This window comes from Pteronotus mesoamericanus, unplaced genomic scaffold, assembly GCF_021234165.1.
Source record: "Pteronotus mesoamericanus isolate MK-2021 breed Mesoamerican mustached bat unplaced genomic scaffold, CSHL_Meso_final scaffold_99, whole genome shotgun sequence".
NCBI lineage: Eukaryota > Metazoa > Chordata > Mammalia > Chiroptera > Mormoopidae > Pteronotus > Pteronotus mesoamericanus.
Window position 1 is genome coordinate 14970708 of NW_026555330.1, and position 138344 is coordinate 15109051.

Sequence of the window (138344 nt, forward strand, 5' to 3'; positions counted from 1 at the left end):
GACGACTCGAAGGAGAGTTTGAGAACTGAGACGCCCCTTCTTGCCCGTTTGGAGCGTCCTTGGGGCGGGGATACGGCACCTTCCACTCCCTCCGCCCTTCCGCCCGGAAGTCCAGATCCCGGAGTTGGCCCCTCCCACCCCCCTTTCGTAATAAAGCTACGCCCCATGCCCTGCCCCGCAAAGTACCCGGATGGAACAGCTCTTCCGGGGTCTCTCGCGCCCGCGCGTCGCCTGCGGAGGGCGGGGCGGGACTGAGCTCGCGGACGGGGAGGGGGCGGGACGTAGGGGAGCTCGGGGCGGGGTGAAGGAGGAGAGAGAAGGCTGTCGCGAGGTTCGGGACAGTTTCTCCTTTCGTTACGGTGTCGTCCCTAACCCACTGGTGGGTAGTCTTGGGCCGGGGTAGGGCGTTGTGCCTCGCGGGGTCCTGCAGCGACCAGAGGGGAATTCGTTGCCACTTTTGGGATTCAGGCAGCGGGAAGTGGCTCCCGCGGATCCCACGTGGCTCTGTCCCTGCCTGGCCGCGAGCGCCGGCAGGCTGGGCGGGCCTCAGGCTGTGCACAAGGTCAAAGATGCCCGGGAGGGCTGCTACGGAGACTCGGGAGAAAAACACCCCACGCTGCCGCGTGGATACTTCTCCCTCCCTTCGGAACATGATTTCTGTTGGGATCCCCCAGGACCCCAGGCCTAGGTCCTCGAAATGTGAAGAGTCCTTGGCAGCAGAGAGGCTTCCGTCCCATTTTTCAGAGCTTTAATGTACCGATGAAAACGAAGTTGTGTTATTAGGTGAACAGCAAGTCAAAGCTGGACAAAAGCAAAGCCTGTGTACTCCTTATGGGCTACTCTTCGTGATAAAATGTTAGAGGTCCTCCGGTTCCCCGAGTTGTTGCTCTGCACTTGGTAAAATCAACATGGAGTGCCCATAGCAACATTTTTTCACCCTTGAGCCAAAAGAATAATTGGGACCCACCCTTCAATGTAAATTGTTGTCCAGAACTAAAGGATGGAATTCCTAGGATTTCCAAATTATTGCTAACCTTGAAAGATAAAGCTACCATTTTGTTGGTGCTTCCTTGATTGATTTTCATAATTGCATAATGATAATAGTGTGGAAAACTCACAACGGTAAAATGGAAGATTTCAAGTACTTTATGACGGTTTAAAAATGTAAATATGAAATTAGCCTTGGGTCATTTCTGCTTAATCTGGCCAAGTTTCCTCTATTACTACTGCCAAGAAGAATTGTTTGTCTTTGTGGACAAAAAAGGAGTTCCATGAAAAGTAGAATGGGGTGATCGGGCCATCAACCCCTAAGTGGGCAGGCAGGTCCTGGTGAGGAGTCACACCCCAGGTGTATAATTCTTTAGTGAAAGGCTTATCCTTGCCTTAAGCAAGCCCTGCTCATTGTGTTCTGTGATGGAGGTGTAGGAGTTCTTTATTCTAGCTACAAGCCTGTTCTTAGATTTGCAAATATGTTCGCCCATTCTGGGAGTTATCCTTTCTTTTCACTTTCTTGGTGGTGGTCTTTGCAGCACAGGTTTTTAATTTTGTTGAAGCCCAACTGATCTGTTTTCTCTTTTCTTGCATTTTCTTTTGATGTGTCCTCTAAGAAACCATTGAAAAAATTTACACTACACTACTATAATAATCATGAAAAAAACAGGTTGGAGCAGATGTTGAGGTAAAACATGAGGTTTTCTGTCTCAGCTGCTCTGAAACGGAACTGGAGGTGATGTGGCCACAAGCCGAGCAGGTCCCCTGACGCTGTGCTCTGGGTCTGTGTCAGGTCTTCGTGAGAGGAGGCAAGAAATAGCAGCAGTGCGCTCTGGAGGAAGGAAACACTTCTAGCTCCTTTTCCCCTTGGAAGGGGAATGTGACTTGGGAGGGCTGTAAAACGGGAACAATGATCAAGGGCACTAAATTTTTATAAACCCACAACCGTTCCGTGATGGAATTCGGACGAAAGTGAGATAGCACACCCTTAACATTTGGCTTTGTTAACCATGGGTAGAGTCCACTTCATTATTTTAGAAGTGGCTTCTTTGGAGTTAGACAACTTCAAAAATAGTGGGTTGTGTGGAGTCTTGACCAAGAACACCTGCTTAATTTCCCCGCACCATTAGAAACACTAAGACATTTTCTTGGTTGAAATGCAGATACCACGGGAGAAGCGTACGTTTTTCATAAAGTAACGCCTTATAAAGGGTCTCTGCCACACACCCCCCCCCCCGCGCCCCGCGCCGCCACCCGGCCGAAGGAAGTATCCAGTGGGCTCCGCTGCTAACCTTCCAACCCTTCCAACCCGTAGGCAACACAGCTCCTCTGCCTTCCTGCCAAGTTAAGAAATGATTCCCCAAGCCATACTTGCATAGCCTTAATATACTTGTATGCCAAAAAGCAAGCCAGCAAAGTACTTAAAACAATCGTTCTTCTAAAAAGAACAAGCTGCCTTTAGAATAGACCGGTACATTCACTGCGCACACATTCTCTTCTCCCACAAAAATCTGGTTTTCTCAACATTCCCCTCTCATATTTATGGCCAGCAAGCATGCTAGATTTTCAGGAATTCTCAGATATTTGCCCCTTCATTCATGCTATTAAGTTTATGAGACACAGTCTTGATTTTTGCTCATGTTTATGATTTACAGTTTCACAAGCACCTACCCAGAACAAGGGCACGCTCTGCTCTCTAGGCCTGGAAGCTAGTTCTCATGCTGCGCCGTTCAGTGCCCCACGCGGCAGCCCCCGGCGCCCGCTCTCCAGATTTCAACCTCAGGTTTACCTCTCAGGTGACTGTCAACACGGGCTAATTTTAAAAATGCCACAGGCCACCGCCCGGCGGGGGTCACTCACGGAACGTGCTGTCGCATGAGGTTCTGAAACAAAAATGATATAAAAGCTAGAGACATGCTCTGTTTTGAGGCCTTGGCTTACCCTTCGAGGGCGGGGGGCGAACACGCTTGTTCATTTCTCCTCTGGTCTCACCCTAACGTCCCGCAGGCTGAACCTGTGGGGTCAGCACTTACTTGTCCCTGAACGCAGGACACGGAACCAGAGGAAGGTCCAGGCCTGGCCACGCCACGGCTTTCTCTTTCCTTGGGGACTCTCCTCCCCTGCGGCCTGCCTTTCTCTCTCTGAACCCCCTTTCTTTGCCGCTTCTCATGCTTTGTGCCCACCGGTATCGTCCCACAACCTGCCTTAGCCCCTCCAGTCTGTTCTTCGGGGTAGAGATGTGCAGGCTGCTGTTCAAACAGACCTGTCCCACAATTCGGGAAGGAATTTTTACCCATTTTCTTTGCCCGATTGTCTCAATCTGTAAAAGACAAAGCAAATGCCATCAGGAATATCGAAATATTTGGGGATTTTTTTTCTCCCTCTCTATCAAAAGGGAATGGGGAAGATATATGCGTGTATAATACATACAAGAGGTGTTGTGGACAGAGAAAAGGCCACGTGAGGACACGACAAGAAGGTGGCCGTCTGCCGGCCGAGGAGAGAGACCGCAGGAGACAGCACCCCGGCCAACACCTTCATCTCGGCTCTCCCAGCCTCCAGAGCTGCGAGAAAACAAATTTCCGTCGTCCCTGAGGCATGTGGCTTCGGCAGCCCTAGCACACTAACGCAGTGACAAATAAAAGGACCGTGTGTCATGACCGGAGGTAGTAGGATGGAGAGGGCAGCCAGTCTGAGAGGGGAGGTGCCTTTGAACTGCAAGGCCAGTGGGACACCCGGGGCGAGGGAGGGAAGCTCAAGAGAGGAAGGGGCACAGGCCTGGCAGGGGCAGCAGCCAGGGTCCGAGAGGCCCTGGGGTGAGGGGGTCGGGCACAGGCCCCAGGGCGGAGGCGGGGAGGCCTGGGAGTGGACGGCAGGAGGAAGCGGAGGCAATGAAAAGAGAAGACGCTGCAGGTGCGTGGGATGGAAGCCGAGGAAGACAGTCCTGGAGGGAGGCGAGACCATGTTTTAAAAATGCAGCTGAGAGGCCAAGAGAACGAGGAACCAGCAAAGAGCAATGGGCGGAGCTGCGGAGGCCACGGCTGACCTTGGAGGGAGCAGCTGCGCTGTTGCTGGGGTGCAGGAAGCCAGGCCGGCAAGTGGGCGGCGGAGGACAGGCTGGTTGGGCGGGGAAGGCGTCTTGCTCCAGAGCTCAGGCAGCCCTGGCCAGGTCGCCGGGTGGTCAGAGCGTCGTCCTGATGCGCCAGGGTTACGGGTTTGATCCCCAGCCAGGCACATACAAGAATCAACCCGCTAATGCATCAAGTGGAACAACAAATCCATGTTCCACTCTTCTCTATTCTCCCCCCTTCCTCTCTTTCTCTCTAGAATCAATAAATAAATTTGAACAAAAATAACAAACTTTGTGTTTTGGGATAATTTTATTCTAAATAACAGAAAAGTTGCCAAGATAATAGGAGTTCCTTACAGGCCTCACCGAGCTCCCCAGCGTTGGCATTCCCAGCGCAGCGGTCCAGCTGCTCAGGTGAGGCCCCAGTGCTGGCACGTGACTAGTGACTCCACGCGAGCCCCCTCCAGGCGCCGCCTGTGCCTGCCTGGCGGTACCAGAATCAGAGTGGGCCGTTACAGCCGGGCTACCACTGACCACACAGGCATAAAAGGTAAGCAGTCAATTTAGTTTCTAGTTAGATTAAAAGTAGGTTACGATCACAGGATATATCTTTTTAACCATTCTTCCTCTTTCCTTAATGATTTTAGTGAATTCAAAAGGAGGAAGCCCCGTCAGGGTTATTGGACTGGGGCGACAGCCTGCCGGGGCCCCTTTGGCCGGCTCTGTGAGAGTGCTCAGTCGGCAGCGTGGGCTGGAGGGGAAAGAGGGCAGCTGTTTTATCTTTAAAAACCAACAGAGACCAAAACCAATGCATCTGTGACTTCCGAATAACACCAGTTGTTTTACTTCTGTTAAATCTGTAGCTGTTACAGTTTTACCATATTTGGGGAGAAAAGGGAACTATAGTGCTTTAAGCTAATTGCTTTTTTTAACCTCTCTTTTCCCATAATAAACATACTGTTATTTGTGCTCACCTTACACACTAACTTATTTTCTACTCCTTGTCGATTCAAATATCTGATTTCCTTACTTCATTTAAAAACAACTCAGCCCGCCCCCTCCCCACGCCCTGACGTGCAGATCAGCGCTGCACTTCGGGTCTTTTTCTCTCCAGCCTTGGGGCGCACTCACCGGGGTCCAGGCCGAATGCTCAGCGGCCTGTCCGAATGGGAACACCCCCCTGGCATCCAGCTAATACGGGGGGGCCACCACCGAGGTTTTCCCCTTCGATGCTTAAAGGGTCAGATGCAGTCCTTTCAAGCAACACAGATGGACTGGCCCTGTGAAGCACTAAGACAGAAACCAACGTGTCCTGGATGCATCCGACCTGCCAACGGGGCGTGTACCCGTCAGCTTTAAATCGCGCGCAGGGGTGAGGGAGACATGCATGAAGGGCACCCCACAGCTTTCTAATGGAGGAAGTGGTGCTGGCGATCCGGGTACACCAAAGAGGCCAGACAGCGCTTCCTTTAAGTGAAAGGTGTGTCCCTATGGATGTACAGGGGAAAGGTACCTCTCAGCACGCTATCAGAGGTTTCCGGCATCCCGGGGTGGGGAGGGGTTACAGCGCGCCCCCGCCCCCCCCCGCCCCGCAGGTAGGTGGGGACCATTGTACTTGCTATAGACTGCGTCCCCTCCGAGAAGCCACACACTAACAAGGGACTGCCGATGTGATGGGCACCTGAGGCGGGGCCTTTGGAAGGCGACTAGGTCCTGAGGGTGGAGCCTTCGGAGTGGGAACAGCACCCTTCAAGAAGGGACCCCCGAGCCTCCTCCCGCCTGCCGCCACCTGAGGGCACGCGGAGGCAGGCAGTGGGCCCTCAGACGCCACAGCTGCTGCCACCCGGACCCGGGGCTTCCTGGCCTCCAGAACTGGGAGAAACAAACCTCTGTGTATAAGCCACCGGGCCTGCGGTGTCTTCTTAGAGCAGCCTGGAGGGATGAAGTCAAAGCTTGTGCAAAGGCCCCTAGGAAAGTGAAGTCCAACAGGGACCCCTCTCTCTGTGATAAAAAAATAACAGCACTGGTGCCTGGAAAACGTAACGAATTAAAGGATGATTTTTGGGGAGAATCTCAAAACCATGTGATGAGACAGCATTGCCCAAAGCTTGGGAAAGCCGCTCTCGCAGAGCTCATCAGTGGGCGGGCTCTCTGGTCCGGGCACCAACCAGACGGCGCGGGGAACGGGCAAGCAGGAAGCTGACCTAGAGCGTTATTTAGAGAGGTGTGCTCAGGGCTGTGCCCAAGGACAGGACGGGCCGCAGGCGAGGGAGGGAGCTGTGGGCGAAGCCTGGGGGAGGAGCGGCCCACAGCGTCTTTGGGGGGAACGCACCCCCTGCCCAGCGGAGGCCTGCGGCCCCTTCCTCGCCCCGCGCCCCCTTCCTCGCCCCGCGCCCTTCCAGCCGAAGCCTGCTCCTCCCAGGGACCTGAGTGGAAACCGGGGACAAAAACGGGTCAGGTCCTAGGGGTCAGCCTCCTGGGGCACAGAGAGAGCAGAGGGGCAAACGGATGATCCACCTCAGAGACCAGTTGACGGCAGCAGTTTTCAATGAACGCCCCTGGATCCAGCAGTCCCGCTGCTAGGAGTTCACCCTGCAGAGAAATTCAAATGCAAGTAAAGTTGGAAAATGCAAAACAGGAGTATTTTGTAGGTGTTGGGAGCTTGCTACGTATGAGGCAGCAAGCGAGGCACTTGATACGGATCCTCACGAGGACCCTGTGAGTTTGTCACTACTGCTATTGCCATCTGACACTTAGGAAAGTTGGTCGAGCAAAGACAAGGTCACAGAGTTAATAAAAGAGACAGCAGCACTGGAATTTCAACCTGGCCAATCTGACTGCTGGCTCGAGGACTGCCTAGTAGCATTGTTTGTAAAAACAAAAACTTGAACACAAACTCAAAAGACCTTGATGTGCGGACAGGTAGATGAATATGGTAAGTGTTCTGCTAGGGAAGGGAAGGGAAGGTCGCTGGGACACGCCCCCCTGGGGGAGGGGCCCAGAGCTCGCGGCGCCGAGCACCGCCCTGCCCTGCGCACGGAAGGACGGGGACCCAAGAAACCCCTCGTGCTCCTCTCCGCTCGGGAGGGCTGGGCACCCAGGCAGGGGTCTACCTTTGTAATCGTGTTTTAGTACTTTCATGTGCACGTTATTTTTCAGTAAATACATGCAGTTAAGTAAAAAGCCACACACATATACATGCAAACATATTAAAAGTGCCACCCTCATTTTTTAAAGGGAGGAATGAGGTCAACGAGAGAAATGTCCAAGCCTTTAAGAATTTTTATGAATTTATCTGAGCCAAATGGACGGCAATTGCTGGGAAGCAAAATCTCAACAGATTGAGAAAATGATCCGAAGAACGCCGATTTTGCACCTTATTTTATGCATTAGCCTCAAAGGAGGATGCATGAGGGGATGACATGAAGCGCATTGGTCATAACTTAGGGAGGGCGGGGGAAAGCACAGCAGGGGACACCTCTGCGGGTTGGATAAAGGGTCCAATGGGGAGACGCATGCGGCCCGGGAGGGTTCGCAGTTCGCAGTTTGTGGCCCCCACTCCGCTGCAGGGACTGCACCCCGAGGGGCCTGGAGAAAGGGGGCACCCCGACATTCCGCGGGTTCGCTGCTGCAGAGGCAAACAGACCAGAGGCGGGCGCGGTTGAGGGACAGGCTGACCTCTGTCAGGGACGATACCGGCCTGGGCCTGGGTTGCCCTCCACACCCCGCCGCTGGTTAGAATGCTGCCCTTCCAAGCGCCCCGTGCGGCTACGTGCGGTCTCGGAGTTGCTAAGGCCACCCCGCGGGCTGCCCTGGGCTTGTCAGGGGTAGACGTGCCCCCTCACCCACAACTGCTTTACAAAGAAGATGAAGAAAACCGCTCAGTTATTTTCCTTGCTGACCGTCACCTCTTAGCGCGGATGCTAAGTCCGAGGAAGCAGCAGAGAACACGGCTTCTTTTGCCGCTTTTTCAATTGAGACCTGCTTTTAACAGCCCTTGTCCTCGAGACAGGGCGAGGGGACTGAAGTGAGGCCTAGAGGAGGGGCCCCGAATGCAACGGGAGCCCGAGGTAGGGAAGGGGGAGCGCCCTGCAGGGCACTTTTCCCCCCTCCAGGCAGCTCAGCTGCCGCCTCTCCCTCCAATGACCTGCACACACCCTCAGGCACCAGGGCTTCCAGCTGCCGGAGCCTCCGCGTGTCCTGCAGAGAAGCGGCAGGCACAGGAGGGCGCCTCAGAATGAGGGGGTACCTGGCTCCCAGCCTGTGCGTGGCCGTGTCTCGCGTTCCAGGCTGGAGACCCCGCAGGAGCAGAGCCGGCCGGGCTGGGAGCAGGGCGGGCGGCCGCTCCCACTGCCTCCGGGGCCCCCCTCGCTAGAGCTGCTTTCTCCGCCTGTCTCAGGTCCTCAGCCCTCCTGCCCGCCTGCCCCCGCCCGCCTCCCTGAGTGACCTCACATTGAGAGCGGGGACTCCTAGCCTCTAAGAAGTGGAGCGTCTGTCCAAGGTCATGCAGTGTAGCAGCCGCGAGCGACGGCCGTTTAACCCAAGTCTGTTGTGTGCCAGGCACTGGGCAGCGGGGATGCAGCTGCGAGCAACACGCTCTCTCCCCCTGCGATCCCTGCTACCCGCCCGGGCCTAGAGCCGCTCCCCCACCGCATGGCACCCGCCTGTCTAGCCTCTGCTCGCCCTTCAGCTCTCAGTCCTTGTGCGGGGAAACAGGATCTATTTCTCTCTGCTACTAAATTCTGAAGAATGTTACTTTGGATACACATTAATGAACGTTGAGTCTGCTCAACAGGTGAGAAAATCAACTCAATATCTAGGCTGTTAAACGAACGAGTCCTCCAAATGCACGTTCTGCCTTCTGTTATGTCAGACAGCATTGCCACCTAGTGGGCAGGAACAAATTCTCCCTGGAACTATATGCCACGCATGTTGTCTGGTAAATCACTGTGAGCAGGGTTAACATTCTGGAACAGGCTATTTCAGGAAGAATTCTGTTGGTCTGCAGCTTAGGAGATCTGACTGCTCAGCCCGAAGGGACCTGAGATTTCTTTCCACATGTGACTTTAAGGCTCAGTCTGACAGTACCACGTGTGTGAGATTCTGGGGCTGGGATTTCGCATCGAGTCCTGTAAAAAGGAAACTGAAAAGTCTGCCCCCCGGGCCCGTGGAGAAGGTGCAGGGGGTCATGTATGTTTGGTGGATTAGCGCACGTGTCCCACCGAGAGAGAGTGCCAGACACAGTGTGAGCGCCTCCGTAGCTGACATTTTTCGGGGGGGGAGCATTAAAAAAAGGTAAAAAGACACAAGTGAAATCAATTGTGAGTAGATACATTAACTCAACATATGTAAAGTATCATTTCAACATGTAATCAACACCAAAAGTTATACGAATGTTTTACATTGTTCTTCTTGTGCTAAATCTTTGAGGTCCGGTCCGTATTGTACATTTCAGTGAAGACCAGCCACATTTCAAAAGCGCAATAGCCAGCCTGTGCGGCCTGCGGCCACCCCCTGGATGGCGCAGGTGTCGACCGGCCTTGTCGCGTGAGCTAGTTGATGACGCAGCGGGAGAGCAGACGGGATCGGACCTAAGCAGGAGAAAGCGCGGTCGCAGACCCCGGGGCTCCACGGTTTTCCCCTAAACTAGGCACCATCCCCTTTGGGACGCTGAAATACAGCACCGAGAGGCCTAAAGACACGCCATTCCGGACTAACCGACACTGTGAGCAGGCGCAGCTGACATTTGGCTACGCGGGCTTGCGCGCACGCGCGGAAAACCGCCAGGCCTCTCCCAGCTCTGCGGGTTTTTAGCCATAGTGACCCTGCCCTCCGCCTTGCTCGCCAGTTTCACACGGAAGGCAACGTTCCTTCCCAGCGTTTTGGTTCTGGAGAGAAATGGCGTCATGATGAACTTCGCTTTCCACTTTACCTAGAGCAGACGACCTGAATGTAACTTGCTATATACTCTTGAACGTACACTTACCATCTGGGCTCTATTCAGCGATCCTTGTCATCCCGCGCTGACGGGAAACACGGGCAGTCGGAGCCCCTAGGTGGACTGGCTGCTGTTCCAAAGTCAAGGGACACGGTGCCCGCGCTTGTCACCGTTCCCACTCCGGAAACCCGGTTTCCTGGCGTGTCCTTTATGAATTTAGATGGCATGCTTACTACGTTCCTCAAACAAAGCCAGAGCCGTCTGACTACGCTTTGTACATTTTGAGCTGTCAAAAGAGGTCCGGGGAGGGAGGTGACAGGCGGCCACCAGGGCCTCGGGCAAGGAGGGGAACGCTCGTGCTCAAAGCGGCTCGGGGAAGAGGGAGACCTTCCCTCCCTCTGGGAACAAGAGTCGGGAAATGGGAGCGCAGACTTCGGCGCCACCTGCGGCAGGTGTGACAGGCGCCGGTGGGCCCGACGCACCACGTCCACAAAGACGGCTATGGGAGGGTTTGACGGAGTAATAAGAAACGCTGGCCTCAGGACTAAGGTCGCGTCGCCCCGAGTTGCAGGGCAGAGGTGTCCGCGCGCCTCCCGACCCCTAAGAGTCAAAATGCAAGAAGCCCGAACGTCAAGGTTCTGCTCACGGCCGGGAGCCCGCGGAACAGGGCTGCACACAACACGAGGAGCCGTGCTCTGCACATGCGATACGTCGTCCCGCCGTTGTCTGCGGCTGGCGGAGGCCGCCCTGCGAGCAGTCGGAGGTCAGGACCCAGGACAACGCCCGGACGTTCTCGCGCAGAGACGCGCCAGGCCCACCACGCAGGCGCAAGCAAGCGGGGCCGAGGCGGGCGGCGATTGGTTGGACTCGGGCGGCCCCCTCCCCTGGACGGGGTCACGTGGCCGTCGGGGCGGGCGAGCGGATTAGACGAGTTTTTCCAGCTGCGCGCGGCGTCTTCTCCGGAGGTGAGGACGGCGCCGCTCGGCTGGGGGCCGTCGTGTGCGGTGCCGCGTACAGGACTGAGCGGTTCCCTTCAGCGGGTGAGGGCGGTGGCTGCCCGAAAAGCCGCTTCCTGCTCCCGCCCGCCGGACTCGGTCCTCCCGTGACTCCGCGGAGCCCCAGTAAGTGGGTTTTTAGAACGGCGGGAGCGGGCCGGGGCGGGGCGGTCGGTAAAGCGCGGGGCTACCCCATTGGTTGGGCCGATTTTGGCGCGCTCTCTGTCCGCGCTCCCTATTGGCTGGCGCGCGCAATGGGAACCCAGCGTCCCCTGCTGGTCGGGGTCGGAAGGCCTTGCGGCCGGCGGTGTTGCGGGCTCTGCCCCGCGCCGGGCTGTCCGGAGGCGGAACGGGAACGTCCACCCCTCTGGACTAGCGACTGACGGTGATCGGGGGCGGCGGTGGGGCGCACACTTGGGCTCGAGGAGAAGGTCGCCGAATCCTGGTCCCCGGTAGAAGAGCGGCACTGGTGTTGGTGACCCCGGTTCACCTGTGTGTTAACATTTCCTTTGAACTTACCCTAATCGGTGACTCTTAGCATTTGTAATGTGACTTGGGCAAAAGCTCTTTTAGGTCGCAATTTAGGACGCAGCCATCCGGCTACATAATATTCGCGAAGCAGAACCAGCTCCCCACAAGCCTGCACGCCGACGTTTTCTCGTTTTTTCAGTTTCATTATGATGAATTTTTCCAAACCGTGTTGGTGATCCAGGGAGTGGTTGGTTGTGGGGTCCCGGGCCGCGAACCCGTTTGGAAAACGTCACCCTGACTCAATCTAGTGGGTGCCGACCAGCATTCGCTTTACACAGAATAGAATAGAAAATTGGGTGCATCTCTTAAACTTCTTAGTTTGCAGTCGTGTGCCAGGTCACACAGTAAAACGCACGTGTGATGGGTCATAGTCAAAGTATCAGAGGGGCCCCCCCCCCCCGTCCCCCCCGCACTGAGTAAAGGCAGGGCCACACATCAGGGAGGTCTCGCTCCTGGGGGTCCTGGGGCGGGTTTGAGTGGGTGGGGCCCCGTGGTGTGGTTCACCTCAATACATGTCCCTTTATCTGCCGCCCTCCCTTCTCAGCTCCTGGTGGTGCTGAAACATGGCCTACAGATATAAATGCATAATAATCTCATTCAGTCGAATATTAAGCCGCTATCAGGTTTATTGCCGGCTGCCAGAGCCAAGTCGGTCATAGCTGTCTGCCGTGGGGGGGGGGGCGGGGGGGCGCGACATCGGGGTGCGGCTCCCCAGGACCGAGGAGGGCATGCCCGGTGCCTGAGCCGCTGTCCTGGGCCGCCTCCCCGATCTTTCAGAGCCCAGTGTTTCCTCCAGGACGCAAGCATGTTTTGTGCGCTTGTTCAGAATATACGTATTTTTTCAAGTCAGAATTACTGTGTGTCTGTGTATATAAAATACAGGCAGCGAGAGTCACTGACTTCTGCCCCTTCAGTCATCGCCGAGTGGAGAAGTGGTTCCACCGTGCTGGGGTGATCCTCTAGGCTCCGCCCTCGGGCCCAGACCACATCCTGCTTTCGAATGACTGCTCTTGTGTCCCCCCCAGGCGCACCATGAACCCCACCATGAAGCAGAAACCAGAAGGGACCCAAGGGCACGTGAAGGTATGTGGTGGGGCCCCGCTCCTCTCTGGGGAAAGCGTGTGCCTCAAGTGTTTTGACGCAGTGTAGCCAAATTTGACCTGGCTATAGTTTCTATCAACTTTAAATTACGAAATTTTTGGCCAGAAGAAAAGTAACAGTAAAGGACTATTAAAGAATTATGGTCGAATGTTAAAATTTCTGGTCCACAGACATGAGCTGTCTTCCCACTTATTTAAGTCTTTAGTTTCTTTCGACAGTGCATTGTAGTTTTCAGAATATTGAGCTTCACACTTCTTTTGTTAACTTTTTCCCTAAAATGTTTTGTTTTTAATGCAATTGTAGATGGAATTGTTTCCTTAAATTTTCATTGTGCTTGTTGTTCCTGTATAGGAATACAGTTGATTTTTGTATCTTGAATCCTGCAAACTTGCTGAACTTCTTTATTGGTTCTAGTGGTTTTCAGTAGATTCCTTAGGGTTTTCTATAAACAGGATTATTATTGGTTATTATTGCTTTCCTTCTCATGGAGTCCTTGCTAATTATATGCAAAATTCTGGGTGAGTGTGCTCCTGTGTGTTGTTTTCTTTTTTTTTAAAGAGGTTCACAGAATTTCAAATTGTTTTCTAAAAAGATTAAGGTCCATAATATATAAGAACCTTTTTGGTTGTAATGAATCTGTTATTCCAATGCGTAATCTGTATAAAGAGAATGATAATAGCCATATTACATTTTGGGGATAGGTGCTCTAAAGCTTTCATTACTAAAGGTAAATCTTGGAGACTGTCTTCTATTATGGAAACTCCAAAGCTGCATTTGTTTCTGTTTGTCTGGAGACTGTGGACTGATCTCAGTTACGCCTGAAGCACTGGGTGTTGCGTTTGCTCTCACAGAGGCCAGCGCTTGTTCTTCAGTTCAGGGGCGAGCGCGTCACCGGCGGGGAAACCCGACCGTGGGAAGGCGCGCCCCGGCCTGCGGGCGCAGCGTGCCGCCCGCCGCTTTCTCACGGGCTCCGGTGTCCTGTTCTGGCTGACCTTGTTGGAGGACCTGCCATTGTTTGCTGTCCCAGGGTGGCAGGATAACGGATGGGTTTTTGCAAAACTCGGAGCTTTCAGAGCAGGAAACAGACGGGAAGGTATTTACATGTTACAAGGAAGGCTCTGTTTTTCCCCAAACTGCGGCGTGGGCCCCTGCGGCAGCCAGCGTGCCGGCCCGGACAGGCGGGCCACGGGCGGGTGTCTCCCAGCGGCCGGGCTGGGAGCCAGGCTGCTCCTCGGAGCGGCTCGGTGGGAAGGGTGCTCTCACGCCGCGTCCCGTCGGTGGACACGGAGAGGTGCTGGGGACAGTGAGGACGGAAGGAGGTCTGAGGCGGGTCCCGCTGGTGAGCGGGGAAGGGCTTTGCAGTGGGAATGATTGACTTTGCCCCCAGTTTACCTCTTCTGTGGGTTTTACCATAAACGTGTCACGTTTGGGTGATGCGGTGCACTCATTCTCAGAGTTTCTTCAAACTTTATTATAATTCTATTTATTTTTTTCTTTATTGTGATTTTAGGTAAATAAGTTTGTTTAGTTGGTTAAACTGATGTCTTCTTCACACATAGCATTGTAAAATTACATAGCTGACCAAACACAGGGTGGGGCAGAAGTAGGTTTACAGTTTGTATAGAAAGTAATACAATAATTAATCAAGAATAATACAAGAATAGCCCTGGCTGGTGTGGCTCAGTGGGCTGAGCGCCAGCCTGTGAACCAAAGGGTCTCCAGTTCGATTCCCAGTCAGGGCACAGGCCTGGGCTGCGGGCCAGGTCCCCTGCAGGGGGTGTGTGAGAGGCAACCACACAGGGATGTTTCTCTCCCTCTCTTTCTCCCTCCCTTCCCTTCTCTAAAAATAAATAAAATAAGAACAAGAATAAACTGTGTTTGCCGTCCTCACCACTGTGAACCTATTTTGCCTACCCCTGGGGCAGTGTTCTTAGCATTGTCTTCTCCTGCAGTTAGTAGGACTAAGGCAGGGGCCGTCCACATGGCACTCAGTAACCGGGTGACGAATTCTCTCGACATTTAGAATAGCCCCGTCCCGAGGAGAACCCTGAAGATGATCCAGCCTTCCACGGCCGGGCCCCTCGTGGGACGGGAGAACGAGGTACGTGGAGGGCACCGCGCGAGCCCCTCGGGGATGCCCAGGCGTTCCTGCTGGGAAGTAGCTGGAGAATGGCTGTTGGTTTTCCCCACCAAAGGGGTTGCTATGTTAATTGATCACTTGAAGTTCCAATTTGATATTAATAGAACACTGGTGTGATGTTGGTAGAGCTGAGGTGACATAATACGTTATGAATTAACCTACAGGAAGAATGTTTGGATGTTTTTAGAATGAAAAAATGGTAGATTCCTTCCTTCTGTATATAAGTGGCAAAATTATGGATGAACGTGTCTGGACTTTCGCAGGTGGAAAATACTGCCTTTCCATGGTACTGAATTATTTCAGTAATAAAAATGATTTCAGTTAAGCCTTAGGTCCAAGTCTAATCCAAAGCAGTTGCTGCAAATGAAATTTCTAAAATATACCTATGCATTTTGGTAGAGTTTTAAATTGTGATTTTTTTAAAAAAAGAAATTCCAAAGATATCAGAAAGATACAGATAAATGAGCACTCCTTTTTTAGTACGTAAATGACAAAACCACTGAGCTTTCTTTTTTTATTTCTTAACGAATTTATTAAACAATGATTGTATAGTCTTTTAAAAGTTTGTGCATATTTATCCTTTGCCTCTACACTGCCTTTGATTTTTTCCTTCTGATTTTTTTAATTTCTGCTTTTAACCAATGGTTCCCCCTCCCTTTCCTCCTCTCTTTTGCCTCTTTTCTCTGGACTCAAGCGATGCATGTTGTCCTCTGGCGGTTCTTTCTTCTCTGAACGCACATTCTTCAGAAGCTGTGCTTGCTCTAGTTCCCAAGTCCACTCAGCTTTCCTGTTCATTTTAGATCAAAATAAACGAGATTGACGTCCGTGTGTCCCTTGTAGTTGGTGAAAGGCTCGCCCAAAGTGAAGCTCTGGGATGACCGGTTAGCATCGAAGAAACGCAGCCCTGGGGTTGCCGCTGTTCCAGAGCGCGGCGGCAGCGCAGATCCCGGAGGAGCCGCCCAGGAAGCATTCGACCTCATGGTTACAGGTATGACAAAAATATACGTGCAACTTTTATCTTGGAAACTTCCATTGTAGTAAAGGTCAGTTTTATTTGTTACACTGTTATAAATTCTGACCACAGCCTCTTAAGCTGGAGACACTATTATATAGTTTACTGGAATATTTTGATAATATTTCCTCTGGTTGTAAATATACAAACACTAAATTTGGACAAGTTCTACTATTTCCTAAGATCCAAATACGGATGAAATATTAAAGAAGAGGTTAGTGATTAATGTGGCATCTTGGATACCAGTCTTTCCAGGAAAATAAAAGTGTCGAGAGGCTGATTTGCAGGAGGGAACCTGAATGCCCTGGGAGAACAGGACGCGGGGAGCCCGCAGGAACGAGGTGGGGGCGAGTGGCGTGTGGCGGGATAAAGGCTGGTGTTTAACGGCGTGGCGGCCGGCCCCGGAGGGCAAGCCGGAGGGGCTCCTGAGCAGTATGGACGGTCGGCGGCACTGTTCTCCACGGAGGGCGTGGAGGCGCACAGGAGTTAGCGGCGTCCTCGAGGCTGGAGCGTCCCCGGGCTGCTCCGGGCCCGCCTGGAGGCCCCCGAGGAGGGAGGCCCGCGGGCAGTGGGGTTCACTGGGCAAAGGGCAGGAAAGGCTGGCCGCGTGGAAGTCGGGGCTCTCCAGCGATGCTGCGGACGCCAACCGCAGGGTTTGCGGCGCTCACTCAGGTCCGACGTGGTTACCGTTGCGGCACAAAACACTCAAGTTACGTGCAGAGACGAACAGTGCGACTCCATGTCATAGTGCTAATGTAGCCGCACAGACGAAAACGATGAGTCCGTGTAACTCGGACACAGAACTCAAACTATAGACCCTCAGTGGGCTGCCTGGAAATTCTTAAAATGTCAGGAAAAATAAAGTAGAAAAAAATTGACTTGGTTTTCTAACTTAACTTTTATAAAAATGGGTATTAATAAGATTGTAAACTTTGGGGGGGGGAAGATTTTATTTACTTATTTTCAGAGGGAGGGGAAGGGAGAGAGAAAAGAGAGGGAGAGAAACATTAGTGTGTGGTTGCCTCTTGTGTTCCCCCTGCTGGGGACCTGGCCCACAACCCAGGCCTGTGCCCTGCCTGGGAATCGAACTGGCGACCCTTTGGTTCGCAGTCTGGCACTCAATCCACTGAGCCACACCAGCCAGGGCTGTAAATTGTTTTTTAAATAGAAAGAAAATTCTGGGGTTTTAATAGCAGCGAGGCACTGTGGTGGTTTTCAAAGTTACATGTAAAACATTAATTTGTTTTAGAAAATCCGCCCTCTCAATATTGGAAAGAGATGGCAGAACAACGGAGAAAGGCTCTCTATGAAGCCCTGAAGGAAAACGAGAAAGTACGTACATAATAGAATTCTTGGCATTTTTATTTTTATTTTTTTAAAGATTTTATTTATTTATTTTTGAGAGGGGAAGGGAGGGAGAAAGAGAGGGAGAGAAACACCAGTGTGTGGTTGCCTCTCACACACCCCCTACTGGAGACCTGGCCTGCAACCCAGGCCTGTGCCCTGACCGGGAATCGAACTGGAGACCCTTTGGTTCGCAGGCTGGCGCTCAGCCCACTGAGCCACATCAGCCAGGGCTATTTTTATTCTTTTTATCCTCATTTGAGGACATGCTCATTGATTTTAGCGGGAGGGAGGGAAACATTGATATGAGAGAGGCTCTTCGATTGGTTGCCTCTGGTATATGCCCTGAATAGGGACCAAACCCACCACCCAGGCATATGCCCTGACCAGGGTTCAAACCTGCGACCTTTCAGTTTAGAGAATGATGTTCCAGCCAACTGAGCCACATCCGCCAGGGCGCAGTGTGTGCGTTTCAGTATTCCATGTGCTGCTTAGCCTGTTTGGATAGAGCAATATAAGCTAGCTGTAATTTGGCCTGAGAAAAGTTTCACTGTCGGACAGGTGACTGTTACTAGGATTATTACACAAAAAGAAGACGCCTGTTGTGTTGAGAGCCAAAGACGGCGCCTTCGTTAGGGACTTCGCCAAATGTGTCCGTCCGCTATATCCTGGGAGACATACCGTGTGGTCTGTTGCATGGGAATCTGGGGAACACTGAACTTTGTGTGTGTCGTGTAGCTTCATAAAGAGATTGAACAAAAGGACAGTGAGATCGCCCGCCTGAGAAAGGAGAACAAGGACTTGGCCGAAGTGGCGGAGCACGTGCAGGCCATGGCGGAGGTCCTGGAGGTGGGTGTTGCGCGCCCGGCCCCGCCTCCCCGTCCTCTCTGTGCCTGAGCGTGATGAGCCCGTGTTGGGCTCTGCATGCCCCGCCGGGCCCGTTGGGTCTGTTGGGTGAAGCGGGTGGGGTGTCCTGCTGGGGCTTCATCCCCCGTCTGTAGAAGGGCCTCCCCCGTGGGCTTGGGGTGAGAACAGGGAGCTCCAGGACGTGCACGTCGGGGGTCGTGTCCGCGCTTGGAGGGGGCCCTGGAACCGTGAGGTGCTGGTGTTTGGTATTATGGAGGAAGAGAACATCGTTGGGTTTTTTTTTTTTTTTTTTTACAAGGATATACAAAGAATTATATCTGAAAAATTATGGAAAGGTGTTGTATTTCACAGTGGTTACATCTTTAGGCAGTTTTTAATTTAACTTTAATGCCAGGGTGACATTGTTTTTACGAAGCTGTTCGTTGGTCTACTAAATAAGCTTGGTGGTCTCACCTGACTTTCTTTAAAATTTAGAAACAGCTAATTTGTAAGAATTAGTCTCATGACTGTTGCTGTACCAGTCTTTGCCTAAAAAATAAGTCTTAAACTTACTCATGTTTGCCAAAAAGAAAATCATCTTGCTGATAAAGGTTTTCAAATTAAACCTTTTTCGTACTGAATCGCTTACATTTTCGGGCCGTGACAGCCACGTGCCTTTGCTGAAATACGTTCTAACGTGGGGGGGCCTTAGACAGAAGTCCAGGTTTTCGGTGACCTTAATTGAGGGACATCCTGAAGAGAACCTCATCAGGACGCGAAGGCCGGTTGTATTCATACACTGATGAGGGATGTGGGTTTGCAAAGTCGTGGTGATAAATTTTTGGTTTATTTAACAGAGACTGAAAGGCGAACCCCTGGGTGGCTTTGAATCGCCGGATGGTCAGGACTCTGACTCGGAAGAGGACACCGGCGAGGGCTCCGGGGGGGAAGACTCAGGAGCCGAGGGCTGCACGAAAGAGGCCGCATCTTCCTCCCCGCACGCAGGGCCCTGCGCGTGAGGGCCGGGAACATTCGATATGAGACACGTGCCAGCCCGGGTCCCCTGCCTGCAGTTCTTTGTAGCAGAGCAAACAGCTGTGCACTGCAGACTTGAGATCACGCCTCCCTGATGGAATCCTGGGACCTTATTATTGTATTAAAGCACAAATACTATGTATTTTTAATCTGTGGCATTTTATGTAAATAGCATTTTCTCAGATGTCAGACACTACTTGTGTACATGATAAATAAACTTAAGTGTCCCGTTGAGCGTAGTGTGTTTCTTGGGAAAATGGAGTCTAAGGAGTAAAATTTGTCTATGCCCGTGGTTTTATATTGTTTTCTTTCTATTCCTGTTATTTTGGAGAAAATGAGGAGAGAGAGAATTTGCATCCTTCTTTAGGCAGAAATAGTCGAGGTTTCACTCCCGAATCTGGTCGTTAGCCGAAGCCCTCCGTCGGGACTGTTGGTGTCCGGACCCCGGGGCCAGCTCTTCCTCCCGAGGCGTCGGGACGGAGGTGAGCGCGGCGCTTCCGACGCGCTCACGCGCACCTGAGCCGCGAGTGAAGGCCCCTGGGAAGCTTGCAGTGATGGGAAGGGCCTGCGTGGGGGCAGGTGGAGTCCAAAGGGAAGGGCATGCGTGAGGGCTCTGGAACGTTCTGTGCACTCGTGTCTCGTGGTAGAGCACAAAGCACATGTGTATGGGAGGAATAAGTAAGAGCAGCGTAAAATGAATTGGGCGGTTCCCATAAGTCCTTCTGGAGGAAGGGAAGGACAGGGAAACCGCAAAGCGCCCAGCGTTGCGACTGCCCGTGTTCTGGGGGAGGGCACACAGGGGCCTTGGTGTGAAGTGGCCACAGGGAGTGGGGTCAAGCGTTGAAGGATTACCTGAGGCCGGCTGTTGGTCCTTCCCGATGTTAATTGCCTTATTTCTAATATTGAGATAAAGTCTGCCTCTTTACTGCAGTGCCTGAATGGAGTCGTGAAAAATGGAAGCTATCATTAATCTACAGCAAGGACATCCAATAAAAGTTCCTGAGTCGGAAGTAGCTGTGGGGTCCCGTACAATAGTGTCAGCGGCATGTGGCCGTGGAGCGTCGGACCGTGGCTGCTGTGGGGGTAGCGGCCGCTGTATCGGACGGTGCGGGTCTCGAGGTATTGCTGGTGGGGTGAGGCTGCCAGCCTGGAGATGGAATTGAAGAAGAGAGAATCCTTTTTTTTTTTGGTAACATGATAAAAATGATTTAAAGAATTTTGCCCTGGCTGGTGTGGGTCAGCAGATTGAGCACAGGCCTGCACACCAGAGGGTTCCTGGTTCAATTCCCAGTCCAGGGCACATGCCTGGGTTGGGGGCCAGGTCCCCACTAGGGGGCGTGTGAGAGGCGATGTTTCCCCTCTCTCTAAAAATAAATGAAGTCTTTAAAAAAAATGATTTAAAGAAGTCTGGGTTAAGGAGAGCAGGAAATGAGCTGAAAGGCTGTCAAAACGGGGCATAAAGGAGAGCTACGTAGAATAGGGTAACCTGGGGAATAGGAAGTATTTCTGGAAAATGCCAAAAATAGGTTGCCAGGGTTTGGTGGCCGGGAGCAAAATAAAGCTATTAATCTAGAAGAAAATATAGGGGAAAAACCCTAGTGACCTTGGATTTGGCAAACACTTCCCAAATAGGACACTCCTAGTTTCTCCCTAAGACAGCAAAGTGTACCCCCACAGGAAGACGAGTGTGCAGAGTTTCCGTTTCATCGGCAGCAGCCGGGGTGCCTGTGCACAAGTGAACGGGTAAGTGAATCGCGGTACAGCCGTGCAACGGAGCATGCTCAGCAATGGGAACACGCGAGCCAGACGTGGACGGTGCCCGCGGCGCTGAGGGAGAGAAGCCGGGCAAGAGCCCCCCGCCCCCCCTCCCCGTCCCGTGCGCTTCCACCTAAATGTGGTTGTGAGACTGCAAAGCCGCGTGACAGCAGAGGGGTAGCCTGGGGGTCGAGTGTGTGTGTGTCTCTGTGTGTGTGTGTCTGTGTGTGTGTGTTGGGGATGCATTTCAAGAGGAAACTTGGAGGGGCGTTCAGGCTGCAGCACCTGGGAACTGCGGCCCGAGTTGATCGAGGGCATTTGGACAGACTTCCTTTAGACAATGAATCTGATTTTCCGTTAGATACCAAATGTCAGAACCGCGGCTTGACGTCCGGGTCCTGGAGGCCAGGAAACAACCTCGGCCCAGGACAGGGCTGACGCGACACAGGCGGGGTGTCCGGGGGCCGTGGGTTGGGTTAGGGTTGGCATGTCTGGGTGCCCTGGCTTAGTGACATGTAATGCCCCCCACATCCTGCCAACGCCCCTCGCACCCGCCTGTGACCTCCCGTTTCGTGAACCCAGTCTCCGTGACGTTTAAAAAACATCAGTGTGTTCTCTAAGTTTGGTGCTTGAAGAAACTGGAAATTGACTTGGGAGTTTTCCGCCACGGAAAAGAAGAACACTGAAGAGGGCTCCACCGCCCCTTCTGTCGTTTATTTCTGTCCTCCAGGGTCACGCCCGGGGGTGGGCGGAGAGGAGTTAATTCTTGTGGAAACCGATCAGGAAATAGAGCACCTGCGCGAAGTTCTCCGGCCACCCAGACCAGTTCTCGTTGGCCAGCTGCTGCAGGTGGTATTTCAGGGAGCTGTGCTCCTTCAGCTCCTCCATGAAGGCGCAGTTATTGCACGTCATCACAGAGAGGACGTAGCACGTCCAAAATTTCACCAGGAGGTGGCTGTTGACTTCACTCTTGGAGGTCAACTCAAGCGGGTTGTCAAAAGTCGCGGTGAGAATCGGGATGAACTGCAGACACCGGGCTCGCCGCTGGCTGGTGGGGTCCAGGTAGCACCAGCACGCCACGCCCTGGAGCAGCAGGATTCTCGCCTTTGGTGCCATCTGGTGATTTTGCAGCAAGAGGGCTACCTCCTTCATGTACTCACTTGCGAAGATCCCTGCCGCCGGGCCTCCTGCAAGACAAGCATTTGCGTTTCCAGAAGGGACCCGGGGTCCCTGGTGGCCAGTGACAGGCAAGCTCAGGTTTTCCTATTCCAGTTGCTACCTACGGACACTTGGGGACTTGGGAGCCTGTGTGGTGACGTGAGAGGCTTTGGGAGGCCTCTGCCTGCCCAGCTCCCTTTGAGGCCCCTGAGAAGCCTGTGTTCGCCCAGTCCCTCTTCCCCCGCAGCCTCGTCCCTGATTCCCCGCCTTCAGGACGTGAGGGAACACTGGCGTTAGAGCGGCAATGGGAAGACCGGAAGGCTGAGCTGCAGAGCCGGGTCTGGCAGTCGGAGAGGCGGCTCGCGAGCTGCCGGTCGCTCTGCCCTTCTCTCCCGACCTCCTAGGCCACGTCACAGCCCAGCTCCCACAGGGCGGGACCCACGTGGCCTCGCAAGCTTTCCCGGCTTTGCTCTCTGAGCCTGGCCTGGTCGCGGACTCCACTTTTTTTGTCTGTGTACCTGACCCCCGATCTTCCTAGCTCCAACCCCAGACTCTGAGGAGGCAGAAGCCGAGAAAGCAGCGTGGAGACTCTGAGATGGTGGGAGCAGCTGGTGTCTTTGGCCAGAGCCCAGCCCTGAAGTGTCCACCCGGCCTGCGTTTCCCTTTATGTCCCAAGAACGTTCTCGTCAACATCAAAGCCTTAGCTGAAGCCAGGGCATAAGCCTGTTCCCTGGCTTCCCACTAGCACAGCTGGAGCTGAGCAACATCAAGTTACGGGGTTCTGACCCTCTTACAAGCAGCTCTTCCCCCAAAGGGGGAAACAGCCGTGGAAGGAGCTGGGCCTGCCCCGCGGCGGGAGTCTGTTTCCTGTCTTCTCTCCATCTCTGTGGTCCTTGGAGACAGTAAATGTTTTCTCTCATGGACACATTCTTTGAAAGATTTAGTGTATCAAACTACATCTGAGTAACCCATTAAAAACAATACTGACACAGCTACCAGCCAGCACTTTTCATAGGGAGACGTGTTGCTGAGGACTGTCGATCAATAACGTCTCATGGCACATCCTGAAATTTATGAGGAAAAAAAAAAAGAACGAGTTCGGACTGAATCATTAGAGCGCTGCGTGTTTAAATGGCTTGCTGCTGACTTGGCTCGCCAGGCAGACAGTAATCGCTGCTTCCCACGGGGGCGCCTGCCCGGTGTTTTAAGAGCAGCGAGTCATTTGTTTTTCTAAGCTATTTTCTGTGCCATGCATTCCTACAAGATAAAAAAAAAAAATGAAGTAGTCTGACTCCTCAGGTTGGAGTTATATCACCTCTCAGTGTAAATCCTTTGATTTTTTTAAAAAAATAATACGAACTTTGATAGTCAATTTTAGTATATATATATTTTTAACTAATAAAAGCAGGAACAATTAGTAATTCGTTTGATGGACACACTTTACAAAAACAGATCCTTGAGGAGACAATAACGAGTAGTATCGTCCGTGGCACAAAGACAAAAATACTAATAATTTAGCACAGGAAGCACTACCGGATTTCAAGACTAGAACTAGGAAGACCGCTAATCGCAGCGCGGTCGTGGGTGAGAGGGTTCTGAGACGGCGGGCTGAGCGCGCAGGCTAAGTCAGTACCTGTGAAGGCCAGCAGTCCGATTCGGTAGGCCGCCTGAGCCCTGTTTTCCATGGCCAGAGATTTGTCCTTCAGCATCTGGCCAAGCACCACCATTTTTTCCTTGTGAAAAATTCTCTCCACTGGAGGGATCTGTTCTTCCTCTTCCTGCTTCACGAAAGAGTCCTTCACGCGGGCGCTCCAGAGCCTCCGCAGGCACTGGTAGAGCCCCACAAAGGGCCGACGAACCCAGGCGAGAAACTGCAGGCGGGGAGCCTGGGCCCGGGCCATCGCGGGAGAGTGGCCGAGAACTCGGAGCACGTCGCCTAGCAACACAGGAGCGAGGACGACACAGGCCGCGGAGCAAGGGGTGCTGGGGGCGTGGGCAGGGGACACAGGTAGGTGACGACGCTTTTGTCCCTGGAGGAGTTCACGGTCTTTTCTCTCCTGTTAGTTTGACCAAATATTTGAGAAGTAAATACTATTATCCTCATTTCCGAATGCAGGAATTTCAAGTGGAGAACGAGGTGTAGTGTGTATGTACCAGCCCAAGAGGGCACGTGAAAACAGTAGAGCAGACTCTGCGAGAGGCTGGAAATTCAAAAATAACTTTTATTTTAACTTACAGGATCGAGACAGCGGTGAATACAAATGCCACAAAACTAAAGGCACCCCCTTCGCCAAAAAATAAAATGCAGAAGTGAATACAAAAGGGATGGAGTCAATTACTCATGCACTACTCAAAAAATTTAAAAAAAGAACCAACTGCAAACCAAAAACTGTAACATTTGTGATTAAACTTTCTATAGAAAGAACCATTTCAACCATTTAACATGGACTAAAGACTAAACATACTACCTACAGACTGTACAATGTACTTTAAAAGGAAGGTTATCTGCATATATATAATATTTATAAATATACAAATATATATACACAATACAACTTCACAGTCGAAAGGACTCTGCCAGGAAGCCTGGCAAACAACGTTAACTTGAAAATGAAGTAAGAGTTGCCTTGAAAGGTCTTGCTAAAATGTAAATCCTTAAAATACACCTACGTGGTCTCGTATACACACACGCCCACAGCACAGCTTCAGTCACGCGCACACATCACGTGATGTCTTGGCATATCCCACCTCACACACTCTCAAGAGGAAGAGAGGTTCCCTCGGAGGAGCTCCTGGGAGGCCTGGTACTTCACGGTGCGGGCCTGCTACCCCGATCCGAGCCGCGCGGGCGGCTGCCGTTTGGGCTCTTTGGCCACGGGGACCCCGCGGGGCCAGCGACCGCGCTGCAGCGCAGAGGCCCCCTCATCTGCGGGAGTTTTCCCGGAAGCAAGGACCCCCCTCACGCCCCTCCACGTTCTGCGTTCTTCCACCTCACAGAGCAACCCAGCTTCCTGAGCCCAGGCCTTTTGGTTTTGATTTGTCTTAGCAGCAAAGTACCTCTATGGAAAAATATCATTAAAAAAAATGGCTCTTGTGTTTGAAAAAATAAAAGCTTACACTCTTTGTTTTCAGTGCGTTGGGGTATAAGCAGAATAAGATGGTCTGCAGTCATCTACCTGTGTGTTGGTTTTTGTTTGTTTGTTTGTTTGTTTGAACCACCGTGGGAACATGCTTTCAGAATTTTCAGGATGAAGACAAGAAACAGAAGAAATAGTGGACATTTGAAAAACTGGAATTTACAAACACGTTCAACTCGTACAATGTGTCGTTCTACCAGGTTCTGCAGGCAAACTTTTATTTGAAGAAACTCTTTCTCGCGTGTTGCATTTCAGGTAAAATTAGGTGGCTGGCGCGGTGGGGGAGGGGCCCAGCCCCGCGGGCACAGCGGGGACCGCAGGCCGCGCGCGGTTCCCGAGGCGCCGCCCACAGGACGTTTCACGCTCACAGAGGAACTTCCCAAGAAGCACAAACAGGGCTGTTGTGAAATTCCACACGCATCGGGGGGCGAGGGGCCCTTTTGCTGAGTCTTGTCAGACGTGGCTGCCACTGTGAGGAACATGGTTAATCGCACATGCCCCGCGTCCTGGCCCCCGGTGGCGGGGATGCGGAGAAACCCGCCGAGGGCGGCTGGGCAGGGCCATTTCCGATGGCGCCGGCGGCCGCTGCGAGTCCGAGACCGGCCGGCCGTCACAGCGCCCGCTGGCACAAAAGGCCCTTGTTTGGACGGCTCCGTGGCCGAGCCAGCCGGTCGCTAGAAGGCCGTGGCCACTTCCATCCCGGGACGACTTCCCACGCCGACACCATCCCGAGGGAATTTGTCCAGCTGCTCGTACGCCAGCCGCCCGTCTTCCCCTGGGTGACAGTGGGAAAGGGGAACACAGCGTCAGCCTCACGTCCCCGTGCCCCCTCGGGATGAGGAATCGGGGCCGCTGTCCAGGTGTGGGCTGCTGGCTTTGCTGAGGCAGACGAGAGGCAGGGAAAGGGCATCCTCTGCGACCGTTAATTACGTTGTTTCTGGGTGATGTTTAGAAGAGCTAAGGCCAGAGGCGTGAAGGGTGTGAAGGGGTGAGCCCTGGCTGGTGTGGCTCCGTGGACTGAGCACCAGCCTGCGACCCAAAGGGTCGCCGGTTCGATTCCCAGTCAGGGTGCAGGCCAGGTCCCCAGTAGGGGGCGCGTGAGAGGCACCCATACACAGATGTTTCCCTCTCTCTTTTCTCCCTCCCTCCCCCTCTCCCTAAGAACAGATCAAAATCTTAAAAAAAAATATGAAAAGAGAAATGCGGTAGATTTACAGTCTACTGCGGTGTCTGGAAAGGGAGCCTCCCAAAACTGTGTCAGAAATAACCTCTTAGCAGCCGTTCGGGAGTTGACGCCTCACTCCCACGAGGGCAGAGCCCCCGGAAGGGGAGCCGGGCCCGGGGCCTCGGGACTGTGAGCTGCGTGCACCAGAGGGCCGGGCCCGGGCCGAGCGCCCAGCGGAGCGGGCGGGCGGTTCCTCCCACGCTGCCGCCTGCGCGGCTGGGCTGACTCGCTGGACGGCGTCGCCTGCCAAGGTCGCGCTGCAGAGACCTGAGGGGTGGCTGCACGTCATGAACACCTGGCTTCCCTCATGGTTCTTCCAGAACGTAAATGAAGCTCAAACTAAGAGTACCTTGGGCATGTTTTTAGGGAAGCAAATAATTTCTACGCCATAAGGACTAACTGTTGTCCTTTAAATGAGCATGCTGGCTACGATTTCTGTGCCCGTGGCGATACACTCAAGCCCAGTATGGAGTTTCGTTAAACGGTCACCCAGGAAAAACGCTAACGAGGTGACGTTCACAGCGATGATAGACGCCAGGGCATCTCCGTGACCTTGTTAAGCTACCGGAGTCACACCATGGTGGCTTTCTTCCAACCGGAACTAGGGGCTATGACAGCTGAGGACCTCCATGCAAACCATCCTATAAAAACAAAAACAAAACCAGACACTCACCCAGAGACAGGAGGGTTTCCGAGGCCACGTTTCTGATGTCTTCAGCGTTGGACTGGCACAGTGTCACCAGCATTTTAATGCTTTCCGTGGCCTGCAGGGAGAAGGCAGCCAGTCAACAGCGCGTCCTGACATGCTTGTTAGGGCCCCATGAGACTTAGCGTTTCAGAGCCCGTGGGGACTTCCGGCCCAGCTCGGTGTCAGGGGCCCGCGTACAGGTCCCTGGGTGCCCCTCCAAGGTGCCCTGGGATGAAGGTCCTGGGTTGGGGCCCAGGTCCGCACTTGCAGGTGCTCTGACCTGCTAAACCCCTCATTTCTCGGGGGAACCTGGGCACAGAGGAGCGGAGCGCTAGCCTGTCTTTCTGCAGTAGAATCCATGCTTTTCCCTGTATCTCTCTGTCTCCAAAGCAACTCTTTAACATTTAGCTTCTTATTTAGCCAATCTGGAGAAGAATAAAGGTCAAGGATGGGAATTGTCCCGTTTATCCCTCACTGTTGAGCTCTCTCTGCACCAGGCAGCTCACAGGCACGGGGCGGGTTGGGGGGCGGTGTGGTGGCTGGTCAGCAGCAGACACCACTCAGTCCTGGCCCTGAGGACTTTGCAGTCTTGGGGAGGGACAGGTTGTTAAACCACCACAGTAACTACCACAATGAACGACAGGCTGAGTCAGGGTGTGAGGGCCAAACACGACCAGGTGTGATCAGGGAAGACTTCCTGGAGGAAGGAGCATCTTAGAAAAATTAGCCCTGTTCCTTTGCAGCATGTGGTGGTGGTCTCTGTGTGTGTGTGTTTGGGGGTGTTGGAGAAAGAAATAAATTCTCGGCTGTGGGAACAGTGGGTGACAGACAGAGCCAGGTCAAGGGTCTCGGAGGCCACAGGAAGGGTTGGTGCTCGTACCGAGATCACGGGGAGCCACATAAGCGTTTGGAGAAGGATGTGTGTTTATTATGAGCATTCACATCCTGGTGGAGAGGAGGCACGGATGGGAGTTCGGAGTCCAGGGAGGCAGAGACTGGGAGGAAGGATGCTGGGGCCCAGGAACCGCGCAGGGGGAAAGTGGGGGCTGTTCCGGAATGCGGGTTCACAGGACGCGAGTGGGAGGAAGAGGACGAGGGGGGTCGCTGCTGGGAGGTGGCTGCGGGGTCCTGCCAGATCCAGGAGACTGGGGGTGGGGAGCGGTGGGTGGAGTCTGGGGTGCCTCCTCGTGGCAATACCGAAGAGCAGGCTGGATGACAGACCCGGCGGGGACACCAGGCGGGGACACGGCGCAGGGAAATGCTGTCACCCAGGGAGAACTTGCGGAGGGGAAGCGGCTCCCAATCGCAGGCTCTGGCTACGACTCGGAGGAGCTGACTGGGGTAACAGGCTAGCGTTTTACTCCCTGGGAGAAGCTGGGCTCGCGGCGCAGAGGTGGTGGGGCGGGGCCGGAACGTGGCGTGGCCAGGTCCCGGAGACGGGGCTCACGCCCAGGGCCCCTGCGTCTAGAGCCTCGGGCTCTCCGGCCCGTGCCCGGGGGCTGGGGTGGGGGAGGAGCCCTGCGCCCACCCTGGTTTTCTCGCCCTCTGGCGTGGGGCCCCGGGAGCTGGGGCCATGCAGGGTTTAGAGAGGGTCCTTCATTCAGCCCGGAGGATCCCCCTTCCCCCCGGCCTGGACTTGGGAGGAGCCAGAGGCTAGAACTGTAGCTTTTACCATGACCTGCGCAGCCCGGAAGCGAAAGATCACACAGAGGCCGCCGTGCCCTCGGCCACCGCCCCGACGACTGGGCGTCCAAAGGGCGAGCCGTCACCATGGGCTCTTTGGCCACGGAAAGGCCCGTGTTTGACCAAGTAACGAGGCAGCGCAACTTCCCAGAGCTGTGCTTCGTCCCCGGCCGCGAGCCTCTCCTCTGAGGCGCTTGTCCTTGTCCCCCGCCCTGGTCCCCTGCACCTGCCCCTGACGGTAGCCAGGCCGCGGTGTGGCCTTCTCATGCCTCTCTCGGGAGTGATTGGTCTAATTTCTTTGTGACTCGGGGCGGCCAAACGTGGGACCCTGACGCCCGAGAGAGGCACGCGTCCCCGTGGGGTGCTCTCCGTGGCCTCTCGTTAGCGCTTGGCACTCAGGCCTGCCCGCCTCTGACCCGGGCCGGGCGGGGCTGCTTGACAAAGGCCGCCGCGGGCCCGGCTGGGGCGCTGACGCCGGCAGGCGCACCGGATTTCAGTCCTCTGCAAAGTCCGTGAGGCCCGGCTTGCCTGTGCGCAGTGCAAACTGGTGCGTCATCCCCTCCTCTCTCTTTTGGGGTGAGACCCACCTTTCCAGTACCGACCCGGAGGCGAGCTAGAACATAATTGTTCCCAAACGACAAACAAACTCACGTTTAGTCACTGTTTAAAAGGAAACTAATGCTCAGTGCCAAGAACCCGAGCAGAGCCGCTAGGCCAGGCACACGGGCCAGGCCTAAAGCAGACCCGCGCCCGGGCCTGCCCCACCCCCGGCCCCGCCCCCCGCCCCGCCCCCGCGCCCCAGCCCGGCCAGCACCGGCCTCACCTGCAGGCTGCGCAGGGCCAGGCACGCTGCCTTCTGCAGCTGCACGTCCGGCGCGCTCAGGGCTTCGCAGTAATAGAGCACGGCCTGGGCAGGAGGGAGGACAGGGTGAGCACAGGCTTGGTGGCCGCTTTAGGCGTTTGTATCACTTTTACTGCCCAACACAGGCTACAGGTGAACCCAGACACTCTGCACGACCTTCAGAGCAAAGAAGTCCGTCACAATTCTTGTTTATTAAGAGATTTAAAAAAAAATTCAATACTCTGAGCCCTTATATTGTCCCAGGTCATGGACTCCGGGGAATATGAACCTGGAAGATGCAAAATTATGAGTCCAGCTTCTCAGAGGCCCCCAGGTCTAGTAGCGATGCCAGGGTGGCCTTATCTCAGAAGAAAGCTACACGGTGCTCGGTGGGTTCAGGGAGAGAGCCACTCGCCCTGGAGACCAAGGACCCACTGATGGTAACCAGGTAGGAGGCCGAGGGAAATGGGACATCGTTATTATTATTATAATATTCATAAGAGCGAGGAGTGGAAACAACCCAAGTGCCCATCTGCTGCTGAATAAAGACAATGTGGCCTCTCCCTACAAGGGACAAAGGGAACGGTGCGCGGACACCTGCCGCCACGTGGGTGAGCCTTGACGACATGCCGAGCTCAGGGCGGAGAGAGACAAAGGCCACGCACGGAGGGATTCCGTTCGCGTGGGACTCAGGGCAGGCCACGGGCAGAGGGCGGGGCAGCGGGCTGCTGTGGGGACCCGGCTTCTTTCTGGGGTGACAAGAATGCCCTGGAATTACAGGGTGACAGTTATGGAATGTGGTGGCACCCCTGTCTTTTCAGAGGGGCTGAGGGTAGCCGGCCCGCAGAGATGGCGTCGGAGCTAACTCCCCTGCAGGACCTGGGCTTGGCAGAAAGAACAACGTGAAGCCCACGCTTTGAAGCCTCGCCTGGCATCAGAAGGGACTACCCTGTCCTGAGTGCTCAGACGGCCCCCGCACCCCCGCCTAGCGATGCTGCAGGAAACGGAAACTCTTCTCCGAGTTCCACGTTTGACCCTTCCCAGCCCAAGAGGGGCCCGCGTTTACTTTTCCTGAGCTGGCCGGAAGGTCGACGTAACTTAAGTTTTCCGAGTGGCTGCCAAACCGTCTGGAGCCGCCCGAGGGCCGAGCCGCCGGCCTGCCCAGGAGCACGCGGGGAGCTCGGGCGCCTGCTGACCCGCCAGGGCGGCTGAGTTCACGCTGCGGGAGACATGCGTCGCCCCGTCCCCAGCAGCTGGAGTGACGGACTCTCAAGTTAAAATGCTCCCAGCCCTTTGACCCCTCAGTCTGACGACCTGGCCCCAAACCACTATTAGGACACACACGTAGGTTCACTGCGACGTTTTTCCGAGTTGGGAACTCCACAAACGCCCGTACGAATGGAAGGAGGAAATACAGTATGGGCTATCCAGGCGCTGGGAAGCCAGGAACCCGACAAAGAGAATGAAGACCAGTGTGCTCTGCACGGGATCAGCCTTGATTACGTGACATTTAAAAAGTCAGGGACACAACAGGACAGTGTGACCTCATTGAAGAGAAACAGTAATTACGTCTTAGCGTAGAAAACGGAGGAACCTGCGTTACTATGCACTAAATTATTAGCAGTTTTGTCTGGGGGCTGGATTTACAGACACTTAGCTATTATAATATGGTTTTTCATGGGGATGTCATGTACCACATAAGAAATACAGCGAATAATAACGTAAGCGCTGTGTACGGTGCCAGGTGGGCACTTACCGGGCGATGACTTCGCAAGTTATACAAATAGCTAAGCACTATGCTGTACACCTGAAACTAACATAAATACTGAATGCCAACCCTCATTGAAAAAATAAGTTTCAACGTCAAAAAACTGCCTTAGAGAGGAGATACTAGTAATAAGCAGAAGCAAATGATGTTATAGAAGAAAAATGGCAACACAGGCGTAGCGGGCGACGGGAAAGGGCGCCGCTGGGGACGCGCCGGCCGCGGCCCCGCCTACCTTCTCCCGGAAGTGCTCGTTGCGGGCGGCCTCGGCCAGGTGGAGCCGCACGGCCTGGCTCACGTCGCTGTGGCCCCCGGCGAGGAGCAGGGCCAGCGTCCTGAGCGCCTCCTGCTGGGCCGGGAGGCTGCGGGCGGCCAGGCCGCCGACCGCCTGGAGCAGCTTCTCGTCCCTCAGCGACGGCAGGCTCTGCACCAGCGAGACTGGAGGGGGGAGAACCGCAAGGCGCTCATTACCGCTGGGAGCACGAGGCCCGCAAGTCCGCAGGGACAGACCCGGGTGCCTGTGACGGCGGGCGTGCCCCCTGCCCCCGGGTGAGAACAGGACAGTCCCTCCCGTGGCCCGGTTAAGGCAAATGGCAGGTCATACGCGGAGAAGTGGACGTGGGTCTCCCACACAGGTGGCTACAGACTAGCTTACTGATGAGCTACATTGTCAAACGCAAGAGCGCACAGTGACGGAAAGCCACGCACACACTTGTTACAGTCTTCCCGAGACAGGGAGCTTCTCTTTGGTCACATCGCTCGGGCAAAACCCAGACCCCGAAGGACCCCACCTCTGCCTTCTCTCTGTGGGCGCTCAGCCAGCTGGGCGCCGGGGCGGTCCTGGTAGTAATTGGAGTAGGGAGACGTCTGACGGAAAACAGGACTTGGGTCCCATTTGGACAAACTCTGTCCCGCAGCCAGGAAGGGGGCGAGCCCCGACCTCGATCCCCAGGACGGGCTCCTGCAGGCCGCAGAGGCACAGGGGCAGGCGTGTGGGGCCCTTGCAGACGCGGCACTTAAGCTACCTCCCCGTTCCAGCGACAGAGCAGCAGCCCCGTCACAGCGGATGCGCGCGGGAGTATTTTTTTGTTTGTTTTCATCTCCTGTTTCTCCTGCTGTAGATGATCTTCTCACTTCACTGTTTTATAAGTACCTACCCTCGTAAAAACGCAGCTGAAACCTATGACCGACAGCAGACTAGAGGCCACCCCTCATCAATCCACTGTGGCGCGTCTCCCAAGAGCAGGCCCCACCTTGCTGGGCCAGCTGGTGCAGGTAGCTCTGCAGGTCGCTCACGCCGTGGCTGGTGAAGTAGCTGTGGTACTGGAACACAGTGATGACCTCTGAGGACAGGCTGGAGGGCAGCAGGGGCTCCGCCCGGTCCAGGATCTGGGACACCAGCGTCCGGAACACTGTTCAGAAGAAGCAGCGAAGTGGCTTTTAAGAAACACGACCATGTGTTTGTTCGTTCATGCGTTCTTTCATTTTCTTGCTGTGGAATAGGACAGAGGGACGTACGCACGTGGCCTAACCCTCAGGGTGCAGCCGACGACCTGTGCGTCCTTACACACCTGCGTGACGGCACTGCGCTGGGGATCCAGGTCTCAGCTGGGCCCCGCGGGTGCCCTGTGCCCCTTCCCACCCACAGGTCAGCCTGGCCTGTTCCCGGCCCCCGTTTCGATGAAATTACACAGCAAACGCTTCGGGGTCTGACTCACTCCACTCGTCAGAGTGTCTGCGAGATTCATGCAACGCGGAGCCTGCGCCAGTAACTTATTCCTCTGCAGCCGCGCCACGCGACGCCCCAGAGCGCGAATGTGCTAGTTTATCCGTTCCCTCATCGGTGGGCGCGGGAGCTGTTTCCTGTCTGGCTTGTCTACGAAGCTGCTACAGACTCTGAGGCATGTCCCTGCTTGGCGGGCCCACGCGTGCACTTCTCTCGAGTACTGAGGAGCGGGATAGCTGGATGTGGGGCGCGGGGACGGGGGGCTTTATTTAGCGATGCCCAGGGACAGTCCCGTGTTGGTGATGTGCCCACAGAGCAACACAGAACTACAGTGCTTTTCCAAGTCTCTGCTGGAGTCCGAATTGGAGCGAGTCTGGTCTTTTTCTTGGATCCCACTGAGCGGACGGTGCTTTCTGGGGCAGGGAAGCCCTGGGTCAGGGCCGGCTGCCGGGGGGAGGGACGGGGACCTGGGACCAAGCGCTGTCCTCCCTCGCGCTGGCTCACCTGGATCTGCGAGTCCGGGGTGCTCCCTGTTGACGGCCGTGGCGAAGCTGGCCTCCAGCTGCCGGACCACCCTGGCGGCCGAGCTGTGGTACGCGCCTGCCGGGCCGCAGCACTGGGTCCAGAACGAGAGCAGCGACGGCTTTTTGTGGAGCTCGGGGACGGCTGGGGAAGAGGGCGAGCCGGTGAGGCAGGTGGAGGGGCCTGTGTCGGGGCGGGGAGGCCTTGCTGCGGGCCTTTTGTTTTGTTTTGTTTTTAATTTTTAGAGAGAGGGGAAGGGAGGAAGGGAGAGGGAGGGAGACATCCCTGTGTGGCTGCCTCTCGCACGCCCCCTCCTGGGCACCTGGCCTGCAACCTAGGCCTGCGCCCCGACTGGGAATCAATCCAGCGACACTCTGGTTCGTAGGCGGGCGCTAAATCCACTGAGCCACACCAGCCGGGGCTGGGTTTCATTTTTGTATTTTTTTTAAAGACTGGTGGTCAGCAGCAGCAGGTGGCCCAAAGGACACAGAAATCGCAGGAGGAGCTCGCGCAGCTTGGGTGGCAAGCCAAGCTGTTGGCCTTCTGTGACAGAGGCCCCTCCTCTCGTGTGCTGTGACGCCACAGTGCACACACGCACGGGACAGAGCACCGACCCGCCCCTTTTCGTGACACCTGCCGACGTCCTCTTGCTCTGGCAGGTCGGATGCAGGAGACAGAGGGCACAGGGAGACCCCCAACCCACCCCGGCTCCCCCAGAGAGGACCTGCGTGGCAGGTCCCCGCTCTGCTGTTCCTGCCGCACAGCCAACGTGAGGGCCACGTGGATTCTCATTGTTACCAAAGGGCCCTGTCACCAGGCCACACAAGTTCAAAGGCATCTTCCTGGGACAGGTTTCAACCTAAAACTTGCTGACCCAGGGACCCTCACAAAGGCCACGGGACCCGTTGGGTTGGGGAGCATCTTGCATTTGACCCTCGGCCACCGTGGGAGTTGCCTTAGGCAGCTCTGTGGCGTGAGGACAGCCCCGGTCCTGTGTCCCCAAACGGAACTGCACGGGCAGACGTGACACTTCCTGGAGGTGGCTCTGGTTCTGGTTGTCCACTCATGTCTGTCCGCCGGGTGTGGGGACCCCCGGGGGACAAGGGGTGGGTGTGGTTTGACCCGAAAGCTGAAGCAGGTGCTAAGCAGGCGCTAACGCGGCCACACGGCTGTGGGGACAGGCCCTGGCGCCCCTGCTCTCCGAACGCTTCTCTGCTACTTGTCGTGACCGAGCAGTGAGCAGGCACAGTGGCGGCGGGGCTGGTGGGTCCCCGCAGACGCGGGCGGCGGTGGCCTCGCCGGGACTCACCTTCCACGACAGAATCGATGTGCCCTATGTTCTCGTCGCTGACGGCTGCAAGCTTCTCCATCACTTGGATCTGCCTAGAAAGCTTCTCTAAGAGATTTTTCGCCACAAAGGGGGTTTTGCTGGAGAAAACGATTTGCTGAGAAAACAAACGAAAGCACTATCTCCGTCACGAGGTCTGCAGCGCCCGCCCGCCCGCCCGCCCGCCCTTCTCCCTCCTGCCCCCGCTTCCCCTGCAATAATGCTCCCCGTTCCTGATGAACTCAGACAGCTTCTGCTGCTTTAAGTTTTGGGTTTTTTTTTTAATGCCTATATATAAATTCTGGAATTTTCAGCAGTGTGGCTGCCAGGCCACGGTAGACCCGCAAACCCTCTTAAACGTGGAGGGCACGTTTAGGTTGCCTATCCATGTGTAAGACAAAAAAGATTTACTTCACACATGTCGTTTTTGACAGCCTGGGCCTATTTCCTTGTTTTCAAGCCGAAAGCTAAGTGCACACTGTGTTACCAGTCAGGACCGCGATCGACCTCTCTCGCTGTAACCGCGAGAGCTCACGGACGAGGTGCCGGTCAGAGCCCTGGGCCTGTGCAAGTTCACGCGCTCCCTCCCAGCGACCCCACGACCCCATGTTACAGCTGAGAAACTGCGGCACAGCGACCAAGGCCCCCTACGCAGTAAGTGGCCCCCTCACACGCAGGTCAGGAGGGGAGGAAGGGCCCGAGGAAGGCAGCACGGGGCCCCCTCTGCGCCCCGCGCCCCTCGCGGGCAGGGCTGCCGCGCACACACCTGGGCCACTGTCCTGTCCTGCCTGAGGCGTCTGGACTCGAAAACAAACAGGACTTTGCAACCCACTGAGCCACACCGGTCAGGGCTGAACTGCTGCCCTTTATGCATAAGTGCGGGCGTTACGGTCCTTACGCGGTGCCCGTTTCCATCTCTCTGCGACTGTGCCGAGTGAACACACGACCTCCCTGATCCGGCACGGGCGTGACTTCAAGGTTAAGGCTTTAACGCTCCCTCCTCCACTCCTCTTTATAGGGTCTTTCTGTTTTTCCAGTGTGGACCTGGCCGCGGAGAGGGGAGTTGCCAGCACTGTGGCCGAATCGCGGGAGACGCACCGCCCGAGCGCTGCACGCCCAGCAGTCTGGGGGGGACCGTCACCCCGTCACAGGAGGGGGCGGCTCCGGCCCACAGAAGAGCGCCTTCCCGCAAAAGGCGAGCGGGTGGCTCCCTCAGCACAGGCTCAGGCTCAGCGGGGACAGTGACCAGGAGCTGTGAGAACCGTCTCGTCCAAAGGGCCACAAGTAAAGAGCAATCCATACCCATCTGGGCCGGAAAAAAGAACTGCGCCTTCGCCAGGCTGGTTCAGGATCGTGACTTGTGAACCCAACAGTCAACGGATGAGATCAACGGGGGGCGGGGGGGGCCACCAAGGGGCGAGAGTGTAACTGGAGACCAGCCCCCCCGCGCACGGCAGCCGTCGGGGGCCACGTCAGGGACGGGAAGTGAATTCTCCGTCCCGTCGCAAGTGCATGACGAAGCAGCAGCTCCGCTCACCGCGGGCCGCCCGGACGCCCCTCCTCACCCCACCCCTCGTCTTCCTGTCGGTCCGGGCTCCTGCTCCGCCTGCACCCTCTGGACGGGCCCGCACCCTGACACCATCATCGGTTTGCCTGCACACTCTGTTCCTTTCCCCTCGCGTCCCACGCGCTGCGGGGAGAGCAGGTGCGGATGGGGGAAGACGGAAGCCCAGCCGCCAGGCGAGGAGGAAGGATGGAGCCAGAGCCTGTGGGCGGGGGCGGGAACACTTCCTGCCACGGGAGGATTTCAAAATGTGGGCTGCACTGTTGCAAAATTGCAAGCGGTAAACAGCTTGATACGAAAGGAAAATAAGCTCCATGGTGTCCCAGACCACGGCGAACGGGGAGGCTGAGGGCCTGTACAGCGTGTGTCCCGTTGCTGATCAGCACTTATCCAAGTGGGGGGACCGCTGTTCTGTGGCTTTTAGCCCCCGGGCGGTGGGAAGCTCACGGGAGGCCTTCACGGAAGCGTGTGTGCAGCAAGGCCGGCTTCCAGACGCCATTTGTAGGGGGCAGAAAGCAAATTCCTTTCTTTGCTTAATCACACTATTCCCATCTGTTATCAGATGGTTCTGGAGTGAGCGGACCACGTTGTTCCCACTGGCGCGTGACGTCTGGGAGCTGGGTTTTAAGACGGGAAACCCAGGGTCGCAGGACGGGCACACCCGCCAGAGTTCAAAAAAAAAAGTTTTTTTAAAAAAAACCCTCCCTGAGGATATGTTTCCATTAATTTTAAAGAGAGAAAGAGAGAGAAAGAGAGAGATCAATGTGAGAGAAAAAATCTATCGGTCGCCTCCTCTATGCGCCCTGACTGGGGCTCGAACCCACAGCCCAGGTGTGTGCCCTGACCGGGAACTGAACCGCAACCTTTTGGTGCCCAGGACGACGCTCTGACCAGCGGAACCACCCGTGGTTGCTGGGCTCCCGCTTCCCTGGCAGGGCTCGAGGGAGCAGCACGCCCCGCGCCCAACGCCGCAGACGCCGGCGGCAGCCGTACCTGCACGAGCTGGGTGCAGTGCTGCAGGTGCCGCACGATGGCGATGTCCAGGCTCTCGTTGCCCGAGGTCAGCGGGAGGGGGCTGCCGGCCACGCTTGTCCCGACGCCCGTGTCCTCGGTCAGCGCCTCGCTCACGTGCACCCTGGCCTCCGGGTGCGCCGGCCTGTAACTGTGGGGCGGGAGGGGGCGACACACGGGCCCCAGTCAGCTCGCCACGGCCGCCCAAGGTCCCCGCAGCCGCCACCGGCCTTGCAGGAGCGACGTCCGCACTCAGCCCGGGCGCCGGCCTGCCCACTGTGAGAACAGGTCACACACACCAGCTGCGCCCGGAGTTCTCTGTGACCTCCAACCCGCCTCGCACGCACGGAGCGACCGTGCCCGCAGAGCCAGTTGCATAGCGTCTCCGTCACGAGGCTCTGAAACCCGCCTCATCAGCCACGCTCCCTTCTGTTCTACGGCAACGTGTGCGGGCGAGCCTGGCCTCGGCAGGCACGGATGAGCTCAGGGCCCTGCGGGAACGCCCGGCCGCAGGGACGGGCAGGGAGGGCGGGGCAGCCCCGCGCAGCTCGGGGACCACAGACCGCAGACGGAGGCCCAGCGACACCCACCTGCTTTTCTCGGTCTCTGTGTCTGAGAACACGGAGTCGGCGCCTCCTCCAGCCGGGCCCCCCTCGTCAGCATCCTCCTCGTCCTCGTCGAAGTCGGACGTGTTCAGGAAGTCGAAGCTCTCTAGCGCGCTCTCCACCGTCAGACTCAGGCTGGACGGCGAGCTGCGGCTCCCGGAGGGCTTGCACTGCGGAGGCAGGGCACCGGCGCCGTCAGCACCCCCGGGGGGACGCCGTCAGCCCCGCGCCCCCGGACGGGGGGGAAGAAACATGGCGCTCGCTCCACCCGACAGGTCTTTGTTTTAAGCTTTTGTTTTATTTTATTTCATTGGCATTAAAAAACCCATTTACAATCCTCCTATTAAAAAAAGGACAACCAGGGATCAAATGACACAATAACTGGGATTTGTTCCAAAGCAGCAGCGCCAAGGGGAGTGAGCAGGGAGAACAGACGATGATGTTGGCCACGGGTCGGGCACGGCGGCAGCCGGGGTGGGGGCGGGAGGTGGAGCAGGAGCCTGTCACATGTTCGTGTGACTTCTGTTTGAAATTTTTATAATAAAAACTTAAAAAAATAGAACATATATGACAACCAAACAGCCCTGGGAAGCGGGGCTGCCATGTCTCTCTGCCGAGAGCTCAGCCCCGCGTGAAGCACAACCAAACACACGCGGAGAAGGTGGCGGGCGCAGCGAGGGCCGCGGGCCAGTCTCTCCTTCCGCGCGGCCACGCCCGGCTCGGCAGGACCCGCACGACGGCTCCAGAGCAGAGGCAGCTGCACTCGCTCGCCCACGCTCCCCGGGGGCGCGGCCCTGCACACTCATTTACAGTCACAGCGTCTAACTGTCCTCGCGCGCGGAGAAGACATGGAAGGCCGGGCGCCAGGAGAGGCAGCCTGGCCTGTGAGGAAGCGTGTCCCGTCACCTCCGTGACCGGGCCAGGGACCACGGGGACAGGCTGGCGGCCTGGAGGCCCCTGCGGTGCTGGACAGACTCACACATCACAGACAGAATAAGGCCCGCGGCCGCGGGCACGGAGGCGGACAGACGCTCTTCCCAGTGCAGAGGGGGGTGCCGGGGCGGGGTGGAGGGGCAAGTCCTGTGAGTGGGAAGAACTAAGAGTCCTCCGTGCAGGCAGGTGGCGCTCCTTGCCGACGTCTGAGTGCCAGGCAGGCCCCGCCGGGCCCTGCGCATGACACCCCAGGGCCACAGAGCGGACCGGCTGTGCCACCAGAGCTGCTCACTGGCCCTCAGCGATCTCCGTCCGAGAGGCGGCAGCGTCTACTTGCTCATCCTCAAGGTGGTGAGCTTCCTAGGAACGTGAAGGGGAAAAGAGAAAGCTCCGTCCAGCCGCTGGTTTAACTCTGGCTGGAGACAGAGCACCTGCCTCGGGCCGCAACGCGAGGCCCGTCCCGCCTCGGGCGCGGCGGGCGGGGGGGGGGGGGCGCCGCTCCCCACTTCCGCGGTCCTCTCTCCTGCACCTGTTACCAGCAGCACCCAGCCGTGCACAATGTGAATGGGTTTAAACAGTGACCGCCACAAAGAAGGGGCCGTGAAGGGTTCCAGCAGCAGGGCGGTTTGGGAAGGACAGCAGGGTGAAACAACACTCGAGAGAGATCCGTCACCGCCGGGTGTTTCTAACACGAACAGGGGGCTCGCGCCCTGTTTGCTGGTGGCCTGGCCGCCGCCGCTCTGTGAGGCGCCGGCTTTAGGTGCGGCTGGTGCGTCCTAGCTTTCGGCATCGGGCACGGCGGCCCCCTGAGCAAAGCAGGTAGCGGCGCAGACAGGAGCAGCGGCGATGACAGAGTGCTCTCCCCGGGATTCTGAACAAGTGGCCTCCGAGCGCAAGTCCTGAGCGGCGGCGGCCTTGGCTGGGTTTCACAGAGCGCCGAGTCCGTGCGCCCTTCCCTGCCTCGCGGAGGCTGTGCCGGCAGAGGATCCGTCCGTCACGAGCACACGGAGCCCTGGGCAGGCAGGGCAGGGTTGTCGCCGGCCCCGGGCACGGCTCCCTTCCAGAGCCAGGCCCGCGGGACCAAGGAAATGCCCTCCCGGAGCATCGGGGACGCTGCATCTGAGGACCGCCACACACGGGGTACAGCGGCGCCCCGCGGCCGGCTCCCCGCAGGCCCCAGGCCCTTCACTTGGAAGCCAATCTAGCTTCCAGAAGAGGTCCTCAAACAACGGCTCTTTCAGGGAAAAGGATCCCAGGTCTCCTCTAAGGGGACATTAATCCGAGCGAACAGGAGGACACAAGAAGTGGGGTTCAGGACCGCAATTCACGCGCCCTCTTCCTGGGCGGTGTTATTTAAAACTGGGTGTGGGGAAGGGGTAGGCAGGGATGCCCGGGGCCGCCCATCAGGGCTGCCCGCTCTGACTTCAACCCGGGCGCGCGTTTCCGGCGTCACCTCTCAGCGAGGTCACCCAGGTGCCACCAGCGCACATTTGGGATGAACAACTCTGGGACTGAAGAGGTTTACACACGGAGGATGTCCAACCTTTTGGTGTCCCTGGGCCACACATTAACTACAACGCGACACGGAATCACACACACAGACACACACACACACACCCCTCATCACGCTTCACGGAAATTTACGATTTTGTGTCGGGCCGCATTCGCAGCCTTCCCAGGCCGCGTGTGGCCACGGGGGCGCAGGTCGGGCACCCCTGCTCTGGAGCACTTAATCTAACTACCAGTCACGTTCACTAAGTTCATCTGTCGTCAGGAAAATAAAAAGTGGTATTTGCTACCTGTGATGAAAATCGATGTCATTTAAATGGCGATTATATGTATAAACGCTGCGATGGGACGGGGGAAAAATAAAGATGCTGCTTTAAACAGGGGGTTGGCCTGCGAGGCCTCTCTCCCTGCCAGGCCCAGCCCGACCCCCCTGGAAAGGCACTTACTTTCAGGATGTCATCCAGGTGCATGACTTCTTGGTTCAGGTCCTGGAACTCCTTGTACCGCTCCTTGTGCGGCTCCAGGGCGAGGAAAAGCCCGTGGAACGCGTCCTCCAGGCTCCCGTCGAGGAAGGAGCGGCAGCCGTCCGACTCCCCGCTGACCGAGCCCTCGAACAGCAGCTTCTCCGCGGCCACCGCCGGCACCTCGGCCGAGGTGAGCCGCTTCACCAGCTGCTTCGTGATGTTGCCTTCGAACGTGTCCAGCTCCACGGGCTTCAGCTCCGAGGCCTCGTCCGACTCCTGCAGGAGCGCCTCGGCCACGCCCCTCTCCAGGAACAGGCGCTCGGGCACGGCGCCGGCGGGCGCGCGCACGGCCTCCGCGCTCCGCGGCCCCTCGGCGCCCTCCTCCTCCTGCTCCTGCTCCTCCTCCGGCGGGGCCCGGGGCCCTGGGCCGCTCCCCGAGGAGCCGCTGGAGGAGGCGGAGCCCGAGTCGTCGGTGCCCTCGCTCTCGGAGGCCAGGCTGCCGGGCTGCCGCTCGGCGGGGGTGATGGTGATTTCGGGGTTGGCGGAGCCCGTGCCGGCGGGGCGCGCGCAGTCCCCGTTGGGCAGGTCGCTGAAGCTGAGAGACAGGGGCGTTTTCTGCGGGGCGGCCTTTCCGTTCTCCAAGGTGTCGTCGGGCAGATTCGACTGCGGACGAAAGGCATCGCGTTATTATTTCAAACACGGGCGTGGTATTGGCCGTGGTGGGTTTCCAGGTAAAATACAGATCCAATAAAATAAAAACCCAGAACTTGCACCATAGCAGCATGTCGTTTGTTGGGTTTGTGTGTGTGCATCTGGCTGAAGAAAACAAGCCTTTGCAAGCTCTAGTGCCACGCTGAATAGGTAAAAGTTCATTGACATATTCTTAGCATTCACGTTTTTTTTTCCCAAAGAAAGCGCTGCTGCCTGGAAAGGAACTTGTTCCTACACCCAGGATCTCACACTATTTGGCAGCCACAGTTATGAGTCACACCACCAATTATCATTATTATTTTTTGGCATCTAGCTTAAAAGACTCCAACATTCATGCTATTTCACTGAAAAGACGCGATGCTTTGTTCTGCTTTGGTCTTTGTAAATTATTGTCTGAGAATCTCTACCCACAAGTCCCACACTCTTGGGATGGTGTATGAATTTGGTAACCACATCACAGATGATTCAAGGCCAGAGATACACTGGCATCGCGTCTTCGAGAGAAAGAGAGGCCGACACATCGAGCCTCTGTGTTCCAGGCCTGCGGACCCCGCGGCGCCGGCGTCTGGGCGCCCGAGGTCTCAGTCCCGCCGCCCGAGGCGGGTCGGGCGGCTGCGGCTCGGGGCAGGACTGGAAGGCAGAGGTCGGGAATATCCAGGTAGCCAAGAAGGTTCCATCGCACCGTTTCCAGGTCAGCGTCCATACCCTGCGCCTGGGCGGTGTCCAGGCGCCCAGTGTGCTCTGGGGGCCGTTCTCTGGTCTCTGAGGCCGGTCCTTGGACGTGGATGACCGCTCTCGGATTCCAGATTTGATTTTTTAGGTAAATATGTCCTCTTATTACTAATAAAGCAACGAAGAACTATCACAACAGTGCTGGGGGTGACAAAATGCTAGATCAAGGGGAACGGGGGTGTGTGTGTGTGTGTGTGACAGAGAGAGAGAGAGAGACAGACAGACAGACAGACAGACAGCCCCATTGTCCTCCTGCAGCGAGGCTGGGGCCAGCAGCCCCGGACCCCTGTGGCCAGGTCTCCGCAGCCTCTTCTGGCTGGGAGGCGACTTGAACTGGAAGATCCCGGGGGGCTCGCGCGGAGCCTCCGCAGGCAGCGAAGCTGCCGCTCACGCTGAGTTGCCGCCTCTACTGCTGATTAGTGAACGGGCTCCCCAGAGTTGGGGGTGGGCATGGCGGGGCGCGGAGGCCCGGGAGCTGCAGAGGAGGCTCCTCGCTGCACCCAGCCTGTTTCCTCCCGGCTCTGCCTGCACTGTGGGTGCAGGACAGCGCGCGCGTGTGTGTGGGGGGCTGTGTGTCAGCGCGGGTGCTCGGTGATGGGGTGCCCAGCCAGCGCGCTGCCTCCTGCACCCAGCCTGGGGGGCGCACGAGAGGTGATGGGGGGGCGCATCCCAGAAGGACCTGTGTGTGAGCGTGTGTGAGCGTGTGCGGGGGTGCGGGGGTGTGCGGGGGCGCGGGTGCCTTCTCCGGTGACACAGGGCACACCACGCAGAATGCACGTTACTGATCGCATTCCCAACTGTGAATTAAAGAGTCTCTTCTATTAAGTTGGTCTTGTACAAGCACTCCAATAAGTCTTCACAGTCTTGTGAACCTTTTTAAATAAAAATCACCCTAGTAAAATGGATTTAAATCCTCCAAGTTCCTCAGACGCTGGTTTTTCGATGAGAAAACCGTGTGTAAAGACTGGGAGTGGTGGAGGACTAGTTCGCCTTTGGGACAGAAAACTTTCTCTGGCCTCAGGCATAATGGTGTTTTTTTTGAAAACAAAAACCTTGTTACCATGGATATCTTTGCCACAGCAGAGACACATCGTAGCGCAAAAGCAGGGGCCGTGAGGAGAGAGACAAACCGCCTCTCCACCCGCGGCGCATGCGGGACCGAGGGCCCCGGCGGGGGGACGGGCCAGCGGCCACCGACACCCCTGAGCAAGACAGAAAGGAGGACAAAGCAGGAGACACACAGCCAGCCCCGAGCCACGCCACGCGGTGGTTCCCGCACTCACGTAGGACTCTAGCGCAGCCTTGGGCCTCAGTCTGAGGGAGGGCAGCTCACAGACAGAGCGGCTGCGGCGCAGCTTGGCAAAGACAGTGTCTTGCAAGGCACTCAAGACAGACAGCCGGGGCCCGCCCGGGGAAGGGCGCAGCCATCTCTTCCAGAGCCAGGGCGAGGCGGCAGGGGCGGGGAAAGCACCAGGGTACCGGGTTAGCTTTCAGCAAGCGTTTCCCGTGAGAACACCCCCTTCTTTAAAACGCTCATCTCAGAGAAGGTTCAGGGAAGGCTACATGTTGTTACCGATGCACCAGGTAGGGCGGGGGCGGGGCAGGGAAGACAGAGAGGCTCGCAGCTGTGTGCGGGCCAGAGTCATGACCCCGGGGGCTCCTGAGAAGCCCTGCCGCCCCACGCCAAGCGCGCCTCCTCTGCAGAAATGCACTTACGAAGAAGGCGTGGTCTTTGAAGGTGGGCGTTTCCGGGGTCCCCTGGCTGTAGATGGACATCCTCCTCTGCAGGGCGGCTGCTTTGCTCCCCGCGCCCGAGGACGGGGTCACGTCTTCCACGTCGAACGGACTGGAAGACAACAGGTCCCCGTGAGGGCAGGTTGTCACGTCACCGGCCCGTAGGCCAGGAAACGCCTCATTTTACTCATGTAACTTCTAACCCGTGGGAACCCGGCTGGTTTTGGCCCCGCTGGTTTGTCAGATATAAGCGAAGATGAAAGAAAGTGGAGCAGAAAATCGAGTCTCAGGTCCACCCAAAGGCCCACTTAGTATCATCGCGACTCTAAATACAGCTTCCATATGTGCCCACGGCTTAACCTGTGCACTCTTTCTCATTACTATTAAAACATAAACATATCAATACTCGCCCCAACACAAATGCTAAAACAATCAGTAACAATGCCTTGAGCTTTGTAGAGACAGATACTTGAAAAACACAGAGATTATTGACAATAGATCATTGTTCAGTTTTAGAGAAAACACTCAGAGACAGAGTGCCGTGCGTTTCACGTGATGCACGCCTCTTGCGCGACCAAGAGAATAACTGTCCACAGCAGGGCCTGTCCACATGTCACGGGTCCCCCAGCCAGGGAAGGAGCTTGCGCCTGAGACGCCCACAACGCCAAGGTAAGGGGACGGGCCGGCGACAGGTGCGGAATCAGGTGCCTCCACGCCCCGACCTCTGTGTCGTCAAGGGGACCCTGAACCTCGCACTCCGCACGTCGCCCTGACGTGGTAACACACCCGGGCGCAGTGTCACGCGAGAACGGCCTGTGTGGAATAACACATCGGGACCTTTCCCACGGGGCAACGTCAGAAAACCACTTCCCAGCTCATCGATTGGACAAAAGGTATCTCCTGTCCTCTGGAAAAATTCAGTCTCCGGAAATAGAGTCTGGAGGGATTAGGAGACTAAGCATTTCCCAGGGCAGCGAAAGGCGCAGGGGACAGAGGCAGGTAAGCGAGTGAGGCACTGCAGCAAGACTCGGGGTCTTCCCGAGGGCAAATAGGGCAGACGGGGCAGTTTTCTTCCGAGTGCGTTTGCTGGAGGGAACTATTTCCTGTGCACGTTTAAAGGAAGGACAGGAGACAGAACGGTTACAAATGGGGCGCCGGCGAGGACAGGAGCGGTGACGCAGAGGCCTCCCCGAGGGCGGGCCGGCGAGAGGCCGTCCGGGGAGGCAGGGCGGGGCCCGGGCGCCGGCTGCGGAACCGGAACCGGCTGCGCCAGGCCCGGCGCCGCCCGCGCCCGGCGCCGGGCCTGCCGCGCACGTCGCCGCGCGGGGAGCTCCAGAGCCACTTACTACCAGGAGATTTCCAGGTTCAGCTTGATGGTGCCCAGGTCGTTGATGTCAACGGCCACCGCCTGCGGTTCGGCTGCAAACAGCTCTTTGGTCTCGCAGGTCACGCTGCCCACCAGGAGGTGGGTCGCCAGCCCTTTGACCTCTGTGACCTAGAGAGAGAGCGAGGGCAAGGCTTTGGGGGACGGCGGAGGTGGCAGCGGGACACGGGTCAGAGCCGACGCGGGCGGTGGTGTCCCCAGCCCAGCCTGCACGGCTGCCGCCCCGTGCAGAGTGGCCGCCTCGCCACGGGCCGCGGGACCCACCGCGGCCACTGCCCGGTGCCGGGGACGCCGGCCGGCGGGGACACTGTACCTTGATGGAGATGAGCCCAGTGATCAGGGGCAGGAACACCATCTCCTCGCGGTCCCAGCTCTGCCTGCCGTTGACTTCGATTTTGCCTTTCAGCTTCCACCGCTGTCGGCCGTACTTCATGAAAATCTGGGGGGACACCACACGGCAGGCGCCCCGCTGCCCTCACCTGCCTTCCGGCCAAGGAACGCCGCCCGAGGGCAGGTGCGCGAGGCGGCCGCCGCCTCCGCCTTCCCCGCCGTCCACGGCTCCTGGAGCCCCGGTGAGCGGGAGGGCGCTCCGGAGCGGGGGCTCTGGCTCGGAGGCCGCGGGGGGAGCCCTTCCTCCAGTCAACCCGCCGCCGAACCCCAACCCTAACCCTCTGCGGCTCACACCGCCCCCGTTCTCTCTCTGGTCGGTCCTGCTTCAGCGGGACAGCGCGGGACAGAGGCCCCCGCCCCCGGCTCCTTTACAGAGACGAGAGGCCATCAGCTAAACTCTACTTCGCGGTCAGAGCAAGAAATAAAACGTCCGCTCTCTGGACAGGGGCTTTGAAACCTGACACCGTCCGGGGGGAGGGTCAGGCAGCTTTACTGCTTAGGGGACCCCCCTCAAGAAGTAGGGTTACAGGGGGTTTATAGGTAGAAAAAATGGTGTAAGTTCCCTTTGGAAGGGGGACAAGATAAAAAGCTTTTTTACTTTACAAGTATATCTATTTTAAATTTGTTTTTAATTACAGCGGACACAGAGTTCTATATTAGTTTCAGGTATGCGACACAGTGACTCCGCATCTATATGCCTTAATACGAAATGTATTTTTATAAAGAAAGATCTAGATGCTATTATTCTTCAATCATGACACTCAGGAGCAGTCCCGGGTTGGATTCTGGATCAGGAAAAGAAAACCACTATAAAGTACAACGGGGGGGACACTTGGGGACCTCTGAATGCAGAGCGTGTGTCCAAGGGCGTTCGCAAGGGCCCGACGCCAAGCGAGCTGGCGCTGAGAGCTGGGTGGAGCTTGTCTGGGAGGGTGTCCTCACGCTGGTCAACGAGAAAGGGGCCCAGGGTTAGCCCCACCCCGCCAGGGACACCTGTGCCCGCTGGCTCGGTGGCCAAGCGATCTGGTCAGGAATCCCGGCCTGGGCGGCTCCTGGCGGCTGCGGTCACAGTCGTGTCCCAGGCGTGGGCTTCCTCAGCAAAGGCCCGCCCTCACGTGAGGGAGCCCCCCCCCCCCATTCTTAACGTCTGGGGCAGCAGGCCTTTGAAACGCCAGGGAGTGCTTTTCTTTGCTAGAGCCTCTCAGGGCACATGCTCAGGCCCCCGGGAAGAGGGCAGAGAGCCCCTCGCTGCTACCTGGTCGCCCGGGACCGTCTCTACGGGCTGTGACCGCCCACTCTGAACTACCGCGGACCCCCCGGGGGAGAGGAGCTTCTGCTTCTCCACTTGGCTCTTTACCCGGGCCTGGGGGTTTCCCGCTTCGCCGCCTCCCGCCCCTTCATCTACCACCCCTGGGTCCCCTGCCGACTCCTTCTGTCTCCTGGATGCTACTGTGTAAAACAAGCTGCAAACACCGGCACCTTTAGCTCCTTCCCTTGAGATCTTGCCTCTGGGCAAGTCTTCAAAATTCTGGCTCAGGAAACTCCTCTAAAACTTTTCTCTGTGTTCGAACGTTCTCGCATTGACACATTCTTAGAAGAATCAAGGGAGGAAGGGTCATGGTGTGCGCACCTCGCTCGAGAATGGCTCAGCAAAACGACAACAACAGTAACAAGAATGACACAGCCCACATGGTATGGGGTTAAAACTCGGCGTGTCTCGATGCGAGTGACCTGGGGGGTCCTGCATCGCTCCCCAAACTTTCCAGTCGGCTTCACCCCCCACAAGATAACAGATGTGAAAGAGGAAGATTTAAGAAGCAGAGTGATGACCCCTGACCCCTCTCCCCCGAGCCCCGCCTCCCGACACCTGGCCCTGGCCGGGCACTTACCTCGTACTGGTCTCCGGGACAGAGGCGCGCGAAGCCGGCCAGACCTGCAGGAAGCGGGCGGGGTCTGAGCTGCGGCTTCCCTCTTTCCGCCCCCCGCCGGACGTCGAGGCCACTCAGGCCAGGCGTCCGACTTTTGTGAACTCCCGCGGCGATAGCTGGGACCATGTGTGGGAAGAGCTGTGAGGGGGTGAGGGGGGCTTTCTGGGCGGAGAAGGCTGCACAGTGGGGGCTACAGCTCCACGTCCCTTTGCACCAGCATAAGGTCCAGGCAGATTCCAGCCTCATGGAATTAGGGCCAGAAAGATACATGCACTGAACTACCCAGAATATCCTCATGTAAATACACTGCTCTCGTTGTTTCTCTTTCTGCCCTGAGATTTGCAGTTTCGGGGGAGGACCTCCCGTCTGGGCTGAGGTTCGTGGACCCCTCGCCGACCTCTCCCCAGCTCACCCCCTCCCGTGTCTTCCTTGCACCTAATAACCCCGCCCCTACGGTGTTAGGAAATCTCCAAACGCGATCCATGACCATCGACACAAAACTAGGGATGAAGAAGCCAACGCAAACTAACCAGCCACATGCCAACCACCTGTACCCCCAACAGGAAGGTGGGGCGTCTCCGCTCCCGCGCCCCCCAGCAGGTCACCTCTCACAGGACCCGCTCAGTTTTGAGGTCCGGTGTGCCAACCTGGAGCAGCAGGAGACGCAGACCTCCTCAGACGAGACGCGCGCTGCCCCGGGGGCATCTCAGGGACCCTGACCGCTCTTCCTTTTTATAGACATTATTAGTGCTCACTGCGTGTGGGGGCTGTGCTTCGGGGTAACGTTCTGGAAATTAAAGGAGACTTGGCAGATGCCCACACACGCAGCAGAAGGCGGGTCAAGTCCACAGGAAAGACACACGCAGGAGCCGCGGGCCAAACCCGAGGTCGGTTTCTGTTTCCCCTACCAGCTGGCCCACTCTGGACAATTCGCCCAACTCCACTTTCTTCACCTTCCCGTGGGGATAGCAGTGTCCACCCAACAGCCTTGTTTGCGGGACAAGGGCGCTGGGCCCCCAGCAGGTGCTCAGTGAGTGGCAGCGGCCGGCCATACACCCAGGAGCGTGGGGACGCGGCCGCGACCGTTCATCTGAGAGGTGCCATCCATACGAACAGATACAGCCGCCGGGCACACGTGAGGGGGGCAGGGAAGGGCGGACGGCAGGCGGCGGTCCTCGCTCTTTGTGTGTCTGGAGGTTTTCTGAGAACGGGTTACTCGTGTAATCACAACACAAAGAAGCTGTCCCCTGCCACGTAGGGCAGTTCCTCGGAGGGAGGCAGCACGTGGCTAATGGGCTTTCAGCTCCGCGCCGGAGGCCCCGGGCAAGAAGACACCTGCAGGCCTGGGAGCGCGCGTGTTCATCCGCCAGGGTTTCCCGAAGGCCCCCTGTGTGCGCGCCCAGGACAGACCAGCCTGAGAGGTGTGACCCCGGAGGTCTCGGTTGCTTTTATGTTAGTGTACACGTGACTTCACCCACGAGGAGTGATGAGGGCCGTGCCACAGCGTGTTTTGCACCCCACGCACGAAGAGCCCTGCTGGGCAGCGAGGCTGGACCCACGAGCATCGCGGGATTGGCTGCTGGGGGGCCCGGGGCGGGGAGGCGGCCGCGGCACCTGCGTTGCCAGGTCGGCCGCCAGGTGGCAGCAGCTCCCCAGCGTGCGGCGGGGCCCCCACCCGAGGGTCCCCTGAGAACCGTCTCACTACCAGGCCCGGCCTTTCCAAGGCCGCTGCGCCCTCCCGTGAGAGCCGCTCCCGTGCTGGGCGTCGCTCGGACTCAGCGGTCGCCCGCGGAGCCTTCCTGCGCCGGGCCCAGGGGCGGCGGGCCCAGCAGGTCCGGATCCGCCCAACACGCGGCTCGGCCGCTCGCCCGGAGGGGGCGTGGCTCTCCAGGCCGAGGGCCGCGGTCAGCCCGGTCCGCACGGTCAGCACGCGCAGCCTGGGGCTGAGGCCGGTCTTTATCTTACTCCCTCCCCGGCCCCCTCCGCGAGCAGGGTTTCTCTTGTGGGGGGAGGGGCAAAAGGGGAAGTGTGGGCAGGTGTGGCCGGGGGACGCTGGGCTGCCAGGTCCCACCGTGTTAGGAAACATCCTCCGTTTCGGCCAGCGCGTGCGCGGGGTGGTTATTTTTTACCAGAACGAATAACAGATAAGAAAGCAGCCAACGGCCCTGTGGGGAGATTTCCGGGCAGAGTGAGAGGGCTTCTCCTTATCAGGGAGGAGCGTTTCCTGCGAGGCCGCCCAGACCGCTTGTCCGCGTGAGATTAGGGAAGTGTAAGTAGGGACGTCCACGGTGAGAAAGGACGATCAGCTTCTGCCCGGGAGACGCCCGGGACACCCCCGGGAGGAACCCCGAGTCCGGAGAAGCTACGGACGCCGGCCAGGCAGGACAGGGACTCAGGCAGAAGGGCAGGGGACCGAGGTCTCAGCCCGACAGCCCGCCCACTGCAGCGGGTGCTGCTGCCGCGCCAGGCGGCCGGGCCCCCAGCGCCGGCCTCCCACTGAGCACCAGCGTAGCAGCTCCCGGCCTGGTGGGGGGGCCCCCTTGCTCATGCCCAGCTGCCTGCGTGCCAGGCGCCCCCCGAGAGCAGCAGTTTGCTGCGCCCACTTGGCCATGTCAGGGCGGCCCTGCTGTCACCGGCTGCTGAGGGATGTCCTCGGGCCCAGGGCCCTGGGGTACAGTTTCAAGTCTGACCCCAACTTACAGGCTGACGTCTGGGGCAGGTCCCTGAGCCCCCAGAGTCCCTCGATAAAAGGGGGAGCTTATCCCGCCACGCAAACGAGGCCTGTGATGGCGTGGGCGCCAGGCGAGGGGGCCCGTGGCCGGCCTGGGGCCTCGGCGAGACGCGTGGGGTCTGCGCCGCCCGTGGAGTCTGCCTGGCTGGGGCCCGGGTGTCGGGGCAGGAGGGGAAGCGGTTCCAGCTGCACACAGTTCACGGCACTTGTTTTCCAGACTCAGCTGCTGACAGAGTCATTCTGAGCGTGTGTGTACACACAGACGCATATTTCTGGCCGGGTGGCTCATTTGGTTGGAGCGTTGTCCCGCACACCAAAAGGCTGTGGGTTCGATCCCCGGTCGGGGCGCGCACGGGAGGCGATCGATCGATGTTTCTCTCTCACGTCAATGTCTCTCTCTCTCTGTCCCTTCCTCTCTGTCTAAAATCAATAAACATACTCTAGGCTCCCGCATCCCCGACTTGCTGGGATGGGGGCAGGGCACAAGTGGCTTCGGAACCACCGGCTCAGGTGGGGACCCAAATGAAGAGAATGGACATAAAATACAGATGCTGATTCCAGGAGCAAAGTAAGTGTGGCCCTGGTCGCCGTGCTTCAGGATGGGAGCTTTCTGGGGCAAACACCGAAAAGGTACAGGAAAAAGGAAGGAGATGCCCAGGCCTCTGGGGGTGTAACACAAATAAGAGAAGATAAAATTTAAAAAGTGGCAGGTGGTTTACAGGGGACACGGGGCATAAAGGACCAGTTTGAATGACCCCAGGAAGAAGCCGGTAGAGAGATGGAGAACGGGGGACATTCTGTGGGACAGTGGTTTCCACAGCAAGTCACGGGGCGGGAAGAGCAGGGAGGAGGGTCTGCTTTCGAGGACAGGAAACCTGAGAGACTCGCCCGACCACCAGCCACGATGCCCGGTCCCCGGTGGGATCCCGGTTTGAGCAAACCAGCGGTACAGAGTGTTTCGGAGAAACCGGGGGAATTTGGCGCTGGAATGGGCCCTCCCCAGCGCGCGCGTTTTATGAGACGCGAGGTGACCCGCGTTGCGGCTCCCCGAGGCGCTGTCCCTGTTGGAGAAGCGTTTTCTTCAACCAACAGACCGATTCCCTCTCATCACAGGAAAACAGATGAAGCGAGTGGGGCAACATCTCGCTACTTATTCGATCTAAGTGATGGGCGTACGGAGGCTCCTTGTAAGGGCCCCTCGGCCTTCGTGAGCGTCTGACCGGCCGTCACAGCACCCAGTCAGGTGGGGGGGCAAGTCCAGAACGAGAAGGCTCTGGAGCCTCCGCGACGCAGGGGAGCGGTGTGGGGGCTGGGAGCCTTCGCGAGGAACAGAAAGGCGGTGCAGGCTGACGGTACCTTTCATCCGGATGGAGAACTCGCCCAGCAGACCCTCCAGCTCCGCCTCGATGGTGCACATGTTCTGCGAGGGAGAGGAGACAGGTGCCTGTTAGAGCTGGGCCCCCCTGCGGCGGCTCCGGGACGCACGGACCCCTGGCGCCGAGCACTAGCCCCAGGGCGCACGGCCTGTTCCCGGCGCCTGCCCAGCACCGCCTGTGAGGCGTGCTCAACAGAGTTTAGCCCGGGTCTGGGCGAGACTTCCAGTGTCCAGGGCACTTAGAGCACAGAACGAGTTAAGTTCTGTCATCAACGACCAAGTCCAGAATATGGGATGTTCTGTAAGAACAGGCCTGAATTCTACAAAACGGCAGTCGCGTGGGGGGAAGATCTAGATACAAGAGAGGAAAGAGATAACCCGGTGAGACGTGTTAACCTGGGGTGCGTCCTGATTTCAGAGACAAATGGGAACAGTGATAAAGGCACCCCTGCGCCCAACAGGGGAAATCTGCAAATGCGAGGGAAGTCCGCAGCGTGCCTTGGCTTTCTGTGTTGCGATAACGGGGTGTCCGTGGTTGTGCGGGGGGTACGTGTGCTACGTAGGTTACACATGGTTAGGAAATCCATGCAAAACATTTATGGGGTGAATGAAGTGTCATAACATCTGCCACTGACTGTTAAATGACTCTGCAAAAATAGAAAAAAGCGAGCTTATGAGCGAGGAAGACACAGGTGGAAGAACGCTACCAAGCGTTAAATCCAGTCTCCTGTCCATTATACTAGGATTTCCGTTTTCCTTTCCTGCACTTGAAAAGTGTTATCCTGAAGGGGCCCTTAGGTAAGAAGCCACAGTCTAGGTAAATCTGGCGACGCCCGGACATGCTCGGGTGACGCACAGAGCCATCGGGCGTCTGTCACCCAAGGGGGCCCTCGGTCCTGGGGCTGAGACGGACACCCAGCTCTGGGAATTGTCGGGCGGCGCCTCCTTGGGCAGTGACTTCACCCGGGAAACCTTACCCCTGAGCTCCCCCCACCCCCCACGGCAGCAGCGAGAAGGGCCACTTCAATAATTCAGTCATTTCGCCAGAGGCGCTGGTGTCAAGTGACACCGCGGAGCAAAGACCTGCCTGTCATGTGCTCCGGCCCAGGAGACAGTCGGGAACTGGGACAGCACTTCGGCCCCGGGGTCCCTGTCTCCCCTCCCCAGGGAGAGGAGGGGGTTTCGAGCAGGAAGCGGCTCCAGACGCCGCCTCGGGGCTGGTCCTCCCCGCTGGGCCTGCTCGGCTCCCGGAAACGCAGCTGCAGGAGGCTGTGCCCTGGGGCGTCTGGGAGTGACTTAAAACCCGGGCACTGCGGCTCCCTCAGTGGGTCGGTCGGTCATTCACCGGGACTTCGACCAGTGTTGGCGGTCCACGCGCGCATGGGCCGCCCCGGCCGCGTCGCCCGGCCAGGGAGGGGCGTGAGCTGCCCCTCAGAAGGCGCGGGGGCGGTGCCTGACAGGCGACGCCCTGGGACCGCCCAAGGCCGGTCCTCGGAGGCCAGCGAACCACTCGAGTGTCATTTTAAACAATTCCACTGTCAGCCTCAAAAGAAAAAACAACAACAAAAGAAAACAAAGACAAGAAAAAGCAAGCCAGCCAGCGAGGCCGAGAGGCGGGCCTAGCTGCGCGGAGCGGGGTGAGGTTGGGGCCGGTCGCGCCCCGCTCTGGGCAGGCGTCCGCAGGCGGGCCGGGCGTCCTACCTCCGTGTACTCTTTGTAGCTCCGGTGCACCTCCGCCAGGCTCTCCCGGGCGGCCCTGCTGGCGGGCGACGCGCCGAAGGCTTGCTTCATTTTGCTGGCCCCGTCCTGGAGGCGCCTTTGGATACAGTAGGCTTCGTAGAGCTCGTCCACCTGCCGGAGGGAGCGGGAAGCACGAGGGCGGTGAGGCCGGGGCAGGCGGGCACCGAGCCACGCGGCCGGTGGGACGTGGCTCAGGCGCCGTTCTTGGCCTGGCGCGGGGGTGTCCTTTCAGACAGAGACTTCGCCCTTTTGTTTTCGCCACAAGGATCCACTTTCTACGTCAGAACCGACTGTGCCCTGAGTCGCTTTTCCAAGCACACGTGACAGAGAAGTGAACGTGGGCGGACCCCGTGAGGCAGGTGCGGTGACCTGCACGCGCACCAAACGGGGCACCGTGCAGCCTCTCGCCGGGGGCAGGGGCGTGCGGGGGAGACCTGGGAGTGTGGTGTTTGAGAGACAGCGCCCCAGGGTGATAGCCACACATCCAGATTTGGCCGATTTTGTAAAACAGAACGTGAGGCTCGCTCCTGAAAACGACCTGGGTACACTCCCGGCTCAACCACGAAGAGAGAAAATGAAGTTATTCTCGAAATGAGGGCAAAGCACGACTGAGAAAACCTACCAAACGGAACACTTAAGAACTGTGATGTTTGCTGGATGTGAATTACTGCACCGTTTAAAAAACAAATGGAAACGAGCGTTTTCCCAGCTGCACGGCCACCCCGCAGCTCCCGCACCGTCCCACGCCCCCTACAAATGACAGCCGGTCACACCCTGCACGAGCCTGGCCACCCTACGTGCCGCTTGGGTGGGGCTCTCCGTCAGCCAAGGCCGCGGTGACACCCACGGGACACTGGGCCCCACGTGGAGACATCTTTCAGGGTTGGGGCCGAGGATGCTGCTCCGTGTCCTATGACGCAGAGGACAGCCCCGCCCCCGACACGGAATCGCCCCCAGGCGCCGCCCGCGCCAGGCAGAGGCCCTGCTGGGAAGGTTTTCCTGACCACCCGTCTCACGACAGTCCCGTGCCACCTCCCGTCCCCGCACAACCGCCACCGACCACGGCGGGGGTTGCGTCCGCAGGTGAACGGCGTCGGCAGAAGCGAGGGACGCCGTGAGTCCGGGCGGGGCGGGGGGCGTCACCTACGGAGGACGGCGGGGGGTCTCATTTCAGCACAAGCTTTGCTCCCGAGGAAGGGGCTGGCGCGGGGGCGCCCAGAGCGGGCGGGGGCGGGCGGGGGGTGTGTGGGGAGGCTCGCGGACTTCGGAGGCCGAGGAGCCCTGTCCGCCCTGAAGGCACATTGGTGGCTGCTCGCGGGTGAGCGTCCCAGGCACCGCGAGCCGGTGACTCCTGGCCCCTTCCCCCTCCGCCCAGAGGGCGCACTTTGTGCTCTTTCGCTCAGTGATTCCCTCCACTTTTCTAAGAGGAACTGCCCGTCTGGGGCAAGAACGGAGCGGCCTTTCATCTTTGGGGCCGATGGGTTTGTCTCTGGTGAAGCGGGGGGTCCCGACCGCAAGGGGGGGGCCTGTCCGCTGATGACAGCTTTAGGGTGGGGGCTGGCCGCGAGGGTGGTCGCCATAATTTGAAACGCAGCCAAGACCGGCCCGGCCAGCTCGCTGAACGCGATGTCCAGGCCCCGCTCTGAGATACGGACCCCGGAGGCGAGGGCGGGGCCGGGGTCCAAAATGCTCCGCGACCGTGGCAGGGCGCTCGCGCGCGGAGGGGCCCCATGCTGCCTCTCGGAAGGCGGGAGCCGGGCCTCCCTCATGGCCCGCCAGGCGGCCGCCCCTGCGGTCCCGGGGGACGCCCCACGGCCCTGTCCCACCGGCGTCTGTACCGCTGTGGCCGTCTCAGTAAGGAGCCCGGCCTCGGCCCGGACGGCTCAGCCTGTCACGTCGCATTGAAAGAGAAGTTCTTTCTTTGCTTTCGTTAAATGTCAACCTGTCTCAGCCAGATAGAGTTACGCTCGAGGGTAAAGGGGAACTCTGCGTGCACCTGAGCGTCGTGGGCCCACCTGTAGGCGAGCGCGTGTCTAACCCGCAGGTTAGCAGTGGACCCTCATCAAATAAACGGACTGACTCGTTCCGGTGAGTGTGACCCGCGGGTGCCCTGTGTATGGGCATCGCACACGGGCGCCCCAGCCTCCGGCCACCACGGGCACCGCCGCGTCCAGGGAGGACGGGCGTGGGCGGGGGAAACACGCGGCTGCCCAGCACTGACCCTGTTTCCCTGCTGCTTCCCAAACTAAACAGGGGCGCGTGTCAAAGCCTGCCTGCCACACGGACACCGTCTAATGGCCTCGCCGTTGCAGCCGCTGAGGGCGGCAGAAACAGGAGCCATGTAGGTTGCCTGAGGTCGTAGGTGTCGTTGGAAGTGGGAGGGTGCAGCGGCAGCGGCTTCCAGTATAAAGCCATCGAGGCATTTTGAAAGGAGAGGGCTCTGACCTGGCCGGGTGGGTCAGTTGGTTGGAGCGTCGTCCCGTAGACTGAAAGGTCATGGGTTCGATTCCCGGGCAGGGCACATACCTAGGCTGGGGGTTCGATCCCTGGTTTGGGGCACATGTGGGAGGCAATGGGTTGACGTTTCTCCCCCTCAACTTCCTCTTGCTACAAAATCAATACATTTATCCTCAGGAGAGGCTTAACAATAAATAAATAAAAGGAAAGGAACCGATTCTTAGGACCATCCAGGTTGAACACACGCACACCGCCCCCAAGCCCTGCCTCTGAGCGCGGCAAGCGAGGCCCACGTTGGCGGCTCAGCCCAGGGCACCGCGGCAGGGCCGGGCCCCAGCCCGAGGCTTCCGAGCCCTCGCCGAGAGAGACTGAGCCCCGGCTCTGCACCTGGAAGAGAGGCTGGTGAGTGAGCGCGGGGACAGGGCCTGCGGCCACCGTGCCTTGGCAGCTCCCACAGGAGACGTCTCCTGGGCTGCAGCTCCCGATGGTGCTCAGAAGCGGGGTGCCAGCCGCGGCCTCTGTGGGCTGGCGGGACCGTCAGCGAACCATGAGGAGGGCTCCAGGCTGGGTGTCGGGGGCCGGCCCGTGCCTGGGGTCACCCGGATCCCGGGCCGCGGGAGAAGGCTTGGAGGCACCCGGACTCGGGACAGACTGAGAGGGCTGCGGGCAGGTGTCCCCCAGTGCGTCGATGGCCTTCGTGAAGGCGTGCAGGGGGCGCCACGTCTGTACGGGCCCGGTGCTGAGGTCGGGCGAGAGGGATGTTTCCCAGGGGAGCGCGCGGCCGCGGCCGTGCGGGGCTCCAGGCTCCCCAGCCTCACTGTCCCTTCACCTTCGTTGCCTGTCGGGGGGTCTTAACTGCTAATCAGCTCAGGAATCCGTTCGATAGGAGGTTCCCCTCGGATGGCAGGCTACGCCCTGGCCCCCCGGGGTGCTGGTCAGAAACAGAGGCAAAGACAGCGCGAAGGGCCGTTACCTTGCTAATGTGGAACTCCAGGCGTCTCATGTATCTTTCAATCGTTTTAATTTGCTGGAATTAAAAGGAGAAGCACCTTGTGAAAAAGCACCGCCATTTACAGTCCAGCCGCTCAGGCCAGCGACTCCCAACCTTTCTCATCACATCCTCACCCGGGAACACGGAGCCCGCCCCCCCCCTGCCGCCCGCGCCCGCCCCCGCGCCTGCCCCCCGCTGTTATTTCCGGAGTCTCATTCCGAGGTGAGAAACTGGTGTAAACGCCTGAACGAACGTCCTGAGCGCGGGACGTGGCTGGCGACAGCGATCTGCGTTCCGCATCAGGAAGTGCTACCAAACGGGATCCGCTGGATTTCTGGCAGAACAGTATCCCACTGGAAGGCACCCAGATTCCTGCGCCCTGACACCCTGGGTCAGCTCAAAGATGAACCTCGGCCCCGCGCCGACGGCCTCGGACACTGCGGTGTGCCGCACACTCGCCGCGCCCCTGCATGCTCACAGGCGATCACGGTAGTTTCTGTGTCGCCTCCTCGTTTGAGTTACAAATATTATTACTACGTGCATTAAGTCTAATTACCCTTTCCGACGCCGGCACACAGGCTATGGGATGACTCAGCAGAAAGTGTGTCGTGTGTGTGCACAGAAAGGCAAGAGACAGCACCGCACGTAACTAAAAATAACCTACGTTTAAAATCGGCTTCAAAGAGCCTCGCCGCTAAGTACCAAATACAAAGTCTAAGTGGAAGAAAGCATGTGTCACGGGGTAACGGAAGTCATTTTCTTTCCTTAATGGAACCCAAAATAATGGGGCATTTATCTCTTTGAGTCGATGAGCTACGATGGTTAATTTTTATGGAGAGGGCAGGGCAGGGCCCCCAGACGCTCGGCGGCTCTGAGACGCGTCCGCACTCCCCCGGGACCGTGCTGCCGGGCTGCACTTCGGTGAAAGTACCATCGGACCCGTAGGTCGTAGTCCTTATTCGCCAAACTCATAGATAAAAGCGTGTGTTTTCCTGGGCTTAGAGCGTCATCGAATCTCCGGGACCCCCGTCCCTCGGTGGGGGGGCTGGCGCTCGGCCTCTGCCCAAGGACGCGGGGCCCCGTTTGTCCCCGACGCGAACGGGACCTACCTTGTCCAGGTCGTAGAGGACGCCCTGCAACAGAAAGGAGAGAGCCTGAGTCCGGGCACAGCTTCCGCCGCGTCGTCCCTGCGTCCCGCCTGCCGGCCGTGACAGAACACCGGCCCGTGCCCGGTTCTCTGGGATTTTGGACGCTCACTTCACGGGAGCGGAAATCCAGGCTACTTGAAGGACCGGGGAGAGGGCTCTCCTTGTGCGCCCTGTGTCCGCGGCCCCGGCCCGGCCCCTGCCCCTTCGAGCCTTAGGGGTTTCGCTGGCTTTGAGCTCTTTTCTCTCACCGGTTGAGGGACACACGTTCATGTTCCCTTTTTTAACGTTTACACAATGAATGGTGTAGCCATAACATGTAGCCGTGATACAGGTGCTAAAAATACACGTGCCTTCCTGCCTAAACAGGTAAACTCGGCATTTACGAGGAGTCCTGAGGGTGGGATCGTGCTTTTCTCAAGTTGTTTTCTAACATAAGTTCACGTCCTGTGCGCTCCCAGTATTGCAGGGGACGCGGTTCACGTCCCCCGCCTCCCCCAGGGGGAGGGTTTCTCTGGACTCTACGGCCTCGCGAAGCCCTGCCTTCTGCTCGCCATCATCCTCCGAGAAGGGGCGCTGGCTGCCACAGAGGACGGTCAAGGGCGTCGGAAGCCCCGAAAGTCATTTCACGGGACTTCCACGCGGATGGGGCCCTTCTCCACTCCAGCACCGTTACAATAGAAAACCCCTAACCTCTGTGAAGCCTCTAACCTCTAGCCTTCGGAATGGACAATATGCATGTTGGCCCATCTCCTAAAAAAGAAGGAGGGAACAGCCGTTCATGGGGAGCGGCGTCTCCCGGGGACGTGTAGGGTTCTCCCGGGCCTTCTGAGACACGGCGGTGGACCGTCCTCGCACGTGAGCAGAATCGCTCAACACACCGTGCTCATGGGAAACACCTCCCCAGCCAGACACGCGCCACAAGCCACTCGAAGAGAGGAAACCGGCACGCGCCCCAGCTCGAGGGCCTGCTGTTCTTCTCCGACCTCACTGCCTGCTACGTTCGTTAGAGATTCAGAGACAAAGCAAAGTTCTGAGTCCCCAGTTCTGCACGAATCACATGCCGGGGGGACCCCCGCTGTTCGTTTCCTTCTATCAGTCCGGGGAGGGACACAGGGAGTACTTTTCCTGATTTTAAAGTTCATCTGCATAAACATGCTTGGAAAATACGTAAACATGTTCAGAACAAAGCATTAAAATATAAGTCATAAAGCAGACACTACTTCGTCCCTTGGATCTGCTCTTCTTGAAGGTTTTCTGTACCTGTCTCCATCCAGTAGGAAAAGATATTTAGCCAAACAATTAAAGAAGAGAAAAAAGCCCTGGCCGGGGTGGCTCAGAGGATCGAGCGCCGGCCTGCGAACCGAAGGGTCGCTGGTTCGATTCCCAATCAGGGTACCTGCCTGGGTTGCGGGCCAGGTCCCCAGTACGGGGCGTGCGAGAGGCAACCACACATGGATGTTTCTCTCCCTCCCTTCCCCTCTCTTGAAAAGTAAATAAATAAAATCTTAAAAAAAAAATAAGGACACCTTGTTAGCATCCCGATGACTGGACAGTACGTACCAGGCGCGAGTTCCTCTTCATGTCCTTTAACTGAGCATTCAGCTTGTCCAGCTCCGTCTGGTGGACCTCCAGGTACTCGCTGCGAAGGGGAAACGAGGCACAGCTGTGAGCTCTGGGGCCGCGACCCCCGCCGTCCGCAGGGGTGTGGCGAGCTGAGCCTCGCTCTGTGGAGGGCCCCGCGGGAGCCGAAGAGGCGCCACGTTTCCCCGTCTTCCCACACCCTGAAGGCTCGGGCGGCTGCGTCTGAGGCTATCCAGATGGCCCAGGAGGGGAACCCCAGAGGCTGATCGCCCGGAACAGAAAACCCAGGGGGGACGGAAGGGGCCAGACGCGTGCGGAGCAGCTCTGGGCCCGGCTGACCAAGCTCCGTCCGGCTCTGCACAGCATGGACTGGAGACTGTCCCACGCACTCGGGAAGATTTGCTTGGGGCAAACCATCCCTCCAAGGGACTCGGGAAGGTTTCAGAACCTTCGGGAGCAACCTCTGAATCAGCTGCCCACCCACGTTGTTCCGCGGGATCCACACTCTCGGGAGGGCAGCAGAAACACGTCACCCCGTCAGTGTTACGGCCTCGCGTGGAAACCCCCCGGGTCCCCGCCCCGGGACCCCCGCCCCGGGACTCAGTGAGGGCCCCCGAGGAGGGTGCAAGAACGCGACACCTGCTCCAGAGAGGGACATTTTAAAAACGATCCCACAAGGCTGGTTTTCTCCTCCCCCATCCAGCCCCTGCCGTTCCGGCGCGAGAAGGCCCGGCTCCCGGTTACGGGCTCGCTGCACTCACTCGAGCCCCCGCTTCACGGCCCGGTACACCTCCTCCACCCTCCCCGGCTGCGGCTCCTTGGGCGGGCTGCTGTTTTTGTGTCCTAAGTTGTGCATTTTCTTCAGTTTGGCCTGAGGCTTCTTGACAGCAGAAGAATTTTCGATGAAGGAGTTACACCTGTGAAAAGAGAAAAGCAATCGGAAACTGTAGCTCAGGCGTCTGAAAGCGTTCGGGGAAAGGAGTGCCTTTCAATCACCCCATGTGTGTGTTTGTGGCTTTGGGGGGAGGTCACGGTCCCCGCACAGGGGCACATCCGAGCCACCTCCGTTTCGCTTCTTGGCGTGAGGCGTCGCTGCTGACACCCGGGAGCTTTGCTGGGCGGCGGCTTCCTCAGGTCGAAGCCTGGCCTCAGGTAACATGCGCACGGAGTGACGATGCCTCACGCCCCCCAAACCCCCCGGGGAGCCAGGGAGGACATGCACGCAGGTGGAAGGGACACACGAGCAGAAGGACGTAAATCAAGTAAAACACCTGTGCGTTGGCAACGTCAGACACAAGCGGCTGTTAAATGTGACTAGCGTGTGAGCGAACGCCCCTCGGACAGAGAGCCACGCGCGTGGTGCAATGTGGACGTGCAGCAAGGTGTGTGCCGCGGGCTGCCAGCGCTTCCTCGGGCTTTGTTCCTGTGGAGGGGCTGTGGGTACGTAACAGAAAGCCCGCCATCTCCACGAGTGGGGGCGGGGTGGTCGTGACCCCAAGAAACCCCTGATGGGTATTCACCCAAAGCAAAAACAAAACGGGGCCTCAACAAGACCGATGCAGCCCTCTGTTCACCGCAGCGCCGTGCGCAGCAGCGGAGACGTGGAGGGCGCCCCGATGTCCATCGAGAAGGAATGAGAAAGGCGATCGGGACGGGCGCGTCTGTGCGTGTGTGGACGTACAGATAGAAAATGGAATATTGTTTGGGAAGAAAATGGGCCAATGTCCACCCCAGCACAGGCACTAGACATGAGCCACCTCGTTCTCTTCAAAGTGAATACAAAAGGGACAGAACTTAGGAAGGGACATTTAACCTCAGGAGAGATGATGTAAAAAACTGGAAAAGAGTCTTAGAAAGCGCTCAGTATCCACAAATAGGTGGAAAAAGCCCATCTTCGTCTGCTGGTGAGAGGACAAATGGGCTCAGACACGTGCGGCTCTTTGGTGACATCGATCGAAAGGCCTTCACAGGAAGGACTGGGGCCATGTGGGGGAGCCGCACCCCGCACGGGGGGCTTGTCCTCAGCCTGCAGCCCGCTCCTGTGCAGGAGGGAGTCCGAGTGACGGAGCAGAAACCGCAGCACGTCAGCGCGGTGGCTTCCATCCTTTCCATCAGAGACGGAGGCGATGCACGCGTGTGTGAGAGCATGCGTGTGTGTGTGCGTGGGCTGACGAGGCCGCGGCGCCCAGGTGCTCGCTCACCCTCCGCAGCCTCCACACGCCCGTCCTCCCCGGCTGCGCCCGGCAGGGCCCCCGACTTGCCTGGACCGCCTCTCCTGAAGGCCGCTGAACCCCGCGAACGACTGGCTGCGGATGATGCCATTGGGCCCCCCGGGCGAGCAGGCCTGGGCCCCCACCAGCATGATCTCCGGGAGTCTGGCCGGCAGTCCTGTGGGCAGGGGACAGGGCACGGCAGGTCACGGGCAGGTTCAGACAGAAGACACCAGGCGTGTCGACCGCGAGAGGAGGTGCGGAGGGAGGTCAGGCCCGGTGAGTCACGGGCCGTTAGGCGCGGGCGCGCCCTGCTCCTGCCGCGTTGTTTTTAAGCCAAAGGGTTCAGCTCTCGGGCGAAGAAACAGAGATACCTCCCTCCTGGGACACCAATAAAACAAATTACACACACGCATCGGGCCCTTCAGGCCTCCTTCAGGGTTTTTTGTTTTTTTTTTTAAAACAAGTTTCAACCGCACTTTCAAAAAACACGAGCACTTTGTGATGTTCACGTCTGTTCAACAACACGCCAGACACGCAGGAGGCCTCAGAACCGGGGCTTAGGGCCGAACCCCGCCTGCGCCCAGAGCCTTCAGAGGTTCCTTTCGCAATGCCCTCACTTAAACTTGGCCCCCGTGTCCTCCCCTGAGGCATAGCTGCTGCTGCTACAGGGGCCCTGCAAAATGAGGCAGAGGGCACTCACGGACGGCTGACCGTGGAGGCTGCGGTCAGAGGGGGGCACGGGGCGCAGAAAGCGCGGCCCGGGGCGCGGCCCGGTCAGTCACCTTCTCCCTTCGGTCAAGACTCACCGCGCCGGGCTCAGACACCCGGTCAGAGCTCCGCCTCGGCTGGGCAGCAGCCGCAGGTTGGTTCAGGCAACGCCATTGCCCCGCGACCAGGAGGAGTCTGCACCCAGGCGACTCGTAGGCCACTCGGTCCCGAGAAGGGGAGGGGCTCGGGGCCAGACCAGGTGAGAGGAGGTGGCTGCAACCACTGCCTGTGAGAGACCTGCCCAGCCAGCGGCTCCACGTAGGGAAGGAGGGAGGAGGTCCCCAGAGACGGGACACACAGCCCCTCCCCCGAGCGGCAGGCCTTCAACCGCCCACCCCCGCCAGAAGAAAGCACCGCTGGTGCTGGCGTTTCTCGGCCTCCTTGCAGGTCCAGGTGCTGACTCACTGGGCACCAGACCGGCTCTTTGATCTGGGTGGGACGTGCACGCGCCCATTCCGGTGGGGGTGGGGAGCTTGCCTTTCGGACCTTCTCAGGAATTTTCAAAGCACCGTGGCAGCACGCTGCGCAGTGAAATCGGTTCCTGCTGCCCCCGCGGCGGGACCTGATGCGCTCACTAAGAGGTCGGCCCACTTTTCACGGAAACTCCTCCTTCGGTTCCGAAAGCATCACCACGTCACGCGCAAACATGTCACAAATTCCACGAAGACACTGGGCTGTCTGTTTTTTGTGTATCCGAGAATTCTTTAACCAAAATCCCAACCAAAATCTCAGTGTGGCAAAGCTTGGTCGGCATCGTATCTCGCTTTGTCAACTAGGTCTACAGCGTCACACGACTCGGACCCAGGAAGAGACTGAGAGTATTGGAAATATTTTAACTGTATGATTGTCGTGGGCTTGCTAGGAATTACATATTTTTAAGCCCCCAAATTTTTCTGTCTTCTCCACAAGATCCCTAGTCCAGCACTGATGCCTGGCGCCCGCCCCAGGCCTCCTGACAGAGGGGGCGTGGAACTCGACCCGGGTTTGGGGGTTTTGAAAAGGTCCCCAGGTGATTCTCGGGCTCCACAGAGACAAGGAAAAAACGCGAGGCCACCTTGGCTGACCTTTTAAAACTCTAGTTACAATAATCTATCCCAGTGTCTCAAGTCCAACTTTAAATATACGCTACCCGGTCTCCATTAAGCCTCTCCTTGCAAAGTTTAAATGTCCCATTAAAGTAACTCAACACGAGAGAGTAAACCCCACGAACTGCTTGTGAACCAACTCCCCTTCTCCCCCTGTTTCCCTAACAGGTAAGGAACGGGCTTGAGTCCGGATTCTGAGAACTGCAAAACGCTTGGGGGTGAAGAAGCTCCTCAGACATTTTTCATTATCTACGTGCTGAACCGGCGGCCAGTGCGGAAGGCGCCTGGGTGGGCCTTCTGGTCTGGGGAGCGATCAGTATCACACGGGAGGAATTTGGAGAGCCGGTTTAGGCTGGGGGCTCAGGCTGCAGTCGCGGCCCGCAGGCTGACACGCCTTGACGCACCGCCCGGGGACAGCCACAAATCCTGCCGGCGTGTGCTTTCCCCGGCAAAGCAGGGTCCGGGAGAGTCCAGAGGCCTGGGAGCGGCCGAGGCGGCAGGGCCGGGAGGGGCGGGGCCCCGGCACGGGACCGAGGGCGCAGGGAACGCTCCCCGCCCCCGCCCCACCTCTGAGGACGCCAGGGTCCCTTGTCGCTGGCGCCCCAGCCTCCTCGCCCGCCGCGCTGCCGCGCTCTGTCATCAGCGCTGCGAGGACCCCGCTCCCACCCCTCGGTCCCTGAGTCCCCAGGCGGCCCCTGCTTCCTGAAAGCCCAGCCCTGGCAAAGCCGCCCCTGCAGACACTCTGCACATTTTCAGACGTTGGGTCTGAGAACCGGTCACCCCGCCGCTGGAGCCCTTTGCATTTTAATAGCAGCCGCCCCTGGGGACCCTGACGACCTGCCGGGCGCCCAGGCTCGTGGGCAGTTGGGCTGTATCAGCCTCAGGCAGGAAAGGTGCCCCCCCTGCAGCTGCTCTCTGGCGTCCCCTGCGGAGACAGACTCCAGTTCAGGAAGAGGCACCTCCGGGACGTCCACGACAGGCAGCGTGAGCGCTGGAAGGTGGAACCGGGACGCGTGCGCCTCGCTTCGGGGATGCCGAGGGCGCCGCGGGGCAGGCACGGCGCGGCCTGGGACGCCGCGCAGCCGTTAAAGCCTCCCGGCCATACGCCAGGCGGTGAACCACAAAGCAGTGTAAAGTGACGCCCGTGCAGAGGACCGTCCTGAAAGCGACAGGGCCGCCTGGGGGTGGGACTGAGGGAGTCGGGGACATTCTAACTTTGTGTTGAGTTTTCACAAAGGAAACGCATTTGTGTGTTATTGGCAGGACGCAAGGCTCTGTTGTGAAGCTGCGGACCAGGATCCTGGCGTCTGCTGTCCAATGAGTCTGATTAGCCTGAGCGGGCGAACCTCTGTCCCCAGACGTGCACAGCTGCTCCGGGGCCCTGCTTGCCCGTCGACAGGCGACCTCCTTCACCGCCTGTCAGGCCCGGCCTCCAAGCTGCCCGGCGCGGAGGGAGGCGCTGGGGGCTCCGATGACCCCAGAAAGCGCCGGGGAGCCTCTAGGCAGCTGGAGTGTCAGTGCTGAGTGTCCGCTCAGGCACACGGAGACCCATTACAGCCCGCAGGAGTCGCCGGGTTATTTTTAGTTTCTCCAGGCATAAAAGCGCCCTGCTTGCTGGGAAAACACAGAAAGGGAGAAGGAAGGGGTGGGGGGAACCACCGGGCGGCCTGGGTCCCCGGAGGCCCCGGGCGCATTTCCTTGCCTGCAACTCTTCCCTCCCCGTTTAAAACAGCGATTTTGGGCGTGAAGCTAAATTTTGTGTCCTGCTTCTTTTATCAAATTCTTTTTTAACGCTAAGTCCAGGGGGTTGTAAATTGGCTTTTTTCTTAAACTGTCTTTAAAAAGCTACCTAGGCCCCCCCGCTCTCCCCACCCCAATTTTCAGGGCTCGTCTGGATAATAGAAGGAAACCCACCCGGCAGCCGTTAGATCTGCTCCTGGCCGCTGGCTCCCTCAGCGGCCCAGGGCAGAGGGGGCGCCCACCAGGCTGGCCGGGGGCTGTTCCCTGGGAACCGGGGCGGATGTTGGCGTCTGTGCACCTTGACCGCCGGGCGGCAAACCTCACGGCATTAAAAGCACCCCCCACCGGAGGTGGCGTCACTGCCCGAGCCTCTGGAGAGAAAGGTTTTTATGGCGTTTCCACCTTTTCTACTTAAGCAAGGCCTCTGCCTAATGAAGCCACAACAAGTAGTTCCGGAAGGCCCTCACCGAGGATAGGAATGTAAGAGGCGCCGTGATTTCCGAATGAGGCAGTGAGGACACCTCCGTTCTCACCAACGCCTGTCTCGTGGCGGGAGAGTGTCCACTTAATAACCAAGAGATGCCGGTTATGAAGCGATGCCAAGCCCACAGGCAAGGCCGAGGCGGCCGCGTGGGGCGAGGCCACAGCCAGGCGGGGAGCTGGCAGGCGGCGGGCGCGATGTGCTCGCAAAAATAACAAAGTCTACAACCAACGCGCGTGTCTGCGGCGCCAAAGATGGGAGCCGGCCCGGGAGCAGGAGGAAGCGTTTGGGCAGCGGGGGGCTGGTGGGGGTTCGCTGGACGTGTTCTAGGGCTTCATGCTGACGATCGCTCCCCTGGGTACGATTCCTAAAACCGAAACGGGGCACTTAACGGTTTACGGCACGTGAAAGTTCTGTCAGTAAAGCCGTTAAAATCTCTGTCAGTTTCTGGAGGAAGCCGCCACCCCTTCCTCAACAGGACGTGCCAAGAACTCAGGGCCTGGTGAGCAGAAGCCGGGTCAGTAACCCGAGTGACGAGGCGTCGGGGTTAGAGGCCTGCCCCGCGAGGCGCAGGACGCGGCCCTGCTGCGCTTCCCGAGTCACTTCTTCCTTTACACCCTCACCTGAGGGTTAATCCACTGATTCCAGAAAGAGAGACACGGGGAGAGAGAGAGAGAAAGGGAGAGAGACATCGATCAGTTGTTGCCTCCTGCACACGCTCTGACTAGAGAGCGAACCCACAGCCTTTGGGTTCACAGGACGACGCGCCGACCAGCCGAGCGCACCGGCCAGGGCTGCGCTGTCCCTTACAGCCCCGCCCGGGCCCCCCACCTTGGTCCGGAGCAGAAGTGTCAGTCGGTCGTCCGACAGAGGCCTGCGGACCAGGTATAAATAGTCTGCCGGGCTAAACGGCTATTCCAGGGGAATCCTAAAAATAGGTGCCTGCTTATTATACGGTTGCAAGGTACCTATTACAGAACAGTTGACTAATCTTTAAAAAAAAGATGTCTCTAAGTCATTGGCTATTTTTTAGGCACTGCTTTAAGTTGCCCAATATTTGACTCTGAAGCGTGCAGAAAAGTTGCAAGAAAAGCACGAAAGCTCAAATACCCGTCACCCAGGTTCACCACGCGTTGACGTTTGTCACATTCTCCTGTCACCCCCCCCGGACACGCGTGTGCTGCTCCCTGTGTCACCGGAGAGCACTTTCACATGCACCTTTATTTGTTCCTCCCCATTGAGCAAATAGGATGCAAATGGACTCTTTTTTCAGAGTTGGTTTTCAGAGAGAGCGGAAGGGAGAGAGAAAAAGAAACATCGATTTGTTGCTCCACTATCTGTGCATTCACTGGGTGGGGCTCGCACGTGTCCTGACGGGGATCGAACCCTCAACCTTGGTGGATGGGGATGATGCTCTAACCAATGGAGCTGCCCGGCCAGGGCTGCAAATTTGCTCTTAAATAGTCCGCATGTGTTTCCTGGGACGTGGACACCCATTTCCATAACGTCAGGACAATTACCAACATCAGGAAATTTAACATCAACACAGCGCTATTATCCAATGTACAGACCGTACTCCCACGTCACCGACTGTCCCAATAGCGTCCTGTGGCTTGTCCCCAGCCCCACCCTGGAAGCCCGTCCGGTCACATCGGCCTCTCCTCTTGTGCCAGGCGTCTCCAGTGCCCGCCCACCTGGCACGGTCCTTGGCCTTTTCCTAGAGTGCAGACCAGCTGTTTCCCAGCCTGTGCCTTGGCCCGGGGTTGCCCAATGTCTCCTCGTGATGAGATGCAGGCTCTGGACCTGGGGCAGTGACGTCCCCTAAGTGACGCCGTCCCTGCTCGAGGTTTTGCCTCAGGAGGCACACGGAGCCCCGTGGCCCCGTGACTGGCGGGGTTGGCTTTGGTCACTCGGTGAAGGTGTTCTTGGCCAGTTGCTTCCTGGAAAGTTTCTATTTTTGCCCTTGTAAGTGATAAGAGGTTGGTGAGGAGGTATTCTAAGGCGATGCGAATATCTTGTTTCTAATTGAGCCCCGGAGCGGTGGCATCTGTTGGTGATTCTCGCTCAAGTCAATCACTACCGTGACGGTGGCAAAAACGTTCTCTTGGCACCATTTGGTGTTTTCTGCTGTAACAAAGCGCTCTCCCAACCCTTCGTGTATTTGTTTGTTTGTTTATTGTCCGAACGGTGAGGCTGGACTCCCTTACGACCACTGGATGCGAAAGCCACCTGGTTTTCGAAGCGCCTCCCGGGCAGCTCTGCGGGGGGCCTCGTCTGTGAACCACAGAACCGCGTCGCGGGCAGGAACTCACGGAGCGGGGACTCGCTGGCACTATCATCATTTCCCTGGACTCCTCGCCTCTTAACCCACGCTGCCGGCTCCCACGGCGGGGCGCCACCAGCCTGTGTGACGTCCCGGTCCCAGCGCAGGGCCGGGCAGAGCCGCGTTGTCTGAGCTCCGGCTTTTCTTGCCAATAAAATGAGGACAACAATCCCTCAGTCAGCAAGGCTGCCGCAAGAGGGAAACAGGATCGTTTCTGACTCACGCAGACGTGCCCTTTGAAGCTCCATCGGACTTTATCAATGCGATGGGACACTCCAGTTACAAGACCAGGTGGAGTGACGTGCGGCATTAATGCGCTCCTCTTTCTGCTCTGTTTTCCCCTCCACGCAAGGACAGCAGAGGCCGGGACGCCACTCTAAGAGGCTGGCTGAGTCCCTCGAGGGTGGGGAAGAAGCCTTGGGAGATGCCGACCGGCGGGGACCGTCAGCGCGGGCAGGCGCTGCGAGGTAACGGACGGCAATTCCGGCCCGTGGGGCGAACACCCTGTGCTCTTCCCTTCTGGCGGGTTAACCGAAAGCAGGGGCTGGCAGCCGGCCTCACGCTGATGGGAAGGGAGGTGACTCAGGCCGCGACACTCGCTTAGATCTCACAAGGAGCGGAGTGGCTTTTCACTAACGTTGTCATAACTCATTTTAAAATGCAAAGTTAGAACACTCATCCACCTTCACGTGAGGCAAACCAACTGTTCCCCGGTTTGAAAGACTGTTTTCCACTTCAGTGGAGGCGGATGCCGTTAGCAACAACGAGTAAGTTTGCCAGTGGAGTGTCCAACCTGCAGCCCAGGGTAGCAGTGAGTGTCAAACGAAGCTGTGAAGTGACTTAAAACATGATGCAATTTTTTTTTCCTGTGATTACGTGTCACCATATATTCCACGTGTGGCCCAAGACGACTCTCCTTCCTCCAGCGTGGCCCAGAGACGCCAAAAGGCTGGGCACCCCTGCCTCCGCGGAACCACGAAGAGTGAAAAGGAAAATTTCTTGGGGACGTCGTTTTCATAGACAGCTTGGCAGACGCTATTGAGAGAAACGCACACCCACCCCCACCCCTCGTGTTTCAACCACCAGATTCAAGAACGGCGCTCGGATGCAGAAGCACCGGTCCCGGCCCGGCCGCGGCCTGTCCACCCCGGAGCTCGGGGGCTCGCTGCCGGCTGACGCGCGCGTTGCTCCTTTGCCTCCACACAGCATCGGAAGGATGCCGACATCGATGGCAATCTGACGTCACTGGAATCACCATTTTGATGAGCTCATGTATCTTCTTTGCTGTTTTCATTAGAACTGAGCCCCATCTTCGGAAATCCTGAACAGAAGCCCCACCAGGTTCTGGGGGAACGTGACGGACTCGTGTTCCCGTGGGCAGCACATGGCCCGACACGGGGCTCGCCAACGGGCGGGAGAGGCAGGGGGCTGTGGAACCGGCCTCACACATGCGGCCGCATGGTGTATATTTCATCTCCGAGAAAGGACAGGAAATCACCTTAAAGCGTTTCCGACGTGGCCTATGTAAGGAGACGAATGCATGTTTCAGGCGGTCAGTTCCTGTCTCCCCGGCCACCCGCGCAGGCCGGTGGGGTCGGCGGGGCGTTGGCGGGCAGCCGTGCCATGAAAGCCACAGGGAAGGACGCGCCGGACGGGGCAAGGGGTCCCGGCCCCCTTTGAGCGGGAGGTCCCCACGAGGCCCTCGCTCCGCGGGGTCGCACCGTGCGCTCAGAGCCGAGGCAGCCTTTTCTAAGCGGAGCTACGTGCGTCATTTTATTCCCGTTGTTATGGCAACACTTTTGGAAGCAGCACTTCACATGCTAGGCGTTCAGGCATCTCATTAGAGACCTGAGACTCCTGCGCGAGGGCGTCGGAGCCCAGGGGCTCTCAGGGGCCTGTGCGCGGGCAGACGCGCCGTGGACAGCGGGCCACCTCGGCCCTGGCCCCGGACTGGCCTTTTGCGACCGACGGAAGCAGTGAGGGCTCATTCGGGGAGGAGGCTGAAAGGCTCCTGTGGGAAGATTGGAATTATTACTCACGGTCTGGTTTCTGGGGTCGCACTGGTGAACCCGATCTTCCTTCAAGACCTTGTGTGCTCATTCTCTCTCCCCCTCATTCTCTCTCTCTCTCTCTCTCAATCCTCATCCAAGGACATGTTTATTGATTTTAGAGAGAGAGGAAGTGGGGGAGAGAGAGAAGAAAAACTTGGACGTGAGAGACACGTATCAATCGGCTGCCTCTCGTGCACCCCGACTGGGGATGGATCCTGCGACCCAGGCAGGTGTCCCGACTGGGAATCGAACCCCCAACCTTTCGGTGTGCGGGACAGTGCTCCAGCCCACCGAGCCCCCTGGCCAGGGCTACACCCGGTGTCTTGGCTACAGCCCGTGCTGGCAGATCTCAGGTCCAGAGACGACGTCAAACAGTTGCTCATTAGCTATTGGAACGGCTTGTTTGTGCAACTTGAACTTCATAGAAAGACATTCTGACACCCACGTGTTATGGAAATTACTAAGGGATAAAGGATCCTGGCATTGGAGGGACCCCCAGGAGCTCAATGGCCTGTTGGGCACGCCCTGCAGGCTGTTAAAAGCATAGAAATGTTCGTCATAATTTTTTAAAGCAACATCCAAACAGATGTTTTTACTAAGGACACGAGCTAGTTGGATGCTGGTACTTTCTACTCATCATTTACTGATGGAGAGAAACGTTGGGGCTGCGTTTAATTCCCTCTGCCTCGAAGTGAATGTCTCCGATAATTTTACCGTATCCTTCCCAAGGCTGCCGTGCTCTGTGCAAAGCTGCGTGAATTATCACTAATCAAGTAATAAAGGAAGAGGGGAAAGGCAGCTGTAGCAGGCGGGTTCGTGGGGAAGGCCCGGGGTCCCGGGGTGCCGGGGGCTCTGGCAGTGCAGTCGCGGAGCCAAGTGGCTTCCAGAGCTGGCACACGCGCGCCCCGCGGGGGGACGCGTTAGCCGACTAAGCTGCCCCAAGGGGGACAAAGGTTCCGCCGCTGGTTCCTGCTGTTCCACCCTGGGAGGCGGCCATGTGAGTCACACCTGCTGAGCTATTTTTGGTTGCCCAGAGCAAGACATTTGTCATCGGAGTGCAAAGCAGGCACGTACAGCTATGGCAGACACCGAGGTCACGGGCAAGCAGGACTACGTTCCTGTTCGTGGTATTCGGGTGGTCGCTTGGCTTCCCCTCGCAGCTGTCTGTCCCCTTGGCCCGTTCCCAGTCCTCGGCCAGGTTACCTGGAGGGTCAGATTTGGTTTTACAGAGCAGGCCAGCGAGGGCTCGGAGGTCTTTCCCAAGGCTGCCTGCGCCCCCCGGGGCACCATCAGGCGCCTCACGCTCGCAGGGCGTCCGGGCGCGCGGCCCGCAGACCAGGCCGGCGCCCTCGCAGGCACGGCGCGTCCCCGCCGCTCCCCCGTGGGGAGCGCGCCGGGACGCAGTGACCGTGAGAGGGGTGGGTGCGGACGGACCTGATGCCCGATCACGCCGCCCGCCCGGGTCTCCATGCGGACAGCAGCGGGCCGCTGCGAAGGGAAGTTCGTCTGTTTCTCCGGAAGGAGAAGGAGGTGCGGTTTGGCCTTTTCACTTGGGGGGGTCTCTACCCTGTCCCGCTTCATAGCAAACAAGAAGCCCGTAATGTGGCCACTGCAATACGTCCCAGGTTCACCTGATTTCCCACCGCAGCCTGGTCACCGTCTGTGTGAGCAAAGCAACCCTGGACGGCCCCTCCCCCGCCCTCTCGGAGGTGCAGCTCTGCGGTCAGGGGGCCTCCGGTCTTGCCACCGTCCCCTGACTCATAGGGACACGCTTGGGGCAGGGTCTGGGACTTTCGCCATCGACAAGGGGCAGAGAGGTCGCGGGCCGTCAGGGCTTGGAGGGATGCAGGAACACCTCCAGCACACCGGCCGTGTGCGCTGGGAGACAGCAGCCGGCGAAACGCAAAGACAACGTCATCTCCCCGCAGCAAAGCCGGCGGCCAGGCCTGCCCACGGGGCCGCCTGCACCTCACGGCCCCCCCGGGGTTTGGTGCCAGATGCTGAACGTGCCAGAACTTGGAGTAGGCGACCCTTTGGTGTCCAAATACACAGAGTGGTGCACTGTCGGTGCCCACACCGCTGCTTCTATCGCTGGTATCACCTGGGCCCTCAAAGAAACACCTGTGCCGGCGAGGGGGGTCCGGCGACATCTGTGTTTACAGGCTGTGCTGTTCCCGGCGCAGCCCCGCCCCCTCTCCTCCTGGAGGGCGGCCCTGGGGGCAGGCGGGGCCGAGAGCAGGGCTGGGGCACGGGGAGGGGACTGCAGGCGGAGCTGGTCCCGGCAGAGTGTCTGCGCCCCTGTGCTCCTGCCTGTGCCCTCCCCCACCTCCCGCCAGCCCTGCCCTTGCATGTGACCTTCCGTCTCCCTGGAGCGAAGGGCCCGCCGTGCCCGGGACGCCCTGTGGCCCCCGGCGTCACCAGTGCTGACCAAGTGACGTTTGTGGCACTCACGTCCTCGCTTGCGCCTTCTTCCTGCACAGCCACTCCCCATGACCGGGTCTCCCTACGGGCGCAGAACACTGAACAACGGCCGCAACGGCGTTTTAGATGCAACAGCAGTAAGTGGGTGATGCTGCGGTTTGGCGTAAGGCCCTGTCCCTTACTCTCTTGTGGTTAAACCCGGAAGGTCACGCCCACTTTTAGGAACCGAGTTCCCGGGTTTATTACGAAGACGTCTGCTGCGCTGGAATGAATATACAACCCACATCCCAGCCTCCGCACCCAGCGAGAGACGTGACTGTCGACGATCCCTAGAAAGCGCCTAATACAATTGACGCGACGTCCAGTTCGGAGATTCGCTGACCTGGCCGCCTGGCAGCGTTGCCCGGAGAGCTGTGAAACTCTGTCGTCGGAGCCTCCGCCCCGGGGACTGAGTGGATCCGGGGTGGGGCCTGGCAATAGGCATTGTTTTTATCCTCACGTGAGGACATGCTTGTTGATTCTGGAGTGAGGGGAAGGGGGTAGAGAGAGGGGGAGAGGAACATCAATGACAGAGGAACATTGGTCTGTTGCCTCTCACAGGTGCCCTGACTGGGAATCGAACCCACAACCTTTCGGTTGACGGACAATGCTCCGAGCAGCCGAGCCACAGTGGCCAGGGCGGAATAGGAATTTTTTTTTTTCCAAAAGCTCCCCCACGTTTAGGTTTTCTGTGTGCAGACAGCAGCAGTGGCCGATCCCATCTGCCTCCCACTCTTTTCATATGTCAAGAGTCAGGTCATTAATGTTCTCCAGCTGCCAGAGGCCAAAAACACCTGAAAAGGGCGTGTCCAGACTCGGCCAGAAAAAGAGGATGACGCTCAGTCTCTCATTTAACATCAAAAGAAGGCACGGTTCTGGGACTCTCAGTATTTAAAACGATAAAAGGAAAACGGTCCCACAGGTCAGGACGGGGACAAGGGTGGGGGTTCCCTCTGTTCCTCTGCTTCCGGCGCTGGGCCAACGCGGCTGAACCCGGCCTGCGTGCGTCTGGGCCCGGCCGTGCGCTCCAGGCCCCAGAGCCCTGCTCTGCCAGGTGGGGGGACGCAAGGCCCACGCCGGGCGGCCGTGGGAACCCAGCGGGCTAATGGGTGGGACGTGCTGAGAGCCGCGAGTAGGAGCTCGCGCTTTCTGTCGCAGCAGGAACGAGGGCGTGCCCTCCGGTCATTTCCAGGGGCACGAGGCCTGGGTGGAGGCCGTCTGTTCGTCCCTGGGAGGCGGAAGGCGTCGACGGAGGTTGTGCCAGGAGCTTGACAATTTACCTGGACACGCTCACAGAGACTGCGCCTTCTCAAGTCCTTGAAAGTCAAGTTGGTAAACAGAGCTCGTCTTCAAGTACAGAGACTGTGATACCTGGGGGCGGGGGCCGGGGGGAGCTGTCCGTCAAGTCAATTTTCCCACTTAATGCAGCGCAGGGCCCAGGGACGCCCTCCCACGATATCGCCGGCTTTTGAAGAGTCGGTTTTCTGTGGCCGCATCTGTTAGGCGTTCAGCGAACACCCCCCAGACAAGCGGCCACCCTGACCCTTCCAGTTTTCGGAAGCCGCCCTTCACAACGCACGTCCCTCCCTCTGCCGCGCGCACGGGTGGCACTGAACGTGCCGGGAGCACCGCCCGGGGGTGTCGCGTGGTGGCCGGCGGACGGACGAGCGGGATGCGGGGTGGGAACAAGGCCGCGTCTTTCAAAAATGACACGAATGCACGTTAGAATGTATTCTGATCCCTCGGGGGGATAGAATTCTTTTCTGCACCAAAAATAAACCGCTGGGCAGGGCGGGCCTCTTGTCCCCGAGTCAGCCGTGCGGGGCCCGAGCCCCAGGAGCGGATGCACTCCAGCTGCTCCGCCTGGGGTGTTCGGGGCGACGGGGCCACGCGGGGACAGGTGGCTGGACACAGCCAGTCCCTGCCCCACCCCCGCCCCCATCAGCCGCCCCGGGTCACGCTGCGGGCCACAGCTAACGTGAGGCAGGGTCCGGTCTCCCGGTTCTGCCGGACTCAGAGCAAACAGCGCAAGCGAGAGCATTGGTCTCAGTCGGAGAGAGGACGCTTGGACTTTCCACCTGTGTGCGTCCCGCCCTTCCCGGGACACTTCCACGCCATCCCGGCTCTGACTGATGGGGGGCCTGCAGCTACACGGGCTCTGGGGGGCTGTCCCAGCGCCTCTGACAAGGCAGAGGGAAGCAGCAAGGGAGGCAAGGAAGCAGCCGGCGCAGAGGCTCGCACACGCCCGTGCACGCACGGACACGCCCCGCGGCGCGGTCAGATCCGCCGTCCGCGGCCACACAAGGCGTGTCAACAGGCTCGGCTCCCTCTTCTGTAATGGGGCTCGTGCCCCATTAGCGTCTTAGAGTTCCTGGGACACCAAACTATGTGCCCAGAGCAACTGATGCCTGTCATTGTCACCATCGCTGTGTTGTCATCGCCGAGGTCGAGAACAAAAAAACAAACGGCCTGAAACAACAGGAGGTGCATGTTCTTATGCTCTGCTGTACTTTGCTAAGCAAGTTGCTCTTGCAGAAGCTACAATCTCAGGTGATACATTGTAGCCCGTCCGGGTCTTAAGACAGGAAGCCGCAGCTGGGTGGTCTGGGCTGGGCCTCCCCCCCCATCCCCGTGAGGGGCGGGAGCTGAGGGCTGGCTCCCTGCTGACACGGAAGACCCAGTTGTATGACAGGCATGTGGCTCCGCTGAGAAAAGCTGGATTTCAGTAGCTTAGTCGAACCTCTTCACATAAAACACATGAGTGTAAGTCTTCACATAAGACATTTCTTTTACAATCTGTTCCTAATGGGACGTGCCCTCCCAGGAGACTTTCTCTCCTGCGAGAGATGTACATCCATCTTTCCGGGAGCAGCAACCTCAGTGATAACCTACTACGCGCCCCTTTTTGCCTGGCTACCGGGAAGGGCAGAGCACACAGGACACTTCAAGGTCAGAATACGGACTTGCCCCAGCTCTTCCTTTTCGTATTTATTCTCATTAAAAAAAAAAACTTTTCTTATCCCCACCCCAGGACTTTTTTTAATTGTTTTTAGGGAGAGAGGCAGGAGGAGAGAGAGCGAAACATCGGCGTGAGAGAGAAGCATCGGCCTGAACGCGCCCGCACGGGGGTCGGACCCACAGGCTTCCGGTTGCGGGACGACGCTCCAACCCACGGAGCCGCCCTGGCCAGAGCCTCAGTCTCATTTTTAATCTCACATTATCGTGACCTGTCTCAAAATCGGAAAAGCCCCAGGGTGTAATTTTCTTGGCACACTTTTACCAGGTCTCCCTCTTCTCCCAACGCCCACGCAGGTTCAGAGAAGCCCGAGCAGCTGCCGCCTGCCTGACAGGGACGCTGCCACCCGTGGTCGACCCCGCGGGGCCTGTCGTCCCTTCCAGCCGCAGCGCTTGCCTCCGTCCGGTGTCTGGGAGCCGCGGGGGCGCAGCGACCGTTCCTGCAAACCCCGTCGTCCTGAGGAAGGGGACGACCGTCTGTCCCTGTGAACCACTCGTGTCAAAGGGCCGGCTCCGGCGGCTCAGGGCCCGGCTGGGGGTGGGGGGTTGTTTCCCCTGCGCTGATTTCAAACAGCCTCTCCGGGAAAAGCTCAAAGAGGACTCACTCAGCAAATCAGGGCGATTGTTCTGGAAATCACAGACGCGGCTCCCAGTCTGATGACTCCATTTGTGATGCAAATCCGAGGAAAAGAATACTCCCATCTAACCAATCCAGGCAATTCTGCCCACGCTGGTGCGCTCTCCGCCCCGCGCAGATGCTGGAGAGTGTCCAGCGTGTGGACCAGCCAGGCAGGCCACCACCCCGCATGTCCCCCGGAGGGGCCCGCGCCTGCGCGAACCAACAGCGACCTTGTCTTCCCGCATTCCGTAATTAGGGCAAAGTCGACCAAGGGCGCTCGACTTGTAGGTGTGGCTCAGACACCCACTCTTATAAAAGGGACGCGATGGTCCCCTATTTCTCTCAAGCTCACCTTTCCCCCGCTTTCCTCCTTTTCTGGGGGGTCGTCGGGATCTCAGGGACACCAGGAGGGACAGGCGGCCCTTTGCGGGAGGGAGGAGGGGGCCGGCCTCTGACAGGGCACCGCCGGCCAGGCAGCCTCCCGGGGACCCTCTGCAGATGCACCGCTCGCTTAGCTGGGGTAACGCCCCTCCCGGCTGGCCACGCTCGAAGCTCCTCACGAAGCTCCTCGGTGGGAACCAGGGTCCTGAAGAGTCTCATCCGCGCCCTGCGCTGAGCGACAGCCTGAGAGGAAGGCCGCCTGGCCCGCAGGGGCACCGAGGGTGAGCCGGCGATCCGGCCGCCACCGCTCGGCCACGCGGGACAAGCCAGGCTCAGCGGGCGGCGGGAGCTCTGAATGTGGGGTCTTTGCGCGTTTGCGGCCGCAGCCTGGGTTTCTGATGACCCTTTGCCCCCGTCAGGTCCGCTGGGCTCGCTTCTCTCATCCAGGACTTGGGGGCGCGGACAGAGGCGATCTCGGGTTACCAGGAGGCCTCGGCCGGTCCGCGCGTGCCTGGCGCCCTGGAAGTGCTCCTAGTGACAGCTGCTGTTATTCTAGAAAAAGTCCTCATTTGGATCGGTCCGTCCCTACGTAAGAGAACTTCACGTCAACGTGTTGTATGACCCGCACGTACACACGCCTGTAATGCAGAATTTGCGGTTTTGAAAACTGCAATGGCTTCCGATGCCCATGTGCCCAGGAAGGCCAAGCCTCCGGGCCGCATCGGAATCACGTGATTTAGTTAAAGGGCGCGGGCGCAGGACGCAGGGACAGCCCTTCGTGCGGACGCAGGATCCACGGCAGGTCCAGCTGGGTCGGGGGCCCCCCCGCCCCGGGGGTTAGCCGGGAAAGGAGTGACGCTCGCGCCCTGAATGGAAACCGACGCGGGCCTCGCGCGCAGCGGCGCTCCAGGCTCGGCAGCCGGCGGCGCCCGCGCACGGGGGCGGCCTGTGCCGCTCCGCCTCTCCTGGCTCTGCCGCTTTCTCCCCCCGCGGGGACGCAGCCGTTTTGGGACCATCCGAGAGCCGAACAAAACCACATCTGGGAAATCTCTTAATGTGAAAGAACACAATTTGAAACCCAATCCAAAAAAAAAAATCCCCAAAACAACCCTTGAAAAAGAAACATCACGTGCCCTTTCCATCCCCATTTAGGCCGAGGGCCGCGGTGACGAAGGGCAAGCTCCTCCTGGGTCGCAGGGAGCCGCTCCCGGCCGTCCCCGCGGTGTCACGGCGGCAGGCTTCCGCGTGCAGCGTGCGGTGACCCACCGAGAGCGCCTGTCTGTCGGCGACGAGAGCGAAGAGCCAGGCTGCAGGCTCCCAGCGGCCTTGGCTTCGAACGGCCGCGTTTTGGTGGCGGGGGCGGCGGTGGGAAGGCAGACCCCTTGCCCCTCCTGCTCTCGGGCTGCGTGGGCAACCGCCGGGGGCGAGGACAGGCGGGGCGGGGACAGCCCCGCGCCGGGCCCCCACACAGCCTCACGCCCGGGTCCGGACGGCCGGTGAGCCCTGGGCTCGCTTCCTACCCCGTGAGACTGGGGACCTTCGTGTCGGCCGTGCCTCTCCCGCAGGGCTGTTCCGTGACTCACGTGGGGCAACAGGCGTGGGAGTGGCTGACAACTGCACAAATCCGCAGACACAGAAGGCGCTGTCACTTGACTAACGTGTTCATGTACTATTGTCGAGGGGACCTTGAACTTGAACTTGAATGTCTGGCGCCCAGAGCAACCCTGAGGGGTCAGGGAGGGAGGCGTGTGCGGACGGTGGCCGGCACAGCCCGCTTGCTGGGAGGAGGGGGCTGCGTGCGGCGCCCGTTCCAGGGCCGGGTCGCCGTGTGTGAGCCTGCACCGCGCCTTCTTTCTCTCTGTCTCCTACGGGGGTCCCCGATTCGAGCCACCTCCAAAGTCGAGGTCTACAGCGCCTCTGCCTGGCGCCTCGGGCAGCGCCCCGTCGAAGGGAGGGAGCCCGATCCGCGCCTGCTCACACCGGGTCCCCCGGCTTCCCTCCCCCAGCACACGAGCCCACGTGTGTGATGGTTCGGTCCCAGCGTCCACTGAGGGAGCGGCTCCTCGGCCGACACCCCACAGCCGGAGAAACGGGCCTGCGGGGTGGTTGTCCTGCTGACCGCCGCCCGCTGCCTGCCTCCCAGGGAGAGGTCTGAAAGGAAAGCACGGGACGCTGGTCTCTACTGAACTTTTTAGCATCTGGCTGTGCGGACCAGCCCCGCCGTTCACTGCCGTGCGAGGACCCACGGCGAGGGGGTGGCTAAACAGCGGCAGGCGCGGACTCGGGGAGGGCCCTGTCGCTCCCGGGGCAGAGGCGGCCGGACAGGGGCCGCAGGGGCTGGACGGGCCAGAGCCTGGCCGGCGTCTCGGCCTCCCCGCAGCCTCAGGGTGGCTTCCGGGGCCACTGTCCCCGCCCGCGGAGCGGGGAGAAGGCTTGGGAGTCACATTCTCTGCTGTCGGCAGTCACAGTTTGGAGGGGAGGGAACAAACGCCTCGTTTCTCCACGGGGAAAGCACCGGAGCCTCTTCGTGGGACCAGCACGGGGGAGGCAGACGCCGGCCCCGGGAGTCCTGCCCGCCGCGTGGGCTGCTGCGCGCGGTGAGGGGTGGGCCGCCGAACACGCCTGCCGGTCCCCGGGGCTGGCACTCCATTCCCCCTGTCCCGACGCCGCGCTGCGAGGGGCCTCTCACAGACGGCGCCGCCACTGCAGGCACGTAAGAGGGACAACGGTCCTGCCGCATTCTCCTCCCCGCCCCCTCGCCTCGATGGCCTTGTAGCACCTGTTACACGTGCCAAGCATCTCAGGCATCCGCTCCCGTCCCGCCACATGCTGCCGACGCTCAGAGCAGGAGGGACAGCCGTGCCGTCCGCATCCACCTGTGGCTCCCAGGCGCCGTGACCTCCCGGGGCAGCTGCGCTGCGTGCATGGGACACGTGGAGCCTGCGCGGGGCTGGGGAGCTGAAGGCCACGTTTCCCAGAACCCCCTGCGGCGAGGGTCTCCAGGGGAGGCGGAGTGGCGGGTGGGGGGCCGTGGGCACAGCTATCCAAACACTCCCCCTTCAGTGGCCAGATGGTGCCCGTCCGCCACCGCGGGCAGGGAGGGGGGTCAGAAGCCTGACGTGGGTTTCACTGGCTGAGATGGCGGGGCCCGGGGGCCGCGCCCCCTTCTGCAGGCTCTGGGGGGGCCCGGGGCCTTGCTTTGTCTCGCTTCGGGAGGCTGCCTAGTCCCCTTGGCGGTGGCTTCTGCTCCCTCCTCAAAGCCAGAGCGCCGCGCAGCCTGGCCCCTCTTGCGCCGCCCTGGGACCGCAGCGGGGCCCGGCTCTCGGGGCTGACGCCGCGCTCCGGTACCTGGCCTGGGCCCCCCTGCAGGCTGGTCGCCGGGAGCCTGGCTTTGTCCCGCCTGCAAAGGGAAGGAGCGTTCTGGGTCCCAGGACCGGATGTGGCGTCGCCGTGGGCTGGACAACGCATGCGTTAGCCGGCTGTGCTGGACCTCGGTTCCTGCTGAGGTCGCCACGGCAGCCACCTCCCTGGACCTCCTGGCTTTCCGGGGGGTCCCCCAGCCTGGTGGGCCGTTTTCCGGCCGCGACGTTGCAGCCTCGCTCTGGAGCCGGCAGCTCCGCGCGCCAGGCGCCCCTCCGTGGCCGGCCAGGCAGCGGCTGCGCTCGCCGCCCCGTTTCCCCACAGCGTCTGCCCGGAAGGCCGGGCCGTGGTCTGTCTGCTGTGCCCTGCGACCCCACCCTTCCGGAAGCCGTTTCTGGGGAGCCCGAGGGCGTCCTCAGCGCTGTCCCCATGCGGGCCCCTCCCTCCCTTTCCAACCCCAACTGTCTCCGAGACAGGGCTCCGTGAGGGGGGAGGCTGGGGAGACGCGGGTCAGGGTCAGGTCACCAGACGCCACCAGCAGCCTCACGATCTACAAGGACGGCCGTGGCACTGAGGGGCCACCGCGGGGCAGCCGCCCCAAAGTCCTCCCTCAGGGTGGCTCGCCTTGAACCTCACGTAGCAACAGGGCACCCGCTGCGGCACAGCCACCGGCCAGTGGGCTGTCATGGCGAAGGCCAGGGCCGGCCAGGGCCACCCCGGGCCTCCTGTGCAGCACGCGGCGGGGACACAGATGCTGCACTGGGGACACCGCCCGGGAGAAGCACCGGCCCCAGGGAACGGCCACCCAGAGTCTATTCGTCCTCTCAGGAGGGGAAAAGCCGGGGCCCCATGTGTCACCCGTGTGGCTTCTGTACTCACAAGGCGCCCCACTGCGTCCTTGCCTCCCCTCCTCACGTGCCCCTGGAGGACGAGGACAGAGGGGACAGGCTTGAGCATGGTGTCATTGTCCCTCCGCTCCTCCCAGCACAGCCTGCTTGAGAAGGAAGCGGCGGCCTCCAGGACTGGGGTGACGGCCAGCGGCGTGAACCCCCAGAGACGAGCAACATGCAGCAGTGAGAGTCGGGGGACGCGTCTCTCTGCACACAGGCCGTCCTTGGTGTGACCGTCACCAGCCGCGATGCACCACCTTCATCATCATCAACCGCCCGATTTCACAACAGGTCCCTGCTGACCTTCCTCGCTGTTCCGAACTTCCCTGCCTTCAGGGTCGATCTGAAATCCAGGTCGCAGGCAGCTAGCGAGTGGCGACGCCTGCTACTTGCCAGGCGGCACGTGCGCCCCGAGGACACGGGGGAGGACCCATCCCGGACGCCCTGTGCCCTCGGGGGCTCCCGCCTTCCCGGCTTCCTGTGCCGCCCCCGCCCCTTTGCCTGCAACCTCACAGCAGGCCCGCGGACGAAAGCTCTGCCGCCGCTCCCCTCCTCGGACCTCCTCCAGCCCCCGTTTCTAGGGCGACTGTGCGTCTAATTCATCACCGAAACTAGAGCACCTCTGGGTGGAATGGGGCGCTATCCATCGTCACGCAGCCCCATCAGCCCGGGCAGGCGGGCCACGCGTGCCCAGCGGGGGCCCTCCTGCTCTCCCGCAGGCTGAGCGCGCCCTGGGAGGCGGGATCCGCATCTTACGCTTCTCCACGGAATGAAAACCCTAACTCTGGGCGCACCCCAGAGCAGCTGCCCCGGGAGCCCGCGCCCAAGCGGACACCGCCGGTGTTCCCCTGAAAGGCCTAGACTTGCGGTTCACCTCAGAACTAAAACTGACCGTTCGTCGGCCTCGTGCGCGGGGCCCGGCAGAAGGAGGGCCTGCTGGACTCGCGTGGGCAGGGTAACACCACGGGTGTCGTAATTTATGGTGTGAGCGGGAACATTCCCCCTAAGATGCCACGTCGTGTGATTGGGTGTGTCCGTGTTAGGTTATAGAAGAACCTGCTCATGATTTTGTGATAAAGAAGGGGCGCTCTTTGCGCCCGGCCTTGTGTTTTAGGGTGCTCCCTGGCGTGGCAAACGTTCCCTTTGTCTGGCCCCTTCCTCTTGGTCTGGCAGAAGGCTTGCTTGGATTTCAGGGAGCGCAAAATAGGAATATCACACCTCATTTACTTTTACCGCAGAAAAATGTCTTTTTCTTTACACGTCGCGTTCTGAGAACGCTCATCTCCCCCACCAAAGCGCCACGTGAAGGGCGCGCGGCAGCCCCGGCTGGGGCGGCCCCGTGGGTCGAGCCTCGTCCTGCAAAGTGGGGGGTGGCGGGTGCCATTCCCCGTCAGGGCGCCGGCCTGAGTTACAGGTTCGGTCCCCCGCCAGGGTGCAGCGCACGAGGCAACTGAGCGCTGTTTCTATGCCTCTTCCCCCCTCCCTTGCCCTCTCTCTCAAAACAATTAATTAATTAAAAAAGAAAGAGGGAAGAATGCACGATAAGGGAAAGGGAGCCGGTGTCCAGGGCCCCCTCAGAGGGAGGACCACGGGCCCCGGGCCGCATGCCCATTTCTGCACAGCCTGCGAAGAACACCTGATAGAAACATCTACTATTTTTAGGGCATGTTTCCAGCCCACGTGGGATGAGTGTACTGTGGCCCCGAAACCTTGGCCCTCAGCCCAGAGGGGAAGGGCCTGCGAGTGGTTTGACATCATTTCATCCAAGACGCAGGCGCTGAGGGTCCTGGTCCCGACGCTGTGGCTCCCAGGCCTCCGCGTGCGCCATGGGCAGGTTCTCGCCCTCCGGGAAGAGGCGCCGAGAAGCCGCCTGCAAGGACAGGATTTCGCAGGTGGAGGAAAGTGGAAAGCAACGCGCTCCGGGACGCCTCCTTTCAGCACAGACCTTTCGAGTAACCCCAGTCGGTGTTCCCGTGACGGCTGCTTTGCGACACCAGCCTCGTCTCGCTTGGCCTCTGGGGAGCCCCTCACAAGCTGCCGGCCTCTCTGTCCCTCCCTCCCCCGCCCCAGCGCCAATTCCCCCGCTTCCCTGCCTCTTCTCAGCTGTGGTCTTTTCTGGCTGAGCGGCCACAAACACAAGCTGTCTATCGCCTCCCGCTCAAGGGGCTCGGCTGGCGAGGGGAGCAGCCGTGCGAGCAGCCCGGCCCGCGTGGCCCCAGCGCCCGCCCTGCGCTTCCGACGGACTTTCACTTCCACCCGCGAAGAGCGAGACACTGTTTTTAGACTTCCGGCCTCTTCTCAGGATGAAAACAAACAGCGTTTCATTTTTCTCCCCCCGCCCAATGACTGCCACGAACAGTAAAAGAAAACACCGGTTTACAAACTCTGCAGCCTCAGGGGCTGCGGGCTTCCTGACCCGACAATTGAGCGTGAGAGGCTCAAGCCCCACGGTCCCCCCCACAGCGGCCTTTGTCTCCTGGCACCGAGCAGGGAGCCAATAATCCGCGAATCCAACCAGAATGTACGGCCGGCAACACGGCTATGTTTCGAAGTGGGCAGGCGGCGGGCGCCACGTCGGGTTTGCCGCCGTTGGGTGGTTCCCACTTGGTGGCCCGACGTTTAGGGGAGGGTGCCCGGCGGTCACCGGCCCCACCCCAAGCTGGCCGATGTCACAGCTCAAGAGGGGAATTTTGATGTGAGTTTAATTATCAGCATCTCAGGACACCAGTCCCCTCTCCTCCCAGGCCCCCCGGCTCCTCCCGGAGACCCCTGCTGGGACTCATGTCGCTTGGCAGGGGCCAGAAGGAGGGACAGCCATGTCCGCGACCTGTGTCTGCGTGTCCCCGGTTCTGCGGGAGCCCCTGCACCCGCCGGCAGCTTTCCCCGCCCCAGCTCGCTACCCCTTTATATTTGTGCCCAAGATACCCTGGTCCACGCAGAGCCGCACGCTGGAGCGGCAGGAGAAGAGAGAAGCAACGCCCTCTGGGGTCTCCTGAGCAAAGCAACGCGTACAGACCACATGTTTTCACGAAGCGGTGTCCAGCGTCCGGCGCCTCAGGGGTCTGGGCGCAGCAGGGTCGGGACAGACAAACGCACGGCCTTCCTGGGGGGCAGCCATGACTTGGCAGGACCCGAGCGAAGGGGTGCTGGGCCAGGAGGCTGGACCCCCCGCCCGCCCCCCGCGGCTGGGCTGGGAGGAAGCGGGGGCGGCAGGCGGGTCCCCTGAAGCGGTCAGGGGAGGCACGCCCCTGCCCCTTGTTCCTGCAGGAGGGCAGAGCTCCCCGCTGCTTCCTGGTTAACCGCCGGGGGGGATCTTGCATGATGCCGCTAGGACACCACAGGCTGGGGGCACAAGGGGGTGAGCGTGGGTGTCACAGGTGGGCAAACCCAGAGGCGGGCCCGGAAGGGCGGGAGGGGCAGGGCCAGAGGGCAGGAGTGTCCTCAGAGCCAGGTCTGCCCCGGGAGAAAAAGGCAGCGATGGTGGGTGTCAGATGACAAAGGGGCGAATGGGTGCCCGCACCCGAGGCCCAGCCCCGCCGGGGCCAGGCGCGGCCCTCCGCACGCGCCGGGGGAGTCAGCCCGAAACTTCAGCCACGTGGGAGGGTGTGCGCGGAAGCGGCCGGGTTCCGAGGCGGGCAGGGCCAGCCGGGCCCCAGCGGGCACACCTCCACTCTGCCTCCCAGGCAGCCCCCCGCGGCCCCGGGAAAGAACTGGGCTGCCGGTCTCCCCGGGGCACCCCAGCGGCCCCCAGAAGCGGCCGGCTCTCTCGGTTGTCCCCTGGGCCCCGGCTCCCGAAGGAGCTGTCACTTCCAGGTGGCGCCAACAGCCGGCACGGGCTCCCTAACGCGGACATGGCTCCCGCTGTCTAACATTGAACAGCACCTGCTCCTTTTAAAACGAGGTGCCCGCTGCCTCCCCCTCCCCTGAGAACGAGAGGAGGCGTGGCCTCCAGGTGACAGTTGCAGGTGTCCCCTCTGCAGACCCCTCCCCAGCCTGGAAACGCTGCTCGGGGCGCCAGCCTCAGGTGCACTGCCCCTCCCCCACCTCCCCAGACGCGGGTGGCATCTGTGCAAGGCGTTCTCCTCGCCCCTCCTCCCAGTTCTTGCCCCCCCACCCCACAGTGCCACTCTGAGATCCAGACACGCGGGGAAGAGGCCGGTCCACGGCCAGGTTCGACCCCCGCAGCCAGGGGCCAGTGACCCCCGGGAGCCCGCGATCCCCGAACCCCGACCTGAGCCGGGCTCCCAGGCCGCCCGCGCCCCATCCCCGGGGAACGGATGGAGGGGCCTGCGCGCCCCCCGCTGGGGCACTGCCCCGGGCTCCTCGCCCTACTCCCCCGGGCACCTTAGTTCCGTCTGCGCGCCCCTTGTTGTCAGTGGCGCCCGCGTCCCTCGGGAGCGGTTGCCCACGGAGCTCCTGGGCGCGCAGCCCAGGACCCCGGTCCCCAGGCGTCCGAGCGAGCAGCCGCCGAGCAGACCTCCGCGGCTGTGAGCAAAGCCGGAGCAGCGGGGAGCGCAGGGAGCGGAGCACGTACCTAGAGCAGGCGGCCCCTTGTCATGACAGGCACGCGGCCGAAGCTCCGGAGTGGCAGCGCCTCGGTCGCAGCGGCTCTGCGGGTCGCTCGAGCTCGCCAGGAGGCGCAGGGACAGCGGGAGCGGTCGGTCCCCACGCACGGTCCCCAGCTCGGTGAAGGTGAGCGGCGACGGAGCACAGAGGAGCGCGCGGGGGACGGGAGCGCGCGCGGGGCCGGGGAGCGCGCGGAGGGGCGCGGGACCCGGAGCGCGCGGACAGCGGCGCCACCCGGCGGGCGGGCCGCGGAGACAGCCGAACGCGCTCGCGCTCCGCTCCGAGGCCGCGCTGGGGTCGCCGCTGGCAAACCCGTGGCCGGGCGAGCGCCCCAAGGGAGAGGGCAGGGGCCTGCCAGCAGGGACAGGCCCCCCAGCGACCTGGGGTCTGGGAGAGAGGCGGTGCGTGGAAACGGTGTGTGGGCGCGGGCGTGCGTGCGGATGGGGGTGCGATGTGAGCCCGCGCGCGGCACGGGCTGGGGGCGGCTGCCTGCGGGGAGCCTGTGCCAGGGGGGTCCCGGCCCGATGTGGACGAACCGGTGTTTCCTCCTGTTCGGTGGATTTCACCTGCACACGAGGCTTCCCTGTAGCGAAGCGTGGGCCTGTCTGACCCAGGAGACGCTCCATGGGAAGAGCTCTGGGGAGTGGACGGCGCTTGCAGCCCGCGCCTGCGACCCAGAGACAAGGTCTTAAATAGGGGTCGCTGCCTGTGCCTCAGTTTCCTTGTCTGTGAAGCCGCCACACTGACTACGTTGTGTATTTGAAACACATTCAATAGGACCGACTGCGAGTGCACCCCACCCCTCAACTGAGGGCTCAGTCCCTGTGGGAGGGAGTTAATGAGAATCAGCCACCAAAGGATGTCAACATGGAAAACACCCGCCTCCAGGGGGGACCAGCAGATGCGCCCCACCCTGGCCTGGAACAGGAGCTGCCCAGACCAGAGCCGGTCAACCTGGCACGACCCTCCAAAGGACTCGGCAGCAGGGCACGGTGTGCTCCACGGCCGGCCCGCGGCTCTGCCTTTGCCCGGAGACGCGGCCTCAGCAGCCCGGGGGGTCTGGGCCCTTCGTCCAGCCGGATGGTTCCAGACACCCTCCTCCCTCTGCGCTTCCTCCCACTGACGGCAGCCACATCCCCATGGAGACATTCCTTCTGAGGAGAGTGTGTCTGCCACATGACACAACAGAACGTGCCAGCCTGCCCGGCACGCTCTCCTGCCTGTGTCCCCCTGGTTGGTATTCTGGTTGGTGCCGGCGTCCCTCATGGGTTTGGCGAGCCAAGCCTTGGGAAAAACACCACTGTCTTCTTCTATCCTGGCTTCTGGGGCAACACTGTATCCTTTGCCCCCACAGTAATCCTGCCCAGCCCTCATCACTCCCTTTTCAAGACTCAAGAGTGTGAATGATACTTGTCCAAGGTGATACAATTTAACCAACTTTAGCTACACGTGTGAAAGCTGGGTTTTGGCACCTGCTGCCCTGGGCGCCACAGGTCTGCCCTGTCCTCTTCCCCCTGGACCCAGGCTCGTCCCCACTGCCCCCCTCCCTGTGGATTCTTGGCCCGGGGACCAGGCGTCACGGCGTTTCCTTACTCTGTCGACCTCCTTTCTCATGTCCTTCACCTTTGGGACAGTCCACAGCGCCCACCTTCCTAAGGCCACCACCTTCCTATGAGGGATAGGACAGCTGAGATGTCCCACAAGCCTCATGGGAAAGAAGGGGACAGAGGACGAAAAGAAGCAGCGCAGGTGACTGGAGGTGCGTCACAGACGCCGCTTCCCGCAAGCCTGCCGCCACCCCTTCCTGTATGGCCGTCCCCGTGTGGGGGCAGGAACATGAGTGTCCTGGGGGCCAAGCCCACCGCTCCCGCTCACCAGGGTGGAGCTGTTATTCAAAGACGGGGGCGATTTGAAAATTGAATACTTTTCCCCACAGCACATTCCATGCACAAGCCCCGGTCTCCCTGGTGGGTGAGTGTCTTGCCGAGGCCTGAGGGTGGGTGTGGGGCCGGCGCGTGCGCACCGCGCCGGAGGCCAGGGCGCCGAGAGAGCCAGGGAGCTCTCACCCTCAGGCTGCCTCGATTCGGGACAGAGCTCTCAGGGGGAAGGAGGAGAGTACAGTCACCTGGGCCCCCCGGGACCTTCTCCCTCGGGAGCACGTGGACTATGGGAGGTGAAGGCCCGCCTGCTCCCCTCGTTGGATCGGGAGCTCCTGGTCGCGGGATCTGTCCTGGGCGCTGGTACCCCATAGTTCTCAGCACGGTCTGTCCCTAGGGGTCCGGTCGCACCAGCTTGACACAACCTTTGCCAGATTGTCTGGCTCAAATCCCAGGGAAGTTCAGGGTCACGTCCAAGGTCCCATAACCAAATAAAAGGTCTGCAGCAGAACCAAGGTCTCCTGGCGCTGCGTCCAGATGTCTCCACGCTGCCTCTCAAATCGCTGCCCCGCTGAGGCCCTGGGGGGTACATTCCTCCCCGTCTCTCCGCTCTCAGTTCGGGTGCCCTTCACCTGGCTCTCTGTCCCTCCTGTTGCCAAAACAGGGCCCTTCTGTCCCCCAAATTCCCCGACCAAAACTGTCAGAGATGTGTGGGCTGGGCCCTTGGGACCACACCCCGGGGAATGGCAGGGCCAGAGCTTGTCGGACCCTGGAGACAGCCTGCTGGTGAGAGACCTCGCGTGGCCCTTTCGCGCTTTGAAAGAACTGGTCCTCCCGAAGGGACACCGTAACACGGGTGACCCCGCCCGGCACTGCCCGGAGGTCGGTGTCAGTTAAAAACAACCCGCGGTACAAGCAAGATGACCGTCCGCGGAGCCTGGCGGCGAGGACGGCCCTGAAGGCCAGGTGGGGGTCATGGAAGGGGGCCCTGCGGGTGCCTCGGGTCTCTGGGTATTTCTGCTACACAAAACAGACCTCGTGAACCTCAGCGGCACTGAACGCGGTTTCCTTCTACAGCGGAAGCGTATCCTGCCCGTGGCTCCTGGGAGTCGGGGAAGCCAGTTCGGGGTTAGGAGGCAGAATTATTCCTTGGGCTCCCAGTCAATGCCAGGGAACCCGCCAGGGATCGGAAGGGCACGCGAGGTGCGGCCACCACCTCTCCTGAGGCAGAGCTGCGGACGTTAATGCAGAACTCAGAGCACCCGCGGAGGGCCCCAGCCAAGGCAGGCGGGAGCCCTGAGTGGGCGGGAGGTCCGCGGGATCCCCACCCAGTGCCGTGTCTGCTGGTTCCTTCTGCCCGGGAGGCCGCGCCTCCTGGCTTTCCCTGTTGGTCTGGGTGACCGGTCCAGGGTGAGGCAAGCCATGGCCTCTTTTCATTACTACGAGGCGGAGTATCCACGCCGACGCAGCTCTAACGCCGGCGCCTGGAAAGCCCTCCTCTGCTCCGCGCCGCCCCCTGGAGGCCGCGGGCGCCCATCCTAAGCCCCTTCCACTCCTGCCCCGCAGGGCGCCCCCACCTCCTTCTCCACCTGCGCTGACCGATCCCCTCTCCGTATCTTTTTGACGTTCTAACTGATGACGTGTGTAAGGGCCGTGCTGGGAAGGCGGTAAAACCCAGCCCCTGCCCCGCTCTCCGGTGCGGCGCTGGGAGCCTGCGCCGGGCCAACCCGAGCGCGTCCTGCGGGGCTCGGCGTCCAGGGGCAGCGCAGGGAGAGGCTTGGACTTGGCGTTGAGACTTGGGCTCCGCTGGCCGAAGACCCCGGCGGTCCCGGCCGCGCGGCCGCGCTGTCCTCGCCTGGGCGGGGCGGTCTGGGCCGCGTGATCGCCGGGCTTCCTGCCGCCTCGCACGGTTGCCTGTCGCCGCGCCCGCGGGGCCCCTGCCGAGAACGTGCTTCACGCTGCGCCGTCCCGGGCGTCCGGCCCTGAGAACCGGCCGGGCCTGGGGAGCTCTGTTCACGCAGCGTCCCTTTCACGACACCTGGGAGTCCCGGGTCCCCCGGACACGGGCCCCTCTCACGCCTTCCTCCTGCCCCTCCCGTCTGGTGCCCTCCTCGTCATCCTCCCTGACGCCAGGGCTGTGCTCAGTGCGTCTTCGGCCCCGTAACCCCTGCGACAGCGAGGGCGGGGCCGGTCCGTCACTGCTGCCCACGGGACCAGCGACGGGGGCGGGCCCACGCCCCCGCCGCCCCGCCCTCTGTTCTTCGGAAGCGGCGCTTCAGGCCTCGGAGCTGCGCCCGCGGAAGGACGCGGCCCGCGTGCCAGGGCCGGCCCGGCCTCGCCCAGGGCTCCGAGCCGCGGGGAGCGGGGCCCCTTTGCCTCGCCCGCGTCTGGCACTGGAGATAAGCCCCCCGGGGGGCGGCCGTCTGGGGCCCTGTCGTCCCGCCGTCCTCGCGTATCTGCCTGCACAGCGTGAAGCGCGCGCGGCCCACACCCAGGAAAGGCGGCTCGGGAGCCTTGGCCCGATCCGGAGCCCCGCGCCACCCCCCCAGCCCCCGCCCCAGCGTCCCCCCCGAGGGGCCCGGAGGCTGCGCGGCTGGAAGAGTGTGGCCGCCCGCGCAGAACGTGCCCCGCAGGCGGCCGACAGACAGTCCCGCTGCCGCCCGAGCCTGAGGCCGGGTTCTCGCGCATTGCGGGTAAGTTACACGCAGAGGCCGTTTTCTGCAACATGTAGTTCAGACCAGCAGTTCTCAATTTTTGGCCAAGACCCACGACACAGTAACAGAATCGAGACTGGCCATTTTCTATGTTACATGTTTTAGGTTACATATAACAAATCTAGATTAAACCCCTTTGTATTTTTAACAAATCCTCGAGGACCCCGGGCACCCCAGAGAGGATCCTGGGAAGCCTCGGGGGTCCTCAGGGCTCATTGTGGGAGCCTCCAACCTAGACTGACAAGCATTGGGCAGAACGTAGGTTTACTAATTCCTGTAGCTCTGAATCCCGTAAAGCGGAAAGGAAACAGCATACATTTCACTGAGTCACTCTTATCAAAAAAGACATTAAAATAAGTACGAAATAATTCAAAGTGAATGTAGAGGCCGTCGGAACTATCAGTAGCTACATGTAAATGCAGTGCTCAGGGTCTGCACGGATGTTCCCTTCACAATTGGCCCCTTCTCCTGTCTCCCGTCCCCGGGGGAAACGCAGGAGGAGAGGTTTGTCTGTAAGTTCCTCCGAGCTGATTCGAGGCCCGTTCCTGTCCTTGCCTGCCCCCCCCCCGCCCCGTCTCTCTCCTGCTCCCAGCCCTGGGGGCTCCCCGTAGGGACCACACCAACCTCTGGGAAGCCCCCAGGGAGACAGGGAGAGGGAAGGAAGCCCGGAGGCTTCCCCGGGGAGGTCTCGCGGGGCCGGTGGTGTCCCTCCAGGCACCCGCGCCACAGCCCTGCCCCCGCGCGGTTCTCACGACCTCTCCCCCGCTCTGGGCCCGGCAGTGGCGCAGGCCGGACCGGGTCCCCACCTGCCCGCTCAGCTTCGTGCGTCATCGCGTGTGAGCCACCGTTCCGTGAGTTACCCTACCAGGAGCAAGGCCCTGACTGGCGCCCTCATACCCGCCTCCTAATTATTGGGGAAAACGGGAAGTCTACTTTTATCCAGTCAGCCCCACTCTTAAAATATTTCTTCCTTAGGTAGCTCCGTTAATTATTTCTGTTTCTTTCCGTCTTCGGCCAGAGCTGTTGCTACACAGAACCTGTCCATTGAATTGCTTTCCCTCTCACTGCCTCCAGCTGTGCAAAAGCCTTTCCAGAGCTCGCTCCCTGCCTCGTGCCCAAAGCCGGGCCGTGGCCTCGGCGGCGGGGGTTTAGGACGAGTTAGCGGAGGGGGAACTTCCGCAGTTAAATGCCACTTTGAGCTTTGCGGCGGGTGGTGAGTCTTCCCAGTCTCTGCAGACATTGTTTTGGAGTGCAGTTCATGTCAAAACCGGCTCTGGGAGGCTGAACGAAGGGTTGCTACTATCCAAACAAAGCCAGAGAGAGGGACAGAGAACAGCCAGGTGTTTAAGGGGCCGCGGCGGAGGCCCTCCTGCCCCAGGGCCCCCAGATGGAGGCCCTTACCCCCCGCCCCCCCCCCCCGCTCCCCCGGGCCGAGGGCTGCGGCCGCTCCTGCATGCTGAGAAGGCGCGGGTCCTCTGCGGGGCCTGGAGACCAATCGAGTCCCTGCTCGCTTGGGGGCCTGGCGCCTGCCTCTGCGCTTCCTCAGTCACCCCTTCACAGCCGACCCTGCCCCCACATCGTGCGTTTTATGCCAAATTGGGGACTGGAGACCAGATCGCCCCTGAGCCCCGCAGAGCCTCCCTGCGGAGGTGGGAGGGGAAACCTGACCCGGCCCGGCCCGCTCTGCCCTCGTCTGCTCACAGGCAGCAGCGCTCGCTCGTCCCCGTCCCCGGCGGCCGGGAGAGCGGCCGTGACCGCGGGGCAGGGCGCTGTCACCTCTGTGACCAGGCGGCCGGCGGGGAGGCTGCCGCGTCACCACCGCGTCGACAGTGACGACGTGGCTCCCACCCCCGAAGTGTTATCAGCTGTCGTGCTCAGAATCCGTCCTTGGCACAGGGGCGCGGCGGCGACCGTCTCACAGCCGCAGCGACGAGCACCAGGGCTGCGGCTGCAGCGGGTCAGCAGAGAGCGGCCTCTCCCAGCCGCCCCCCGGGGACGTCTGTCCCCGAAGCCTGGGAGGTTCTCACGGCGGCCGCAGGAAGAGGCCGACACAGGCCTGGGGACACACGGCTCAGGCTTCCCCGGTTGCTCCCTCGGCCAGTCTCAAGGGGCTCCCCCCGGGGAAGATAACTGGGCTCCGGCTCTGCCCCCAGGAGCAGGGAGCAGGGAGCGGGGACGGTGCTCCCCCGCTGCAGGCACCAGCCTCTGGGCCCTGGGGCCACTCGGGAGGGAGGGGCTCCTGTCCGATGGCTGTGGGCCACGTGCCCCGGCCCTTCAGGTCCCAGCTGGCCGACGGCGGCCTGCTCGGCACGCAGAGCGCCTGGTCCCTTGCCGGCGAGGGCGCAGCTTCAGCTCACGCGCCCGGCGGAATGCAAATGTTTGGTAACTGTTCGGACAGTTACCGGGGTGTCACCGGTCCCATTAGTGGTTTCTGAGCATACGAGACACCGGCTTACAGGAGGGAGGGCGGTTTTCCCCGGGGATTAGAAATAAGAGACGTGATGGAAGGCATCGCTGGGGGGCTTGACTTGAAACCAGAGCGACGTGCCGCCTGCTGGTTCTCGGCCGCTGAGCGGCTGCGTGACCGAGGGAGACCCGCGCCCGGGGACGGGAAGGGGCGGGGCGGGGGGCGGTAGCGACCAGGCTGAGGCCCCGCTTGCCTTCTCCGAGGGAGACAGAGGAAGACCTCCGCGGTCTCTGCCAGCTGAGGCCCCGTGACATGCAGCTTTGGGGCAACAGGGCAAGGCGCGCGAGCCTTGTACCCTGGCGAGTGTAGCGCCCAACGCCCAGCCATGCACGGGACGGGGAGGGCGGGCGGACATGCTCTCCTCCGCAAGCCCGGCCCAGCCACCCCCCCGGCCTTTCTGCTAACGCCCCCTCTGTGTTTGGGAGCAGCTTGCGTTCCATCCTGGAGCTCCCCACTTTACGGAACAGCCTGCGTAGGTTATATAGCCCGGTCCCCAGAAGCTGGAGTGAAATCTATGACGGATTTTCATATATGCTGCTTTATCATCGACATTTCGCCCGACACCTCCTGAGTGCCCACTATTCTGGGCACTTGGCATGGGATTTCGTGAAGGCATCCACTATTTATAGGTACACCACAGGCTTCATTGTCCCCAACTGAGGCCCTGTCACCCTACCCCACCCCGCCCCGCCCCGAGGCCGACCCTCCCGCAGGCCCCCCATTAGTGCCAGGCCTGGGGGGGCCCCCGCTCTTGCTTCTGCAGGGTTGCAACAGCCTCCCAACCGGCCTACCTGCATTTGCCTCGATGCCTCATCTTTGTTTCCAAGACAACAGTCAGAATGCTCTTTTTGAAAAGCAAACCAAATTATGTCACTTTGCTCAACGCCCACCCATGACTCCCACAGAGCAAAACTCAAAATTCTTACAATGGCCTGTAAGGCTTCCCAAGCCCTGGACCCCCCGAGGCCTCTCGGATCTCATCTTCTTCCGCTCCCTGTGTGCTCACATCACGCTGCTATCGCACTGGCCCCTGGCTCCTTCTGGAACCTTCCCCCCACTCGTCCAGGTCAGACCTGCGGTCCTTCAGGCCTCTGGGCGCTCACCACCAAAGCCTGCCCTGACCGCGGCGCTCTGCGTCTCCCACGCACCGAACTCTTCCCCGGAACACGTCTCCCCACCTGACATGCCCTGGTTTCTCTTGTGTGGCTGCTGTCTCCCTGCACCGCAATACAGCTTCTCAAGGGCTGGAGCTGTGTGGTTTCGCTGCGGATCCCAAGGGCTGAACAGACGGAGCCCAGCACAGGGCCCACATCCGACAGTCCCCTCTGAGCAAGTGAGAGGATGCGTCTTCTGTCCCTTCGCTCCCGAGGGTCCTCCCTTCCCAGTCCTGGCTGCCGCCTAACTGCCCAGCCCGGTGCCCCGGTCAGCAGTGCTCCTGCCCAGCGCTCAGTACGTGTTTGCCGCTCGGTTCCCAGCCAGCTGACCCTACTCGCCGGTGCTCTGCTCCCTGGAGTTTTGAGCAGCGGAGGTAACGTCTGGCCTCCCGTACGCGTGGGTGCACATTAATATGTTGACACACCAACACACGCACACGGCGTATCATGATTTCCTTTACTGTTGAAAATATTTAAAAAGCAATTGGAAGTAAAAACAAAACACCACCAGAGGGGACATTGCGAAGGTTTCATTTGAAATCCTAACTTTTTTAATCCTCACCCAAGGACACGCTTACGGATTTTTAGCGGGGGAAGGAGGAGAGAAACATCGACGCGGCAGGGAAACATCCGTCAGCTGCCTCTCGCACGCACCCCGACCACGAACCGAACCTGCACGTGCCCTGACCAGGAACAAGCCCGTGACCTGGTTCACAGGACGGTGCTCCACCCGACTGAGCCACACCGGTCAGGGCTAAACTCTTAATGATTAACTACAGTCCTGAAATGGTGTAAAGTATGTAGAATTCAAATTTTAGGGTGTGTTATCTTTATGTTAGAAACATTTTAACAAGTATAGAGGGGGCAGCCGTAACTGTCGTGTGTTTACTGCGAGGAACTATTTCCCCGGGAACAGGGGCGCTTCCGTTGGTACGGTCGCTGCTAAAGTAACCGCTCTCACCTCCCGCGCCCCGGCGCAGGCAGCGGCCTTGTCCCGGGAAGACGGCTGCCCTCCACACGGCTCTCTCATCCTCAGAGGATTTCGGGAGGGAGGCAGATTGGCGAGGGCGGTGAAGACCGACTGGAAGTCACCTCCGTGCCAAGCGGTGGGGTTGTTCTGAGCCCCGCGCGGGCGGCTGCCGGGGACCGGCAGCGGCCGGCCTGTGAGTCCCCGAGCCGGCGCGCCACGGCAGGGCGCCGGCCCGGTAGCCCGCCCTCCCCGGCTGCGTCCCTGTTAACCGAGGCCGGGGCCGAAGAGGGGACGGCAGAGACACAGGGGGCGGGGACCGCGGAGAAAGTCACGGAGGCAGAGCCGCCGCCACCTACATAGGAAGGCCTCCAGCGCCTTCCGTTGTCCCAGGCGTTGTCTCCTTTAACTTCACGGCGACTTTCCAGGGGATGAACGTCACCACAGTCATGGTCTTCATCACATCCCCGCCATCCCCATCGTCACCGCCACCATCATCATCACTATCCTCGTCACCGCCACCATCGGCACCACCCTCAGCACCCTCGCCATCGTCACCGCCATCAGCACCGTTGTATCAGCCCCGCCGCCACCACCTGCCAGAGTCAAAGGCGGAGAAAGAGCGGCGGCTCCAGGATGCGGCTGTGCCCAGCGCGGCGCCTGGCAGCGCGGCAGGGGGGGCGTGGCCCTCTGCCGAGGCTGCGGGCGGAGCCTGCGCCCGGGATTTCACGCGGGTCGCGGCGCGCAGACCGTTCAGAACTGCAACGTGTTCTGAAGAAGCGTCATATTAAGATGGAAAATTCCTCTTTATTTTTTAGCATTTCAAGATGCCAACGGAGATTCCTGGGGGGGCAGAGACACGCCCCACCCCAAAGGCGTCCTTGGCACCGTTTCGCGTAAAAGTGGACACAGAGGGGGACCCTTTGGCTCACTTCGCGCCAAGTCATTTATCGGAAAGCGGTTAAGAGCCCCTTCCGCAAATCACACCTGCACCTTTGACTCTGACTTGCTGTTCTTCGCACACCATCCTATCGGTCCATGGGGCTGTTGGAACGAGAGGAAGAACCCACCCTAGACAATGCTTTCCCGTCCCCTCCCCCCCCCCGTGCCCTGGACGCGAATTTGGCCGGAACACGGAATGGCACGCGCCTACTCAGCCAGCCGACTCAACGTGTGGTCTGAAAGCCACGTGGCTTCCCCCCAGCGTCTTGGCCTAGTGCTTCTCACACGGAATGGACAGTTGAGAATGAAGTCAAGACGGGGGAGGGACGGGCTGTTTGAGTTGTACAGTGTAAATATTTAAACTTTTACTCCCCGCGACCCAAGAAGGGAAACTCGGCGGGGAAAGGTGTGCCCCTAACCTCGCCGGTTTCCAGAAGGCAGTGACGTGTCCTTCCTCCTCTTTATCTGGTTTAGAAATGATTGTTTCCGAGGGTTCAGCCTCACGACACAGCAGATGAGACTCCCAAGCCCTTTCCTCTGGTCACTGGGTTACCTGCTAGAGAGCATCTCTGCAAATGTTGACACACTGTTTTCTCGCTCCCTCAACTGGGAGAGCGGAAACCTTCCCCCTCCAATAGTTCACATTTCCCTTCCTTTTATATTTTAGGGTCCCAAACTTTTCCCTTACGAGGACCCATCGCTGATCTTTACGCGTCTCCTGCCCGAAGCCCTTGGTGAGCAGGCAGAGGCAGGGAAACGCGTGGGAACTTCCGCACGTGACAGAATGGCAATCGTGTAAATCATTAATTTCTTACGGAGTAAACCCGGCCGTTCGGCCCGCCTCTTGATTGCTTTTGCAGCGTAGCCCAAAGTCTTTCTCTTAAACATGATCCAAACACGATCAAGTAGGTTGTTCTTTTTTTCTTGAAGGGTGATTCTAGGGGACTGAGGGGACTGAGGCCTCTCCGCACAGCACAGAGAGAAGTGCTTTTCCATTTCAACGACCTGGCTTGTCTCCCACGAGGGCTGAGTGCGACCGACCCCGGACAGCCCCTCCCCCGCCCTGCAGGGTGGTGTGGGGTCCTCAGCCTCCCCGAGCCCCGGGCACAGCCCTTCCCAGCCCCCGCACAGCCCGGATAGGACGCACTGACTGTCGAGAAAGTGCCCGCGTGTCCGGGACCCCACCGGCACCTGCATTTGGGGGTTCATTTTCTTCTCTCCGTTTTTACTTGCGAGGACCAGTCATCTTTTTTTTTGTCCTTTCCAACTCTTTCCTGCCTTTCTTCTGGAACTTGAATAGTCATTTCAGTTGCACTCATCTAGTACCTTTTCCATCTTTAAAACCTGTTCTGAGATCAACCGAATTGTAAACATCTTCGCTGAGCACCCCAGCCGTCCGGCCAGCGATCGGCCGGCGGCGTCCAGCGCCCCCACAGCCAAGGGGGGGCGGCCCCGCCGACCCCTGCGAGCGCTGCCCACCGTGGGAGGCGTGGCCACCGAGACGAGCAGCTGCCTGGCTGAGCGGACCTGCGACCTGCCCTCTCTCTAGGAAGCGGGGCAGCGCTCCCGGCGGGTCTCACTCCTTCCCTCACAACCGCCACCCATTTCTTTTTCTTTAGAAACATCGCTCTGCCGCACGGACTGTGGGCAGGCACACGCTTTGGCTGTTCCGCTCCAGGCCCGCGGGCGACAAGGCCAGCCTGTTGCGTCCCGTCCTAGGAACATGGCTGGCGGCTCGGGGAGGCACTGAGCGAGCGCTTGATGTGTTGTGTTTGTGACAGCGGGCCCCCGCTGGCCTTGGCCGATCTGAGCCGGTGACCGTGCCGTCCCTGGGGCGGGCTGGAGGCTGAGGGTCCGCGTAGCTGCAGGGCCATGTGCTATTTCAGTGCGGGCCCCTCAGGGGACCTGGCTCCTTGGCAGCGGCAGCAGGGCCCCCCCCCCAGGCCCCCGGGAGGGCCTGCCCTCCAGGCCTCCAGGGCCGAGGCCGCGCCGGCGCGAGTTACTGCGGGGACGGGGCCGGGGGCTGCGCCAGCTCCCAGGCCCTGTGACAAAGAGCGGACGGAGGACGGCTGCCAGCCTCGCTTTTGTCCGGGAATCCGGGGGACATTGTTCCAGGCAGCCGTGGCAAACCGTGAAAGCAAAGAGGGACCAACTTCTCCCACCCCAGGAAACCAGGGCAGCCTCTCCCTGCCCCCTAATCCCGTTTCTCCGGTCCCCGGAGACCCCGGCAGGGACGTTTTTGAGAAAGGTCCGGCGTAGCTGAGTGACGGTTACGTGATTCACACGACAGGAGATGGGGCCTAATCAAGCAAAAAGCTCCAACTCTCTGTCGCCGAGGGGCCTCTACGTTTCATACTTTTTCCGGAGGCTATGACTCAACCACTCTGAACTTGCAGGATTTATTGGTTTCGTACAAAACCTAAACTTAATCTAATCTTGCTTTCTTCTTTCTTCCTTTTGATTTTGGCACGGCTGACTGTGATTCAGTAAACAACATCAAAACACGCCAGGCTACAGCAGAGTGTATCATTGTTCACCTATTTTTTAAAAAATCTCCCTTGCCTTCCTAGGCAGTCAACACAGGAAGACAGGACGTGGCCACGGCTTTGCTTACGCTTCTTTTCCGGACGCCTCTCGCAAATTCCGTGCTCGCTCTAAGGCGAATAATGGGAAACACTACTGATTGTCACACTTGGCCTGGGGACAGGAGAGAGGTTTCGTTCAACCTGAGTGGCCTTTTTGCCCCAACACCTGTTGGCCTACGAGCATCCGTTGGTCTAAGAGCAACCGCGGAGGGGACTTCCTTTGCCGGGCCGCCTCCACGGGGGCACGCTCTTCTCTGGGGAGGCAGGAACAGCTCGCCCGCAGGCGGGAGCGCAGGACAGAAGGGTTGTCCCGTGCTGTCCCAGCTCTGGGGAGCAGCGGACGGTCTGGCCCGGCGTCTCAGGCCTCTGTGGTCTTTCCAGAAGTGAGATCTTAAAAGGTATGTGAGTGTTCAGGGAAGAGAGGGGCCTGAGAAACACTTTGCACCGACGAGTGTGAGCTCGTGGTGCTGTTATTCTGACCATGGCGCTGGACCACGGGTTGCCGAGCAGAGCCAGCAACGGAGGCAGCGGGGACTCGGCTCTGAGGGAGGAAGCACTCACGGCAGCTTGAACTTGGGCCAGCGCGCGATTCTGGCGGCTGAACCCCCGAAAGACCCCCCCCTCCTCCCGGGACGTTCCCTCCCACGCACGGCCCCTGCTCTGTTCTTGGAGGCTGGCCCAGGGCCTCCACTGCTCCGGGCACTCTTTTCCCTCCTCTTCCTCCTCCTCCTCCTCCAGATTGTTACAGTGATCGGCACCATTACTACCCTGCAGCCAGTGCGGCTGACCTGCGCTGCTAGCCTGGCCGGCCGGGAGGCCCAGGGAGAAAGCAGATGGAAGCTCTTGCATTTGACGGGTCTGAAACAACAGTGACACAGGCTCCTCTAGTCCCCGCTTCCTGGTTTCTCAGGACCCTGGCGAGCAGGCCCGTCACGCCCCCCGGAAAGGTAGCCCTCCGAGCAGTCACTGTCTTCTGCCGGGCACAAAGGCGATGCTGTTGGTGTTGCTTGGAAAGCAAGCATGTGTGTGTGTGTGTGTGACAGAGAGAGAGAGCGGGGGAAATGGGGGGGGCACAGGGACGGGGCGGGGGGCAGCCAGCGCCGGGTTTCTGGCGGCGGGAGGCGGGGGCCCCTCCCTAACCACATGCCAGCATCCGGCAGCAGCGGGAGCAGAGCCACCCCCAGCACCAGCGCCTCTCCGCTCTGTGACCCTTAACATTCTCTTTAACCGCAGAACACAGTAGCTGAAGCAAACAGGATCTTAGGAAGGCAGATAAAAATATATATATTTGTGGGCAGGACTCATGTTTTTTCCTCCCCAGATCTTTATGGGGTCCATACATCTAAATGAATTTATTTTTACCATTAACCAAATGGGCCTCCATTCTAAATCTGCGTTCCTTTAGGGGGAAAGAGTCCTTTAAAGATGTGTCCGTTACAAGGAAACACGGTTGCCGTGGCAACAAGGTCCTCGGCAGTTTTCTTTGTGTTAAGGGAACTCTTGTACCCAAAACGTTTTGCGCTCTCAGGCGGCGAGGTGGGCTGGCCGCCGGCTGGCACCTGCGCGCCGGGAGGCTCCCAGGCGCAGGCAGCCGGCCATGTGGGGACAGAGCTGCGGCTTGGGACCAGACCTTAGGGGACATGAGCCCGAGCCTGTGTGTCGGTGGAAAACGAGGCCCAGGGAGGTTGAGCGGCTGGCGGGAGCCCCCGACCCCCTCCCCAGGGCCGCTCCCACGGTGGCACACCTCCCAAAAGCTGCTTCCCAGCTCAAATTCTGTAAAAGGTCCTCTCTTGAATAGACTCGGTGAACCAGACACGTCGAAAAACTGTACTGAATCTGCACGCGTCTCTTTCCGACTGTTTTCTGAGCTGCCTTGTGCACAGAGCGGCAGCTAGTGGTGACGCAGAGCGTCCTGGGCGCTGGGCAGGGCGCGATCCCTGTGACGACAGAACCTGCGCACCTGCGCGGCGTGTGCTCTGGTGACAAGGGGGTAAACCGAGGCACGGCAGGAGGAGGCGGCCAAGCCTGGGCCGGGGGACCCCAGGGAGGCGCTCTGGTCAGCGACCGCACCCGGAGCTGGCGCGGGATGCGGCGCCTCGGACAGACCTCCACCGCGCTGGCCAACGTGCGCCACGACGCGGAGACCACGCACAGGCACGCAGGATCCCCTCTCTAATCCTTGGAGATCTAGTTAAATGAGACAGGCAGTCTGGGAAGCAGGCAGCACGTCCCACAACGTCAGGAAGCGCGTCGGGACGTGTCTGTGCGGCCCGAGGGGCTGCTGCCCCGCCCCACCACCAAGGACGCGGAGGGTGAGCCAGGTAAATAAGCTGCATAAGACGGCGCCCTATGAGAATTTGAATCTGAATCTTGGCTGCCCCGCAGTTTGGCTCCGTACGGTGCCTGCTGAGGTTCAAACCTTAAAGCTCGCGATGCCCTTATGGCCTTAAAGCCCTGGGTGCCCGGCAGAGGCGCTGGGCTGGCACCCCCGCCCTGCGCCGCCTGACCCCTGCGGGGCGGGGCCCGCACCCGCGCTGCGAGCGCCGGCCTGTAGGTGGCGCTCGTTAGCACCGACCGAGGCCGGTGCGGCTGGGGCCGAATTGCCAGCTCGTCCAATCCAGGCTCCGAGTCCTGGGTGTGACCATTTTTTAAGTCAAGAAGGGAGGAAACGCCTAAGTAGGTATCACCAGAGAAAACACCTGCAAGTAGAACAACAGGCCCTGAGGTCAAACCACAGAGGCTCAGACCTGAGCAACACGGAGCCCCGGCAGATAGTTTGCAAACTAGGCTGAGCTGTGGTCTGAAGCCCAGTCAGGGTCGGAACCGTCTCTGAGGCCAGGACAGAACAGCGGAAAGACAGACATCCCCGACGTTAGGCCGCGCGAGGGTCTTAATAGGTGTCCGGTGCCCTTGAAATGTCCTTCAACGAACTAGCATACCTGGGTAATCCCCCAAAACGTATTAGTGCTCTTTAGAAGTTACCCGATGGAGTTTCTGAAAAATTCCTAGATACGGTTCCTTAGGGAAAACAACCAAACTGAGGAGGTCGCTCAGTCCAGAACACCGTTTATTCCGACGGCTCCCCAAAGCCCTGGCCTATGGGCCAGTGTCCCAGGCAGCATTTGAAGGTGACGGTGGCAGATGACTAGATTTCCATGGAAAATGACAAGCCTGTGGCCACAGCCCGGTCCCTGAGCCTATGTGTGGAAAGCAGCGACGGAGGAAGGGAAAGTCGGCCGAGCGCTGGTGGGCATCGCGGCTGCACACCTGGCGTGGAAAAGCAGGGGGGAGGCAGGGAGGGCTGGGGTCCGGGGAAGGGCGAGGGAAAGATCCTGAGTGGGCAGGGTGGGCGGTGCAGGCCAACGCAGCGGGGTCCGTGAGAACCGCCCCGGCCCCCTGCGCGCCTGCCGCTGTGGGCCTCCCTCGCGGGGCTGATGAGAGCGCGGGAGAGGAGGAGGGGAGAGTCCATTCTATTTTCCAAGCTAAACTCAACCTGATCTCGTCATGGCATAGAAAAGTGCGCGGGGGCGCGGTCCCCCTCCCTGGTGCCCGCTGCTGTGCCTGGGTCCCTTGGGGCCTCCAGGGACACCCGCCGCCGCCACCGGCCCAGCCAGAACGTAAGCCAGGTCCTCAAGTCCGTGCGCAAACTGGACAGGAGTTTCCAGTGCATCGGCATGGCTCCTGCCAGAAAGACGTGTTTACCTTCTCCAAAAATGTCATCCTCCTCATCGACCAGGAACTCCTCGGGGTCCGGAGACTGCATCTTGGAGAGCGTGGTCCACGCGCGGTGGGCAGGGGCCAGTGGTCCTGGCAGCAGCGGTGGCGTCTCAGCTGTCACACTGCCCTGGGCGGCTTCCTTCCCTGTTGCCTAAGCCCCGGGGGGGGGGGGGTTGGGGGCAGCTTCCGCCTCAGCCCCAGAGAGCGGCTTCATTCATATGAATGGGTTGCCGGAGCCTTTTGAAGCCCACGTACCAGGTGGGGTTGTTCCCTGCCGGCCAGGAAGGAATTTCCTGGAAGGGACCGCGGAGCTGGCAGGATCTCCCTGCAGATACGGCTCCAAGTCTGAGTGCAATGAATTCTAGGTCAAAGCCACAGCTTTCATAGTTCCTGAAAGAGGAAGCTGTGCTTTTAACTGTTGTGTGAATCTGAATACAATGAGTCATGTTGAAAGGGAAGGGCTTGCGTTTCTGCTGTCCGGGGTTTGCTTCAGGGACAATTCAGCTGACAGGGGCAAGGCCACCCTAGACCTGGCTCTCCCTGCGCTTAGCAACCATCGCTCTTGTCCGGTGCAAACTCCTTGCACGTGGGACTCAGAACTTGACAAAAGCAGGTGTAACAAGCATCTAGGCTCTTATGGGGTCCGTTAAATCCACGGCCCATCCATGGATCACTAGTTCGGTCAGACAACGTCCGTCTCACAATATTTTCCCCGTCTGCTTTTTCAGCCTTTATTGCTAAAGGGAACAGGAGAAAGTGTAAGGCAACGGGTGGCTCCTTCCAGAGGGGCTCCTGTGTGCGTGCGTGCGTGGGTCCCGCCGCGGCGGCATCGCGGCGGCATCGCGGCGGCCAGCTCCCCGGGCGCTGAGCTCTGCCTGGCTGTTTGAACGCAGACCTCAGGTGACGTTGCACCTGCTTCGGCGGGTTTCCCAGGCGCTCTGCTGTGTCCTCAAACCTCCCAGAAGGTCAGAGGCTCAGAAGATGCAAATGGGGAGGCTGGCTGGGAGCTTGGACCCAAGGTGCTTCCTTCTGGCAGCTTTGTTTACTGAGGAGGTTGTTGTGATCAGTTGATATATTTCAATAGAGTGTATTTTTAGATCCGTCTTGGATTCACAGCAGAAATGCGAGGAGGGCACAGAGGTTTCCCATATACCGCTGTCCCCCTCCCAACCTGTGTAGCCTCCCCCATGGTCATCGTCCCCATCAGAGGGGGACCTCCGTTACCGCTGATGAGCCTACAGTGACACGCCATCCGACCCCGAGTCCGCAGTTTGGCGTAGGGCTTGTTCTCGGCGGTGCTAATTCTACGAGTTTTGACAATTATGTAACGTCGTGTACCCACCACTGTGGTATCGAACAAGGCAGCTTTACCAGCTGGAAGCCCTGCCCTCTGCCTACTCACACCCCCCAGGCGCCTGGCAGTTTTCCTGTCTCCATCGTCTTGCCTTTCCCAGGATGTCATAATGTTGGGATCGCATAGTATGTCGCCTGTCCAGGTTGGCTTCTTTCACTCTGCACTATGCGTTTAAGGTTCCTCCATCTCTTTCCACAGCTTGATAGCGGACACCGCTCTATTGTCTGGATGCTCCACAGTGTACCCATCAGCCACTGAAGGGCGTCTTGGTTGCTTCCAAGTCTTGCGAAATACGAGTGAAGCTGCTATAAATGTACATGTGCAGGTTTTTCTGTGGACATAAGGTTTCAAGCCGTTTGGGTCGACACCAAGGAGCGCAGCTGCCGGGCCGAATGGCAAGAGAATGTCAGCTGGTCTGAGAAGCTGTCCTCCGCAGCGGCCGCCCCGCCCGCAGGCGCAGCGGCGGGGACGGGGCCTCCTTGCCGCCTGCCCCCCGCCGCCCCCGCGGCGCTCGGCGTCCTCAGAGCTCAGACTTGGTACCGTCTGACAGGGGCGCGCTGGCAGCGCTTTGTCTGAGCGAGGGCTTCTGGAGAGCCTCCTGGGGCGACTCTGCGGGCGGAGAACCTGTCCCCCCACGTGTGCCCTTGCGTTGACACCAGGTCCCCCCGGGAGAGGGCGAGGTGCAGGGCTGCAGAAGCCCAGCCTGAGGCGGCCGGCTCCCCGCCCCCACGGCGCTGGTGGCTGGGGGGTCCCCACTGAGCACACCTCGCCTGGCCTGGCAGGGCCTCCCACCTCCAGCTGCTAGGGCTGGGACCGCCCCCCGCCGACAGGGGGGAGTTTGGGAACGTGTGGGTGCTTGGGCTTGCGCAATGACGGGGGTATTACTGGCATCCATGTCTTGGTAACCTTCCTGCCACGCGGGGGTGTGGCTCAAGAGGAAGAACTGTTCCGCCCCAAACGCCGGTCATGCCCCTCCCCCACTTGAGAAATGCAGCCCCCCCCGCCCCCCGGCAACGGGCCGGGACCGAAGCCTTCTTCTAAATCTCCCTCACTCCCCGCCCCCAACCCCCTTCACCCTGATGCGCTCAGGTGACGTTTCTGGTCGAGGATCTTAGGTAATTACCTAAATTAAACAACCTGCAAGGGGCCGGAATGGTACGATGGTGCAGCCACTGTGGAAAGCAGTATGGAGCTTCCTCGAAAAATTAAAACTACAGCTATGATGCGACCCGCCAATTCCGCACCTGGGTGTTCATCCGAAAGGGTTACAAACAAGGTCTTGAATGGACACTGTCCCGCCAGGCGCACTGCGGCATCGTTCACAACGGTCGGGGTCCAGCAGCCGCCGAAGCGCCCGCCAGTGGGTGAATGGACAGACGGAATGCGGGGCATGCAAACAACCTTAAAAAAGAAGGGGACCCCCACGCGCTATAACGTGATGGACCTTGAGGATACTATGCCACGTGAACTAGCCAGCGACAAGAAAGACAAACACCGTGTGACCCCGCTGTGCGAAGCATCCGAAGCAGCCAGGGCCCCAGAGACGGAGAGCAGACAGGTGGTCGCCGGGCCGGGGGAGGGGGCACGGGGATTTGTTCCGCCGGCAAGCGTTTCAGTCCGGCCAGAGCAGAAAGTCCTAGACGCCAGAGCTTTCTTGTACAACGACGTGCCCGACGTTGTCAATGCTGCCACGTAGGCTTAAACATGAAGAGGGACGGTTTACGTTGTGTGTTTTGTACCGTACGCAAACCCGCGGGCCCCTGCGTGGGCAGCCGGGTCGTGGCCGGGACAGAGGACAGCGTCCCCATCGGGCGGCCCGGCACCTCTCACCCTTCGTCCTCGTCCTTTACGCCTCACAGCCCCCGGGGCGGAGAGGGGTCCCATTTACAGGCGAAGGCCCGGGCACGCACAGATACGGGGCGCAGCTTGGACTAGCGCCAACGCTCCTGGCCGCTCCCGGAGAAACAGCCCCGGGGTGGCTGCGGGGCATCGGGCCACCCTGGCGTCCCCGTGGGCCCCGGGGGTCCTCACCGCTGCCGGCCACCCCGCCTCCGAGCCCCCAGCCGCTCCCAGCCAGCGAGCCGGCCTAACCTGCGCGGCCGTTTGCTCGCGATGAGGGGACTGTGGAGCGAGGTCCTGCGTCCACGCCCTGACCTCGGGGCCCTCAGGGTGGGACGGCTGGGATATAAGGCCATGATGTAATTGGTGAAGGTGAGGTCCCGCGGGGTGTGCTGGGCTCCTCATCCAACGTGCCTCGTCCCCCCCAGACGGAGGCTGGAGGCCGGGAGACACCACAGGAAAACGGAGACAGACAGACGGACCTGGCCAGCCAGCCGGCAGGCGCCGGGGTGCGTCGGGAACCCCTCTTTCTCCCCCGCAGAAGGAGCCAGTCCGGCCCACACCTGGACCTTGGACTCCAGCATCCAGGACTGTGATGTCATACATTTCTGTCATTTAAGCCCCCAGCTTGGGGCCCTGTGTAATGAAAGCCCCCAGAAGAGGGAGAGAAAGATGTGAAGCTTGTCCTCGGGTGGAACGAAAGCTCACGCTGGGCGACATTGTCTTCCTCTGAGCACTTCGCAGATGGCAAATTATTATTTTTTAAACAGCAAACCATGCAAAAAAGTTCACGATTAATAAAGAGCTGAGCATTATAACCTGAATCCTCACACCAGAAAATGATAATAATGACCGTGTCGATTTTCATATTTTCAGCATAACACGCGCGCAGTCACTTATACACGCATTTAAAATGTTTCCCGCGGTGCCTGAAAGAGCAGCATTCATGAGTGTTTCTCAGGCAGAAAAGAATGTGAAATAATTAGGGGTAAAATGACCAGAAACAGAAAGGAGAACAAAGCAGGAGAGAGGAATTGAAACTATGAAGAGCGGTTGGAATCAAGGAAGAAAAAGAAGGCAAAAATCCCCACAGAACCAGAAATAATCTTATCTTTGGGTAACTTTGCCTATAACAATACATAAAACGTCTCAAACCACAGAATGCCACAACCAGGCTGCTAGGACGAAGGGGACCTCATTTTTCGTGGTGTTCCGCTTTCCATGTGGCAAAGGGCGACGCCCACCTCCGGCAGGACCTCCGCCAGGAGGCTCTGCCAGGCCCCGGCCGCCTCCCGCCGCTCCAGGGCATCTCCTGGCTGCAGGCGCCACACTGAGGGTCCCTTGCTACGGGGGCTGGGGAAGCTGCAGAACAGGGCGGCCCCCTTCACTGGGACCTGCGACAAGGAGGGAAATCGCCCCGCGGACAGACCTGCCCTGCCCTCTGGAAGGGGCCCAGCAGAAGGTCTCTGTGGCCGCCATTTCCAGCCGGTGCGACACACAGGTTTTTAAAACATGCCATGCCTGCCTCTGTAGTCAGGGGCACTGGCCGCTTTTCCCTTAGACTGTCAAAAAAAAAAAAAAAAAAAAAGAAAGAAAGAAAGAAAGAAAAAGAAAAGAAAAGAAAAAAGAAAAAAACAGCCAATACAGCAATAGCCACCTGGTGTGAATGAAATCAAAATTACACCTATTCTTGCTGGATTTCTGGAGGGCTGCAGGATTTTAGTAATTAGTTTACGGAGGCCCTGGGATGAACAGGGTGGAACATCACCGCCTCTACGGTAGGACTAGTACAGGGTGTGGTTTGCAAGGCGATAACTTTGGGCTAAAGGTAAGATTGTTGAGTCGGTAAACTGTGACCAGTGACTTCTTTTAAGTTTTAAAGATTTTGTTTATTTTTAGAGAGGGGAAGGGAGGGAGAAAGAGAGGGAAAGAAACATCAATGTGTGGCTGCCTCTCACGCGCGCCCTCCTGGGGACCTGGCCTGCAACCCAGGCAGGTGCCCTGACTGGGAATCGAACCGGTGACCCTATGGTTCACAGGCCGGCGGCCACAGAGCCACGTCAGCCAGGGCCAACCAGTGACTTTGTAAATGGCATCAGAGGACTGGTTCTGAGAGCTGACAGAGCAAAGGTCCCACCCCGGCTTTGCCAGCACCCACTGGCTCGCTGACGGAAGACGCCGACTCTGACGCAGGCTCTATGAGACGGCGTGCAGCCCGTGTTCTCCTCTGCTGTCCGTGCCGTGCAAACCACATCTTCACGTGTGCGCAGGCTCATCCACACAGGCTTAGAGTTGTTGCTTTATGCAGTTGTCTTTTAAATAACATGGGAGGAAAGTTATAAACGAAAGTACACTCATACCGTCTTTTATCTTTACTTACGCAATGACCTTTGCCAATCTTCTTTATTGTTATTTTTTCTATGGCTTCAAGTTACTGTCCAGTGTCATTTCATTTCAACCTGAAGGTCTCCCTTTAGCATTTCCGACAAGGCTGGTCTATACTACGTTTCTGCTATGAGTGAAATCCCGCAGCTTTTGTGTTTCTGGAAATGGACTCCTTTCTCCTTCATTCTTGAGGGTTAGTTTTGCTGGTTACAGAATTGTTGGTCGACACTCTTCTTCAGGATTTTAAACACGCGGTGCCTCGCCTTCTGCCCTGCAGAGCTTCTGACGAGCATTTGCTGTTAGCCTTGCTGAGGATGCCTTGTAGGCGGTGAGTCACCTCTCTCTCCTTCACAAGGTTCTCTCTTTGTTTTTGGCTTTGACAGTTTATGATGCGCATAGGCGTGGGTTTCTCTGAGCTTATCTGAAGTGGAGTTTGTTGAGCTTCTTGGGTGTGCAGATTAACGCTTTTCATCCAATCTGGGAATTTTCTGGAGATTCTTTGTTCAAATATTCTTCCTGCCCCCTTTCTCCCGCTTTGCATGCCTCATGACGTCTTATGCAGGCCTCCCGAATGCTAACTGTTTAAAAAACTTATGTTTTCCTTCTGTCCCTCAGTCAGGATGACCTCTACCTTTCAAATCGGCCGATTTCCGTTTTTTGGCAATTTGTCTGAGAAGTTGCCTTAACAGTTAAGATGAAATTCTGTCAGGGGCGGGGTGCAGGATGGAAGTGCGAATTCAAGCAGAAACAGGAATAGTGTAAAGCACACCCAGATCTCAAAGGGCCTGTTCCTGCCTGGCCGCGGGCGCTGTGCAAGGTGCCATGGGGTGGGGTGGGCCCCGTGCGGAGGGCGCGGGCCGGGGCCCAGGGCCGGGCCGGGGAGCGCAGGCTGGGGGCGGCCCAGCAGCTGCCCCGCAGGCCCCACCCTGGCTGTACAGGGTGTGGGCCTCCTGTGTCCCGGCTGGGCTCTTCTTAGCCTCGGTCGGAGCCGCCGCTCTGCAGCGAGAGCCGTGAAAGGACGGGTTTAGCATTTGGGACATGTCCTGTTCTGGTTTCGGCCAAGAGTTTTTGAAAATGCCTCCCGGTTTAGCCTCTCTCTGCTACGCAGGGTGTGGCAGAGGAGGGCCTGCTGGCGCGGGGTGGGCAGGGTAGCCCCGGGGGTGTGGCCGTTTATAGTTCTAATGTGAACATTTCGCCTAAAACGTCGCGTGGTGCGCTTGAGTGCGATATCGTTATGGTACAGAATGACATGGGTCTGGGACCCTATTCACATGAGCGACCTCTGCTTATACAGAGGACAGAAAAATAGTTTGGGGCGAGAGATCTTTTCAAAGACTACTTTCAAAAAAGGAAGAAAGGAAGGAAAGAAGAGAGGGAGGGAGGGAGAAGAAAGGAAAGAAAGCACGAGGAAAGGCAGAATTTCTTTTTTGGAAGGAAACCCTTCCAGACTGCGTCTGTGCACTTGAAAGGCTCCATGGGAGGGCACCCAGCGCTGCTCCTGGACTGGAAGTCCCAGCCATTCTGGAAACTCGGAAATCCGCCTTGGTGCCGCGGGAGCCCTGCCAGCAGAGCCGGGGCCTGGACAAGCCTTTGAACCCCAACGCCTCGCTCCCAGGTCCCCGGCTGCCCTTCCTGGGCCTCACACCGGCACCCAGGAGAGACCCGAGTGCGTCTGAGTCTATTTGCGTGGAGAAAATGGAGGTGGATGGACTAAGAGATCACTATTCCCCCCTCGTTTCCCCAGGCAGGCTGGGCCCTGAAGGCCCCTTCCTCCCGTATGACCTTTTGTTCTCAAGTGCACAGCACGCAGGCCCGTGGGGAGAGGAGCGTGGAGGGAGGCAAGGCGCGCCGCGTGTCCGTGCGCTGACCTCGGGCCCAGCCCGGCCCAGGGGAGGTGGGGGCCCCTATTGCCCGGAATCCGGCTCTCCCGTGTTCCCAGGCTCTCACGTGACAGTGGCTTCTGCTTTTACCTCCAGAGAACTGGAGTAGCAAAAGCAGCTTCCTTTCGTCCCTGAAAACAGCGTGGCCCAGGCACAGCTCCACGCGGGTGGAGGAAGAGGCTGACGCGACGCTCCCCGATGCTTCACCCTTCGTGGGGCGGCCGCGAAGTCATCGGGCAAAGCGAGCCACCTCCCTTCCCCTCCCGCTACCTACACCGAGAAACTGGTGTAGGTGGAGAGGTGAAGGGCGGGGGAGGGGCGGAGGTGGGAGGAGGGACGGGGAAGGAAGGCAGGAAACAGAGAGAGGAAGAGGGAAAGGGGCTCAGCTGGGGTCAGGGAGCTGGGGGGCTCAGCCTTCTCTCCACGCCTCCCTCCTGGCCTCTCTCAAAGGAGCACACATGGGAATTTGCAGTTTTTAGTAAGTTTGCCTATTTCAGAAGACGATTCCCCCTTGACGTTGGAGCTGGGGTTGCCAGGGAACGTCATTGTCACGGCTGGGCCTGCATTTGGAGGCCTTGGACTTCCGTGGCTCCCCCTGGCTGCTTGCTGCTCGGGCGGGCCAACCCCTCCTACTCCCCCCTTCAAAACAAGACCTCTGTTTCTTTTCCTAGAACTCTATCAGGTGTGATAGCAGATTGAGAAGCGCCACCCACCCTCTCGGAGACCACAAGCGGAGCCCGGCGGTGAACCGCTGTAAACAAGGGCGTGGGCCCCAGCGGCCGGGGCTGGAGGAAAAGCGGGAAGGAAAACCCCCGCGGCCTCAAGGGGGCGGCGAGCCGGGGGCAGCCGCCCTCCCCAAACAGGGATCAGAAAACAAAACTCAACCCCCCCGAAAGGACTGGGGTTGAAAGTCTGAAAGCATTTCTGCAGCTGATTTTAGGGACCCCTTCCCTCGCCCCGGGGGCCCCAGGGCCATGAGCCCCAACCCTTCCCAGTGCAGAGGGAAGGTGCTGGGTGGCGGGGGGCGGGGAGCGGGATGTTTGCCTCCGTCTCTGCCCAGGAAGGGTCCCCATCCTTCTCAGACGCCCCCACCATCGGGTTCTGGCCCGTGGGCCAGTGGGGCCAGCTTTCTGGGTGGCTTCTCAGCTCCTGCAGCAAATGAGTAAAATTGGGGACCCTGGCCCAGGGCAAGCTGAGGCGAGGCGGTGGGCTTCTCGCATGCGCTTGGCAGAAGCCGCTTCTCACGTTCTCCTCTGCGGCTTCCCAGCGTCCCCTGCCATGGAGACCGTGGCGGTGAGGGGGTGGAAGGCGGGACCCAGGAGTCAGAACGGGGCCACGAGTGCGGGAGGCCGGGCTCTTTGGCCCAGGGCCAGCGGAGAAATGTTAGAATGGCGGGTGAGCTCTGTGTTTAGGAAGTTTCATCCGGATGTACCAAAAGGGCAGGCGTTGGGTAGGGCGCTGGGTGGGGTGGAGGGAGGGGGGGAGGGGGGGCCTTCGCATTGGCTCCTCTGTGTAGATGTGACCTGCACAAACGTCGGCCAAGGCCGCCGGCGGCCGTGGGCACCCACGTGGTGTGGGTGTTATTTATAAAATGGTATAAATGCCCCGGGTGCTAGCCCCGGGCAAGGTGCTGCGCAGAGCGCCCAGGGTAAACGCAGGAGGCCGGGTAGAGTTCCTCCCGCTCCCCCGTGCCCGCCCCCGCCCCCTGCCCCCCGCCGCCCCCGCAGCCTCCAGGAAGAGCTTCAGGCAGCAGTGGCGCCCACCTGATCTGATCGGAATAACCCTGCTGCGCTCCTGAGGGGCAGCGCAGCCTGCGAGGCGAGGGGCGCGTTGGCGAGGCCAGTCTCCAGGGCAAGCCTCCTCCCCCCGCCCTCCCTCCCTCCTCGCCCCCAACCCTGTCCCCCTCCCGGGAGATCCCGGGCCCTGCATTAGCTCCCACACACCCTCGGGTCTCAGGGTTCCTTCCCGGTGATGACATCGGTACCAACGAGGCGCAGGTCCACGAAGGACCTGAGCGAGAGGGTGTCGCTCCTTCTTCTGGGTTCCTTATGGGGGAAGAGGGGAGTTCGGTGTGACTCCCCTCATTTCACGCATGGGGAGGCCAAGGACAACGAAAGAGGTGACCTGGCAGGAGGGCCGAGGCCACCAGCCGGCTGGGTGCGTAGAGCAGCCGGGATGCCCTCAAAGGCCAAGCGAGTCAGGCTGGACTCCCGGGACCGCGGACCGGCTCCGCGCCAGTGAAAACACCTTCTTGCAGACAGAGCCGCAAGCGCATGTACCAGGGAGGCGGAAGGGGCAGGTGGGAGAGTCGGGTTTCCTGCGTGGGGCCTGACTCCCCGGATCTCTCCTTTTCTGCGCCAGCCTCTGCGGTTGGTCCCCTAAAACCAGCCCGGGCGTTAGGCTGGCGGCCGCAGGATCGTGGTAAAACGGGTCGGTCTTAGACTCCGAGGTCCTGGGAGAAAAACGTCAAGCAGGACGTTCTGGCCTGGCCCCGGCTGGCGGGCCTCAGTGGGCTGAGCGCCGGCCCGCGAACCCAAGGGTGGCTGGTTCGACTCCCCCGTGGGGCGCACGCCGGGGTTGCGGGCCAGGTCCCCGGTAGGGGGCACACAAGAGGCAGCCACGCATGGATGTTTCTCTCCCTCTCTCCCTCCCTTCCCTTCTCTAAAAATAAATAAATAAAATCTTTAAAAAGAAGAAGAAGAAGACCTTCAGATGTGAAGGAAACCAGGAGTCCCCAGACCTCTCTTAAGGGAATGAGCGGCGACTCCCAGCCTCCAGTGCCTCACGGGGTCGGACGTGAGGGAGCGGAGCCACGCGGGGCCGGACCGGGCTCTGCGTTCGGAAGGCACCGTGTTGTCTTCCAAGAGCGGCCGGCCCCGGGCCCTGCTGGGGGAGGCACCGAGAGACGTTTTCTCAAGCAAATTCAGCAGCCCGCTCCTGAGTTTGCTGGTTACACACGTGTCTTTTCATGATCCGCCAGCCATGGAGGAGCAGAAGCTGCCCAATTCCAGGGACCAGGCTGGGGTCCCCGAAAGGGTTCTCAGACGGGCCCCAAGCAGCACCAAGCGACCAGCATTAACGGCCTCCACCCTTAGCCCCAGGCTGCCGCCCCCCCCCCCCCCCCCCCCCCATTTCCTCTCCTCTTTTTAATGCTCTCAGAGGAAACTGTATGAAAGGCTCTTCACAGAAACAGTAAAACTGGTATAAGGGGAATTTCACGGCGGGGACGGTGTGGAAGTTGGGCGACAACAAGAGCTCAGACCCTGCTTCTTGCATTTTCTGGACAAGCTATTTGGGTGTCCAGAGTTCTGACCGCTCAGCGCTGGCATAGCAAGCAGTTCCCTTTTCTTCCTGCTCGCTGGGATAAGATGGCGCTTGGGAACGGAACTTGTGGTAAAGGTGGCCTGGCCGCAGGAGGGCCCCACCCTCGCCTCTGCTGGGCCTGCTCGTCAATACGCAGCGAACGGCGACCGCGGGGCGCGGGGCACGGGGCACGGCCGGGGGAGCCGCCTCACGCTGCTTCCGGGGGGACGGGCGGCGTGCAAGTTCATGCTGCTTAGGAACCGCGATGAGGCAACAGCGCACTCAGTCATAGGATGACCACACTTCTGCCCTCTGCTGTACTCTTTTGCCCAATATGTCAGAGCACGGCATGAGAAACCTACCGCAGAAGGAAATAGGACACGGAGATTGTTGGCTGGGCCGGTGGCAAAGCAAAGGGCAGAGCAGTGAACGCCCCACCCAGCCCCACTTCCTCACGGCCATCCGTTCTGTCTTCAAGCCTCTGCAACTCTCTCCTCTTCCGCTATTCTTTCCCCTCGTCTGTTACCCACCCACCCACCCAGCGTTTACTGAGCACGCTGTCATTCCAGCTGCTAGGAGCAGACTTGTCACTCGTACGCGGGGAAAAGTTAAACACCCGGCCCTCGGGTCGGGCGGACAGGCAGGGGGTTCGGGTGCCGTTTTGGAGGAACGTGACTGCACAGGACGTGGGTAGAAGGGCGTCCGTGATTAAGGCCTGGCTCTCGGCTGAACCGCTCTGGCCCCACGTTGCCCCCTCGGGCGTCAGGAGCGACATGGGCGGTCGGCGGGCCGTGCTCCTCGCGCAGAGGGCAGAGGGGGACGTGCGCCTTCGTCGCTCATGGACCCCGCTCTGCGGAAGCTCTGCGCTTCCTCGGCGCGGCCAGCGTGCAGGTGTCATCTCTGGTGGTGCGATTGAGCGCAATGCAACATATTCTTGCATTTTTAGGGAGATAGATGCCATATACCCTAGAATTCATTCATCTACACTATTTTAGTTCAGTGGTTTGTAGTCTGTTCAGAGTTGGGCAACCATGACCGCAGTCTAATTTTAGAACACATTCAAGAATTCTCAAAGAAACGCCCGGCGTCTGGAGTCGCTCCTTTCCCGGCCCCGCCCCCGCCCGCCCTGGCCCCAGGCTGCTGCGGGGCGGCTGTCTGTCCCTCGACGTCGTGTCTGCGTCCCGCTCGAACAGCAGCACGGGATATGCCGTCTTTGGGGCGTCCTTCCCTTAGAACGTTTGCCCGGCCGGTCCCCCTGAAAGTGTGGGATGGTTCTCCGTGCCCTGTCGTGAGGGACATCTCGCCGTAGGAGCTGACCCCATTTCGTTTTTACCTTCACCACCCAATGGACACAGGGGTTTTCTCGGCCTTTTGGCTCCTACACATAACGCCGCCCCGGGCACACGGGCGCCGGCGTTTGTGGGGACTCGTGGTTTCTGAAGCCGCCGCGCGGGAGGGTCTCAGCCCCCAGGCCTCGCGAGCATTTGCGATCGTCTCCTTTTCCTCGTGAGCCGCCCTCGTGGGCGGGAAGTGCCATCTCGTTGCAGCTGGGGCTTGCGTTTCTCTAGCGACCAATGACGTCGAGCAATTTTTCACGCGCCTACTGGCCATTGGCAGGTCTTCGTGGGTAAATGTCCAGGCAAAGCCTAGGCCCATTTTAAAACTGGGTTACGTGTCTTTGTAAGACCCCTTCTGCAGGTATTGTGCGTGCAAGTCCCTTGGCAGATGGACGAGTCTCGCCTGTTTCCTCTCATTCTGTGGGTTGTGTCTTCTTGATGTTGTCCTTTCACACACGAAATCTTAAAAACGCCATGAGATGCTATTTACATTTTGTTCCTTGTGCTTTATAAGAACCGTTGCCCAGCCCAAAGTCATGGCATTTGTCCCCACGCCTTCTGCTGGGAACTTGGTCGTGTTAACTGTTACGTTTAGGTTAGGATCCGTTTTCAGTCAATTTCCGCCTACGGGGGAAGGAAGGCATCAGACGTCTCCCTCCTGCGTGTGGCTCTCCGGTTGTCCCATTTTGCAAAGGTCCCAGTGAGAGTCATGCAGACTTGGTCTTATTCTTTCTGTCACTGACTCTCTGGGGTTGAGGAATATGACTTCGGTGGTTGGTGGGAAGCGCCCAGCTCCGCTCCGCTGGGCGCGGGAAAGGCTGCATCTCGAGGCTCCCTCTGCGGGGCCTGGGGTCCAGAGTCAGCGCGTTGGTCCCTCTGTCACCCACGTGACTGGTTCCACCTGCCCAGGCTCCCGCGGCTCCGTGGACGGAGCGCCGGCCTGCGACCTGAAAGGCCGCTGGTTCAGTTCCCAGTCGGGGCCCAGGCCTGGGCTGCGGGCCGGGTCCCCTGTGGGGGCCATGAGGCCGTCGTTGCCATTTCTCTGACACGTCAATGTCTCCCTCCCTCTCCTTCTCCCTCCTTTTCCCTCTCTTAAAAAGTAAATTAAAAAAATATTTTTTTAAAAAAGAGAAAAATGACAAGCCTATCTGGGTGCTGGCAGCAAGACGCACGACAGGCCTTAGAGCAGATGGGCCTGGGTTCGAGCCTCCCCTGAGCCCCTCGGCCCTTTCCTTGCGCCACAGGTCACGGTCCCTTGGCCGTCCCCCCCGCCGCCCCACACAGCGGCTCAGACGTACCCCCCACGGAGACAGCAGGAAGCTGCCAGTGGCGCTGGGCGGCTGCTGACCCGATCCTGGCCGCCAGGCCTCGCACTGGAGGGGGTACAGCTGGTGGGAGAGGAAGGGTCTGGAAGGAGCCGCGTCCCAGGGGTCATCCCCCCCCCCCAGGATGCCCTGGAGGAGCCCGGCAGCTCCTTGGCCCGGAGGGTTTAATGCCGTCACAGAGCCGCCGGGGTCCCAGGAGACGCCCTGCGGGCCCCTGAGCTGCACTTGCCTCTGCGCCGCCCCGGTTCCGAACTCTGCCCAGGAAGCGGGCGCTTCCTCCTTTACCCAGTGGGGTGCCACGCACGTGCGGCACAGCGAGCGAAACCAGGACACGGAGGCATCCGAAATGGGGCCGAACAGCATCGTGCTTCACAAAGATACGCATTTTTATATAAACGAATTTTAAAAACAGAGCCGCCTGCTTCCCGGCGGGGAGCACGGGGTCTCGGTGAAGCTGCGGCTCTCCTCTCTTTCCCTCGTGGTGTTAAACGCGCAGGTGCCACGGCGGTTAGCGATGAGGGACGCCGCCGGCCCTCGCACCTGTCAGGTGAAGGGAGCGTGAGCGCGTAGCTCGCCACCTGTCTGCACGCAGGCGCGCACAGAGGAGGGCAGCGCGTCCTGGCGTCCTGGCGCCGGCCGGACGCCACGCTCCACTCCTCCAGCCGTGTCCCCGCACCCAGCGCGGCCGACGCGCCCCTCACGCTGGAGTGGGGCTCTGGGGAGGTGAGTGAGGCTGCGGGGCTGTGGGAGCAGAGACGCAGGGGAGCTCGAGGGCCGGACGGGCCAGGAGAGAGGGGCAGGTGCTCGTCCTTTCTCTGGTCCTCTGAATCAGCACCTCCATCCATTTTCCCAGGCGCCGCTCAAATTCCTCTGCTCCCTGCTCTGGAGGACCCCTCTCTGCCGCTGCATGAGATACAAAACTGGGCGGGTCTCAAATACTCAGGATTCCTTTCTCTTGGCCTGTGCCTGTGTGCACCTCCATTTGAACAAAAGGGCGTATGTAGCGCTTGGCTGAGAACCAGCAGGGTTACAAAGCGTTCTGTCTGCGGAAAAGGTTTTCCAGGGCGGCGCTCTGTGTCCCCAGTGTCGGCGCGCCTCGCGGGGAAGGAGACGGCGCTTATCAATCCAAATGTTTTCCCAGGTTTCGCCTTCCCGTGGAGCCCGGCTGGATTCTCAAACACACGCAGTCAGCAGAAATTCTTGCTTACCCTGCACGCTCTCCCCTGAAGGAGAAGGAATTCTGACTTTTGGAAGGAAGGGGACAAGGTCGAGGGAGATAACTCAGAACACAGCGTGGGGGAAGGGCCGTCTTCCTCCCTGGCCCCGGGGCGCGGCTCCCCGGCACTGACCAGCCAGGCCTCTCCGAGCCGGCGGAGCAGGCTCCGAGGCAGGGCTGCCAAGCGAATGCACTGAGGAGGCCCAGGGTCTCCTGCCGGCGCCCCCGGCAGCTCAGCCTGCGCCCTGTGCTTCCTTCGCGGCGACACCTCGGACCCGTAGGCACATTGCCTGGGGTCCCGTCCCTGACGTCTCTGCTCTCTACTTGCCCACCCTGGAGCAAGTCGCTCCGCGGCTGGTGCCACAGCTTTGCCTTGGAAAAACGCGGGTCCTGGAAGCCCCGCCGCGGAGGGTTCTGTGAGCAGCAGCTGTGTGGCTGGGGTGGTTTTCTGGCTCCCGGCATTAAATGCTAATCACTCTCCTCTGAGCCCCAGGTCACGGAGAGGGGACGGGCTCGCCGGCCCGGATGCTGCAGCAGTTGCTCCCGACTCCCCGGGGCACGCAGGCCGCACAGGCGGGGAGTGACCGCAGCCCAGACAGTTGGCCCGAGCCGCGCCCTTTCCGAGGTTAATGATGTCCTCGCCGGTTCCGACTTCTATAACGTCTTTTCCCTCTCCCATAAGACAGGAAAGGAAAGGAAAGGAAAGGAAAGAAGAAAGGAAAGAGGAACGGAAAAAGGAAAGGAAAAAGGAAAGGAAAATGTTTTTCTTTTCTTATGGCTGGCAAAAGTTCACACGCTTCTACAGTATAGAAAATATGCAAACCAAAAGTGTTCCCTAACAAAGCCCGCACTCCAAGGACTGTTAACAGTTATTGGCTTTGTTCAAAAATAAGGTTGCTGCCTCTTCCAGGATTCGCATTCTTCTAGCTCTGTGGTCTATTCATACAGAATGAATTATTCAGCAGTTCGTGTGACTAACGTCGCCGCTGTGAACAGAACTAACTCAGTGAGGGGTGTTTTGGTGCCGTTTCCAAGTGACTCAGCTCGCCTCGTTGCTAGGGCCTGCGTTTTTAAGACTCATTCTCGCGCCCTGTTTTGCATTTTGCTGATCACGTATTTCTGAGGCTCAGTGAACTTATCACATACTCAGGCACTGAAGAGTTATTTTGCAGAAAGAAAAAAAATGCTTAACATCCACATTTCCTTAGACAGTGAAGAACGTTTGCCCTGTGCACCTCGCTCCCCGTGCGACTCGCCGAGGAACCAGACCAGCCGGCCGAGGCCCCGAGTCCCCGAGTCCCCGCCCGTAGGCAGACTGTGCGCCGGGGCTGTGTGCCCCACGGTCACCGTGAGGGCCTAGGACGTGGTAAATATCCTCCTTCAAAGCTGGTGGAAACGTTATCCTTTTGCAAATGGCTCATGACTCACAATTTGCTAATCTATACAACTTGAAAAGATGTATGACAGTTCCTACCTTAGAGAGCAGACGGCTGGCTGCCGGAGGAGGGGCGTGGGGCATGGGGTGGGAGGGGGCGGGGTGGGAGGGCTGGGGGCGGGAAGCGCTGTGGCAGCCACGGAACAGTCCCCGATGTCGAGCACAGCAGGGGGAACAGAGCCAACGATGGTGTAATGACCACGGGGCAGGGTGGGAACTTGACCCACCGGGGGTCCCTTTGTACGGTATGTGAACGTCCAACCGCTAGGCTGCACACCTCAGACGATATAATTTTGTCAACTGGAATTGAAAAAAAAAAAAAAGTCCCTATCTACAGAGTTCCTGGGAGGCCCAAACGAGACAATACATTGAAAACCCTTGACAGGTGTCTGGCCCCATAGCAGGTGCTCAACGCGACGGAAGCTTGGTGGTTGTTAGTGGTCACGTGAACTCGCCCATGACCCAGGGGATAAAACCAGGCCCAGCGCCTCAGCGCAGAGGCCGCCTGGCAGAGACAGAGGGGAGAGGGCGTGGCGGCCAGCCCGCCCCTTGGCCCGGCCGCCCTGTGCCCTGAGAACGTTCCGGACTCTAAGAGTCTTTCGGCGGAGTCCGGAATCCCTGACTTGCAGCCGACCGGGGGCCGAGGCTGGCAGGGCCCGGGGGCGCGGTGCCATGTGGCGCGAGCGTGGTCCCTCTGGCGCAGTCGGTCGCGGTCCTCAGCGGAGGGTCAGAGGTCGGGACACGTGTGTCCTCGGCGGCTGTCCTGCGTGTCCTGGGTAGAAGGAGGTTGGGTGCGGGAGTGGCCGGCTGGTGGTGTCGTGTGGGAAACGCCCCGATGCCGAAGAGGCCTCAAGTCTCCACCTGGAAGCCACGGGCGGAAAGGCTCCCGGACCGAGGAAGAGGCTCACGTCACCTGTTTGATCCAATCAATCACCGAAAACGCAGAGACGCAAAGGGGCTCTGGTGGAGCCGACCCCTGTGTCTGTAACCGGGCCACCTGTGGCCGGAAGGGCCAGGCGGTGGGAGGCCTGGGCAGTGCCGTGCTCAGAAGCGGGGACAGACACCAGGCGCCGGCACACGGATGGTCCCCAGGTCCCAGCGCCCTTTGCCGTTGGTGGCAAGCGTGGCTTCAACCTTATGGGATAAATCGAAAGTCCCAGGCACGTCCTCACTGTCATAGCGTCAACCTACATAGAAGATGCCACCGCCCTCGCTGATAATGTTGATTAACCCAGTAAATTCACCAAAACTGCACGGCCTTGTCACCGACAGACGGCCTCCATCGCAGCCGGTGCGAAGTATTCCTGCACCCGATTCCAAGTCACCCTGTGAGGCAGGTCCCCGCGCGTCTGCGAAGCGGCACAGGGCCTCCGCCTGCGTACGCCCCCTCGCGTCCCTGCGGCGGCCATGGGTCGCTCCTGATTCGCCTGTTCGTTGGTGAAACACCTCCCAACAACCGGCGCCTCCAGCTTGTCTTTGAAAGAGGTGTAAGAAACCCGCGTCTTGTCTTAGACAGTGAAAAAAAATCATCGTTAGCCGTGAACGGAGTCAGAAACACAGCCCCTTCTGGGAGGGAATGGAGCGCCCACTGGGCTTCTGATGAGCGTGGCAGGCGCCACCAGCAGGGGTTTGGAAAACAAAATCTCTGTCAACGTGGGCTGTTTTTTCACCAACCGAAGAATCGGCTGCACTAGAGCCCTTCCCCTATGGGTCTCTGCCTCATGGGCAGAGAGCCTGGCGTCCCAGCCTGGATATACAAGGTCGTTCTCCAACCACGGGTCTCCCTACCCTGGTGGTATGGGCTGGGCATTCACGCCCCCCAAGGTCAAGGTGGGGACCTGCCCACAGCGGGGTGGTGGCAGGAGCCAGGACCTTAGGCGGGGGCTGGGTGTGAGGGTGAGGCCTGAATGGCCCGGGAGCCCCCACCCCGTGCCCTTTTCCACGTGGGGACGCAAGCAGATGCCCCCGACGGCCCAGGGGGTGGCCTCTCCGGCACCCGATCTGCCTGTGCCTCGCGCTTCGGCGCCTGGCCTCCCGGACAGCGGGGGGCTCGGCTCTGCTGCCTGCGAGCCGCCCAGCCTGCCGTCAGCGAGGCTGCTCGCTCACTGTTTCTCATTAAAGGAAACGTTTCCAGAGGATAAAAGCAATAGAACATTTGGAAACTGAGCAAAAGGAGACGCTCTCATTCCACGCCCAACACAAAACTGCTGCAAGTGTTGTATGGTCCCTTCCAGACTCTTAAAATGTTGCATCCGTACTTGAAAATATTTCTCTTAAACAAACAAGAGCTAATTCTAGGAAAATGAGGCTGTCCAGAAAACGCATAAAAGGAAAACAGTTAGCACACCCTCTAATCCCTCCACCCAGGGGGGATCGTTGACATCTATAAATCCAGATGATTTTTCTTCCCACACCAACGTATACTTCAAATGAACTAGCTCTCCAAGTGCTTCTGTCCTGTTCTGCCTTCGCTCACTCACGTGTTCATTCGAATTCACTCCAGGAGCGTTCACTGGGCGCCTGCTCCTGCACGGTCGGCGCCCCCCTGAGGTTAGAACAGCGGGCTGGGGCGCAGTGGCCCCCCGGGTTCCCGTGCTCCTCCCTGCGTGAAGGAGAAGTCAGGCCTTAAAGCCCTGGTTACTAATCTTTCTTGGAGGAACACGTTGCATTGGTCCGACGGCCTTGACGGTTCCCCACCCGCTCCCTCGCCCCGCAAATCCCGACGACCCCGTGCCCTCTGTCCATCAACAGGCTGGCACCGCGATGCCAGTGGAGGTGCCCTGGGACCCCGGGCCCCGTCCTGCGCGTGTTGCCCCGGGTCCTGCCAGGGCAGGCGGGTCACCGGCATGGTGGCGGCTGCAGGGCGGCCTCGCAAGAGTCTCTGATGACACCAGCAGAGCAGAGGGAGGGGAGGCGTTGGGAGCGGGAGTGGGACACAGCCGTGTGCGAGGCTGAGCAAGAGCGGACGCCCCCTCTCTTTTCTGGCTGCTTTGGGGAACACAAACAAGTTGTGCCTTGGTGGGAAGCCTGGAGGAACAGCCCTGTGGCCCTGGGCGGGAGGCAGGGGGTCTCGTCCAGGTTCTGAGGGTGCTTTGCTCAACCAGAGGCTGGGTGGGCTCTCCACAGCCGAGCGCCCGGGCCGCGTTGCGTTCGCTCCGTCTCGGCTACGGAGACGCGGACTTTCTTCAGGTGCCCCGTCGCCCCACCCCTGCCCTGGCCTGTGGGCGGGGAGCTGTGGGGGCGGGGCTTGCTGGCCAGCCGAGGACCACCCAGCGTCCTCAGACCACCGCTGCTGCGGGGTGGGGGCGGGGGAGAAGGGAAAAGCATTGGCCTCCCAGGACACCCCCTCCGGCCGAGCGCAGGCTCGCCTCCTGGGGGGCGGGGGGGCGGGGGGGCGGGGGGCCGGGCCTGCTCCGTGTCCTTGGGACGCAAGTGCCCTCACAGGGCGAGGCGTTCGTGCAAATAACGCAGAAATAGCACCCCGCCTGCCGAACAGCTGTCGTCTGTGTTCACATTGCTTTTCTCTTTTCTCTCGCTTTAAAAAAAAATCATTACTTTAAAAAATCATTCCCCAAAGGAAGTCCTGACTTCTGATTGGATAACGCTCAGGTCGTATTCTCTGAACACACAGTGGTTTTTCCACGGTTCTTCAGTGGTGGTCTGAGGGCGGCGGCTGGTCCTTGGCCAGCCAGTAAGGCGTCTTACAGGTCCCGGTCCCCAGCGGGGCAGGGGTGGGGACCGTGGGCTCCTGCCCTGCCTGGAGCGGCTGCTGCTTCAGCCCAGGACACTTCTACCATGAGACACTAGCAGCTAGAAATCTGGATTTTTAAAAAAATATGTCGGTAACCAATTTTTAAAAAAAGTTTAACTTCCCTGTGCCGGCCAAATGGGGCATTTGCGGGCTGAGTTCAGCCACAGATCCCTCGTCGGTGACCTCGGCCGTTGGCGGCCTGCACGCTGGTTCTCCTGCACAGCAGACAGCGCCATCCCCAGGCAGAAAGGGGGCCCTGAGGTGGTACCCGGGGCCCATCTGGCTCAGCCCACGCTCTGTGGGAACCCTCCCCAGCCAGGCGGCCGGCCCGCTTCGAGGGAGGCGGTAATTCAAGCCAGACACTCGCAGTCTCTTTGTTGGCTCCTTATTTTTAGAAAGTGGAGCGGCGATGGCTCAGTAAGGAGCTGGAGGTCGAGGGAGGGTGAGGGGAGCAGGCCTGAGACCTGGGGCTCGGAGGGGCTTCAACGCTGATTTGTTTTTGTTTTGGCTGACTCTCCCGTCTGGCCAACTGTAAGAATTTTTGTAACCCAATTCAGTAAACCGTATCAGCACGTTTGGGGCTTAGGTATTCCAGAATTTGCAGAGGGAAACAGAACTTCATATTATTTTTTTAAAGAAGATTTTATTTATTTACTTTTAAAGAGAGGGGAAGGGAGGGAGGAAGAGAGGGAGAGAAACATCGATACAGTGATCGGTTGCCTCTCGTGCGCCCCAAACAGGAACCTGGTCTGCAACCCAGGCCTGTGCCCTGACCGGGAATTGAACCAGCGACCCTTTGGTTTGCAGGCCGGCCCTCAGTCCGCGGAGCCACAGCAGCCACGACGGGACACTGAACTCTAGATCTCAGAAGTACTGCTGGCTGACTCCCGCTTTTCACAGGTGACGGAACTGAGACCCACCGGGTGTGAGCTGCGTGAGGAGAGGCACGCGGGCATCTGTGCTTGGGTCCTGCTGTCGTCGCTACTTCCGTCCGAGAGCCCCGTTGCCACTCATAAGCAGGATCCAAGTGAAACTTCGATCACCTTGAAATTTCCCGCAGCCTTTTGTACCCGACTCGCCCCCCCCAGCACTCACTGCCTGCGATAAACAGAGACGAAAACAACAACAGCAAAAGCTGGCACGCACGGACTTCCTGAGCGCCCGTCATGGGATTCGGAGGCAAGTGACAGAAGCTCGATATCTCCAAGGAGAGCCAGCTGGAGATTGCCCGCGACTCGGCAGCCGCCGGCACCGCAGACCATCCCCACAGCCAGACAACTGCCCTGGCTCCGGTCTCCCATGTAAAACCCTTTCCAGGGCTGCTGAGCGGGGCTCTAACCCCGGGTGTTTCTCGCTCTGCTCGCCCTCTGAGGGGGAGCTGGCAGGGCGCGGGCAGGCGAGGAAGGCAAACGGCCTCAGCGAGCCCCCGTATGTAGTCGGCCCCCACACCGTGCGATCACAAACTGCAGCCGCGCACGACGTCCTCCGAGCTCAGTCTTTCAAGCTGGTTGGGGACCCAGCCAGCGTGTGGAGGGGGGCCTGGGGTCACGCCGTTGGCTTCGTTGCTGCTGTTGCCTCCCCTCTTGGTGCGGCGCCTACGCGGACTGAGAGCGGGCAGGGAAGAGGCCTCTTAGGAAACAGGGAGAGTTATGAGCCACGCTGAAGTCTGCTAAAGTCCCCAAAAGCGTCAGTCCTGGTGGCCCTCAAGGCGTTCTCTGCCTTCAGCCTTGGTCCTTCTCTTTAGGGATGCGTAGCTGCCCCAAGGGACGGAAATGACCACGTGGGAGGGGTGGCGTGGGTGGGGACCAGAGCCCCTGAGCCGCATCGGTCATGCGGGCCCCCGCCAGCCCCCAGCCCATCCCCCCAAATGCCGTCAGGAGCCTCTGGAACCTTTCGTGCGAACCCAGGAGGGAAAACTGTCTGGCGGACCCCGACAAGCGTCTCTTCAAGGGCACATTTGTGCTGCCGAGAAGCCCTGGCAACAGTTGCTGGGTCGCCATGGCAACAGACCCAGGGTTGCCCATCAGCTTCTGCAATGAGCACAGAGTCACAAAACCTTCCCTGCGGGGTGGGAGGTAAGAGCTCCGAGGGGCTCTCGCGATTGTTCAGTCTGGATCCCGGCGGAAAATTCAGGGGCTCTTCCCTACCCTCTGCAAACTTCCGGAGAGTTCAGCCAGTCACTTGCACTGAGTCCTCACTTCCTTTTCAGACCCCGCTGACTGACGGATGCGGGGTATGTTGCAGTGATTGGAGAGGAAGTGCCTGCCTTGCTGGGCTCCCCCGGAAACCCATTTCACTAGCTTCCCACAAAGGTTCCGCGGGGCGTCCGTTTGCCGAAGGGGGCCGGGGCCGGGGGACGGCTCCCGCAGGACGGCGAGGGGGCTGGATCGTGGTTGAAAGCCTTCTCTTGAGATGCAGTTCCAAAAATAAATGATAACGAGCTCTTTGCCGCGGCCCTCGCCGAGGCACGCGGCGTCCGCGGTACAGCAAAGGGAAGTCGGCCCACGACGCTGAACCGCTTAGACGGCGTGGACACAGGATCCCCGCAGGCCCCCCTTGGCCGTGGGGGAGGGTGGGCGTGTCCCCTCCGTGAGCCCGAGGGGAGCCACGGGACTCCGTTCTGCAGGTTCCGTTTCCATGACATTTGCTGTGACATCGAGCATTCCACAGCGCGACCGAATTGCCACCGAAACACCTCTGAGGAAAGAGAAGGAAGGACAGGAAAGCGAGGGCTGAGCGACAACGTGGTCCCGAGTCTGGGAGCGCTCCGTAAGCAGAGGTGGCCCGAGCGTCCCCAGCAGCCCAGAGAAGTCCCCTGTCTGATGGTCACGTGGCCCCCGCTGGCCCTTGCCTTTTTCCTCCCTGCAGTTAGGAACACTCAGCCAGTGTCAGACCGTTTCCTTTTAGCCTGCTTTCCTATCTTTTTAAAAAACGCTGCCCCGAGGACATGTTTATTGATTTTAGAGAGAGGGGAAGGGGAAGAGAGAGTCACAGAAACACCAATCGGCTGCCTCCGGCACGTGCCCAGACCGGGATCGAGCCCCCAGGCTCTCGGTGAACGCGACGGCCCTCCCACCGATGGGGCCGCTGCGCCAGGGCGCCTGCTTCCTTAGCTTGGCGTTTAAAAAATATTTACTAATTCCAATTTTACCAAAAAGAAAATTTAAAAATTATAAGATCAAAATAGACAAGCCCGGGGGAAAAAACCCCTAGAGACAAAGATTCTTATACGTCTTCTTGGGGATTCACCTCTGCTCTTCCCCTGAGACATGAAGACCGAGAGGCTGTGCGGAGAAGAGCTGAGGGAAGCGGCCAGCCTGGCAGACTCTGCGGGGGGCGGGCGCGGGCCGGGCGGTGTTAGAAGAAATGGCGGGGCGCCTTTCAGGCAGAACAAAAGCCTTCGTTGGCCACAGTCGCCCCCGCCCTCTCACGCCCCGCAGGCGGCCGGCCTGCTGGCTTCTGCTGCCCGCTCTGCTCCAGCGTCCACCGCTCTGGCGCGTTTGGATCCGTCCTCTCTCGCACCCTGAGCTCCAGGCCCCCCTGACCCCTGCCCACTGGCCCCCCCGGCCAAGCCTAACCGCCGGTCCTGTGTGCCCTCCTTTGGCTCCAGCTTGTCCTCTGATGGGGTCCTGGCGCCGAACCGCAGCCACACCGCACACCCTGGAGGCTGTGGCCCGCTGTTCCGGTGTCCTAGCCCGGAGAGGGCGTGGGGTCAGCACACGGGAGCCCCGCGGCCCAGACCCAGGTCAGCCCGGCACGGCCGGGGGCAGAACCCACGGTGAGAAAGCCCCCGGGTTGGCACCGCTCACAGAACCGAAGGGGGTCCGCTGGAGAGCTGGCAGAGCGCCGCCGCACGACCCGAGTCAGGGCCGACATTTGGGTTGGTCGTAGGGCACTTTGGACACACGTAACGGCCCTGCCTGACATGGGGGCCGGGGGTTGGGCGCCGCCCCCGCCACGGGAAGGGTGGCCGGTTGATTCCTGGTCCCGGCCCAAGCCCGGGTGCGGGCTTGGTCCCCGGCGCCACTGATCGATGTTTCTACTTTTCTTTCTCCCTGCTTTCCCCTCTCCCCCCAAATTACATAAAATCCTTAAGAAAACCCCACACGTTTCTGCCCACAACCTGAGAGGAGCAGGCTTGTCCCAATGTGCAGGCAATTGGGTACGTCGCCCGCGGGAAGCCATGGGCTCGGTTGGAGAATTTGGTAATGGCTTCACTTTGTGTGGCTGCTGTAATGACGCACCACAAACTTGGCGGTTTAAACGATGCCGATTTAGTCGGGAGGCGGAGCATGGCTCGGGGAGATGAAAAGGAAGAGGTCTTCTTGGCAGGAAGGCCGTGGGTGTGCGGGGTGCGAGGTGGGGGGACGTTGCGCCCCCAAGTCTGTGCGCGCCTGCTGACCACCCACACGAACCAGAGAGAAACCAGTCACTTTTGTCCCCAAGAAGCCCCCAATGTAGTAGGAAAAAAAAAAAACATAAGTTCATGACTGTTCAGTATGAAATAAGGTTGATAAATAACATGAATCCTGGGGGGAAAATTCCCCAAATGAGAGAAAGCTATGTAAATATTCTTAAGTACAAAAGTTGAGTTGGACGTTCTGTGCTAACCGACGGGTATAGCGACAAGGGCCCAGAGCTGGGACTTAGCTTTGCCCATGGACGTTAAAAACTGACTTATAGAAAAATCACTCATTAAGAACCTATGCACTTACAGGACAACAATATGAGTGGACAAGGTGTTAACAGATTTACTGCTTCCTATTAAAGCCAGGTGAGCTGCTTCATGTTGGGTTAGAAACGCTGTCGCATGGCGCCACCTGCTGGTTAGTACCCAAAGTGCTTGCGTTAGCCGTGCGACCTCAAAACCGGGGACGCGGCCCGGCTCCGGAAGCGCCCGATGAATGCTTTCTGTCAAAGCAGCAAACGGAGTGCGCTCCCGGAAACCCAGGACCGCCGCGTCCGGCTAAAGCGCACTCAGTGATACTCAGAGTGACCCGCCGCCCGGAAAGAGCTTGGATACAATATTCGTTAGACGACACGGGCTTTCCGTGTTGTGATGATGGAAATTCTGTAATAATGGAGATTATTGTTACTGTGTCTCCCTTCTTTTGGAGAAAAGCAGGGATTCTTCGACGTAGAGTTTTCCTCCATGAACTGATGGCATTTCGCGTCCTGGTGGTTCAGCCAACCAACGCGATTCGTTCGCTGAACGCCTGTCCTGCAGGATTCTCTGCGCTCACGGTGCTGCTTCGCTTGCCCCTCTGTCCCTTGCGTTTCCCATAAACCGGCAGCAGGATCCCCAATGAGGGATCCTCATTGGCCGACCCCATGAGCTCTGGCTGGATCCCGGGTCAGGGGCTGCCATTGCTTCCTGTTCACCGAGTCCTGAGGCCCAGGTGCCTGGTGGTCCCACCTCAGTGCTGTGACGCTCGATGCCTGAGTTCGGGGCGCCCAGCACACCCCACACCGTCAAGGTCCCCAGTGCCTCCTCCGCCAGAGTCTGACATCCGTTGATATCCTCGTCTTGACCCATTATTCCAGGACTGCTCTTGGTGGTTTTATTGTTCCTCCCACGTGGCTTTTAGGTGGGATTCCCTCAGGGTCTATTTAGTTACTTGAAAGAGAGTTCTGACAGGGGAGAAGGGACCCACAGGTGACTTGTCTCTTCTAAAAGTTTAGAATAGTAAGTTAGTGTCCTAGCAACCTCCAAAGCTGACCACTGGTGTTTTGTTCGTGCTTCATTAGGAGTTCAGAGGTGGTCACGGGTCTGATGTGTCTCAGCGGAGAGCAGGCCTCTTTCCCCCGAAGCCCGAGCTGTCCCGCTGTCCCCCAGTGTGTATATTTGTAACGTAAACATTTGACTATGTAGCAAAGTGGCCAAGGAGTGGGGCCGCTCCTTCTCCCTCAGGACAGGCTGTTGCTGCTTTCAGGGAGGGTTGGCTACTGCTTTGTCAGAGGGATCAGAAGCCTTAGAAATATTCCCACACTGGCATCCAACCGAAAGGGAACTGTTCTGTGAAAGCAATGAGGGGTGTGGACCGTAATTGTACACAGATATTAATTCTAATAAACAACCAGGAAGAGGTGCCTGTAGGCTCCGGTACGTTTGCATGGTGGGCTCTTGGAGGAACCATATTAAAAAACAAGTTTTTGAAGAATTTCTATTACCACAAGGCCTTTGAAAAATTTCAGGAACAGATAAAGAAGTTCATCCTGTTCCCCTCCCCTAACCGCCAGCAGTAGTTGTGCCTTAAAAGAAGGAAAGAGTGGAAGATCATTTGAATTTAAACCAAATTTTTGAGGACAAAATTTCTTTCTTTAAAAACTCTTTAAAAAATATAATTGATTAAAATAAAAACTAGTAACTATTATTAATCGTTAGAACTAATAGCCCTGAGCGGTGTGGCTCAGTGGGTTGGGTGTCACCCCACAAATTGAATGGTCGCGGGTTCGATCCCTGGTCAAGCACAGGCCTGGGTTGTGTGTTCGGTCCCCAGTCGGGGTGTGTATGAGAAGCAACCAACCAATGTTTCTCTCCCACATTGATGCCTCTCTCCCTCTCTTTCTCCTCTCTCTAAAAATAAATAGATAAAAATCTTAAAAAAAAAGAAGTGGTAAACCAATTCAGCAAGGTTGCAGGATACAAAATTGATGTACTACAATCTGCTGCCTTTCTATACACTCATAATGAACTCTCAGAAAGAAATTAAGAAAACAATCCCATTTATAATTGCATAAAAAAGAATAAAATATGAATTTAACCAGGAGATAATACGTCTGTACTTGGAAAACTAATACGACACCGAAGAAAGAAATTGAAGGAGATGCAAATAAATGGAAAGCTCTCCCGTGCTCATGGATGGAAAGAATTAACATAAAGTGTCCACAGTCCCCAAAGCAATGGACAGATTCAATGCAATCCCTGGCAAGAACTAGAATCGTAATGTGTATGAAACCACAAAGGACTTTGACAAGCCCAAGCAACCTTGAGAAAGGAGAACAAAGTTGGAGGTACTATACTTTCCGATTTCAAACAATATTACAAAGCGACCTGCATCAAAACAGCATGGTCCTGGCATAAAGTCAGACACACAGATCAGTGGAGCAGAACAGGCAGCCCAGAAATAAGCCCACGGGTATGCGGTCAATTCATTTATGACCCGGGGCCACGAAAGCACAACGGGGAAGATAGTTCCTAAAAGAAACCGTGCTGGGAACGCTGGAGAGCCACAGGCAAAAGCGTGGAGCTGCAGGGTCACCTTACACCACACGGGAGTCCAAACCGGGACACTCCTGGGGGAAACATGGGCGTGTCTGCCTGGTCGCACGGGCTGATTAGGTCTCTGTAGAGGCACGCCTTTGCCTCGTGTCAGAAGCGGGGCCCCGTTTCATTATTCGAGGTGTCACTAATTCAGATTTACGACAAGTCACAGAACGTTAGGCTAGCGTGGGCCACGGGCTGTTGCTTAGCAGATGGAAAAGGAAGGACAGAGGGGTGGATCGAATAGACGAACACTTTGGCAGGTCAAAATGTGGACAATGAGACACTAGTTACAAATCCTTCTTGTTTATCCTTAAAAACAAGAGGCCTGGGAATTTCTAGAAGGCAATACTTTTGTTATTCTGTTCTGAGTGGCTGTACTTTTTCCTTAATCTGCATGTTTTTAAGAGTGAAAAAAATTAACGTATACGCTTGAGGAAATCATTTGTACAGACCCAAAACAGGAATTTTCCTGCAATTGCTCTGACTTGGTGGCCGGGCACTGCTACCGTGGCGATGACAGTGACCGGACCATGGCAAGTTCCAGAGGGTACGCGGGGACGCCCCTGAAGGGAAGGGGCGCGGGAGCGGGCGGGCGGCCTGGGGGGTGCCCGTTCTCCGGGGAGGCGCGGTCAGGGGAGGCCTGCGCACGTGTCCTGCGCAGCCCCGCGCTGCCGCGGCCGCCGAGCTGGGGCAGGGCCTGCCCGCGGGCAGCCGGGGCCCCAAGCCCTGACCCCACGACGCCCGAAGGCGCCGCTTGGGCAGGCGGTGCCGCTCGGAGCTGCGAGTCTCTTGTCAGCAACAGCTCAATGTTTCAAATATTAAAACAAACAAACAAACAAAGAGTAAGCCCCTTGCAAACTTCCTGGTAGGTTATATTTTTAAAATTAAGAAATGAACTTGGAACGGTACGCCCGAAGCCGCTAGACCAGTGGTTTTCCACCGGCAGCCGCGAGAATTTGTAAAACAGGCAGCGCCTGCCTCTTCAGTCAAGGCACCGGTCTCTCTCCCTTAGACTGTCACGTACAGAAATGACAGCAGCCAACGCAGCCGTAGCCATGTGGTGTGAATGAATCAAAATTACACTTTTTGGGGGGTGTCAGATTAACAGAAAGTATATTTTGTGGCGTGCCGCAGAATTTTGGAAATCAGCTCATGTGCCGTGAGCTGAGACAGGCGGCACTTCGCTGCGCAGGCCGAGCACAGAGATCGGCGGGGGCCGTGAGCCGAGGGCATTCCGTCCCAAGGGCGCCGCCCTGGCTAATGCCTGCGGTGGCGGCGGGGCGGGCGTCGAGTGCACATGGCCTTGGTCAGGCAGACGGGCTCCTGGTGCTCCGGAGGGAGACCTGGCGCGCGGAGCCGGCTGTGTTCAGGTCAACATGTTTTGGGGCAGTTTCCACACCCTAAGATCCTCCTTCCCCACAACCGAACGCGCTCTCTTGGGGCTGCCGAGAAAGTGGGCCATTCCGGCGATTCCCCGGTCCCACCAGAGCCCAGCTGCTGTTCTCCTGATTGACGTCTGGGCTCCGTGGCTCCGTCTGCAAACAACCAGAGCGACGGGTGGAGGCCTCCCGTGGCCACAGCTCCTGGCGCGCTGACCCGTCGCTGCGTCCTTCCCCACCCTTCCCCTGGGCCGCCTTTGTGCCCCGCCCCGCCCCGCCCCGCCCCCTCTCCCTGCCCGCCCTCGGTCCCTGGAGCCGCCTGACGTATCTGTCCGGATCACCGCGCACACAAAGAGGGCAGTTTCCCAACACACAAACCCTGAATTATTCAGCGTCGTGCCCTTTCTCGGGTTTCATCCCTTTTTCCCTGCGTGCAGGAGCTGGAGCGGCGTTTGGCAAGGCCGCTCGGGCCGCTCTGTCAGGCGGGAGGGCCAGGCTGGTCAGTGACTGCTCCGAACGCCAAGGAATACGGGGATCCACGACGCCAAGCGCCGCTGAATCCTCTGATTGGCCGAGTGCTGGTCACGCACAAGGAGCTGGCGGGAAACAGAGACCCGGGGGCGGCCACCTGCCGTCTGGGCCGGGCTGTGGGGGATGGTGTTTGCAGGCGACTAGCCTGGGCCTGGGACAAACTTTGACCCCTCGATTATGGAGTATGTCCTAAAAGCCTCCTCTCTGCTCTTTGTGCGTGGGGCGACCCTCTTGTTTGCCTCCTGCCGAATCTTTTAAGTTTAAAGGAAACGGGTACCAAGGGAGGATTTCATGGGTGGAGCTCAGAGGCCCAGCCCCAGATGGCGACTGCAGCCCCTGGAAGCCAACATTTGGGAGCAAGTCTGTGCGGTGGGAACAGGACCCCAAATCGGCCAGCTGGGCCCGCGGCCCCGGGGCGCAGGCTCTGGCCTAGGGCGGCCGGGGTCGACGTAGCCATCTGGCTTCCGGCAGAGCCCGATCCCAGAGGGAGGGGTCCAGGAAACGAGAGTCTGCCCACCCCGCCCAGGAGCAGGTCCACCAGGCGAAAGCCGATAGTGCGCCAGGCGCCCTGTAAGCTGACGCTGGGCCCACAAGCAGAGCCATCTGCAGAGTGGCGGCCCAGCGTGGACGGTGCGGCTGGGAAGGACGCCTGCCCACCCCTCCACGGCCCTCAGCCCCCGTCCCCAGCATCCGGACTCAGAGATAAGAGACTCCCAGGCCTTTCTGGGACCCCAGGTGCCCTGCAAGGCCACGTGGGGCCAGGATCCTCCGCTGGATCCGCAGCTCCTCGTTCTAATGGCCAGTTTGGCCGGCCGTTCAGGGGAGGGCCCCTCGGAGCCTCGCCTGCGCCCTGCCCGCGCCGCCGGAGTCGGGGGGCCAGCCGTGAGCAGAACGAGGGGGCGAAGCTGTGTTGATGCTGGGAAGGCAGGGTCCCTGGTCCCGAACAGGCGTCGGCATTGTCACTGGACTTTCGGGGACAGAGAAGGGGGCCCACAGAGGGTGCCCTCCTGCTGCCTCCTCCAGCAAAGCTCCCCCTGAGGTGGGGCTCCGCTTGGGCCGCACCCTCCGGGCGCATTTACTCACACAGAACACAGCCTGGGGCTCCACGGTGGGGGAGCACCCACCCCAGCCCCCTGGCTGGGGTCAACGCCCCCGGGGGAGGGCCGGGGCTGGCTGGCCAGCGGGCACGGGGGCGGAGGGCAGGGGCAGTGTTGGGGGCGGCGGCCAGGGGCTGAGGAGGGGCAGCCCCCGCCGCCTGGCATGGCCCCAGCCCCAAAGCACGGCGGTGCCTGTGCCCAGCGCTTCGCCTGGTCCCACCTCTCACCGCCACCCCCGCTGGTCTCTCAGACGCCGCCACGTGCCGGGCACCGGGCCAGGTGCTTTCCAGGTTTGACCCCCAGCGACACTGCGAGGCTGGTATTGCGCGGCGACTGCGCTGCGGCCAATGCCGCGGCCGTTCAGGGCAGCGAGTGACTCGCCCAGGCCGGCAGGTAAGACCGCGCAGAGGACGCGGTGCTGGACCTGTGTGTTACATAGGCACATGCCCTGTCCAGCTTTCGAGCCTCCTGCCTCCCCAGCTTGCGCGGGCGAAGGACACAGGGTCCCGGGGTGCCTCTGACCCCGGCCCACGCCATAGCCCCGCCCGCCCCTGCTGCTGTCCGTGGTCAGAAAGCCCAGCGGCCGCCGAGCAGTGGCCCTGTCTCTGCCCCTGTCACTGGGGGCAGGTCTCAGTCCTGCAGCCTAACCCTGGAGCTCAGAAGACCCTGAACCCTGGGGCCGCAGCAGTGGGGACCCCGAGTGGAAGATGCCACTAATCCACGCCGCCCCGCCCCGCGGAGGCTGTGCTATAAGCAATGCGTGTCCTTTTAAGATGGGAATCGTGGGAATCAGCTAAGAAGCCACAGGAAATAGCCTCGGGTTTCGGTGGCTGAGGCCGGCCCTGACCGATGACTGAGAGCCGCCTGCCTTGGAGGGTTCAGGGGGGCCGGGCTTCCCGGGAGGGCGGGCGGGAGGGGGATGGGGACCGGCACGGAAGGCGGGTCTCAGCTGTGGCAGAGCCTGCGTCTGCAGGGCGGTGCCGCCCCGGCCCCTCCCTCCTCCGTGGCCCGCTGCCTTCAGCACACGCGCGGGTGGCCCCCGCGTGGGGACAGTCAACCCAAAACCATGGCGCCGGGCCAGCTGCCACTCCCTGCGCTGCAGCGGGCGGAGGGACCACCCTGGAGGAAAGTCAGAGCCCCCTCCTGTCAAAGGGGCCAGGCCTGGGCTGAACGCGGCCTGACACGTTCCCGCTGCCCGTTCTGGGGCGGAGAACCCGGCACAGGGCCCTGTGGTGAGCCTCACGGTTTGAGTAAAATTTCTCCGACCCCCGCGCTCCCTCCGGCTCTGAGCCCTTGCTCTTGGAGGGCAGGCACCTGCGCCCAGAGTCCAGGTGGCCACAGCTCTCCCTGTGCACGTGCCCCCCACCCCCCGCTCCCACGCACTGGGGCTGCGCGGCAGGCGGGCTCGGTGGGCGGGAACGGGGAACGAGGCGCAGGCCTGAGGAAACGGTGCCTGGCTCCCCCCGACACTCCGGAGGGGTTTTGCGGGGTCAGGCCCTGCTACGTGCGGGTCCTTGGGAGCCGCCCAGCCTCGTGCGGCCTCCTGAGCTCCAGGCGGGATGGCGGCTGCTCCCCACCGTCCGGACCCCTCATCCCTCGTAATCCACCTGCCTGCCCCGGGGCCCCCGGTGCCCAAGGACGCACCGACGTCTAACTCGGCTGCGGTACCGCCGTGCGGCGGGCCTGTAACCAGGACCAGCCCGGGCACCCAACCCTGCTGCATCGAAGCGTGCGACCGACCGGTTGCCACCGCTCTTAAAAGGCAAGAGGTCACCGCCAGCATCGAAACGTGAGAGCTCTCACGTAGAAAGTAGCGTTTTTTTCCTCTCCTTGAACAGCTGGGAAACCTGGCACCCTGTCGGACCCGTTCCCCAGGAGGACAAGGCGGCGGCGGCGGCGCGGTGGGCGCCCTCCTGTGGCGGGACAAGGCCGCCCCCTCCCGCGGCCTCTGCGGCTGTCTCCCCGTGGCTTCCTGTTGTTTCCTCACGACAGGGATAAGCGGTGGGCTGCTCCTGCGCCCGCCAGCAGCCCTCCGCACACTCCCTTGGCCGCCCGCCCCGCTCCCCGCTCGAATTTGCTGGCACCCGAGGTCCCCAGACCTTCCCGGCAACAGACGCACACACCGCCTGCTGCCCGTGGGTGGGGAGCGGGTGTGGCCCGGGCGTGGGTGCCCCCCAGGTCACTTCCGCACGAGGAGCTCTCTCTGGTCACTGTTCCTGGGACCCTCCCTGGGAGTCGGAAATGTCACGACACATCTGACTGGGTCCTTGAAAGGGAACGTGACCTGCTGTCTGTAGGGCTTCACCTGTTCCAGCGACATCGCTGAAACCTGCGAGTCAGACGTCACAGCCCCCCGCCTTGTAACACACGTCCCGTTCGCCCGACTCCTCGGCCCGCGCCCCCACGGACAGGGGAGGAGGCGGGAGGCCCTCCGCGCTCGCCCCTTCGCTGGCGTATTCGGTTACCCTGGGTCGGCGCGGGCTGCAGGCGGGGCACAGGAAGCGGGGGAGGAGGTGGGGGAAGGGGGAGAGGGCCGTGTGGGGGCGCGGGACGGCGGTGGGGACGAGGGGCGGCCCCCGGGGCACTCACGGTTCAGCTGCCTCCTGCGGATCCGGTCCCTCCATGGCCGGCTCCTGACCCAGTGCAACCGCGAGGGCAGCACCATGGTCCCGGGCGCCTACGGCCGTCCCATGGCGGGCGAGCGGAGGCCCACAGCCACAGGAAGCTGAGGCCAGACGCGCAGAAATCAAAGCGGGCACAGCACCCTCCCCGGTGTTCTCATCTCTGAGGCTTCCCTTGCCTTCTTTTATCTCACGACCCTCCTCTCCCTTCCTCCCCTGGGCTCCCCGGCCGGAGGCAGCGGCGGGCGGGCGGCCCCGGGGCCATGTTTTATGCATGAGGATGGCGGGCGGTAATTTACCCCGTGTCCGCCCCACGTCACAGGAGCCGCCGCACGGAGGCGGGGTGGGGGGGGCGGTGTGTCTGCTCAACGAGAGGGCTGAAACGGGAGCCCTCTCTGTGTCCGGATTGCAGACGGCTCGGCCGGCGGCCGCAGGGGCGGCTGCTGGCTGATTTCCTGCCGGGTCCCGGCACCCACAACAGTGCTGGGCGCAGCGGCGGCCGCCAGTCCGCGTCTGTGGAGCGAGCGAAGGGCTCCCTGAAGAGCTCGGGTCGCTGTCCTCGGACGAGCTCGTGCTGACCCCTCGCACGTCCCAAGGCCCACGTCGGCTCTCCGCTCGCCATGAAGGCTTTGCCATTCCACGTGGCCCCTGCAGAGACCCGACTTGTCAGAGCTCCTGTTTGTTCGCCGGTTGGTTTTAACGTCCAAACAGTGAGCAAGCTTCCTGGCGGCAGGAGAGGAGTGTCCCTCCCTCTGCCATGTACAGGTGCGCACGGCAGTGGGCGGCACCCGGGAGCAGCCGCGGCGGCTTTAGTCCACCTCTCCAAATCTCCACCAGCCCCCCTCAAACCGCCCCCGAGGGACATGCGGTCTGACCAGCCCATGCCATTGCCTATCAAGACCCAGGCCCCGGTGCGGCCCCCTCCCGGGCAGGCGGCAGCCGGAAGCCCCTCGTTCGGACTTCTGGAGCCGCGCTGGGGAGGGGACGTTCCGTCTACCGACGGCCCGCTGGGCCCGAGCCTCTCCCTCCGCCACGTCAGGTCGCTGCTGGACGGAGCTGTTGTAGATCCGGACTTGGGAGCCATCCTGTTCTGAGGCTGGAGACGGAGAAAGTGACACTCGAGCTACCACGGTTTAGCCCAAGGTAATCGGTCAGTTTGCTGAAGGCGAAGCACTATCATCTGTCCTTTGTGCCTCTCTCGGGGGCCCCAGGCAGGAAGGGGGGCGGGGAAACAGCCGGAGAGGGGAGGGTCGTGACCACAGCTGAGCAGAGGCTGCCGTGGGTGCACCGCCGTTCTCTGGGCCTCGCCTTCTTCATCTTAAACAGCCGACGGACCTCTCACGGTCGTCCCGGTGGCGTGAGGTCAAGGTGAACAGCCCCCTAGGGGTTGGCGGGGTCTCGGAGGGTCCCCAGGGGCTCAGGCGCCTCCGCCAACGAGCCCCATGGCTGGCGGCAAGGAGAGCGCCTTCCAGAGCCGACCTGCCTTTGCCGACCACCCTGCCGCCTCCTGGGCACCTGGTCGTCGCTGCGACAGTCACTGTGCCCCCGTCTCTTTACCCGTCCAGCAGGGAGGAGAGCGAGAGGCGCTGCCGGAGGGCGATGCCGCCCGGTTCCTGAGTCGACAGGTGCAGAGCGGAGAGGAAGGCCCCTCGCCTCTTCCAGCCTCGGGAGGCGCCTGCTTCCTCGGCGGTTTCTGGGTCCTCGTCGGGAGCCCAGGGGCCTGTCCTCCAAACGCAGCGACCGCGTGGTGGTGGGGCACGTGGGGCTCTGTGGCCGGACGCTGGTCCTCGCGGGGGCCTGCCTCCCAAGCTTGACTGTCCCAAGTCGGGGAGTTAGAGAGCGAGGCCAGGAGCACGACCAGGCTGAGCTGGTCGTCGAGGGGGCCTTGCCGACCGGGGCGCCTGGGCTCAGGTCCCTGGGATGACCCGCGGCCCCGGGAGACCGCAGAAGGGCTGTCCCGGCCGCCCCGCCGGCCCTTCGCCGCGGCGGTTGTTACCTGTGACACCTTTCTGCTCCCGTGAATCAAATCAGGAGCCACCCACGGGGCGTGTGGAGGTGAGGGGACACTCAGGGATGCTGGCAGAGGGGCCCCGGGCGGGCTTCCTGCTGCCACCCACTGGCTCTAGCCAGTCCGCGCCCACGGTGAACTTGGACGTAGAGAGTGGGATACGAAGCAAAGCCCTCTTGTTGCACTCGGCATCAGACCTTCTGCCCTGCCCGCGAAGCCCCCAGCGGTGGCCCCCCGCGTGAGTCGCGGCTGTCCCAGGCACGGCTTCCCAGGAGCCGGCTGAACCGGCAGTGGCCGGGGCGGGGTCAGCACGCGCCTCTCCGTTTCTCTCGTGAATTTAGTACAAGTCTTGCCAGGGGCCTCCCTAGAGTCGTACTCTAGAGTAAGTAAAGGGTACTTACTCTAGCTAGTTGTATATTAATCATTCTCATGGTAATCCTGTGCCCATTTTGCAGATGGTAAAACCGAGGCACAGAGAAGCTGAGTAATTTGCCAAGGCCACACACCTAGCGAGTGACTGAATCCAGGCAACCTGGCTCCACGTTTAACCACAACCTACGCTAACTCTTCCCGTTAGGGAACTAAAAACCACCGCAGGGCGATGGTACATATTCGGGGCTGAAGTCTGGCCCTACCGTTCCATTTTTGAAATAAGCACCATGTAGCCTTGGCAAAGACTTAGAACGTTTGGCACCTCTTGGGAGAATTATCTTGGACAACATCTCGTTCAACACGCTCTCATTTTGGAGAAAGGGAAACAAGCTCAGAGTGGCCGGGGCGCGGCCCGGTGTGCAGGGCGGGGCGGGGCCCCGGCACCCCCAAGCCCCAGCCCCCTGTTCTCCCGCCGCTGCTCACCCCCGACTTCCCAGGGGCTCGCACGACGGGAGGAGCGTGTTGCGGAGGGGACAGGGAATTCCGGGTTGGATGGTGAGGGACAAACAGGCACTTACCTGCTTTGCCCCCCGCCCCCCACGGACCCCCAACCACCCCTCAGGGCGCTTCCCGTCTCGGGAGCGCCCCGCCCTTCACCCAGAGGCTCCAGCCCGGGCGCGGCCTCCCTCCTTCCCCTCGTCTGCCTGTCCCCCTGCGTCCAGCCAGCAGCCGACTCAGGGCCTCCCGCCCCAGGTGCCTCTCCGATCTTCTCTGAAACTCCCGACGGTCACTGCCCTGGCCCCACTGCCATCACCTGTCACCCAAGAGGCCACCGCTGAGCGCCCAGCCGCCCTGCGGGCCTGCGGGCAGCATGGCTCCGGGGTTGGGTGGAGGATGGACTCAGCCCCGGCTGGTCGCTCAGCCGCCTGAGGCCTGCGTTGTCCTTGCCCCAAAGACAACGGCTTCGGCTCCTGCCCCGCAGGCCGGGGTGAGGACCCTGGGACTCGCCCAGGGGAACACGGCCTGGCGCGCTGCCGGCGCTGACCAACGAT

General features: G+C 59.7%; 3 protein-coding genes across 3 annotated transcripts; 1 reads left to right on the plus strand and 2 right to left on the minus strand.

Annotated features, from left to right (window-relative positions):
• The first annotated feature begins 10904 nt into the window (after positions 1 to 10904).
• Positions 10905 to 19226, plus strand: GMNN (geminin DNA replication inhibitor). Its single transcript, XM_054565102.1, has 7 exons — positions 10905 to 11119; positions 12550 to 12607; positions 14649 to 14726; positions 15606 to 15753; positions 17027 to 17109; positions 17860 to 17970; positions 18825 to 19226. The coding sequence occupies exons 2-7, from the start codon at positions 12557 to 12559 to the stop codon at positions 18984 to 18986; spliced, it is 633 nt and encodes a 210-aa protein (XP_054421077.1). The 5' UTR covers positions 10905 to 11119; positions 12550 to 12556; the 3' UTR covers positions 18987 to 19226.
• Positions 19227 to 21516: 2290 nt separating this feature from the next.
• On the minus strand, positions 21517 to 23816 carry ARMH2 (armadillo like helical domain containing 2). The gene is made up of 2 exons (XM_054564928.1): positions 23549 to 23816; positions 21517 to 21944 (listed from the first exon to the last, which is right to left on the minus strand). Exons 1-2 carry the CDS (start codon positions 23814 to 23816, stop codon positions 21517 to 21519), a joined length of 696 nt encoding a protein of 231 aa, XP_054420903.1.
• Positions 23817 to 25541: 1725 nt separating this feature from the next.
• On the minus strand, positions 25542 to 102300 carry RIPOR2 (RHO family interacting cell polarization regulator 2). Its single transcript, XM_054565040.1, has 22 exons — positions 102178 to 102300; positions 62079 to 62205; positions 60579 to 60734; positions 59797 to 59875; positions 58198 to 58221; positions 57071 to 57124; positions 53602 to 53751; positions 51882 to 51945; positions 47756 to 47799; positions 45790 to 45915; positions 45439 to 45587; positions 44075 to 44204; positions 40898 to 41578; positions 37995 to 38179; positions 37387 to 37555; positions 34812 to 34947; positions 33485 to 33646; positions 32508 to 32666; positions 31490 to 31692; positions 29472 to 29555; positions 26951 to 27041; positions 25542 to 25827 (listed from the first exon to the last, which is right to left on the minus strand). Exons 1-22 carry the CDS (start codon positions 102236 to 102238, stop codon positions 25727 to 25729), a joined length of 3135 nt encoding a protein of 1044 aa, XP_054421015.1. The 5' UTR covers positions 102239 to 102300; the 3' UTR covers positions 25542 to 25726.
• Between the last annotated feature and the right edge of the window lie 36044 nt (positions 102301 to 138344).

Coding starts and splice junctions, on each gene's coding strand:
- GMNN (XM_054565102.1), top strand. CDS start 12,557: ATGAACCCCACCATGAAGCAGAAACCAGAAGGGACCCAAGGGCACGTG. Junction 17,110..17,859: donor CCCTGAAGGAAAACGAGAAA/GTACGTACATAA, acceptor TGTGTCGTGTAG/CTTCATAAAGAGATTGAACA. Junction 17,971..18,824: donor CCATGGCGGAGGTCCTGGAG/GTGGGTGTTGCG, acceptor TTTATTTAACAG/AGACTGAAAGGCGAACCCCT.
- ARMH2 (XM_054564928.1), bottom strand. CDS start 23,816: ATGGCCCGGGCCCAGGCTCCCCGCCTGCAGTTTCTCGCCTGGGTTCGT. Junction 21,945..23,548: donor CGGACTGCTGGCCTTCACAG/GTACTGACTTAG, acceptor CTTGTCTTGCAG/GAGGCCCGGCGGCAGGGATC.
- RIPOR2 (XM_054565040.1), bottom strand. CDS start 102,238: ATGCAGTCTCCGGACCCCGAGGAGTTCCTGGTCGATGAGGAGGATGAC. Junction 38,180..40,897: donor ACCTGGATGACATCCTGAAA/GTAAGTGCCTTT, acceptor CTGCCTCCGCAG/TGCAAGCCCTCCGGGAGCCG. Junction 31,693..32,507: donor GCACCAGCTGGCCCAGCAAG/GTGGGGCCTGCT, acceptor TCCCCCCTCCAG/TCTCGCTGGTGCAGAGCCTG.